Source organism: Perna viridis, chromosome 9, assembly GCF_037379345.1.
Source record: "Perna viridis isolate PV_CMFRI_1.1 ecotype Kerala chromosome 9, ASM3737934v1, whole genome shotgun sequence".
Classification (NCBI taxonomy): domain Eukaryota; kingdom Metazoa; phylum Mollusca; class Bivalvia; order Mytilida; family Mytilidae; genus Perna; species Perna viridis.
Genome location: NC_142453.1, coordinates 22,154,662 through 22,286,602, shown reverse-complemented (window position 1 = coordinate 22,286,602; position 131,941 = coordinate 22,154,662). Strand labels below are relative to the sequence as shown.

The window sequence follows — 131,941 nt, the reverse complement described above, 5'->3', positions numbered from 1 at the left end:
ATTTCAAGAGTTATTTTCCTTACCTTAGGACTACCTTCTTAATTCGTTATGAATCTATTATATTTTACTTAAATAATATAAATATCAGCTTTATTTGTGTTATCATTATTAAGAAAATGTCTTCTTATTCCATTGTACCTGCATAAATGGCGTGCTTCTGCTATTTCATAACAACTTATTTATCGATGTATTCTTTCTTATTAGTTATGAATTACAAATCATTTATTTTTTCTTTATAGTTTCAAGGAAAAAATAACTCTCATCCAATATATACATGTATTGCAATTATCATACCAACTAATTAAGTAGTAGTCTTTATAAAAAAATCAGACAGGAACTTATCTCTGCGTGTCAAAAAAACACTGAATTCTGTTTAATTTCTTGTTCAGAACAAGTTTCAGATCACATAATTAGTCTTAGTTTTTCATTTGGTTCTTGTACTTTTGGATAAAAATTATATCGATTGTACATAAAATTTACATTTTGCAAAAGTTATGGTTCTTGGTGTATTGTTTTCTCAAAAATACAGATTTGAATACAGATATGATTATCGGTATGCAAAAACATAGCACATATAGACAGGAATCATTTTTCTATTAGCAGTGTCTGCATTTTATGTGGACGGTTACCTAAGTGTTAGTGTTAATGTTGTTTCTCCGTATCTTTTTTTATTATAACAATATTTTACTGTTTCAGGACTCGATTGGTGGGTAGGTGCAAACCAAAATGAAAGAGAAATATTCAAGTTAACGAATGGCAACCAGCTTGACTTGCCTTTTGGTTTCCATCACAACCCACGAATTTTAGTGGCATAGAAAGATGTCTCTCTACGGAATTTCAAAGTAAAAACCAATGCAATGGACAGTGGTCTGAAAATGATTGTAGTGTTCTTCTAATATTCATTTGCAAAAACTATCCTATACCTTAGTTCTGGTCACATATTTAGAATTAGTTAACAAGGAATACAAAACAGAGATTCTTATAACACCTAGGATCATTTATAGTACATCTTCTGAAAAAAGAGACTGGTTGAAGATGAACTAAAGTGCAAACGTTTCTTCAAGTCATATATTTATTCATTACGATTAACATTGCTTTGACTACTGGAGTAATCAAATGAAGTTATTAAGTAGCACTCCAGCTAAAAATCGTGCGAAATGCGATTCGTGGTTGGAAAGCCTACATATTTTTACATTTGATATTTGTTCAAAATGATATAGTAAAAAGAAGTAGAGAAATTATAGAAATTAACGTATTGGTTTTCATAAAACCCCTTTTCATAGGAGGTATAAATTATAAGGAATGCACTATGAAATTCAAATTAAGGGAGATTACTCTTGCAAAGAGTAATCAAAGGAACCAAGGTTATAGCGGTAATTAAAAGAATGTAATCCAGAGACAAAGACCAGACATGAAAAACAAACATACACAACAAAGAACATGACACTGAAATACTATATAAACTGTTGGATTTACTAGTTGATTATCTCCTAAGCGCAGGCAAATTGGATTTCATTATAAAGACCATTACAGCAACATAGTTGATAAGAATAAAGTGTAGCTTTTTTTTTGGGGGGGGGGGCGTATCACATAGTTCATAATTCGCATGACTCTTACCACGACTACTAATTAACAAGAGAAGATATAGATATATTGAGATTATTTATCTTTGATTTGAAATGCGTTCTTGTAAAAATGTGACCTTCTACTGATGGTTATTGACGTTTATATTGTTTTAGTGTTTGAATGATTTGAATCTTTAGTAGACGTTTTTTAAATATTACATTTTAATAGTATTATTTGAAAGATTGACTGTCGCCCTGAACTGCATAATATACATATACCTACATAGGAAGTTTCAGCTTATAAAGTATTGAATGTATTGAAATAACGAAAATTGACTTTCTTGTGTGTGTTAATGTGCGTTTTAGATTTTTACTTGGGACAAGCCTTAAATTTTAAACTTAATCAATGCATGCATATTGAAACTATTCTGAACTAACTCCTCTTTGGACTCTATAGTATGTTCGGTTAGACATGTATTTGATTTTCCAAGGTTCAAAATACATTATAATTGTTGTGAAAGTATTTTTAAAGATGTCTTCTTTAGACAGGGTTTTGGTCTACGTAGGGATTCGATTTAGAAAGGTTTCACTGTATTAATTATAAGTATTCAGCTTTTTTGTCGCTCCACTCTACAGCGATTGAATTTAACAAGATGTTGCACGCTACGTTGTTTTAAGTAGGTAGACGTGGGGTAAGGGATTTATATCTTGAAATCAGTGATACCATATTCTATTACACCAAAGCCTACCAAGCTTTTATCTGAAACAGAATGAAATCGATCCAAGTTACTTTGATGCTTACATGAGATTAATGTAAAAAGTCGAATACAAACGTTCCAATTATTTGCAAGAGGTGTGTCCTTTACAATACACTGTTGATTTCAAAATTAAGGGAGATAACTCAGTTAATGACACTTAAATAATATAGAATGTATTGGACTTTCAATGTTGGTTATCTCCTAAGGGCAGAAAGATTTTAATGAATAGTTGCACATTTTATAATACAGACCCATCAAACAACTTAATTACAAAATGAAAATATGTGGCCTTTTTGGGATGTATCACATTTCTCAGATTTTGCATGATTCTAACCAATACAACTACTTAATTCGACCACCTCCACAAAGATTCAGTTTAGGGTCAATAAACTGTAAATTGGTTTTAATACATTGTACGTAAAAAATATAGATGAATTAACGATTCCTTCAATACATCAAAAACTTATTTTACAATGTAGCTTATTATTGTACACATATAAAGATTCTTAGAATTATATTCAGAAAATACAAAATGCAGATCATAAATTCAAACTGGTTGATCAGAAGATAGTTTAATAAATGACTACTTAATAATTAAGTAAAAACTTAACTTGAACGAAAATGAAAGGGGAAATGATAGGACATTGAACCAAATAACCTTACAGACTTACACAATAAAACCAATCTTCGGTCAAAATTTGACCAATCTTTAACATTAATCACTATCTGACATTTCTACAATTCCTACATTTGCCAGGCTTTAAACAACATTCAGACCAAATCTTTAACCTAACAGCTGGACGTTGATAAGATATGAACTCATACAGAGCAACTCTTGATGCTAAAAAAATATTCCATGACCAAGACCTGAAGACAATGAATCAAGAATGACATCAATCTCTACTTACTCAAGTACCAAAAATACACAGAGTGAATGTTAAACAAAACAACTTGACATAATCAAATTGTCCAAACCGTTCATTTGTATCCGCTAGAACTCTATCAAATAGGCTTCTGTAACAGGGCTGTGTTGCTACAAGATTGACGTCATTACTACAGAAGTTATGGTCGTCATCATGAATTCATGGATCGTTATGGTGTATCCATCTGCACCATGAAAACTGATTTATTCAACGGGTCTTAGTTTTCCTTTCCTCGTTTGTCTACCCCGGACTTGACTTTTTATGAGCAACTCGGCAGGTGTTTCTAAAGGGGCAGAGGACTCTTGCCCTACCGGTGCACCTGGTCCATGCTCCCAGTTTTTAGTGGAGTGCGAGTTGCTCATTTGCTTTTGTTACTTTGTATGTATGATTTTAGTTACATTATGTTCTTTGTTGTGTTTGTCTGTTTTCCATGTCTGGTCTTTGTTCCTGGATTGCATTCTTTTGATTACCCTGTTACCTTGGTTTCCTTGATTACTCTTTCTTTAAATTAGCGGTTTAATGTGTTTTCATGGTAAACAGTTTATGAATGTATTATAATAATAAATATTGATAAAATAATACGTAATACTTCTTATTTTTGCAAAATGTAAATTCAAACACACAGATATATTTATATACATGTCAGGTAGTTCATAAACATAAAATTAACTTTTTCTTTGGAAAATGATTCAATTCAATGGACCAAATATTAATCTATCTCCTGGTCTTTGCTCAATCCATTATGACAATAGAACTAATTTAAGGAGGTACACCTAGGGTAAGGGACATAATTCATTAAATTAGAGATATGTTTGTATCATATTCAATTTCACCAGACCCTATCAAACTTTTAATTAAAACAGAATGAAATCAGTCAATGTTACTTTGATGCTTACATGAGATTGATATTAAATGGTGATTACATACATTCCAATGAATTGAAAGAGTTGTGTCCCTTACCCTACCCTCCTTAACAGGGGGTAGAAATTAAATTTTACTCATTTTCTGACTACCATAATTACTTCCAAAATTCAGATCATCAATATGACATGACATCAATATGGGGGGATATAGAAAATACGTCACACAAAAAACATAATTATTAGAATCTTTGGCCTTGCTGTTAGAGGAATAACAGTTGAAGAGTGACATTTAGACGTTGATTTACCTGAGGTAACAAAACATATTTACAGGTGTCAATTCTTTGTACTTTTATAATTGCTTACATGTTATTAAGCTTTATAAACGTCTCGACTAAAGAAGGAATGGTCCCTTCATAAAACATGTCATAAGGTAGTGAATAATATATAGTAGCTCTATCTTCACATGTTAATTCTTCATCACAGCCAAGTTTTTCAAAATGTTCATTCGATATCTCAAGAAGAGTCAGGTACACCTGTAATGAATAAGTAGGACATATGATTAATAAATTGGTTGATTAAGTATCCTTCCGCATAAGAATTAGGCATTGGATGGCCATCGCTTTCCTCAATTTGGTTCTTTCTACTTCGATTATATTCAACCGAAAAGCTAATCAAACTAATCCTAAAAACATTTTTAATGTAGATATTTTAGTGCTTCTATAGGGTTTGTAAGTTTCGTCCTAGTTTCAGTTTTCCTTCCGGAATTTTAGATTTATAACATATTGAAATCCGAAGGCCGGTCTGCATTTTATTGTTTACTTCCGAGAAATGAAAACGCTGCATCACTATGCAAAATCTAATATTTCTATGTTTTTCTTAACATTTTTAATTAGTAGAACTAGATATTTGTCATTTTGTATCAGTATTTTTTTCATAAAAATATATTTTGCTTTTAAAATTGAACTCAATGCTATGTTAATGACGAATCTCTGTGCATTTGAAAGTGAAATGAGGACCTCGGAGTCAAGTGACGAGACTTACATACCCTGTAGGAAAAAAAAGAGTGGGAAATTGTTCCCACCATTCCATAGTGTATTTCAACTAAATTTACATTCTCTTTCACAGAACTATGGCTCCTTATTTGTTTAAGAGAGGCAAAGCAATGATAACTCTGTGGGAGAGAATGCTACATTTGACCCATTAACTTAAAAAAAAACTGTTGACACCCTTTGATGCATATTTCTATAGATTATGAGGTATAAATACTTAGATAATGAAATAAAATTTTTGTGGTTCTTTTTTTTTCTTTTTGCAGCACCTTATACACAATTTGCAGGATTCTTAGCTTGAAAAATACATAAGTGTAAGTTTTTTTTAAGAATCAGGCAAAAGGGGAATAAACAGCTGCACCACGAGCACATGATACGTCCTCTGTCTTGTGAAAAAAAACAACATAATAAATGTTGTTGGAATAACACAGGGTTGTTCAGGATTTGGTGCTAAGTATATCCTTAGCATTCTTTATTCCCAGCTCTGTAGTAATTATCTTTCTCCAGTCAACATTGTATTAAGCTGATAGATAAATTGATCATGGTTATTTTTGAAAATGTTCCAATTGTTTTTGCACAATTTGAAAACACGTGTGAAAAGTTTTGATTCAGATGAAAAGATTTACATTACTCAAAAAAAAAACTAGTGTTGTTAGCTTCTCTCATATACTTGGTCTTAATTTGATAATAATTTTCAATTTAAGCTTCTTTAAGAGACCGACAAAAATTACTTACAACATGTTTTACCAAATTGAAGCAATAATTCTGATTAAGGGAGCAAAAGATATTTGCAATGAACATTTCCCATGCCAATACATAAATTGAAAATTTCGATGTACCATAAAACAGAAATTTTATAAAAGAGAGAAACAAAAAAATGTTACAACATGTTTCAGTATTCATAGTATTGTTCTCTAAAATTAATTCCCTATATCGGTTCTTTCTTAGGGCTATTCAATCAATAATTGTATGGGAGGGTTGGATCGCAGACCCAACCACCCATACACATTTTTAAGGATTAATCACCTCCTGAATTCCCCTCATAGGGCACGAAATGAAAAAAAAACAATCAATAAAAAATTTAATAAAATGGAGAATCTTCATAAAAAGTATACAGATCTTCAGATTAATATACATGTAACAAGTGTGTAAACTTGTATGCAATAATCATTAATCATTTTTCAGTTACCGCACAACATGTGAAAGAAACACCCCCTATTTTAGTTACAAAGTGCTGTAACTCAAAGTTTTAATATAATTTTTACCCCCCAAAAAAAATAGTTAAATCATCATAAGAACCAACTATATTAAGTTTCAAGAAATTTTGATAAGTTATTCTCAAGTAACAGTGTCACATGTGAAAATCAAAGAGTCGCTAATATTCAAATATTCTCTGTCACTGATTTTGGCTCACTATCAACATCCAAAATGGCACGAATGCGATATGCCCTAAATTTGGTGACTTTGGCTAGAATCTTGGTTCCCTTGATAGGATTACTCTTTCTCCACTGTGATAACTCGAATGTTTTCAGTCTAAACAATTGGTTTCCAGGAACCAGTTTAACAAATAGCTATATATAGATTCCGGGGCCCTGATTATGTATATGACCTATTTAGTCAATTGTAACCAACCACTGTTTGATTGGAAATTATGTAATATAATATAAATTTAATTCTAACCGATTATTTTATCTTTTAAAGTAAACTTCCCGTTCTCATACAAGCAAAAAAGCACACATACATGTTCATGTAGACATGTGTATGATATTCCAAAAAAAGTCCAAAGCGATCTTTGGGTTGCTTATAAAATTGACCCGGACACCAGATTAGGAATCAGTTTAGAAACCAGATTAAACAACTGGCAATGAATATTTATAGATACAACATGTATCAGGGCCCTGCTAATGTTTATGACCTACATGTATATAGTCTTGTAACGAGCCCCTGTGCCTGAATTGGAAACTGGGTAATGTTCAATGCTAACCGATCATTTCATGTAAACTTCCTGATCTCATAAAAGCAAGAAACACACATGTATGATATTTAAGAGGTACATTTTTTTTCTCGTATGAAGCTAGAACTACGACCCGATGGCAGTTAACAAGGCACAGATCTGCAGCATAACGTGGAGTAGAAATACATGTATGTTAATATGCAAATCATATGCATATAAAAAGTACTGAAATTACAAGTGGAAGAAGTTGCTAACAATATTTTATGTTTTTTTACAAAAAAAAACTCAAAGACTAGAAAATAAAATATTGAATCATCCCCAAAAAGTATACGGATCTTTATATTTATATAAGTAATAAGTGTAAAGTTTTAAGAAGTAATCATAAATTGTTTTCCAATTACGCCACAACATTTGAAACACACCCTTCTATTTTAATTACAAAGTCCTGTTACTCTAAATGTTTTCATATAATTTTCACCAAAAAGTATAAAGACCGTTTGACCATCATAAGAACAACTATATTAAGTTTCAAGAAATTTGGATAAGCTCTTCTCAGATTACAGTACGTTTTAGGAAAAGAACATCCATACATGTAAAACAGACCATGCTTTGTTTTAGACTGGCTTTTATCATGCTCACACAGAGAATCCACAGCTCAAAAAAATTGACACTTTGACACTTTGACACATAGTAAGCACTCGAATAATCACTCTCACCCTAAAATGTTACATGCTTTGAGAGAAGCAGGTACTTCAATATTTAGATTCGCAACCCTTGCACATAAATGTTGTCTCAATACGAAGTTTGTAAAACTCAACATATCTGAAATGTACATGCCATGATGGCATCAGAAAATCTTCAAGATGGGCAAAGCAAAAAAAAACACTTTTTTTCTGATAATGTGTATTCTTTTCAAGTTTAATTTCAAACGCTTTATTTAAAGTTGGTACATATAAAACATTACGAAGTGAGCTCTAAAAATTAGGGTAGGTAGGCAAAACTTTTTTTTTTTTTTTTATTTTTTTATTTTTTTTTAGTTTTTGACTGGTTTGTTTTGAAGACACATTCAAACTTTAATAGTGCTTGACAGAAAATGGCAAAAAAAAATTAAAGATAGGAACACAAAATTAGGGTTGGTAGGATCATCAATAATGAGGACATTTTCGACGTATTTTGTTTTGTTATAAATTAAATAATACAGAAGATTGCCATTTATTTTCAAAACCATAAATGCATGATAGTTGATACATGTATGTACAAATAAATCAACAATACAAGTTATACATGTAGTTCACAAAAGCGATGTTTGGTATGGCATGAAATACATTTTGCCCTGTTCCAATGTTCACCACTGGCAGGTCAATGAATCTGATTTTGATGGATCTGCTTCCATCTTTAAAAATTGGAACAAGAGTAGCAAATAACTTTTTGATACCCCTACCATTGCTTTCATCACATAAAATACTGAATGGTTTCACTGTAAATTTGTAGGCTCAAGTGTTGGTGCGACAGCCTGCTTTATGATTTGGGTGCATTTAGTCCTTTTACATTAAAATGTATCAGCAATTTTATAATAAGGGAATGTTTTTTTTTCACAAAGTCAGTAAAATGATCAGCCACAAGGAACGGCAAGTTGTGTTTGGCCACCACTGTGGTCAAAACAAAAAAAAATATCTCCAGCGGCGAATCCCAAAAGGGATTAGAGAGACTCATATGTCGCTTTCATGACCCAAGTGGTCGTTGACATAAATAAAATGGCGGACAATAAACGATAAAAAAATAGACAAAATTCTATTACGAGGATTTTTTTTTTAGGAGGAATTCTTGAAACCAGGAATTTGATACATCTCGCACGGGAGATTTTTTTTGGCGGGTCAAAAGGTAAAATTACGGGCGACTCCCACAAAAAACAGAAGGGTTAACACCTATGCATTCAGGCACACTTACACATGATTAAAAACCTTCCAATAAAATGTAATTAAAATCCATTGAGCAGTTAAGAAGGAGTTTCAATTGTGAGGTTTTTTAAAATATATGTAAATCCTTAAGTTGAATTATCTCCCTTCAAAATCCTATATTCGCATCTACATATGAAGCCTAACTTCCCCATTAAGTTTCATACAATATCGAGCACTTTTGAAAAAGTTGCACATATGAACTAAAACCCTTAAGTTGGATTATCTCCCTTTGTTTTTTGATAATTCTTCTTGCAAATCTACTTTTGATGTCCAACTTTCCTAACAAATTTCATCAAGTAAGATGGGAGGAGTTCCACTTGGAAAATATTTAGACAGACAAATGGAAGAGCAGACATACAGATAGACAGATAGAAAAATTCCTATTATCCTATACATTAACCTTTTGAGTGAAAGTGTAAAAGTCTTACCAAAGATTTATCAACAATCATCCCAGGCATAGTGAGGATAGATGTTTTTTGTTCATTCTTATGTCGCTGTATGTAGGTATGCAGATCCAACAACAGGTCTCCAGCATGTTGTCCTAAAGTGTGTAGTGTGTTCACCAACATCATACTCCATACTAGGTCTTTCAGTTATAGGAAACATTTGATTTTATTCTTGGGTTGCAGAAGAGGAAGTTGACGATGAATATGACACAGTACATTGTTTTTGTTTGTTTGTTTTTTTTGTTTTTTTTTTTTTTCGCTCTCCTGTTGTTATCATCATCTTGTTTTCTTTTAAATTGTCCTGCTTTTGTACTCTTGCCTTTGTTCTTTACCTGAAAAAAATTAAATTAACTTAATAATTTTGATAATTGTAAGTAATTTTACTCCAATCTGTCGACCATGTATGACCATCATATATATAAGATGACCTGAGCAAACGTTTGAGAGCAAGTCATCTAAAACTGGTTGGGTCTAATAAAAGTATGAAGTCTTAAGGGGGTAGACCTAGGGTAGGGGATATAACTCTGGAAATCAGTAATATGTTTGTATCATATTGAATGTCGACAAAGCATATTAAGCTTTCATTTGAAACAGAATGAAATCGTACAAGTTACTTTGATGCTAACATGAGATTGATGTCAAATGCTGAATACAAACGTTCCAAGGATTTGTAAGAGTTGTGTCCCTTACCCTAGGTCTACCTCCGTAAGTCATGTATCAAATACCTTTTTCACAATGCTCAGAGAAAAAAAAAGAACTAAATACAGAATGTTATCACACACTTTGTAATGCTAGGTTTAATCAACACTTGTACAAGTCTCAGGAAACAGGATTCTAAATGCTTACAAGTTACAACATATGCCCAATCTATTAAAAGCCACATACATGTACAATACCTAAACCAATCGATGCAACTACAGTAAGTAAGTAAGTAAGTAATTATTTATAGTGACCTGTGTTAACACATATGATAACTGTTACATCGAATAAGTGTAATATATCAAACACCCGGCCCTTTGGAGCTATAAGTCACCTTATATTTAAATCATTTTACATAGAAACAATAAGATAATCACGGATTGTCAGTAGAACATCTTTAACGTAATGACAAAAAAGAAAAAAAGGAATTTGAAAAAAAATAGAAGTATTAAAAACAAAAATGTTATCAGTTGATCAATTACTTGTATATGTGAGAACGTCTTAAATTAGAAGCTCGGACAACAAACTTTGCTATCTTCGTTGCATGTTCAGACATTAAAAGATTCATCTTAGCAATAGTGTTCGTGAATGTATATTCATTAAAATTGAAAATATCATGAAATGTCATTTCAAATGTAATTATAAAGATCACATTCTAATAGAAAAAAGGTCTCTGACTCCACGGCCCGTTGGTTACACAGTCTACACAACCGATCATCGTTCTGTTCGCCAATATAACGTCTTGTCTCAATTCGGAGTGGTTAAATACCAAAGCGAAATTCTGCAAAATGAGATCGCTCTGATTTGTTTAAGTTCAATGTCACATAACTCTCTAGTTTGAAATTGGTTTTAAAAGTTCTGTAAGTCCTCAGTTTCGAAACATTCTGTAAAGAGTCTGACCATATCACGGAGTACATTTTAAATATTTTCTGTTCTACAGTTTTTAAATCTATTGTTGACTTTGAGATGAAAAAAATGTCCATATCAAGCTGTTGAAGTATATATTTCATATCACTACATCAGTTGTTCGTACACTTTAGATAGTCCAGTTCAAACAGCATTCTTGTGACATGTATCACATCTATCCATTACTGATCTGCTTAACTAGTGACCACTTAAGTACAGCTCTGCCTTAAAACCAGGCAGAATGTTATGATTATGGATTCACATACATATCTTATTCCCCTAATCTCTTGATTGGAAATCCATCAGTAGGCCTCATGAAAACTGTATTTGACAATTAGAATGCAAATGATAGTGGGTTAATGGAGATAGTAACACTTAAAGTTTGGTTAAGTTGTACTTAAGAAAAGTAAATGAATATATCCCACCAGAATTTAAACACTATAAACCAGTCAAAATTATTTCACATAATACAGCAGATTCAAGGAAATGAACACAAGAAAGAGTTGTTTTTAGGAAGGGACAAATGTGTTTGAACAGTTTCATTGATTGTCTTGAGATATGATGAATCACCCCTTGCCTGGTTTTAAGGCAGACCTGTACTTAAGTTCACATCACAGGAATCCAGATTAATTCATACATTTATGGAATGATATGATTTGCTTTTTATACACGACAAAAATCCTTTTAAATTACAGGTCCAAAATATGGAAAATAAATCTTTTTGGCTGATTTGTACATGTATGTTCTATCTGATAGTAAGTGTAGAAAATTAAGTAAAATTGTCAAATATTGAATTTTGATGGATATGTTTACCGGGGTACCTACATGAACAAATGTATAAGTAATGGTTAATAGCACTTGAAATCAAGTTTTTCGTACATCATTTCTGCGAAATGTGGTTCTAATTGGTCAAGGGGTTTTATGTAGCTGAGCAAAATGTGAAAAATTTACGGACGACAGATAATAGACTCCAAATAATCGTTTAAACCCAATAGGACCTTTGGTCCACGTACGCTTAAAAGGATAATGCTGGAGTTGATTGTACATGTAAGGGTAAAAATAAGAAATAAAGAACTTTTAAACTCACAATTCTCACTTATATAGGCAATGTTAACTACATATTAATAGATATCTTAACCCTCAATGAAAAAGAACATTCACATAAAAATCTATCATGAGTTGTTGGACAACATGTTGACAGATGGGCTTGTAAATCTCATAACATGACTACATGATTTCCCAAAAATGTATCTCTATCTTCCATTCAAACAGATAGTAGTGGTTGTTTATGGAATATGGACTACTTTCTACTCAATGAAATTGTATATTCCTAAATATGACGATAAAATATGCCGTGTAACTATCATGACTTTAATGAGTTCAACCATAGAAATTCTGGATCAAGAATAAAGATGGACACTCACAAGCCCTATGGCGATATGTTCAACCAAAAATATAAAAAATCATATTTCACAAGTTGTAACTGTGTGAAAATTTATTAACTAGTGTATATTGTTATGTAAATACCTCTGTTGCAGTTAATTTATCAGTTTTAGTAGTCTTCGAAAAATTATCTCCTGTACAACAAAATCGGAAGTCTGGCTTGGCAATAACGGCCTTATTCATTCCTCTACAATGATCCCATACTAACTTTTATTGCCTTTTCGAAAATGATATAAGCAACAACGATTTTGTAGACTGAATTTTTACCTCATCTCTTTATAATATAATCTCAGCACTGCTTCGATATGCATGTACATCTATACAATAACACTGTGTGAAAGCACTCTGAGAGCATTGTACAGCAATACAATGTCCCCCTACAGGCAGAAAAAATCTGTTTGTATTTTGATTTATAGTCGATAATTAAACAAAATCTTCTTAAAATATGTCGCTGTAACCTTGGTTCCTTTGATTACTCTTTTAGATGATCAAATGTCTGTTGTATACATTTATCCCAACCACATGAGCACACACTCATTAGAGTGAATATATGCAGTAATTTTGTTCATCTTTTTGTCTTTAACATTTTTTTTACAGATCTATCAAGCTTGGATTGAGAGAATGCTTAGATATTGGGTATACTATTATTGTATAATGACTTGTACTGTGTCTCCAGTTAATTCTTTGCAAAGGTGACTTAAAATTTGCCCTCTCTCTGCATGTGTTTTAACAAATCAGTTTTCCACACTTAATGGACAAAGACCAGACATGGAAAACCGGCATACACAACAAAGAACATAAAGTACATGTAACTAAAATCATACATACAAAGTAACAAAAGAAATGAGCAACTGGGACTCCACTAAAAACTGGGAGCATGGACCAGGTACACCGGTAAGCGTCGTCTGCTTTTCTAGAAACACCCGCCGAGTTGCTCAAAAAAAGTAAAGACCCGGGTAGACGAAAGAGGGAAGGAAAACTATGACGCATTGAATAAACCAGTGTTCATGGTGCAGATGGATACGCCGTAACGATCCACGAGTTCATGGTGACGACCATAAGACTTTTGTAGTGATGACTTCAATCTTAAAGCAACATAACCCTGCCCCAGAAGCCTATTTGTTAGAATTCTAGCGCCATACAAAAAGTCTGCGTAGTCTCGGCAAGCTCTGGCATAACGTATGAGTTGTGATATGAACACTCCCTACGCAGGGATGCTGCCACATATGAAAGGAAAGTTGACAATTTTGAATGAAACGTCATTACGTTTGTCGTAAAGTTTGGTCAATAGTTTTTTTGTTAAAAACATATTAGATGACTTACTCAACTTGAAATCCACACATGGTTCCAAATGCTGATACAATTTTGGCATAGTAGTCTTCATATGTAAAACTTCGACTGTCTTTTCTCAATAATCGTATCTACCAATCTCTCAATAGCAGAAATATATTGACATAGAGATGAGAAATATGTGTGATCTTTGTGGACGAGACAAACTAAAATACATTTTATAGTAAATTCTATTAAAACAGGAAAACTGGTACCAATCAATCTTTCTCCCATTCTAAGCCAATGATTAAAAAAATACATGACTTCTTAACAACTGGGCAGTGATAATTTCTTTGATTCCCACCATTTTACACTATCGTTTTCTCCCACTCTAAGCCAATGATTAAAAAAATACATGACTTCTTAACAACTGGGCAGTGATAATTTCTTTGATTTCCACCATTTTACACTATCGTTTTGTTTTTTTTTTTTTTTTTTTTTTTTTTTTTTTTTTTTTTTTTTTTTTTTTTCTATGGATTTTAAAATATTTCATTTGTGTAACACTGAGTCTCTTCCTAAACTTATATTCATCTCCTCTCACTATGGCAAAATTCAGATTTAAACATCAATTATTACTTTTCTTTTATATTTTTTTAAAGATCATCCGTCATTTTACATAACAAAACTGATCGGTCACCGGTCATCGGTTATTGATCCGTCAAATCGTTTTGCAGTTCAGTTCAGGGACTTTACTGTACAATTTCCATCCTACTTCTCTATAATGGAGATGTTTATTTGATTTTGAAGGAGGGGGAACTGGCAGTTTTTTTGTAAAAAAAATGTTTTGGCCTGGAAAATGTTCAGATATTCTGGCTCCTCTATCTAGAAATAAAAATAACTTTTATGGCCTCTAGATTCCACTGTACAGTTAATGAAAATAAATAGTCCAGTTGTATTATAAGTTTTGCAAACTTTTGAAAGTTAATACTCTGCGGCCAAAAGTCCAGGGAAAAATATGGAAATACAAACTACATGTAGTAGCCTAGACAATATATATTTTGTTTTTTATTTTCTATAAGTTCCACTAAATTTTACCCAAATGTTTTGTTACCCAGCTCAAAATCTAGTAGCCATGGGCTACTGGGTGACTGCAAATTATTATCCCTGTCAAAACCACCACCACCCTCCCTTCCTCAGAATCAAATGGTCATTCCCTAAACTACATGTACATGTAGTTTACATGTTAAATCATAAAATCAAACTAAAAGAGTTTAAAAAAGTATCCATTTACACAATTAAAATAATACAATATGTAGAGTACAAATGTACACACATGTACTATAATTATGTCATGGCTACATGTACATGTATATAATATCAATTGTAAGTCATAAATGTGAAATTTATTGTAAGTCATGAAAATCATAATAAATGCTACTTCAAGTGTAACACTATTATTTACGATCAACTTTAAACTTACATGTAGGACTTTTTGTGAAATTGAGTGTCATGATTGTACGTAGGAAAGTCACTATAAGTTGAAGCCATACCCACTTTAATACCTAAGAGTACATTGTATAGGACTGAACAATGTAGTTGCTCTTAAAGGTAAAAAGATGAATAGTTTAAAGTATTTAGAAGCTCTTTGATCACACTTATTGATTGACAATGCGATACAAGTTGTTTTGGCCACACTACCACCTCAGCCATAGTCATTTTAGCCATAGTTATCTTGTCCATAATATATTTCATCCAAACATTTTACAAATATTGTATACGGTTATAAATTTTACATCAACTTGTATTTAAGTAAAATAAAGATGGATGGCAGAGGTAATAATAATTGATTTAAAAAAAAAACTTCGGTGTTTGGCAAGCCAAAGGGGACTAAAATCAATATTTTGAATTATATAAGAAAATAAATTTTGTAATATTACAAAATCTCTTTTAAATATTAGAAAATGTTTTTTTTTTAATATTAAACATTCCTTTTATAATATTACAAATTGATTTTGTAACATAAAAAATTCCTGAATAGGTAATACATGTAGTATTAAATATCACACATTTTATACATTGTAATATTATATGAGTCTATATGAGTTAAGTGCACACTTTAGAAAAACCTACTGACTATAATATTTGTTTCAATCTATGAAGAAATAACCTCAATCATGTGGTGCACACTAAATAACCTGTATTGCAGGGTTTTTTTTTCTCTTTAAAGTGTGCACCACAGGCATTGAGTTTATTTCAAATAGACTGAAATATTATAACAGTCATTCCTTGTAATTTATTTTAAGTACCAAAATACAATAAGTAATTTATTAAATAAGTTCGATGACAACACAGTCATTACAAAATTTGGCCACAAAATTGGGCGTGGGAGTCATAAACAAACGTTTTATCCAATCAGAAACTGTATACTTCAGAAAAAATGAATTTCTCATATTAAAAAATCACTTTGCAACATAGCAAAAACCATGACCAAGATGGACTATAGCTGAGAAGTACTGTGGCCAAAACGTTCTGCGGCCGAGATGACTAGAAATCATATTGGTCATGCCTGTTCCAATACTACCAACTCGAACGCACTAAACCATAACAAGTGAAACTCACTCAATTTGAAAGAGTAATCAAGGGAACCTAGATTCTAGCTTATATCAAAAGAATGTAATCCAGAACAAAGACCAGATATGGAGAACAAACAAACACAACAAAGAATATAAAGTGTAGTGGAATTACTCTTTCACGTAAGGGATTTATTGTATTTCACTGTCATTATCAGGAACTTCAGTAATTCCATTAGGTTAGTGAGCTAGACGTCATATATTCTACTCCTAGTGTTCATGGAACTCTATCTTCACCTCACCGGATCACTTCCGGTTCCCGATCCCGGCCGGGATAGCCCTTAGTATATAAGGCGGCTCTCCCGTCCCGAGCGAGACCCGGATTTTAACTGAACATTTTAGCAGACGACGTTACGTTTGGTAAGGATCGGTACTTTACCAGTACCGTTTATTTCCCTCACCGTAGGATTATTACCAATCATATATTTGATGTATTTGGCCAATATTAAATATGTAAACTGAACAAGGATCACTAATTTACGCCAAAAAATAAAGAACCTGGGAAACGTCACTGAGACAACTACAGCAAAACTAACAATATTATATTGTTACAAAAGTAACAAAATTAATACATACAAAGTAACGAAAGTAAATGAATAACTAATATAGTCCTTGAACCGATCCGCGCAACGGTTTTACGGATCGATGACCGTTGACTAATTGATTGTTGACGGATTGATGACCGATGACCGATCTGATCGCAGTTATGTTATGTAAAATGGCGTAAGATCTGTTTGAAATAAAAGAAATGTAAAATTAAAGTATAAAGTGATGTTTAAATCTATTAAATTATGTTAATATGTGTAAAATTGACAAAGAAAACAATAAAAACCGTAAAATACAGTGACCGCTCTGTGGTCACGTAATGCGATCACCAGTTTATTGGATCGGTTTGACGGATCGATGACTGACCGGAAACTGATCGGTGACCGATGACCGATCGCAATTTTTTTGCACGGATCGGTTCAGGTACTGTACTCCACTAAAAACTTGGAGCATAGACCAGGTACAATGGTAAGGTAAGCATCTGAATTCTATCATTTTTCTCTTTAATTTTCAAAATTTTAACTAATCTTAATCATTAATTTGCATCTTGATTTTATGAAAACTTGACATTAAGTACATGTATCTCACAGGATGTTGTCTCATACTCAGGCTCAAGGCAAGGAAATTTACTCTCTACCTTCTGCAACGATTCTATCAGACTTTGTTCAGCAATGTGATGAAGATGATCCAATAATTGATTGTTTAAGTGAAGTAGAAATTTTGGCGTCTTCAAAATCGCAACTGTCTCATCCTGTGCACTGCATGTATTTTGTATCTTGGGTATTTTATCAAGTATTTCCGGCAACGTAAGAGAAAAGTCATTTTCATAGAAAATATGAAGTTCTAGAAATGTTTACTAAATGTAGAATAATCAGACTACTCGGCCATTTCGGCTACAAGAAAAAAAAATAACCACGGATACAGCAAGGAGTAAATGTGATATATAAATCCTTGGATTTAGAAAGGATAATTTGTTCTTGAATTACTAGCTGGAATAGTAGTTTAATGTGGATCAAAGAAGATACATTCACAGTGGCGGAAAAAAAAACGTGTTGAAAAATTTCTTGTGTTAAATTATGAAAACCATGTGCACTGCAAACACTTCGTTATCCTTACCGGTGCTCAAGAAATTGTTTTTGCCCCTATATGGTCTATATTCTATTAGTGATACTTCTCGGATTTCTAATTTTTTAAGTCGAAATTCAAATTACTATTAACGAACTCAGGTCGAAACTGTCTGTCAAATCATTCAAACCTAAGCTACGGTCGTTACAAGCAATCTTGCACTAAGATACATGTATCTCTCATCTAAAGCTTAAACTATTTCTCAGCTGAAAACCTATAGCTCTAGTGCTACAAATTGACACACAGACACATATACATGTTTATTTCTTAGTTCTTGGTACTTATAACATAAACGCCGAAGTCTTAGAATAGAATTCCAACACTAAGCACCAACGAAAGAAACATTAGCCATGCATGCATTTTTAGGCCCCTCGCCCCCCCCCTCCCCCCCTTTTTGAACACATACAGCTCTTTTATCACACCTAAGCCTAGATAACATATAGTTTCTGAACAAAATTCGTTTGTAAACAAATCGGCCCTTAGAAACCAATATGGCGGATATTAGTATGGGATTTCCTCGTAAGGATTTGTTACGAACGATTTAAGCCAATAAGCGACTCGTTGGTACTAACACGTCATGCTTATATGCGAACTATCTTCAGAATAAATAAAAGAGAGACAACTCTAGCGGCAAGTCCCGACAGTTTAAAACGTTGAGCTTCAATTCGAAAATGTACTGTATGTGACGTCGAGTATAGATAACATATAGTTTCTGAACGCATGGATAACCAAAATAACCATATAGAATGATTATTACAAATAGCAATAAAACCAGACCGCAGACTTGAATTGTGAGTTTAGGTTAATGCACGATTAAAGATTTTTTCTTATCTTAAATACACAACTATAATGAAAAAAAACATCCATCAATGAAATTGAAAGATTCTCCAAGAATTCGTCCATGCTACGAAGCTTAACATTTTAGAAAATAGTACTTAAGATTGTCCCATTTCTATGGACACACTTTTTTTTTATGTGGACCTCTTTTTAGGACGTTAATCATTATGTTTGATCAATGGGACGGTCTCCTGGAGGAGTCGGAAAACTTGTAAACTTAATTCCACATACTAATTCATCTAACTGCTTTGTGTTTTTCGTATTTTTGAATTTATTCTTAATGTCTATTAATTATGGTGTAAATGATCTAATGATCATTATGTTTAAATATAAATACTTTCGACTATTTACTATTGAATTTCACAGGCAATTGTGTATTTAAAAACAAAGTCTGGTTCCAACTTTACTGACGTACTAATAGTTTATCTAACCGCACGAAGAAAGATACCAGACCATATTGTTACGCGAACAAGACCACAACACACATATACCTCTCGCGCAATAACTGGACATTCACAACATCGTTTAACCAAAGACTCCGTAACAATACTGTGATAACACCTGGATTGTTTTGTCGTCTAAAATTGACATCATTTTACATCATAAACTGTAAAATCATCTAGTGGTACGTACATGTGTACAATGCTAACTAAGGTAAGTCATCAATTGCATATAAGTGTTGAATCCCCTACTACCTTATAAATCAAAGGTGTTTTAAACAGAAGGAAAATCCTTTCTTACATTTTAAAAAACGTGCAACAAATCGACTTCATTCACGACTAAAGTCATTTGATAAGACATCAAACATAAAACAATATATTTAAATCTGTATGTTAAAAATAAAGTAGAGTGGTATTTCTTGAACATTCCTTTCATTAGGATTATTTGCCTTGTTCAGCAATGGTACCGGTATTGTACTCAATTTATTTCCTGTAAAAAACATTTGTTCAACTTGATGTTATGAATTTGCATAGAAGGACATAGTTAAAGTAGATAAACATCTTAAGTTTCGATACAAATGAAAAGATTCTTATTTTTGACAAAAAGGTTTTTCTAGACTTTTTATGAGCAACTCGGCGGGTGTTTCTAGAAAAGCAGACGACGCTTACTCTACCGGTGCACCTGGTCCATGCTCCCAGTTTTTAGTGGAGTTCTAGTTGCGCATTTGCCTTTGTTACGTTTGTGTACTTTGTATGTATGATTTGAGTTACTTCATATTCTTCGTTATGAATATCTGTTTTTCATGTCTGGTCTTATATACACTCATCTCTACTGTATTGTTTTATTTGAGAGACATCTTGCAACGCTTCTGAATATGAATAAACTTATCATCATTCAAATGACATCTCTCAAATATTTACGAAGAGTCAAGCTTAACTGTATTATTTATCATAATGTTTTTATTCGTTCTGCTAAGTGATTCTTTACAATAGGTAGTCCTTAACAATCATATCGCAATTTGCCCTTGTAATTGCCTCCTGGTCCACATGTTCTGTATTTTTCTTTTACAAAATTAGTCATGTCATCGAAGTTTGGGCCACATCTACGATATTTTCCGTTCTCAGTTGGATGTTTCTTACGTAGATGGTGTAGTTGTTAATGTATTTTGTAGCTTAAGAGTATCAAAACATTTTGACAGCTTTTGAGTTATTACAACCAACTATTCATAATTAATAAAGAGTGTTTGCAATGTAATCGTAATAGGATAGCGGTGCTCCAATCAATGACTAAATATTTCATAACGCCAAGTATGAAAAAAAAAACAAACACAAACGATTTGGTATAGAGTACTCGAGTAACTAAATTACTACTCGATAATCTGGCCTATCGAGCAATACTCAAACACTCGAGTACTCGTTGGTGTACCTAGTTCTGCTTGATGCACGTCATGTCATGGATAAAAATCTCTCTTAATTTCTATTTATACCACATTTACGTCATGTGAAGGTATACCGCCTTATACTTCTGGATGCGTTGTGGAGCTATTCTTCCAAAAGACTTATACAGATAAAAGTTGGTTCATTTTTACCTTGGTTAAAACTTTTTGTACTTGAATATTCATCTCTGGCTGATGATAGGTACGTGTACATTATGAAAAAGCAATATTTAATTCGTTGGCATGTATTAAACGCCTATCTTAACACACCCAAAACATTGTTTTCAAGAGTAAAAGATAAACCTATTAACGAATTATCAACTATCTGCACAAGCTTAAAATAAATGCACTGATACCATACCAAATTCGTGGTCAATAATAAAAACAAAAATGGCATTGTATTTACTTCAGTATCAATTTACTGATATGTGCATGTCATTCGATAACAAATCTATCCAAATATTCTTACGGAAGCGATTTTACCGTCTCGGTTATGACGAAACTGATGACATTTTTAATCCTCACAAGGCAACACTGCCTTGTTACAGGAATGTCTAATGTTTTGTCAAAAACACGATTTTTATGCACTAAACTGTAATACCAGAAAAAATGATAATGTGTTATTTTCGATATGGATGTTTTTAAATAGTATTTATATGAGTGTTGTCTAAAATGATGGGAAGCATAGTTTTACTACTGTTTGAATGTATTGTTTCAGTAAGGTAATTATATAGCTCATAGTGCTTTTCATGGAAATTGTCATATTCACAGTTTTAATATTCAATCGTCATTAACAGTATCTATGGCGTTTTCTACAAGATTATATTTGTAAATATATGACGAAACTCAAACAATTTTCTGACCATATTGTATTATGACAGTTACGATTTAATTTATCAAGTTACATTATATAAAATACGTCCCAATCTACACAAATGGATGAAAAACTATTTTTTTTTATAAAAAAATAACTTACCGTTTGTCTACTCTGTAGAGACATTATTGTGATAGATAGATAGATTGATTGATTGTTGGGGTTTATAACGCCCGAGCAGCAATATTTCAGCTATATTCAGGCGATGAACATGAAAGGGATGATAAAAGGAATATGGAATAATGATATGAAATGAAAAAAGGGATGGGACACAAGGATAAAAGGGTCGACAAATTTTGATTGCCAAATGATAAAAGGGGGATGGGTAGGGTCGGGCAGTTTAGCCTCCTGTGTCGGAGCGCAAAGGTTCCTACTCCTATCGAATACCACAGCAGGGTTCTTTAACCTACGCAGAACGTGGCATCTTTCCCAACACGGTGCATCACTATTGTTTGCGGACAGGTTTTCTGTATTATAGCCTGACAACCCCAGCATATAACACGCCAAGGGTACCCCATTCCACCATCTGGGGCACACATCCCAGTTGCTTTGTGGGCAGAGCGCCTTGCCCCCGGCTAGGTTTCTGAGCACTATTTAGTCGCTTTTTTACGACAAGCTTAGCGCTGCTGCAAGGCCTATTCTTTTGACAACCGGGCCTGCACGGGAGTTTGATAGAATAGATAGATAACCAAATAAATATTGCGGTTGTCAGCATGCTAGAAATACATAGACAAAATGAATTTGAAATTTAAAATGAGAAAAAGCACTGTATTTAGTATGATTACAGATAAGGTCAAAACACAAAAAATAAACAAATTCAAAATTTAAAATTTAAAAATCCCATATCAAGTAAATGTTGAAGTGCACTTTCACATTTACACACATGTATCAACGGAAAGAGCTTCCTGTTTAATTTAATTTATTCATAACTATAATTTGGCTCGTCCAAAATTAAGACAATTTGTTAAGGAAAAAAGATAATTTTACGTTTCTTGGACAAGAAAGAAATCATCCACATATCCACTTATATTACTGTTGACGAACATTTGTTTTGCGAGGTAACATTTTCTGGTATTTTAAAGTTCGGTCAAACCAAAAATTGGAAGCAACAAGTGAAAACAAAAAGGGCAACTTTAATGGAAAATCGAACTAAATGATATTCCTCCTTTCCCAGTTACCATATGGGCAAAATATCAAAACAAAAGCGCCAAAAAGGATACGGCATATCCATAAAAAAATTGTCAAAAAATCAAATGGCAGTGATCCGTAGTTACAGCCAAATCTCCACCACAAATGACCAGATAGACGGAGGTACAACCTAATGGAAGGGCGGCGGCCAGGATCACTACATACTTTAAATAAACGGGCGTAAAATTAGGTAGAATTTATATATAATGTAAATCAACGAAATTAAACGTTTCCCCTCATAACATTTTATCCTTTAAAGAGGTAAAATGTCTAATGTTTTTATCATCGTAGGTTGCTCTTAAGACTGACATGACATGGATACTTTATCATGTATTTTAATACAAGGATACGACTTTTGTATGTACTTGAGATACTGGGCACTTTACAAACACTCAAATTATGTAATATTCTTTCCAGACAAAGGGGCTATTATTCAACTATCAGTTTGTGAAAAAAGGACAAATGATAATTTTGAAATGTTGTTAAATATAGTAGCAGGTAAAATTTTCTTGTTGAATTATACGTGATGAAAATACTTAACACATTTTCAACATTGTTATGTATACATTTTTCTTAATGTGGAGTTCGTCAAGAGAGATGTTTTACATTGACTATCAATTATTTTCAGATACTTAGATGTACAGAATGCTGTTTTTCCTTAAACGAAATACCTATAAATATGTTCTGTTTTATCGTATTTCTTCGTTCATTCTTTAGCATAACGGCTGGAAACTTTTGTCATAATGAACAGTCATGTGCCCAGTACTATTACGAAAGGGAAAGATATACTACGAGATGTTCGTTTTGGAACTGGGGTCGATGTACGCGATACAGGTATATTTGTTTATGAAAAGTTATTGAACGAAGCTTCTGTCATGAATTATAATCAGTGAGTATACTATTTTTTTGCCCTCTTCTTTGTTATTATTTTACGCCATCATTTTTCATTTCTACAAGGAATTAAAAGTAAAACTCACGTTTCAATTGTCCGAATAAAATTGTTTGTAATTGTTGAGCTGTAATTTTTTGTCTCTCTCTTCAATTTATATCTAAAATTAGTGTTATAAAAACATAAATTGCATTCCCTTTTCCTTTGTATTAGCAACAAGAAATTCCTCAAAGCGCAAAATTTGTACAACACATAAAATGAAAAATTCAAGATTTTATTTGATTTAACAAAGGCATTATTTCAAATTACCTTCCCGACTAATCAACTGATGTATCATATCTTGTACTATGCATTATATCGTTGCAGACTGAAAACAGTCCAACATACTGGCAAATGTACCAATCGAAACTGTTGTGCTGGCTTTACTGGAAATGATTGCTCACAAGGTAAATCATATCATGTCATTTATTGCATTCCTAACATCAATATACTGCTTTTAAGTGGTACTCCAGCTAAGATTCATGCAAAATGTGATTTATGGATAAAAAAAACCTACCTATTTTTATTTTTGATATTTTGCTTGAATCGCTATAGTAAACATAAATTAACATTACGTTTTTCATATAGTCGTGTTCTAAGGAGATAAAAAAATATATAGAATGCATCTTCGATTTCAACATTAAGGGAGATAACTCTGTAAATGACACTCAAATGCAATAAAATCTATTAGATTTTCAATGTTGATTATCTCCTAAGAGCAGGAAGATTTCAATGACTAATTACACATTTCATAGTACCATCGAACAACTTAATTACAAAAATAAAAACATGTAGCCTTTCTTGGGGTGTATCACATTTTTCAGATTTTGCATGATTCATACAAAGATAGCACCTCAATAGAATTCAAATTTTACAATAGTCAAGACATAAAAGGAAATTGTAAATCGTCTGCAGTAAATGGTAAAATGCTGTCAACAGAAAATGAACAGAAATATGTTGACACAACTCCATATGGTAATTTGAGAGACTGTTTTACCAAAAGGTGAAAAACGCTTAAGTTAAGTACCATTTATTTAAACGACACACGCTAAATTTCAATGTTCTATATTTGTAACGGGCAATACAGGTACAGTACTTTACGATTGAAAAAAAGGACGAGTTAAAGGTTATGGGGTAAGTGCACTTGCTAAATCTGTCAGACTAGATTGATTAATAAATACGGAATACCATACATATATAATGTTGCGTTATTGTGTTTCTCAGAGCATATACAACTTTGTATTCAACAATATTATTTTTAGCACTTTGTAACTGGTCAACAACATGTCCAAACGGAGGAACTTGTACTGCACCGAATACTTGTAAATGTGCACCTGGGTTTACAGGTCCTCGCTGTCAAGGTAATAGTGTATACTGATCAAGCCTTTCGAAGATGATATTGAATTTGCTATCAAAAATGTTTATATGCTACATTCTTTCAAGATATATAAAAAACATAAAACAGCTTGTCAGTGCTAATAATTCTATGAAATAATTACTAACAGCAAAATCAGTCAACATTTTTTCATTTATTCATTGAATCCATATGTTGTAAGGCAAATGCGCCGGTTGACTATAATCTGTGTAATAATAACTATTGAAATCCTTACTATTGTTGTTCTTTTTTGTGTAATATTAAGATTTAAAAACTAACAAAAAGACCAAAAATAGGAACAGAAGTAAAGAGGTCAAAATCTTGAGACAAGTTAAAAGAAATTGATGAAAAAAAAGTTAAATCACAAAACAATGTCTTAAGAAATATACACGAATTATCAATGACCTACAAAACACTATTAATACTGGGATTATTGACCAATTGCTTCTTCAGGGAAAACGTCGTTATTTGAAGTCAAAATGAAAATGGTCAAAATAAAAACAGAAACTAATACTTTAAACATATCTTATCTACTGGTATATGATACTGAACTGAAAACGTTTAAATTCTTACAATAAATTGAATTTGCCATTACTCTTTGAAAATGTGATCTTCAAATGTAGTTTTGATGACGAAAGTGAAACAAATAGGTTATTTTAGATCTACACTACTTGCGTATACTATTGTAGCTGCCTGTTCTGCATTCGACCGTTGGTGTTGGCCTGGAACGTGTGGTCATAGTAACTACTCTTCTCAATGTAAATGCGTCACAGGATTTAGAAAAGAATATAATGCATCTACTGCATTATGCCAACGTAAGTGCAATGCCATCATTAAAGGAATCAATTTTTCATAATGTTTTGATTCTTTCAAGAGAAAACATTTTTATCTTTAAAAATGTAGACCATTAAAGTATTAGCACAAAAACTTAAACTTTAGTACCTTTTCATTAATATGCATATGCAAAGATAAGCTTATAAACAGATTTATGATATATCAAATATTATCATATTGAGCATATTTGGATCAGTGTAGTCAGGCAATGTATATTTAATAATGGTTTTTCCTTTTTAGTATCATCAAAACCAAACATAACGTCATGCCCGATAAGAGCGTTTGCAGCTAAGTAGGGTGACATGTCATTTACATTGCAAGAGTCTTCATTTATCCAAGCACGACCTTTTCTGCTTCGTATACACAGTGCGTTTTCATCATAACAAGCATGAGCGCTGTTTGCCGGATATTTACATAACAATTTAGGATTTTGATTTGAGGATATATCACCCTGTACCTGAAAATTAAAAAGATTAATACACTGAAGTAGAAGGGAGAAACTCATTTTTATTATACATAGGCAAATATTTTTCATGTGACGTTCATGTTAATCGAGCTTCACATGAAATTCATGTGAACTTCACATGAAATAATTTGTCCTGTGTAGGGGGAGTTGTTTTTAATTTCTATGTGGTGTTAAAAACAATGTGTTTGTTCAAGCAGTAAAATACCATATAAAATACTACGTTAAATAAAGACAATGTAAGGGGAAAACATGAGAAAAGATAATACGGAAATGGTCAAGAAAATTCATTAGTACATTCTCCGAATCACATTTTGTATCAGAGCTGTTTGCGAATTATAGATTACTCCGTGGTAACGTCACGATACCGGCGGGGGGGGATAAGCTGCAATCTTCAATACTAATATGAATGTACTTTTGTATTTGCAATCAATACTTATTGAAAACAATTTTATCTGACCATATTGTAATACGCCATATATTAAACTTTTCATTCCAGTTTTAAATCAATCTATGTTCAAACGATGCCTGTATTTTTCCCATGAAGTGTACGGCTATAATGTGATTTGACGGTGAAAAGATGTTGAACGACATTTTAAGTAATTGTGGTTCATATTAGGATCTTTGATCTTTGAATAATTAGTTAACGGTACCCTGATACGTATATTTAGTTAACGGTACCCTGACACGTATATTTAGTTAACGGTACCCTGACACGTATATTTAGTTAACGGTACCCTGACACGAATATTTAGTTAACGGTACCCTGACACGTATATTTAGCTAACGGTACCCTGACACGTATATTTAGTTAACGATACCCTGACACGTATATATTCTTTATCTTTCAGCAATATCTACTCCAAGTATAACTACGTGTAAGGTCAGAGCAATTTCAAGCGACAGAACAGAAACATCATCACATGAAGGCGCTTCTGAATGCTCATTACAGAATGATTTTTACGGCAGATTTGAAGTCCACCATTTCATACTTGATATCGGAGGTGTATACGAAGTACTTATCAACAACAAAACAATTCAAAACAGACCGCGATATGTTTCAAATGAGAACTTTGGTGTGTCTGAAGTTTCCATAAGTGTCCACAAGCTCTCTTTGAATGGTAAGAAGTTGGTTTGATTTAGGATTAGTATGCAGCTACTACATTGTTCACTTTTCAACGAACTTATCGTTATTTACTCCGATATAAATATTTGATTTTTCAGGGTCTAAGGTACTCTTATTACAAAAGAAGTTAATGGGCGACAAATATCCATTGAGTATAAACCGAGATTATACCGGAAATACGAAAGTTTCTGCAAATGCAAGACTTGTAAATGGAGAAAGGTATGTAATACAATATCAACACATTAATTGTTCAGTCTGAGTATATATAACCGGCGAGGAAGTACTTAACATGCCTTTCTACTTGTTGACCTTTTCGGAACCATAATCGATTGTTGTTGAAACATCAAAATCTAAGTATATGGCATAAACGGGAATAAACTAAACAATTGAAAAGAAGAGAGCAAACAAATAAACATGAAAACACCACAAACTCTGTAAGGGTACGCATGTTATGTTCCACGATCCGCACCTCTTATTTTGAAAGTAGATAAAATCCTGTATGTTTCAAGTTTAATGAGTTGGCAATCTAATAGAGTATCTCATCTGTTAGATAGAAACATCATATTGATTGATTAAACTGTGATGGCGATCCTAATGCATCTTTAGTGGTGATAATAGAGGCTTTAAATACCCTCATAATGGCAGCTTACAAGGCGGTTTCCTCAATCGACAAGGATGTCTTTGAAAAAATTACAGGCACAAAAATAACAGATAAACTGTGAAATGATACTCAGTAGACTAGGGAATGTTAGTGTGGTGTCACCAAGAAAGATGTTTACTGTTGGAAAGTAAAATCTATCACACTTATTTTTTTGTATTTATTTTGCAAATGTCTGCAAATTACCTTTTAAATCTTTGATAATTAAGTTGGTTTAAATTTCAAAATCTTTCTTTAGAAGCCAGCACTCACAGCCACGGAGTAGAACAGATTTGGCAACTGTTGGAAATTCTGAATATTTAAAACATGTGCATTCATTTTTTTTTCAGACTTTGCGTTACTTTTAGTATGAAAGGAGGGGGATTTTTAACTTCAGAAATTGTAAACAATATTGAAACTAAAATTCCGTATGATAAAACAGAAGCAACAAACAAAACATTATGCTATATATATATGACAGAGCAATGCCAATACATTGTTCCGAGAAAGGAAGCTGTAAACACGAGCCCCTTAAATTATCCACACGGGTTACCAACTCCAGGAAAGTACATGTCAAAATTGATGGATGGATAGATCCTCTTCCTCCTATTATCGCTAATTCATCTTTTTTAGCATCTGGTATTAAAAGTTATGCTATAGAAGTTTATGAAGTGATAGCCTCGAGTCCTGAAACTCTTATGAGGGATCAGTCATCAAAAGGAAAGGAAAACATAAGTATTGAGTCCATCGGGAGTAATATTGAAATAGAATTACCTTCGAAAAATCCTATGCTGTATATAATGATACTTGAAGTAACGGACTCTGCTAACAATGTCCACCATGCCCGTAGATTTGTTTTGTACGACAATACTTCGGCTATTGAGGTCAATGATCAACATCATTTGCGTGTTGAAACGGCTTCAAATGCAAGTAATTACCAATGGCAAACTAATCACGAGAAACTGTGTTATTCTTGGTCTCAAAGATATTTTAATAATTACTACAAGAAAAACAATCTCTTCCGTCCAATCAAATCGGACACATATAGTGATGTAATTGGTCTGTATGATCAAATTTCTGGTATTCTGCCAATTAATGGTACCGTAAATGTAAATGGCTTAAATGGATTCTACTATGCAATACTTAAAAATCACATATACGTAACTTCCGGTCGCGTAGAAAACTTTACATCGGAAGCTCTCTGTACGTACCCAACTATGAGTGATGGGGACGAGTTTATATTTCAATTACAAGCCAAAGACATAATGAACCACACTCTAAATGACAGTGTTTCCGTGTACATTGACCGTTCTGTTCCGGAAATATCTGACATTTGGTTGACACGGAACGGATACAAACAACTTTTTGTACATCATACTATAGACTTATCAGATATGGCAATAGAGTTTAAAGCATTCGATGTTCACAGTGGCGTTCGTGAGATGAAATGGACATTTGGTACTTATGAAAACAATACTGTTCTTATAGAGAAAGCCATCGGAGTCAAGTCTGTTGTAAGTAAGATTCACATTTCAGTTATATGATATCTATTATATAATATAGTTTTGTTTTTCTTTGTAGAAAAGGGACTATTGAAGTCTTTACTAGTGCTGAAAACTCAATGTTCTTTGGTATTCGTAATTTTTATGACTTATTATATTAGTCTTTACTTTTAAAATGTTTTAAAATCAATTTCGTTATAGTTGATTATTAATTACGGGTATTTATCATCAGTATTTTATATATTTTCTTTTTTGGTTTTCGTAGGGTAATCCTGATAATTCCTCATCATTCTACTGTCCCATGATTGGTAATTGTAGCAGCATGTTGTTCAGTGCAAACTTAAAGAAACTGAAAAGCGAACATAAACACATTGGACTGCATAATAGAAGATATTTCTTCACCCTTGAAGCCATGAACAACGCTTATCTCCGTTCATTTGACCATATCGACATTCTTGTTGATGATTCTCCACCAGAAGGTGAGGTGGTTCTGGAAGGTCCTAGTGGCTTTCAAGACATTGACTATACTAGCGATGATGAGATTACAGTCCACTGGCACGATTTCGTCGACCATGAAAGTGGAATAAAAATATATAAAGTAGCTTTAAGTGGAAAATGCCTCAGTGATCTGGAGCAATGGATATCGGGTTTCACAAATGATACTTTCGTTCAGGAAATAGTCCAAACTTCCACGAAACTACGATTTCCAAATAGAGAGGGACGTTACTTTGTATCTGTCATCGCGTATAATCATGCATTGAGTCCTTCAAAGGTTGTATGTTCAGACGGGGTAATATTTGACAAGTCGCTTCCAAACATATCGAATATTTCTCTTAAACATTCGAAAATAAAGGAATCTGTTGCTTGTCTTGATGGTAAGGCATGGCTTATTAAAGAAAATGTAGTTAAAGTTGCCATGGACGTTTCTGCTTGTTTATCAAAATGTAAGAACAAATCCGATGACATCATTGCGAAATTCATACCAGAATCAAAAGCATACATCAATGGATTAAATATCTCAGAGTTTATTTGCCAAAATATGCCTCTTTACAACGGTCACGTGATCTACGTACCAAATGATGTGTTAGACGTGAGGTGGGATATATCTGAAGACCGAAGTCAGATAACTGGTACTTACGTTGGGTTCGGTAACGATCCGAGAAGTATTGAGAGCCCAGACATTCAGGGTTATGTTGAGGTGCATCATCCAACAAGGTACATTCAACATCATCCGGGGCTTATTGGAGAAAATATTTTCTACATATTCATACGTGTAGTCAATAGAGCTGGGCTAGAGAGTAAAGTTTGGTTGGGACCAATACTTGCCGACGAAACTCCTCCAGTGTGCTTAACAACTATACAACCCGTCGTGAAAGGAAAGAATGTGGTGTTGAAATGGATGACAAAAGAGGTTTTTGATACGGAACAAGCTGACGAAATAGGGATAGTTATGTTTAGTTTCGGTAAGTACACGTACGATTTTTTTTCACAATTCTGCCATCTTCATGTCGTTAGTTTGCGGTTGTTTTTCGCTTCACTGTATTGTAGTCCATGAAAAAATATGTGCACGGCATCAACGTTTATAAAGCGCATGTCTCGTCACAAAAATTGCGAAATGGTGTGAAAAATGTCGCAAAAAAAGCAGATACTGTATAAAGGGAATTTTAAGCGGATGCTAAATTTCGAAATTTGCTCTATAAATTTCATGGTCTTTATTTTTCCGATTTAATGGAATGGAAAATATATATAAAGTATCTAGACGTAAATTTGGCGAGCTTTGATTCTCGCGATTCCCGACATCTTGCAGATATAACGAAAATTTAAACCTCGCATGAAGGCATATTAATATAAATTCCGTATGTTGTTTTAAAAAATTCTAACGTGTTTCCCTTTTAATTTTTAACATGTATTCTACACAGGTTTTGGTAACAGATTTATCACACCTTTTCTGGAATGGAGTATAGACAACCAAGGTGGTAAATGTGGTTCAGACGTCCAATGTATACAGTACCCAGTGCAAAGGCTACAAAAATACGATATGATGGATGGGTATGAATTCTACGCCCAACTCAAATTCTACAACTATGCAGGGCATTTCTGTAATGTTACAACGAAACCGTTTCGTATTCCATCTTTGTTTCCACCCAGAGTTGGTATAGTTAAGGATGTACTGCGTAATAGCATACCACCTTTCCATGATATCGACATTACCTTCGATTTAAATGAGTATTGTATTTCATGGATTGGCTTTAATCACCATGAGACAATTCAACTTCAGCTAGGTCTAGGGACATCACCTGGAAATGATGATACCGTTTCTTTTCATGATATACCTTTCAAGAGAACGAATAATTATGTATGTGAGAACTATTCTTTCACCGACGGCGATCAGCAATATTTTGTTACAATTAAAGCTTCATGCTCAGGAGGAACAACTTATGCTTCCTCAGATGGATTCTTCCCATTAAAGAAATCAAAGGTTTTGTCACTGGTGACGGTGTTTTATGGTAAAGAATGTTTGAAAACTGGATCGCTTGAAAATCTTCATGAGAATTCAAATATTGCAGTAAATTCAAAACTACCATTAGTCGCTGGCACTGTATACTCTGTTTTTTCGTCCGCCAACATTTCTTTACAAAGCAAGAACATCCTTATTCTTGCAACCCGTTGGTATTATAATTATTACGTTATTACGTTTATGGCTCTAAGACGCACTGATAAAACTAATTTCACGTTGTATGACAATGGACATGAGAACTATACAAATGCATCTTTATTCCAATGCAACCCCTTCAAAAGAACTCAAATGTCTCAAAGCTGTATACCAATACATTGGATTTTAAATGAGGAATATTCCAAACTCGTTACACACTTTGAAGTTGCTGTTTGTAAAGTGCACGAAGGAAAATGCAAAAATAGCCTGATATTTTCGAATGCAGGACACGCGACGTCGTATAATTTTACAGGGAAATTTTCAACGGGTTTATATAAAGCGCTTGTACGGCCTTGTTTTGGACAAGTTTGTCTCCCGATTGTATCCTCTGAAGAATTTTCAATTGTGCCTACTCGTATCCCTTCATTACATTCCACGGCTAAGGCAACAGTAAACGGGATTTATCTCAATGTTGCTGTAACTATTGAAAAATACATGTGCAGTGGTAATGAATTATCAAAGGCGTAGAGGTGGGCACTTTTTGCTGACCTCGAAGGACACAAAACGGTCTCACACTGGAAATATACTGTAGATAAATCATCAAATGGTCAATTGATAGAGGTATTTTGATCTTGAATAATATTCTTATCTTTTACTTTCAAGAAAATTGAAATCTTTCCAACTGATTATATAGTTTTAGGTTATCATTAACTATAAATTTAAATCATGTTTTAACGGAATTTAGAAGTTTATTTATGAATTAATAATTATTCTATTCTGCAACTATTTTTCCAGGATGCCGTTTCTCTTGCTACACAACTGTTACCTTACAAGCACAGCTCCATTTGTGTTGAAGCATTCTGTTCTTATGGTAGGAAACCTCACATTTGCTCTCCAATTGACTTTATCAGTGACCCTAATACGTTTAGTAAGGACGTTCTGTATGATTTGGACCTCAATAATCCGGTTTCCCGAGATCTTATGAAATATCAGCATGCTTCTAACATTGGATCAAAGCTTAAGATGCTTCATAAATTAGAAATGGATTTCGCCGATTCAAATGTGAGGATTGGCGGCTTCGTCATTGGTAGACCACGAACACAAATTACATGGTATCTTACTTCCAAACGCGAAATCCCTATTACATTGTGCTCTCTAGATGTTTCTTGTCTTTTCTCAACAAATACAACAGGTGGCTTTTTAGACGTCAAAAACCCGTTCTTCAAAAACACTTTGCTCCTGTTTATATGTGCAATGTTTTCTTATTAATGGAGGTCCTCCAAGAGCAGGAAGAGTTTTTATTGATGCAAATAATAATTATGTCACTGACGGAACACAGCTAACTGTTACATGGACAGGTTTCAGGGGAAATAAGGACGCATTAAAGCTTGGTTATATTTCAGATATTTCAGAATACAAATATGCTATCGGTAAGAGAGTTTTGATTTTAAAATACAACCTTTACAATTAAAGATCTAATATTTTACATACTTCTACATATCTTTGTAATTGAATTATACAATAATAGCGTTTTTAAGGAGGTAGACCTAGGTTAAGGGACACAACTCTTACAAATCATTGGAATGTTTGTATTCAGTATTTGACAACAATCTCATATAAGCATCAAAGCAACATGGATTCTTTTCGTTCTATTTCAGATGAAAGCTTGATAGGCTTTGGTGAAATTGAATATGATACCAACCTATCACTGTCCCTTATCCTAGTTTTACCTCCTTAAACAGTTTATATAAAACATGTTAAGTTTGACTTAACATATACATCAACCTAAATATTGCAGGTTTGAATTCCATTAGTGCATATACAATTTTAGAGAATTCTAAAACAAAACATCAACGTAAAGGTATCCTTGGTTTTTAAATACAGAACTAATTGCTAATGCTTAAACTTATCAGAATAAATATCATTGTTAATATTAACCCTTTAACATATTTACATGCCAGGAACAAATAAAGGAGCTGATGATGTATTGCCATTTACATCAGCTGGTCTCTCAGAGTCAGCTACTGTTGTTGGACTTGATCTGAAACCTGGGCATGCGTATTATGCTACTGTAAGAGGTAATGGTAGTGTATACACATTCTTAAGTGCTAGCGACAAAAATCTATTTACGATCAATTCTGATATTGAGAATTAAATAAATGTAAAATACAGATGAAAATATTTACTCCTACCATTTTTTTACAGATTAAAATGTTGTAAGAATTATACCGCCTCTCAGGTTTATTTTCTAATTCTTACTTTATTATCATTTCTTAGATTAAGTTATAGATATTTAGGTGTTAATTAAACTCTTCTAGCTTATATGTTATCGGAAATGCAATGAACATAGATTTCACAATGTATAAATGAAAAATAAACCTGAAATACCTTTTTGAAAAACTGCATAATATGATTTCTCAATAAAATAATTATCTGTTGTAGCATTCAATCATGTTAACCACACTGTCGATGCATATTCTAACCACGTGATATATGATTCTTCACCTCCAACTTCTGGTGCAATAGAAGTTGAAGGTCATCGATATGTTGCTGCTCATTCCATATATCTCCGCTGGTCTGGTATCGAGGACGATGAGAGTGGAATACGCAAAATAGAAGTAGGAATAGGGTCACACAACAACTCACCTGATGTCATACCGTTTCAAGAAGTTGTTGATAGTGCCGAGATTAATGGCGATGGCATTACCCAAGATGGACATACCTATTATGCAATTGTCACAGTGAGATTGATTAATCTTCTATAAAAAAAAACGAGTCAATATTGCGGTGAATTAATTTCACTAAGCATATCCATGCACAACCGTAAAACATACATGAATCACTTATTTTCATTAGTTGCATAGAATCATTGTCAACGGGTTTTAAATTCATATGCATCTGCCATGTCCATAATAGTTTAATTGTATTCATCGGTGTTTTTTTTTTTTTTAAATCTTATAATTGTAACCATTAAAAACTGTGTTGATAGTTTTACTTAAAGAAATTTTGAATTTGCATTACAAATGGTAGCTGATTTTCAAAGAAATCATTGCAGTACTAGGTTTTACCTCTAAAAACAACTCGCACTAGCGTATTTGTGTAAAAATTTCATCATCGTCCAAATAATTATGCGCTTGTCGCTCAAATATCCCGATATCGATAGGTCATTACACAATGTGGTTCTTCAATCCAATTACACGGACACTGTTGTAAATGTACTCCTTCAATTTACTCTTTTTAAATTTTATTTGATTTTAGCAATGTTTTTTTTACGGTAGTTAATGCATGTCTATGCATTTTACATTCTCAAGGCAAGGATGTAGATGGTGACTCATACTATATAACAGTATTAGACTTTTTGATGTGTTAAAGTTGCTTTAATTGTTAACAGAACAGCTTTTTGAATTGTCCCATCAAAGTTAATTTGTTTTTTTAACATTGTTAATACAGGCTACAAACGGAGCTGGATTAAGGTCTTACACTGTGTCTTTGCCCTTTGTTGTAGACAGCTCACCTCCTCCAGTGGGGCATGTTATAGAAACAAGTCCAGTAAATGAGGTATGATCACAGTTATAAAAAATGAATGATTAGCAATCTATATCACATTGACGATACTCATTACATGTAGCTTAAAATTTACCTATCGTTGGAATTTTAGCTAAAATGTTGAGTTTGTGCATGCATATTTCTCATAAAATGTTAAATGTCACCAGACTTGAATTTAAGTTGCTAAAAATGATAATGCCACAGAAACAGTTACTACGGTTGATTAGGACTTTGTTGTTTTGTTGTAGAAGGATAATACGAATCACATCAAATCAACGTTCATAAGAGTAAATTGGTACGGATTCAACGATCCTCATTCTAAGCTGACCTTTTACAAAGCGGGTTTGGGAACATCACTTAGCAAAGATGATGTAGTACCATTCACTAATATTGGATTGAAAACGTGCAAGTACTTCTTATTCTTGATTCAAATTATGTAGTGTATAAAAATTAATTTAATGATAATTATAATAGAAATGAAGTATAGTGGGATTTTTGTTTGTTAATTTTAACAGAGTACGGTATCAAATGAGGTTATTCATAGTTTTGCTTAATGAATTCTTTTTCATATTTCTCTTTTTAGCAATCACATGGAATCGATTCTTTGTTCATGGAGTCAGATATTATACAACAGTGATTGCTTGTAACGGTGCACGTCTTTGCACTTCAGCGACATCAAACGGTGTCGTCATAGATACGTCACCACCAATACCTGGCCTAGTTGTTGTGGGAGATCCAGGAAAGCATTCAAGATACCAATCGGACAGGTTAGTTTTATAGAGCGGGTCCATTGCTATTGGGTGGGACTTGCTATTGATAACTACATAATTCCTTTGAAAGCAGCTCTAGATCGTGTTCTAAAATTGCGTCAATTTCACTTTAAAAGTATGTTGAGTTATTTTCTTGCAATTCGTTCATACTACAACTTGTCCTAAACATACAATTATTATAATTATAAATCCAATTACAACATACCAATGAAAAATAATAAATTGCTTTGAAAAACGCCATTGTGAATTACAAAGAACACATGCTATTCCAATTAAAAAGATTTTAGACACAAGTAAATTATTAAGTATAGTCGGATATCATCAGTGATACAATGAAATTTATCTGATGATATGGCAATGGTTCTTTTATTTATAGGAAAAGTGTCCATGCGACCTGGATCGGATTTCAAGATCCGCATTCTGACCTTGATCACTTTGACGTTTGTATTGGAACATCAAAATTGTCATGTGACGTGATGAAATATGAAAACGTACAACTGGCGTCATCTTTAATGAAATCAAATCTAAATATGGCGGTCGGAGTTGGCCATTTCGTCACCGTCACTGCGTGTAATAAAGTAGGTTTATGTGCAAAAACAAGTTCAGACGGTTTTATCATTGACGAAACACCTCCAAATATGCTGACGAAGCCTTTTATTTATAACTTGCATATGGAAACTTACAGAAACAAGACATTAATTTCCGATCCATCATATTTAAAAATCATGTGGAAGTTCGAGGACAAGGAAAGTCCGATTGTAAGAACCTTAATCTCAATTTTCAGTAATCTAGATTCACATGTTCCAGTCGATGATGTCATTATATCAGGTGCTAATGAGTACACGATTTGTCTCTCAAGAAACGATTCATTACGACTAGGTGACGTTTACACGGTAAAGGTTACCGCCTGTAATGCTGCCGATTTATGTACCACGTCTTACAGTGACAAATTCATAGTCGATTGGTCACCCCCACAAATGGGAGGTTTTAAATTTCCGTTAAAATACAAACGCATCAATGGAAGTATCACCCTTTATCTTTCTTGGTATGGGTTTTCCGATGCTCAGTCTGGCATTCGTTTCTATCATATTTCCATCGGAACTACGTATAGCAATGCAGATATTGTAGAAGATTTTCTGGTTATACCAAAGCAGATAAATGACACTGATAACACAGAAATACCAACGAATAAAGGGGATCTACCGGAAAAAATAGTACTAACAATCTGGGCAGTGAATGATGCTGGTCTGGCATCACCAGAGTCAAAGGTGACTGTAGATGTTGTTCCTTTAGCATACGATAAATCTAAAGGGGAGCTCATCATACAAAAACACTCTTGCAATATGGAATTTTGCAATGTCGGTTGCACGTTATGTCATTGCACATGTGGCGTTGTTGGAAAGAAATGTGTCTCTAAAGAAAAGGATGACTGTAACGTAATTTCGTCAAAACAAGACATGTTGCAGCAACTACATTTAAATATCTCATTACGATCAGATGATAGATGGAAGAAAGCCACAGGTTCATCGTTATGCCTATACAGCAGTTGGATATACCAAAACAAATCATTTTCTTTCCAGAGGTTCGAATACAGTTTTGGAAGAAATGACTCCGGTGTCGGGGAAGGCATATACAATATGAGTATCGAAGACCCTTGGCACGATGTCGGTAAAAGACAACATGCTTTTTATTGTCTTCAAGATGGAGAACTGAGTCACGGTTCGTACTACATAGCGTATGTCCGAACATGGATATCTCAGGAAAAGTTTTTTATAGCAACATCCTTGCCAATTATTGTGGATCACACGCCACCTTTTATCCATAAACGACATTCTATTACCGATTCTTCTGAACCATGCGGAAAAGATGTTGATTACATATCCTCTCCCGGTAATATGTATGGTTGTTGGAATGGTGTATTTTCTGACGATGAAAGTGGCATTCTGGAATTTATCGTTTCGCTAGGAACGTCAAAAGGAGGTTTGCAACAAATAATTTAGATAGTAAAATCCTTATTTGATACGTACATGTAAACATAAAATTATGCATGGTGATCCGCAAAATTAAACACGGACATCTTTGTAACAAAGATTAATAGGTTCTTAAAAGTCCTAGATTTTCAGAAGATGTATGAACGTACATGTATTTCTTCCGTTCTACGGCAAATGCAGTGGAATTACACTAGAGGTCAATGCATAATTTGCATAAAATACGTGTCGAATTACTGGACACTGATTCAAAGAAGATGATTAAAAGCTCTTGTGAAGAAGAAATATTAGTAATCACCCTGAAAATTACCTGAGATACTTATTAATTCTTTATCTTTTTTGTTATTTTAATGTATTTACATATAATGTTAGACAACTATAAAAATCTGCACACAACAATTTTGTTTAATTTATTCATCAACCTTATGAACTTTACTGAACAACTATTACTTTGCGCTTTGCGATGAACAATTTCGCCCATGACAGATACGATAGCGTGCACCTACCTGTCATGGGCTGTCCGTCATAAAAAAACGGCGAAAACGGAAGAACATATCATTTCCAATTCTTTTGTCGTAATTTATGATATAACCGCTCATGTTTGGTTTGGTTTCTAATTTTTTTATGGTTTGTTTCTGTTTCTATTTTTGTTGTAAATATTGTGTTTCTACGTCATGTAAGATTTTTTTATTTTTTTAATTTTTAGTTGATGATATTGTATCGATGTCTAAAGTTGGAACGAAAACGCAAATATCTTGGACAGGTATAGATATCAAACCAGGAACAAAATATTACACCAACGTAGTAGCAGTCAACACCATTGGTCTAAAGACAGAGCTTAGTTCCAACGGCTTTCTCCTTGATAACAAACCACCAACAGAGGGCGTTTTATTCAACACAAAACACCACAACAATAAGATTCATCAGTCGACTGACGAACCAATTTTTTTCTCATGGCATGGCTTTGATGACAAGCATTCCTTCATAAGCCATTACTTAATAGCATTTGAAGTAAACAACATATTAAAGAACAGTAGCGACTCTTTAGCATTCATGAATGCTGGGGATAATATTTATTTTCCTTATCCCGGTCAACCTGGACATGGTGACGTCATAACTGCTCATATAAAGGCAATTGATGCAGCTGGACACGAAAGTCGAATCGTCACTTCAGATGCGTTATATATAGACGGTACTCATCCAGAGTCTTTTGAATACCATAAGTTTAGCGTTATTAAAGATACATTAATTCACAATATTACACAAAAGTCATTGATTATTTCTGAATCAGTGGCAAGTAAACCCAATGATTTGTTTCAAATTGTTGTCAAAGTGGACATAACCGAACTAGATTTCATGGCGCATTTATCCATTGGAGATATGACTATGTCATTACCATTTCTAAAAAACGCGGATAAATCAGTACTGTCAGAATATATTTACTTGGTGGAACAAACAGACGTTCAAAACGTAAACGTTACTATAGAGCTTAATGGCGTTAGAAAAAATGCAACTGTTTACACGAACATATCAAAATGTTCTGGCTTAAAAATAACCAAATTGAACACTGAAGCCGTAATAGCTCGACAAATATCTCAAGATGAAATATCAGTGTGTGTTCAAACAGTTGATACTGAAAGCGGGATCGGGAAAGTGTCCGTAGGCGTCGGAAGTATACCGCATGGATTAGAAATTTTAGATATGCGACCTTTGCCATTACATCGGCATGATGTCATTAAGACAAATTTTACCCACGGCATGACACTTTTTGTGTCTGCTCTAGTCGAGAACCATGCAGGTATGTCTGCTCTTTTTACATCAAAGCCTTTGGCATTTGACATGACACCTCCAATGATTACTGAAGGTGCAGTTGGGGCAATTTACAGCAATAACACCGATGATATGACAGTCGTAATCACAGCAAATTGGATGGTGTCTGATGAGGAAAGTACAGTTAAAACCTGTGAATATTGCATTGGTAAGGTTATCGATGATGAAATAATTAAAGTTTTTGTAGCAATTGCTTTATGCATGGCTTTTAGATTCTCGGTGATAATAAAAATGTTGAATTGTGATTTAACTTAACTTAATATATGCTTCACATGCTGTAGCCGAATACTGAAGTATGTTATATTCAATTCTGTTTAAAAATCTTTAACAAATTATTTAAGTTGCACTCCAGGTAAGAACCATGCAAAATATGATTTGTGGTTGGAAAGCCTACATATTTTTATTGTTGACATTTTGTTGTAAAATTTTACAGGAAAAAATAATAACGTGTTTACAGGAGATATTAGTTATTAGATATTAGATAAAAAATGTACCATAGGATTCAAAACTAAGGGAAGTAACTCTATAAGTGACACTGAAACACAAAAGCAACTACTGAATTATCGTTGTGAATTATCTCCTTAGAGCAGACAGATTGGAATAAATGATAATAAATTTCAGATTATAGACCCACAAAGCAACTTAATAACAAAAATATAAATTTGTTGTCTTTTTCGGATGTACCATATATTACAGAATTTGCACGATTCTTACAAAGACTGATACTTAAATTCCTTAAGAAAATTGAGGTCTGTATGTTATTTGGAAGGCATTTGAACCATTAATGTCATGGCGTATTATTCTAAAACATGTCATTCTGGGTGAAAGACACACGTTTTCTTACATGTTTATTTTACAGGTACTTCAACAAAATCTTGTGATTTACTTAAGTTCATCGAGACACCAAACCTTAATGAATTAATATCTCCACCATTACAACTTGCTCATGGAAGTAGCGTTTACGTTAATATCCGTTGTGTTAATAGTGTACAACTGACTGAGTATGCAAGTTTAGTGCCTTTAGTTATGTCATATATGCCGCCAGTTTGTGCTGATTCGCAGTTGCACGTCACATCACCGGGCTGTAATAACGATAGCAGTCAGAACTTTACTTTTAGCTGGGACAATTTCAAAGATTCGTCGGGACTTAAAACTTACATTTCTGAATTACATTCGGACAAAAAACAGCTACTTGATAAGACTAAAGTTGGTAAAAAGAACTCTATAACAGTAAGCAATCTTGATGCAACAAAAGAAAGGAAATACACATTCACCGTACAAGCCGAAAATGAGGGAGGATTAATTAGTGAGACCATTAATAGCACTATAGAATTAGACTGCAGAAAACCAATTTTAACAGGTACACTTTGAATAAATCGTTCCTTTTTAATGCGTTTGTCTTATACATACAAACAATTTACAGACAACGAAAAACAAAACCATGCGATCAATAGCCTATTACCAGAACACTTTTTACGTAGGTAAAGACAAACTGAAACTCACAAGTGTTACGAAAAGTAACGCTTATTCTGAGATATAACATGTATTTCAGTTTTATTCTTTAACTCATGAATGCATTTCAGTGGTGATGCAGAGTTGATAATGAATAGCATACTATCAATTAATATTTTAATTTCTTTTGCATTTGCTTATGCCGATAAAAAGCAGAAAAACGTCAACATGTTTTACAGAGAACTGATAACATTGTTGTTATCTTCTTTTATTTCGCTCGGTCTTTCAGACTAAAATTATTGCTTAAGGAGGTAGACCTAAGGTAAGGGATACAACAATTGTAATCATTGAAACGTTTGTAGTCGGGCTTTTTATATTAATCTCATGTAAGCATCAAAGTAACTTAGATTGATTTCAAATGAAAGCTTGAAAGCTTAGGTTAAATTGAATATGATACAACCGTATCACTGATTTCACGATTTATGCCCCATATTCCAGGTCTACCTCCTTAAGTTGCTTTTCTCTAATAAAAGTCGTTTTTCCTTCAGGTTCCCCAATTGCTATTAAGCATTTAAGAACAGAATATTACAAGATAACATGGGATATGGTTTTCAGAATGAACCCAGTCATAACAACATTTGAAGTTTCAATCGGATCGACAAAAGAGAGTACCGACGTCCTCAGGCCGACTTCAGTACTAAAACCGTCGTTAGAGTTTCTTTTACCGGAAAATGTTAACGAAGTTTACATTGTTTTGATAGGTCATACATCTTCGAGAAGGTCATTGACCTTCAGACAATTTGTAATTATATAGCGAAGTGATGATCTGTATTGTGGCTAGAGATATTGCTATCCGTTCAATGTATGCATTATAAATATTTTACTGTTTATCACTTTAGTAGCCATTTTGCTTATAAAATGTATTCAGAACTAGTTAAGAGTTTTTTTCTCAATTTTATGGTGAAATGATGATTAAAATCATGCAACAATAAGCACTATTCGTCCAATTTTACATAATATTGTCTCATATCAAATAGTTAATTGCTGCAATCCTAATAGTTGTTGGTTCTAATGGTGAAATGATGATTTTAATCGTGCAAAACTAAATTGTAATGTGTGATAAAGGTATTGTTATCCGTCCAATTTATTGTGCAAGTACATTTTAACTTAAATGAAGTCGGGATGATACAGGCCTTATGAAAGTAGTTAAACCACACTGCGCATTTATGCACCTGTTCACAGTCAAGAGATGTTGAATTTTAATCTGTTTTTGTGTCATTCTATTACTATTTGGCTAATATTTTAAAGAATTGTCGTCGTTCTGTTACCTTATTTTGTTTTGCTTTTTTTTTTGGTGGGAGGGGGGTTGTTGTTTTTGTTTTGTTTTGTTTTGTTATGGGTTTTTTTGTTTTGTTTTTTGTTTTTTTGTTGTTTTTTTTGTTGTTTTTTGTTGTTGTTTTTGTTTTGGAAAGGAGAATTAGTTTTCAAATATAGATGATTATGTCGGAAATTGCAAAAGAAAAAAGGATAATATACAAAAACAAAAGAAAATGGTTTTTACTTCCACATCCGCATTTTGGTAAGTTTTTTTAAGAATCAGGCAATATGTGAAAAATCAGAAACCTGCTTGTCAAAACCCCACGGATCTTACAATATAAACTACTGGATGATTTCTGTATTAAAAAAAGTTATGTGATCTCTGCATCACTGGATTTGCTCATAAGTTTTTTTCAAACAGTATATCAAACAAGTAGAATGTTAATGCAGTCATGTGTGCATGGGCATCAGGGCAGTATATCAAACAAGTAGAATGTTAAAGCAGCCATGTGTGCATGTGCATCAGGGCAGTACATTAAACAAGTAGAATGTTAATGCAGTCATGTGTGCATGTGCATCAGGGCATTATATCAAACAAGTAGAATGTTAATGCAGTCATGTGTGCATGGGCATCAGGGCAGTATATCAAACAAGTAGAATGTTAATGAAAGGTCAGGCAAATATTAAAAAAAATCATTTATCTGATGCAAATATTAGAAAAACACACGTGGACACTAAACAATTCTAAATGAGGGATAAGGTCTGAGAGTCAAACTAAATACAAAAAGTATCAAATATACATATTGTTAATTTCGATATAATGTACATGTATTTCAAGGAGTAACCCCTCATCAGCAGCATTAGATTCACATATGAAAGAAAATCATAATCCTAGACTTAATAAACTGTATACAAGAACTACTCAAAACAAACACTGTCGAAATAGGAAGCCGAATCAATCCCTGAGAGGTTCTACCATGTGCAATACAATGAACAAAGCCTCAATGTTTCATGTATTTTAAAATTTGTAATACTTAAAAAAATAATTAATATGATAAATAAAATCTGATATAATTTGGGATCAGACAAGTCAGATAAATTACATAAATAGGTGTACTGGGGTCTGTTCCAAAATCTTAGCTACATTGTGCCATTTAAACACCAACTTAACTGATAGCATGATTTTTGTTTCATTTTGTGTTTTGCGCGAGATATATCCATTCAGTTAAAAATGTCATATATTTTGTATGTAGAATTAACTCGGTTGATAAGTTATAGATTTATGTAAGTTTAAATATTCGTAAATAGATTTATTTCTTAGTAAGTGGAATGTTCATAGTTATCACAATTTTGCACGATAAGATATTAAATGTAAAACAATCAATTAAGAATTGGCAGTAATAAAAATTTTGTCTATTGAAAAATAACATAAATTTTCCATGTGCATATTGTTTATTGCGCAAAGTGCAATAAACAAAATATTAACATGGAAAATTTATATTATTTTTTCAATAGACAAAATTTTGATTATAGCCAATTGTAATAAATTAATTTTAAAACATATTTTTATCTTTAATCATGAGAAAAGTAGCTCTGAATTTAACTGAATAGGGGCGTGTCAATATTTATTTTTTATCCATTGATATATGGCAAAATTATTTTAACCAATCAGATTACAGTATTTATCTCAAATTAATTTATTTTATTTTACTCTTTACACTTTTATTTTTCTACCCTTAATGTTCATCGGATCTGACGTTATCGGTCGTTTATACCAATATGGATTTGGTCATAGTAAATATCTTCAATCATCATAAACGCGGTAAACAAATTAGCTAAATCAATTTTAAAGTTTAAATCTTTATCCATTCTTCTATTACTTATCTAATTCCTCTGACGTATAAGTTATGTTAAAGTATATATGCAGATGAAATAAATAAAATTACAAAGTCGTTGTTACTCCACAATCATTAGTTGTCGTTACTTGGACTGAACAAGATGGATAATGCAATTTATTTTCTGAGTCTCTTAATGATGGCTTCGATTTAATTGATATCAACATGTTTGGTTTTTTTTTTTTTTTTTTTTTTTTTTTTTTTTTTTTTTTTTTTTTTTTTTTTGTCCTTTGTCTCTTATTGTTGGCTTCGTTTTAATTTATATCAACATGTTTGGTTTTTTTTTTTTTTTTTTTTTTTTTTTTGTTTCTGATGAATTGTTCATTTTTAAAAGACAGGCACATACAAATTAAAACAGCATAAAAACAATTTCGAACGCAGCAAATTTGTCTTTAAATTGTTAGTAAATTGTATCCAATCATCCAAATCTTATATCAGGCGTCTTCTACTTCAATTCCAGTTCATTTTGATTATTTGTTATTTACTATAGTAAATACATTAAGTCTGTTAAATTAAGCGAAAGTTAAAAAAAAATAACCAACGATAGTATTGACTAAACCTGGCAACAAACACACAAATAAATAAACGTAAATTATCATTTCAAATTGCCTAAAAACAAAACCTATGCTTCATCATTTTGCCCGTGGGGCAGGAAAGGGTTCAACCTGTGTACCAAACTTGTGTTGGAATCTTACACGCTGAACAGCACCTGTCTTTTCTGTCGATTGTGTATGCGCTGTAAACATAAAACATATTTTCTGAAATTGAACTCTAAATTTTGCTCACATAGAGAAACTCAGGCTTTAATTGGACTAACTAACCGATAAAAATGTATTGGCTCGAAATAAAAACGATGTACGAGCGAGGCTTAGAATGGTACCGAATTTGTATATATCGTTTTTATCTCTACTCAATGTACAGTTATTATATATTGTTGGTAGGAAAGTGGGTGGAGCCAAAATGTTACCTTGTATAAATATACTGTCAGTGACCGTATATTACCAACAAATATATTGTCATTACCTTTTTTGTTTCAATGGAACAATTGTGTTATAAAATTACTTTAAACCGATGATTATATTACAGTGGCCTGACGTTTATCCCCGCCATCTATATTTATTTTTAAATAATTTTATTATCAAACTTTTACAAATTACGTTAAAACACATTGCGTTTACAATGTTTTACAGCGTAATACCTTATGGACGTTCCATGCTCAATTTTAAAATGACAAGCTTTCCAAACTTTTGGTATAGATTTGTAGACATTTGTCTTGGGAACAAAACTACCAAATAAAATTGTTGGTCAATGATCTAGTTTTCGAGATGTAAGAAGTTGAAATTTTAACATGTAAAACTTTTAATTTGGAATAACGGACAGAATTGTTATTCTTTCATGCACATCTACATATGAAACTCAACATTCATATAACATTTCATCAAAATCCTTTGACCGATTTAGGAAGAGTAGCTCTTACGAGGAGTCCGCCGACGGTACTTATGGTCATTTATACTGTTGTCTATAGCTACAACGTAACATAGACAAGATTTTAAGCACGTGAGACATAAAAATATCAACTTGAAATCAAGAGTATTCGACACAAAACTTTACAAGTTGTGGTGAACAGAGTTTGTTTTCTTGATGCATGTTCAATATGAAAAAAAATATTTCCAAATGTTTATTTGAATATAGGTTAAATAAATTACAAATTGTCCGAAACACTTCTGGAAATTTGGCCTAATATTAATTGAAACTAAATATTAAAATAGTGTGACAGAGGCTTTCCATTACTTACCAAGGCATGATTTACCATCTTTAAGTAAATTGAAGCCACTGTTGCATGAACAGCTGAACGAACCGTTGGTATTCTGACACTGGTGTTCACAAACGTCCATATTTTCAATGCATTCGTTGATGTCTAGTATATAAAATGTAGAGCATTATGATGTTTATGCCATTGATTAAGATGAAGGAGTAGAACATTCTTCCTAAATGAATAGCGGTAATTCATCGAATTCACAGATTGCAAAATATGAGGTAATTGCAATTTAGATATGAAATAATCATTCAACATCATGCATTGATGGTTTGACGATCAGCATTCCGATTTTGTAATACGTCTAATTCCAAAACACAACTGCTTTCAACTGGAGATAATATTTCAATTTTGTATAGATGCATGAATATTTTGGTAGAACATTTTGGTTTTTGCTATGTCATATAATAAAAATTAACGCATCATCAAATTTTTGATACAGGCTTTTTAGCTCATTAATTAATCTGCTGCCTGCATAGGAAATAATGGCTTTGTCTACTGCGTTTGTTGTTTCTGTTCTTGCAATCTTTACAACTTTTTTTTGTTGCGCAAATGAGTAACTTTCCGTGTACATGTTTCTACTTCGTCGCAAAATCATCATACCAACACAATCTGACATTTTATTAGCTCCTGTAGTCAGAGTAGAGAAACCATTTTAACATCTCACGCAGCTGGGTCGATTCTTTTTGCATTGAAAATAACCTTGAGGACACGGCTCACATGTCCCATAATTGAAGTAGGTTCCAGGTAGACATTCTGCTAAACAGTTCAAGAATATAGTTATACTAAGTAGCAGTCTTTCTAAAAAAAATCGGACAGTAGGTGATTCATGCATGTCGAAAAAACGCATCGAATTCAGTTTAATTTCTTGTTCAGAAACATGTACTGATCATATTATCAGCCTAAAATTTTCATTTGGATTGTACACAATAGTAGTTTCTTGCAAATCCTTATTATATAGGTACAAATACATGATTCTGTACAAGTTTTCAGTTGAAATATGATACCATAAGGATACTTAATTGGAAAGAGTGAATAATACAGACATGATCACGAATGCTGAAAGACGTCTAGTTTTAACGAAAGTGCGGAACCTGTTCCAAGAAAGAGTTAAATATTAATGCGTTCTTGTCACGAGTCATTATATTTTGGTTATTCATGATAATCTATTGATCGTCTTATTTATCATTTAGATTTCCTCATTGGTTGCTTTGTTTTCAACAAAGCTTTTAAGTTTTGTGAACTTTGGTTTGATAGTTATGTTATTCCGTGTTTTGAAGTTTTAGCAGGAGAAAGTCAGAGAGTGAAATTGCCGTATTTTTTTCGCAGTGTGAAATATCGGATTCTTCTTTTAAAAAAGGAAAAGTGGATGTATCACTGCAATCTATACAATTTAAAATGTTTGTACAAAATGAAAGCCTCCTTAAACATAAACTGTTTTCACGCTAGTTATTTTTTTCTGCAGATTCTGCACAAAGTTGGAGAACGAAAACTTACCAATAATTTTAACCGCTACATCATTTGATGTTATACTGGCAATGAAATTCTCAGCTTCGCATCTGTATAATCCTTGACTTTTGTGATCTAAATCAACGACGGTCAACTCATAATCACCAGCATTTTCTATCAAAGTATTGTTAAAGAACCATTTTATACTCGGGTTGGGGTTTCCTGACACGATGCATGACAGGTTTAGAGATGCCCCAAATAAAGCTGTCTTATTTGTAATTTCAGTAAGTGCGATCGGAGCTGTAGCGCACCATTTGTTAGTCTCATTCAGCTTATTTAACTCATACATTATTAAAGATGATTTTTCATGCGATTCAGGGATGGACCAGGAATCGTTTCCAAGGAGTTCAAGAAATACGTTTTCCAGATCAGATGTTATGTTTCTACTTATGTCAACACCAGGGATCGAATTATCGATAAAAAGATCATAAATTGAAGAAAAGGCAAACATTACGCAATCTTTGAAGCCCTTGCATTCTGTATCATCGAAGTAGTCTGTTGTTGTATTAGTCATTCCTAGTACCCAATGGTTCATTAAAGAAACTGAATGAGCTTCATTTATTTGAGATTCCAGTATTTCTGAAGTATCTTTAGACATATTGGATATGTGTGATATAAGAGAAGCATATGGAGAATTCGACACATTCTGTAGAGCATTTTTTTAAATCGTCATTTGTCATATTGAATTCCTTAAAAGCGTAGTCAGTATTTATTCCTATTGACTCTGGAGATAAGTTTTGGGTTGTGGTGTTTCCTACTATTGTATTCGTGAAATCTTCGACGTCATCCATTGCTGATATGGATTCATTTGACATAACGTTTAATATGTCGACAGCCTCAGATAAAAATTGATGTATCTTCAGGAAGGTATCGCAATTAAACGCATAATAATAAATCTTATTTCTAAATTTCTAAATTTTGTCTTCAAATAGATTTCTGTGTCATCGACAGTAGAAGTGTTGTCAAATGCAAATTCCTCGAAAGCGTTAGTTTCGTTAATTCTAGATACATCTATTTTATGACGTTGTACGATATGATGAAGTGTAGTCATTGTTTGAAATGTAATATCCCTTCTTTTTCTCTTAACTAATACATCTTAAACCAATTCCAGTATGGTTTTCACAATTGATTTAGATATCCTCATCAAACTAAGAACTGGGTGCCTGAAATCAAATTCAAATTCACACTTGAGCCACTTAAGTCTAAATGCCTGCACCTCAAAGAAAGATTTATCTGTTGTAGTTAGTTGTATTTCGAATCGACAGTTACGAACATCTATCAAAGGTTTGATTCCATAGTTTACAATAAGATCAAAGAGTAATCAAGGGAACCAAGGTTAAAGCGGTAATCAAAAGAATGTAATCCAGGGACAAAGACCAGACATGGAAAACAGACATACACAACAAAGAACATAAAGTAACTAAAATCATACATACAAAGTAACAAAAGTAAATGAGCAACTCGGACTCCACTAAAAACTGGGAGCATGGACCAGGTGCACCGGTAAAACGTGTAAAGCAGCACCAATTATGCATTTCACTGCTTCGATACCTTTCTTTGCTAATTCAAGCACGCCTTTGGTAGCTTCTAATCCAATTTTTGCAATTCAAGTACCCCATGAGCTTGAGATAATACCACTCTTGACTTATCAACGACAAATTGTGCAACGTTAATTGCCGCTTTTGCAACATCCAACGCAAGCATTGGTGCCCGAACGAATAGATTTGCCGCTTCCAAAGCAACATACGCAACACCCCGAATGATATTACAGCCTGCATTTGCAAGGTGACAAGGACCATTTGGAACACGGAACATACAGTTTGTTTTTTTTTAAACATGGATAACACCGAACCATCCTCTTTTACACCAATGATGTTTAATCCCGGTACACACACACACACTGTGACATGTGCGTATTTTGCATAAAGTGTCTAAGTGTTTTTGTGCTTTTCGCAATTTTTCCATTGTTCTTCGAAATGGTCCTTTTGCCTCCATTTTTTGTTTAGCTTCGTCCATAGAATGAACGGCTTTGTCAAAAGCAGAGTTTGCACTCCAGATTATGTTTTGGGCTTCAGTAAGATTTCCTTGAGCTTTTGTGATTCCATGTTGTGCTTTTGTTAATTTATCCTTTGCTGCATTCGACCTTTCGTTCGCCTCCTGAGTTACTTGTCTCGTCAACAAACTTAAACTATCAATGAAACTATCTCCAAAGCTATTATCATTCTTTATCCATTCTACCCCTCTTTTAATCCTCTTGACACCTAAGCCACCTTAACATTGAATGTTAAATCATACCAACCCTTTCCCAACACTGCTGAAAATTGAAGCCGTGCATAGAAAATATCCCAAATGTTATCTTCTACATATATGATTAATTTGTTGTTTGAAATTAGTACATCTGATGATTTTCTCAATCCAAGTGCAGTGACATATGTAGTGAACTGTGCAACAAAGTTACGACTCGATATACCAAAGGCAAGGCTTAAAGTAAATCCTCCTTCGACTTTAATGAAAAACCCAAATAATCGTTTTCCGCTGCTTATTCTTACCAATGCTTTGGCCGTTTTCTCGCCTTTCAGTAGGTTGTATGCTTTTTTAAACCTACTGCACTTTTCGATTCTGTCTAAGGAATAAATGAACTCAACTTCTCCTTTTCCAAAATCCAGTTTGAAAATTTTTATGTCAGCATGAAATTTGAATCCAAATCCTCCATAACCTTCGTTCACTGAGATCAATTGATTTCTGAACTTTTTCATGATTTTGTTGAGATTTTGTTTTATAATGAGAGTTTCATTTCTAACAAAATCCGTTAAATTCGAGGCTATTTCATTATTTACTACTTCAAGCTTACCTAAAAATAATTGCCATGTGGTTTTAAAGTCGTGAACATAGGTATACCAGATTTTGTTAAGCATTTTTACATTCAGACATTGAATTATTGTGACACCGAGCTCTGCAACCAAATTGTTTACAGCTTTTGTCAGATCTAAAAACGCTTTCATGACTGCTAAACTAGCAACATCTTTGATCTTCATTAAGAATATTTCAAGTAATTCACCAAAACGTTGTATGACGTTTTTGAAATCTATTATGTCTGTCTTTATATCAATTGTTGTATTTCTAGTAGAAAAATGATTAGAGCTTGTAATGAAAAAAGCGTGAAGTCGAATGTTACTATCAAAAATCCAATTTCTTATGACGGGAATGTTTATGAATGGATTCATTGTGTTACTATCAAAAATCCAATTTCTTATGACGGGAATGTTAATGAATGGATTCATTGATACAAATCTTCAGGATTAGCTGTTTTACTACATATTTCTCTTGATCCATTACCTACGACGTTATGATAAGAAATCTAATTTTGAACAAAAATAAATATTAATAATGTTGTTCAAATTCTTGTGCTCACAGTTTGAAAAACAAATAACGAAATTCCTGCAATAGCACATTAACAACTTTAAAACATGGATGATTTGGATAAATAGAGCTTGAACAGCTATACTACCATCTTACAGTTTCATTTTTGTTTTCATTGTGGAGCGTATTCCTTTGCCTTTCGAACCTATTTTACCCAACCGGTGCACCTGGTCCATGCTCCCAGTTTTTAGTGGAGTCCGAGTTGCTCATTTACTTTTGTTACTTTGTATGTATGATTTTAGTTACTTTATCTCCTTTGTTGTGTATGCCTGTTTTCCATGTCTGGTCTTTGTCCCTGGATTACATTCTTTTGATTACCGCTATAACCTTGGTTCCCTTGATTACTCTTTGATTACTGCTATAACCTTGCTATACATTTTGAACAAAATATATATACCTGAGTATCACAATGAAATGTTGAGCCGAAACATTTATATTTCTGATTGTTCATCGTCAAAATTTCTTTTTAACTAGCAACGTTTTAGCTCATACGTTACAATAAAATAATTATTTCATAATCCGTTCATTCAATACTTCAACTTGGCCATATAGCATTTTTATAATTACAACTTTTACACACAACCCCATACATCTGTCGTGTAATCGAGTTAAATATTTTTTATCTATTTTCGCATACCAGCTTACGTGTTTTTAAATGTTATTCACGTACCTCCAAGTGATATGTATGCGTTTATATTGGCAGGTACCGGGATATTAAAATGAAGCTCGATCTCTTCGTTGAATAAGCTGAACTTCAACCAAGGTGATACAGAAATCTTTTTAACCTTCAGCAGGACATTCCATTCATCAACGAAAATTCCAGTAAGAAGCTAAAAATGAGCAGTAAAACACATAGTTAAAAGCACCGTTCGTTTGCGTGATGAACAGTTTATTTCTACAAGCCTGCTCGTGGCACATATACCACACGGTTGTGTATTAGATTGCTAGGTGTACATCCGTGTATTATCTGTCATGTTGAAGTAAACTGGTTTATCTTTTTATTATTATTTCGGGATATTATTTCGTTTAAGTGTTTTTTCTTTAAAAATTCAAATAGTTTCGGATTGATAAGAAAAACATGTTTACGTGTTGTATTCGAATCTTATCATTGCTGAGGGTTTAAAAGACTGATTTTTACTGTAGAAAGATTTGGACTTTCTTATAAATAATTCCGCATCACTTTCGATGGAAATGTTAAAATTGCGATTTTCGAAGCTCCAGCATACATTTGAATCTATCCACACATTTGCAGCAGAAGACATCCTGAAATGGATAACTATCTTTAGAAGATGGGATATTTTTTGTCACAAATGTGAAAATTTTCGTCGTTTGCAGGTATGGTGTGAAGGGGGAATCAAGATTCAAGCGACACACAAAACAAAAAACATAAAAAACCAAAATGACGCAAAAATAGTGCCGGAGAATGCCTAGATTTAACAAGAATGCGGAATTTGCTCCTTGCAAGAGTTAAACATTAATGTGTTCTTGGCACTAGTGATCGTATTTTGGTTATTCACGATTACCAATAGATTATCTTTTTTTATATATGTTTTCTCTATCATTTGTTGCTATGGTAAACATAAATTTTAAATTTTGGGAAGTGTGGATTGATATACTTATTGTGACGTTTTGTGATGTTTTGACGGGAGCGAATTCAGTGTGAATTATCAAAATGTTTTATATTTAAACATTCGATATAAAACAGCTATCTATATGATAAATCTTTTGAAATTCCAATGGAATGTGAACCATTGTTCCAAGAGAATATAAATGTGCACGATCTGCCATGCTTAGTCATTTTTCAAATGCATTTTTCATTTCTGAACGTATTTTCGTGTGTGTGTGTGTGTGTGTGTGTGTGTGTGTGTGTGTGGTTTTTTTTTTTTTTTTTTTTTTTAATATTGTAATATGTTTTATGTACACTAAAACTTTCAAACTTGCATGAGAAAAACTGTCGTTTACCTTCTAGGCTTTTTGATTGTATACACATTGTATTGTTATTTTATTTATCAAAGATGTTCCTAAGTATTAGCTAAAACTATTAGTCTTACCTGAAAATGATCACGGTAAACGAACATATTTTTTGCAGTTTATAATTTTCACTATTTTAGTGATCACAAAAAAAAAACGAAAAGAAAACAATTCCGTAAATAGACCAAAAAAAGCGAAAAGAAAACAGTTCCGTAAATTGTCCCAAAAAAAAAGCGAAAAGAAAACAGTTCCGTAAATTGACCCCAAAAAAAAAAAAACGAAAAGAAAACTGCTTTTGTTTTGTGTTGTTGTGATTTTCCTTTTGTTACGTTCAGTTATTAGTACCTTGAGTACAGCCAGACCCACCATAGCCTGGGCAACATTTGTGGTGATAACATGTTCCAAGATACGATACAAACTTCTGCCTGTAGAAAGTATAAACAAAAGAGCTTGTATGTCTGTTTAAAGATATGCAAAATCCGATCTTTCTGTTGAAGTTATGTTTTTCACATCCACTTGATATTCTGGACTTGGAAATTAATGTCAATTTATCACTAATGGAAGACACAACAACTAACATTTATTTTCAAAGGAATTCCAAATAATTATGTTTTACTTATAGATGTATGTATTTATTTCTCTTGTGAATTGTCTCCTTAATACGACTGGTTATTCTTTAATGCTGATATATGACCACTGGTGTACCAATTATGACACAATGGCATGCTATTTAAATGCTATTTACTTATCACCGGTATAGTCACGTGCACGCAGTAATAGAAATAGTTTAATTTTTTTAAAAAGAAATGTAATACCTATATAATGAACAGCGAAACAACCACAAAAATCCACAACCTTCTGTGTATCTTTGTTGTTGGTTTCAGTGCTTTGTATACTGTGTGTTGTAACTGCAATAATGTCCGCTTGAAAAGCTATAATACAAATTTTGAAAGATATCTAAGGCATCACTATGTAGAATTTTATAAGAATTTAGTTCAAAAATGGTACGCTATTGGATAGGTGATGCTTATCTATTAAGTGTCAGTCTCAGTAAGAATCAGGCAGTGGGAGAAAAATGGTATGAAAAAAAAACCATCATTTTGATAGGGTTATATGCTCCTCGGGATGATAAAATATGTATTTCGTTTTTTTTGTCATGAAATGATTTACCTAAATATGCAATGCATATAAAACATTTTTTTTTTTTTTTTTTTTTTGACAATTAACATATGTTTTACGGAATTTTATACAGTAAAGGTTCGTGCAATCAATGGCCTATGTCAACGAGTACTACAAAATATTAATTATTATAAATAAAACAGTTCAAAATTAGAAGATAAAATAACTGTCTAGTATTTTCAATACTTGATCACGAAAATAAAATACGTCCAAATATAATATTTAATGAGTATAGTTAACATATATTCTCTGCTTTTTTTATATCATGGCTTATAAAAGGTATCAACATTTAACAGAACTGCAAATATCGACCGGGATCAAGCTGTTATTGATACCTCAAATTGAGCACCTATATAACTGATTTTATTATTGTTGAAACAGAAATTTACAGAATAAATACGAGTGTTATTTTTATATTATTATATTTAACTTGCATAAAATAAATGAAATGAAATTATTACCTTACAAATGTAAGATTTGTCAACAGCCAAAGCAATATCATCTTTTTCCATTTCAGTCCAGGTGTATTCTATAAGAAGCAGCACTTGCCGTAAATATTTGCCTTAGAAGGGCAAGCGCAAGAAGTTTAGATTTATTTTTAACGGGGGAGAGCTTCGTTTTTAATGTGTTTACTATATATATATATATCAAAAGTTTAGTTCAGTTTAGAGTAGAGATAAGGTTCAAATGTCGTGTTACTCTTGACTTTCAATAGTAATTACATAGTAAAATTATCAAAATTAATTGCACTACCAAATTTTGTTATCTATCTGCTCCGTTGATTTACACTCTGATAGGAAATTAGGGACTAGAAAGCGTAATAAATGTCTGTATTATAAGTACAAACACATCGGCTTGCCAAAAAAAACTGCAGTAAGAAAGCATGTCAAGAGATAATTTCTAGCTGTGTAACTGCAATTATGACAGGTGTAATTTGTAAATTGAATCGATTGTTTGCAATTGCATATTTGCACAAGACGGTTAACAATCACATCAACCTCGAAAAGTTTTTTTAATTGAAGTCTGTCTGCAATTTCTCAAGCAGTGGCAGGCGATAATTGTTTTGTTTTATTTATTATTATTATTATTATTATTATTATTATTATTATTATTATTGTTGTTGTTGTTGTTGTTGTTGTTGTTGTTAATGTTGTTGCTGTTCGCTAATTATAAGAAATAATTTCTAAATTCCAGTATCCGAGTTTATGATCAAAATTAGAAATTATGACTGCAATTAACTTTGATCTTAACAAAAAAGTATATATTTTTTTTCCTCAATGCCTGTCAGTTCACTGTCATTATTTGTAGCGTTGAGAATAAAAAAAAAGATACCTTTTGTATCACATACTTCTTCGACGGCTTGCACAATGGTATATAGAGGACGACCGAAGTCCTGCATAAACATTCAAAAATCGACTTTTCACGAAACCATCTCGAAAAATTTGCTGCGAACTTGGACATCTGATAAGCAGCTGTAAGTTTACCATCAATTTATTGCAGAAAGAATATGAAACTCAACCGATAACAACAACTCAAAGAAAGTATGCGTATATGTTCCGTCTCACCTTATGTGTACCTATATCAAAGCGTTTACTAATTTTGTATAACAAATTAAAAAAAAATAACTTGATTAAGCCTGTGTATACATAATGTTTACTTTACATTAACACTAAATGCATAATAAAGTCAAGTCCAAAATAAATCTGACAAAATAGATATTACACCACCGGAGTAGATGGTAGCGCAATGGTCCTGACTTGGTACAGGCATTTCAAAAGAAATGGTGGATTAAATTCAGGTTTTACAGCGGCCAAATCTCCCTCTTCCATTGCGGCGTGAATAAACTGGTACCGGTGGTGAAGACGTATTATACGTTTTTTCAAGAAGTCCTCAAAACGGTACGAATATAACCTACGACCTTAGAAGCATATAGATCTGGCAGGAAGTAACATTGATTGACAAAAACACACCTAATTCTTTATCATGTTTGTTGTACAGACAAAAGTGAATTTTGTTCAACAAAAATGAGTTCAGATTTTTAAAAAATATAACATACATGTACTACAAATTTAAATTTTGTCATGCAAAGTAATCTGTCAGTGGACAAAAATTACTTTTGCCATGACAAAATTCATTTCTGTATCACAGACTTTACTTGTGTTACCTAATTTGAATATTGGGTAACAAAAGTCAATTTTGTATGCAAATTAGATAAGTTTAGATTTTGTGAACTAATTTGCATACAAAACTGAGAAATATTATGAAGTAGGTACATGTAATACCTAATAAAGTATTACTTACTTTTGTAGAATAGCACTTCAACCATATTCTCCTTGCTCGAAGTAACCGGAGACCTGCGAGACCCGCGGTTACTTTATGCAATGAGAGGCCTTCTTACAAAATCGTAATGAGAGAGAATCCATTTGCATATCCAAGGGATTCAGTAAACAGATTTGCATACAAAATTGACTTTTGTGAGACAAAATAGACCTTTGTATCACAAAATTGACTTAAAATTGACTTTTGTGACTCAAAGTTGAATATTGTCTCACAAAAATAACTTTTGTTACTTAATTTCCATATCAGGTAACAAATGTGAATTTTCTTTGCAAGTAAGCTAATATTTGCATACCTATTGGACAAAATCAAATTTTGTCATGACAAAAATGATTTTTTTTTTTTCATAACAAAATTGAAATGATCATGTTGACTGGTGCAAAACAAGTCTGTATAACATAGTTTTATACGACAAAAATTATTTTGTTATGACGGAATTTAATTTTTTGCACACAAAATTGATTTTGATTACAAAAAGATCAAGTCCCATGCGGCACCCCGTACGTATAACCTTGAGGTATGGAATGCTTTCGTAACTTGTGATACATTAATCAACACTGACGGCGCCAGTCGTGAACACCTGAAAAACTTTTTGTGTTCAATAACTCTGCCGTTTTACATACAAATAATATTGATGTTTCTTAAAAATGATGGAGGCTTTAAAATAACTATTACGTCTAAACAGGTATATTAGATATAAGTGCCGGATCTAAAATATATATTTCGATTTAACTCATCAATCGCACATTCATCAGCAAATCTTCTTATAATATTGTCAATTTGTGTTCGTTTTTTTTTTCTGTATTTGTTTTTGTTTGCTTTAGCTTTTAGTTTTTTTTCTTTGTTTCTGTTAGGGGAGGGGCTGTTAAATGTTTTTATCATAGTTTTATAAAATTTAACTAACCAGGGAATGATTTGATCTCGAAATTCATACGACTTAATTTTTAATCTTACTTATGAATCCGGGGGTCCTCTGGTGTTTAGATAGGCCTTTATAAAGTCAGAGAGAGAAACAAAATTAAATGATTCAAAAATATTGTTATTCTACGACAATTAGTATTGCAGACACTCTAAGCAGTACTTTTTCGAGATTTTTTTAATTAATTTGTTTGTTCTGATAAATTGTTTAATTTTCAAAGAATTTTAAATTATCCGGGGAGTTTTTTTAGCTCGAACATGTTATGACTTAATTTTAGTTATCCTACGTGGAAATTCGGGAATCCTCCAGCGTTTTTGGTTTCCTTTGAAAATGAAACGAAAACTAATCTTTTCTGAATATGATTGAAAAATAGTGTTTATTCTACAATGAGTGTTGCCGACGCTCTGAGACATACTAAAAGAGGAAGTCTGAAGTACAACAGAGAACAACCTACAAGGGTTCGTAGGATTAACTTTTTCTTACATATTTTATAATGCCTTTTTTCCATACAATTAAACTTTACGCGGGAAGATAATCATCTAAGTTATTTTTATTGAGAAGTATTGTTGCATTTCTAATTCGGGTGCAAAAGGTAAAGTTCTTGAGAGCATTCATTCCAAACAATTATACCTTGGCTCTCGGAGACCCTAGACTGGCCTAGTGCGGATTTCCTCTGACTGTGCAACCCTCCTCTTTTTTATTTGGATATTGGTATGTCGAGTTGGGTTCAGAACGATGTGCCACACAAAAAGTTGGAGATTCAGGGGTACTGTGGTGTATCTCTCTTCAACCACTTCTAACAACTTTCAAGTTAAAATCATGTTCTTAACACCTACCTAGTTCGATTCCAGAATCATTTTCCTACAAAAATTTCATTTTTTATTGAAGTTTTGATCATTTTTTACAAGAGACACTGCTTTGTTGACATTTTGAATTGTAATACATGTGAAGTACTGTGAAATGAGACATTACTTTTGGAATGGAATTATGAAATTGTCTGTTAAATTCCAGTTTTCACAATTGTGTCTGCTCCATTCCAAACGAAAAGTAACATACTAACAAGCTCCACCAGTCTAGTCTCACACATGTGGTGCACAAATTTATTCAGGGCAAGTGTAGGCTGGAAAAAAGTTAAGTGTTTACATTGTACATGTATTTTAGTTGGTGAAATTTAATTGCTGGTATTAATTATATTTATAGTTTGAAACCATGTGACAAATATACTATGGTACATGTACATTTATACACGTATGTTACAAACAGAACAAAAACACATCAGAAATTGATGTTTCCTTTGGGAAAATCCATATATAAATCAACTTTCCCATAGTCAGTGACTGCTTTCCTAACAAAACAAATTCTTACAGCATATGAAGTTTTCAACTTGTCACGGGAAAGTGTATCTAAGTACCTAACTTTCCCTGACCCAAATTTCACTGGCCTGGGTAACGGGAAATAGGAATCCTAGAAAACTGAATATGACCATGGGGCACTCTCAGATGACCGGAGGTTAGCATACATAACACCATTTTTCAAAAAAAGGGACAAAGCATAAGCAGCAAATTATCATCCTGTATCTTTAAAATGGTTTGCTGCAAGGTTATAGAACACATCATACAAAGCCTAGTCACCTCTCACTTAGACACCAATAACATCCTGGCAGATCAACAACATGGATTCAGGAAATGCCATTCTTCTAAAAGCCAGCTTTTCAGCACCATAAACGATCCATCTAAGGGACTAAACTCAAAACAGCAAATACATGTACTACCGGGCCTCAGTAAGGTTTTTGATTAAGTCCCTCAGAAATGACTTGCCAAGAAGCTTGAATACTAGGGAGTCAGAAGCAATACCCTGTAATGGATCGAAAGCTTCCTTGCAGAGAGACAACAGCAAGTTGCTGGCATTTCATGTAACATCAGGGGTCCCATAGGGAACAGTTCTGGGACCCTTTTGCTATTCTTCGTTTTACCATCATTGTTATTACAGCCAATACACTAAGCAACAAGAAGACACATTCAGAAGTTCATGCAACCAGCCTTCATGTTTCAAAATAATCTTCCCAACCACTGCATTGTTCATATGTTTATAACCATTTTACCACATCTGCAGCATGTCATATCAGAAAATCTTATAAATATTTCATATTGGATGCTCTACAAATTTGTTGGGTTTTTTTTTTTATTATTTCAAAACTGTGCATTAAGTTTTATGCAGTTTTTCTGCTTTTTAAACAGATGTTTTCTTTCCTTTTATAGAAATTTCTAGAAGATTGTTCCCCTCCTCCAGCTATTTCTTCAAGGTTCAAAGATCAAAGATCTCCTCTCAACAGAATTGCAGAACCAAACAAGAACAGTCAATACTATCAGCGTATCGATAGGTAGGATTTTTCAACATATTGCACAAAGAAGATATTGGGTCATATAATTTTAAACATTATCATTATACAGTCTTATAAATTTGTTTATCCTTTTATATTTGTAATAGAAGAGCTTAGATTTTCCTGTGATAGTCCTGTGATTTTGTTACTTTCCAAAAGTGCCCTCTCCTGTTAGATTTGGAAGAAAATTGGTTAATTGGAGACAGAAAAAGCTTGGGTCAACTGGTACATGTATCTTGGGAAATTTTGACGGATTTTCAAATAATTTTGCTAGGGGAACTACTTATATTTGGAGGTAAATTCAGGGTAACCAAATCACTGTAGTCATCATACGCTGTACTTTAAAAGTTTGCCTGAAGGACAAGACACAAGTGTACAAGTACCTCATTTCAAACCATGAAATGCATTCCCAGTTTCAAATCTATTTGCAAGCATTTGTGCTCAGCTTGTATAAATGGCTGCTTAAGATGATGTACATGTATATTCACATATAGATAATATTGAAAATTTACTGAAAAAATCAGAATTATTTTTATTTGTGCACATTCAAATACACTTGTAATCATGTTTTCTTTTGAAGTAATGGCAGTGGATTGCAGTATGACAATATCACAGAGTCATCAGAAAAGTCAGACACCTTGTCAGAGAAAAGTTTGGAAGTTATCTCCCCTCCCATTCCCACTAGAAGTCACTCTAGTGTTACACCAGTATCTCCAGAATACACCAAAAGTGTAAAGTGTATCAAAGATTATGAAGTCAATCTTGAAAAAGAAAAAAAAGTATGTGCCAAATATGGTAATTGGTTTTGTGTGCCAAAAAGTTAAAAAAATATTTGAAATACATGTAGTAGCAGAAGCTTCTTTAGTAAAAGTATGAAACTTCTAAAAAAAAATTTTTTACAAAATATGTGTATGAAAAATATACATGTAGATTTGCTTAGGAAACACCTATCAATGTATATATTCTATCTGTAATTTAAAGAAGAATCGTCATAAACAATAGCCTAACATTTAAAGTTGTGCATTACTAAAATACATGCAATTGGTGTAGTTTTCATATCTGTCCTTCTGACCTAGGTGTTTTTTTCACGTCCTTGACTACACTTTCAGTCTCGTATGGATCAATATTCAAGATTGATTCTTGTATAATATAAGGAAATACACAAAATAAGGACACAATGGACATTTAAGGTTTTACAATGTATATGTTCTTCAGGTGAAGTTGTATCTGAAAGAAAAGGAGTTCACAAACCATACTAAGAAACTCCAGAATGATGCAGAAAATGAAATGAAAGCCATTCAAAGAAAGCTAGAGGAGAAAGCTGAAGAACAACAACAGGAGACAGAACTGCAGTTCATGCAGGAGTAAGTAATGTTCACTAAAGCTTTCTATGGCCAGAATAATCCAGGTAAAGGTACCAGTATCGTATTGCATATCCCTGAGCAGGTGTACGTCAAAACATGGATGCTATAAAAATATAGTGCATTTTCTTTTTGCCTCTCTACAAACTAATATTTTGTCAAAAGATATGAACAGTGACTTATAAAATAGAGCAAACATCACACTGTAAGATGAAGAACTTTTTTAAAAGAAAATCTAACATAATATCATAAAAATGTTCCACTGAAAAGGTTGGTTTGGTGAGTGCAAAACGAAAGTGAAAGTAGGGAAAATGGCTATTTATAGTTCGAGACTACTTTTCTGTCCGATCTTCGTGGACTCACCCTATTTTCTTTGCGGGAAATTATTTTCTCACATGTCCTTAGAAATGCTACATAAGTGAAAGTTTTATTGAATCAATTTACATATTTTTTAAAAAATCCTAAAAATATGCACTTCACTATAGAAGTCTATGGGAAAATTAATACGATACTGAGACCTAGTAAGCCAGTTTTTCAAGTAAAGTTGGATATTCAGCAAGTGGTCTTTACCAGCTGAAAAAGTAGTACCCCAATACAGGTAACACTTTTAAGATGAATTAGCCAACTTTTGAACCTGATTTTTTATGGTAGCTCTGGTTTTTTGCATTTATGGTTAATCTTTACCAAATTTGGAAATGCATTTTGTTTTCATGAATTTGTATAATATCAGTTCAATAAAATTATTATCTTGACTGTTTATGATGAGCATATCTATATTCATGTAACCTAAAGCAAGTAATACTCCTGCATAAAGGATAGTTTTCAAGTTACAACACATTTTAAGTATGTGGTTATGACTTGAAAATAGTCATTTTTCATACATTGCCTCTTATATATGAAAAAATGAATATTTTTTTTATTTTTTGTTTTTCTTTCAAATAAATAGCTAAAATGAGTTGCCATATAACTGTGTGGTTGATTTAAACACAGAAATGTCACAAAAGTCAACAGCCAATTTTTTAGTGGACTTTTTTTAGTGGTTCAAATGGACAGATTCTAATGCAGCAAGAAAAATAAAGTTGTTTTTTCATATAAAAACTGAATTTGTTCAAAAAGTATCTAAAGCAGACAGTTGTTATTATAATATTTATACCAATAAACTATTTTTCTTGCATCATAGCTATCTGTTTTAAAGAAAAAGTCCTTTTCCTGTCATATTGAGGTCCTTTTGTATCTGCCTGGGGTACCAAAATGGCTTAAAATCTGTATTTTCTGCATATGAAAAGCTATATTTTTTTTAAAACTATGATATTGGTATAATTTTTTTTTGATTTATAATAATTGAAATGACCATATCTATAGTTTAAAACAGTTGGTTGTACCAGTCATTATACTTTACTTTAAACAAGAGGCTCCCTTGAGTTAAAGACAAAATAGGAGGTTCGAATATTAATATTTCCATATATGGAAGTCACAAGTGGGGATTAAATAATGATTTGGAACTCATAGTACAGCTCATGTATCTACCATGTCAGAATAAACCCCAAATTTGCTTAGCTTGACTAATGCAGCAGCTTTTTATCAAAGGTAATATTTTCTGGCTAACACTGAGATATTAGTCTCATGCCTGGAATAGGGTACCTATATAAAAATTTTAATAGAAAACTCATGTTTATAGCAGGGCAATGATGTTCTGAATTTTCAGTATGAAAATGAATACTCTAGCAGAAAAACAACAAATTTTATGATTATATTGAAATGTTTATTAGTAATAGGTACCAGTATCGTATTGCATATCCCTGAGCAGGTGTACGTCAAAACATGGATGCTATAAAAATATAGTGCATTTTCTTTTTGCCTCTCTACAAACTAATATTTTGTCAAAATATATGAACAATGACTTATAAAATAGAGCAAACATCACACTGTAAGATGAAGAACTTTTTTAAAAGAAAATCTAACATAATATCATAAAAATGTTCCACTGAAAAGGTTGGTTTGGTGAGTGCAAAACGAAAGTGAAAGTAGGGAAAATGGCTATTTATAGTTCGAGACTACTTTTCTGTCCGATCTTCGTGGACTCACCCTATTTTCTTTGCGGGAAATTATTTTCTCACATGTCCTTAGAAATGCTACATAAGTGAAAGTTTTATTGAATCAATTTACATATTTTTTAAAAAATCCTAAAAATATGCACTTCACTATAGAAGTCTATGGGAAAATTAATATGATACTGAGACCTAAAGGGGCTTTATAGCATATAAGAGTGCAAATTTGAAGGCACAATCATGTCAGTATTGATATTTTTATTCAGGGAAATTGACAGGATATGACAGGACACTGATAAAACCATTGAAAATTGAAGGGCACCAGCACTCTCTCAAGACCATCTTTAGGGTATCCCTATAAACTTTGTATAATGTCTTTTATATAGATTTACATGTGATGTGGGCCGAACATTTATAGGTTGGGCAAACTGTGGCAGGAAAGTCTACCTGTGTTGTAAAAGGAAGTTATACATGTATATGAAACGCTAGTAAGTCAGCTTGGATAAGGGTTAATTCTTTAAATGAATTGCTTTGTAACTGCACTGTAACCCAGAAGTTTAGGGTTTGTGGTGTAAGGTTTAATGTTGTAATTTGAATCACACTTTCCCATTACACATCCCTAATCTATATATCATTTTAAGAGATTGCCCTTGATTCCCGCACAGGCAAATATGACAATCATATGGTTTGCATTATATGATTATCATATGATAATCATATGTGTTTAAGCCAAAATTACCATATGAGAATACGTCTGAATATAGCTGAAATATTGCTGCTGGGACATTAAACCCCAACAAACAAACAAACCATATGAGAATCACATGATAATCATATGACTATCATATGTTCAATATCATATGATTGTCATATGATTACCATATGATTATCATAGAATCGAGCACCATATGATTATCATATGTGGCACATTTGGCTGTGTATATGTTGATGATTAAGGTCATATACATTTTTGTAATACCCTTTTTTACTTCTTTATTTTACTTCATAAACTTGTTTTCATTTTCAAATTCAATTTCCATATTATTGATTTCAAGAAACATCTCTTTCAATGTATCTTACTTTCCAGTACTGTTTTTTAATTTTACCCTATGCAAACAAAGTATTGACATACATATACATACATACAGAAATAACCTTCATTCCACAATTGTAAACCACTCAAGAAAACTTCAGTATGAATGTTGGGAACCATATGTAGATGTGTGTGAAGGAAATAACTTTTGCTGAAGGTTTCCAAATCGAGAAAATCCAACTGAAGGGCTTTAAATGTTAAAAACTTGTTCGTGCAACTCACTTGATGGATTTTCATGAAATTTTATGTAAAGGTTGGGCATCATGCAGATTTGCATGCAAAAATTTAATGATGGTCCATTTCTTGTAAAAAAAGATAATTCAGCTATATAAAGATTAAACATTTTACTTCATTTGAACCAGGGTGTATTTTCTTTGTTAGCTTGCTCACAGTATTTCTAGTACTAGACCATGGCCTGGTTCACCATTTCTTATATACAGTAGAGATCGTTTATAACAAATCTTAGAGGACTGTCTTTGTTACTTTATTACATACATCGTTCATAATATCTGAAGCTTTTTCCAAAATCAGGATTATCTCCCTTTTTGTTTTCGAAAGTGGTATTATCATTTAACGCATGACGATATTATTTATTGATTAATGTTAATTAAATTTACCCTTCGTTTTATCCAGGCAATTTTCAGCAATAAATCTGTCACCAGGCCATAAGAAATACTTCACTATATCCCTGATTTCTCTATAATGAATTTGTTATATCAATGACAAAGTGCATTAGTTTCAAAACACTAGGACTGGGAAGTAGGTTCTTATTAAATTATAAAGCCTGAATTTGATATAACTGAACACTACTGTAGCTTAGCGAAAAGAAAATAGAAAATGTTTTCATAGTTTTATTTTTGAAGTCTATAGATTTATGAAAGATACACGTTTGTCAGTATGTATAGTATGAACACTAGTAAAATATGTTGAATAATTTGTTTGATAGAACAAAGAAAAAAAATTCAACAATTTAAATTAGGTACTCTACAAGAATATATTGATAAGATATTTATATTAGATAGTGGAATATTATCAGTTGTTTTCATTTCAGCTCTGTAGAACTACAAGAAAAACAGAGAAAATTGAGAGAGGATCACAGGCAGCATGCACAGGTAATTTTGATGCAGTAAACCTGGAAATTTGTGCACATTTTTTTTTCACAGTCGTGCAGTTTTGAATTTGCAGTTGTTCCACAAGCCTAATTATATTGTTCTACAAAGAAAATATTCACGACTGTTGAATTTTTGCACTACATCATTGTACATGTCTTACTCCAAAAATAGCCAAAAAAATGCCACAAAAATTTCACAGTTTACAGTTGATACAGATAAGAATGTTTAAAGTTTAGATAGGAAGTACATTTTTATCACAGAGAGCCAAATAAATTATGTGAATGTCTGATAAGACATCAAAAACTATCTTTTTAGTAATTTCATTCTGTCTTTGCATGGTTTAGTCTTTGTCCCTGTATTTTACATGCAAATATCATGTGACAATGTGTTAACCAATCAGATTAAAGATATCTATATTGTATTTCGGTATATTTCATTTTCTGGAGTCGCATTATTTGTCTTTCAGATGTTACAGAGAAAACATGAAAAGCTAAAAGAAGAGGTTAAAAGAATGTAAATATTCATTCTGTGTTTTTTTGTGAATGTTATTGTGTGTAACTAAACAATGAAGTTTTTGACAAAAAATCTTTTTTTTAATTTTAGACTATGACTTAAAAGGCCACTGAAATGTAGCCATTACTTTCTTGTGAATATAAGAAAAATCGATATCATGAGTTCAATTTTCTACTGTTATTTGACCATCTTGAATGATCTAATTCATGATAAAAATGAAAGTATGAAAAAATGCTGATAGATGTTGATATCCTCTGTCTAGGGAAAAAGAGAGACAGGACAGAATACAGTTGGCAGAGAGAATTATAAATGATGTTGGTACTCTCCATGAAAGATTAAAGACAATGCATGACCAATTCATCCAAAAAGATAAATTACCAGACTCCGTGAGAACTGGTTTGTCATTGGTTAGGACAAAGCATGAGGAGCTATGTCAGATGTCTGCAAAAGGTTTTGGTGATCAAGATATACCCAAGATGACAGAGACCTTGAAACTTTGTTTGAATGCTTATGAGTTCCTGAAGAAAGAATATGGTATGTTTTACATCAAAGTTTTCATTTCTTATCAGAAATATTTTAAACTATCAGTCTGTGTAAGAATTAGGTGGTATGGAAAATAATATGAAACATTTATGTCAAAACCCATTTAACGTCACTGAAGGAAGTCTTCTCTGTGTGATCTCATGCACTATATGATTGCTGCATCACTGGATTCGTTTAAAACAAATTCATTAAAATGTTACAGATAATGTGGGTTTGACATCTGCTCATTTGCTTTGTATTATACAAATGGATAAAGGAAACATTGATTCTGATGGTACAAATAGTCATGTTACACTGTCAAAGTGATCGGTTATATCATACCATGTTTCATCAGCTGCCTGATTCTTACAGGGACTGACACTTAAAGTTTTTATGCTCTGTCTCTTAGGTGTTTTTGGGGCATTATTTGTACATACATGCATGCTTGTATGGTTGAGAATACTTCATTGAAAAAATTGAAACTTGGTATGCAGTTGTAGAATGGTTTATTATTAAAGCTGCATTAGCTGTCATTTTTGTAAATTTACCTTACTTTGAATTATTTCTACTAAATTGTACTTCTCTTGTACAATTTCGTTTGATACCCACAAATAAAGTGCATTAAATGAAATACATGAAATAGGTGTCTATATATTTATTGTCTTGCAAGACAAAAAATCAACCTAGATAAGTTCGTATGTATGTGACTTCTGGTGGCCTTAATCCGTGCATGTGCTGTAAGGGTCGCTTCTTTAATAAGAAATCTGATTGCAAAGTGAAGACCGACGGACTTAAGCCGTAAAAGAAAAAAGTTTGAATATAACGCAAGGATTCTATGAAATTTACATATTGTGATATAATGCTGCTCAAATATGGTCAGTATTTATTTGAAAACTAATCAAGAAATAGATTAAATGAAATAAAAACAAGACACGTGGTTACCTGTGTATACATTATTGGTATTTTTTTACCAAGGTTCCAGTATTTTTAACCCTGGTGAATGGCCTGTCAGCAGTCTTCGGACGTAATGGCAAAAAGTAATTAGTTCAGACATATCAACCTTCTCTGATTAAAAAAACGTTTTCACAATATTCTGTAGATAGTATCGACAATTGCATTACTACAAACTTATTTCATTGAATCAGCAAAATTCAGTAGAATAAAGACTGAACAAATTTGGCAGCTAATGCAGCTTTAACTATTTTTTTCAACGGATTTGGGAAAAATAAAACCAAGGGCTACTGTAATGAATTTCAGACAAGTCTGAATATCATTGATATTGAGACTTGTCAACGTGAAAAATTTTAATTTTAGCTGGGAGACTTGTAACACTATTTTTTGTTCAAAGTTTCAGATATAGAACTGCCTTAAGTTCAATTTATTCCTTAAAGGTAAAAGAACACAGTGTAAGCATTTTTAACATGTCATTTGAGCAGGATATACAAGGAAATAAGAATGATTTATTGATCTTGTGGTATTTCATGGTTTTAAAATAAAAACACATCTTTGTAGTTTCCATAATATAATAGGAGTGCAATTGTATTAAGCCTTACTATATTGTAGTTTTTACTTGTTATTTGTTACAGATGAGGCCAACAAGAAAATAAAAGAAGAAATGGCTAAAGCAGAACAAGAAAAGGCCAGACAGGAGGCAGAAAGGAAGGCAAAGGCAGAAGCTGAGGCTAGGGAAAAGGCTGCAGCAGCCACACAGGTAATATAATATAGATCATTTAGGAAGGGCGAAGGTAAATGCTGGGGCAAGAGCTAGGTTATAGCTGTTACACGGGTAATATAATGTAGATCCTCAAGGAAGGATAAAGAAAAAAGCTGGGGCTAGGGCAAAGGTATGTCATCAAAGTACCTGTAAGCTGTACACATTATATTTTACAAATTTTGTCATTTCCATTAGAATATTTTGTAGCCATTAAAGGTACTGGTCTTACATTCCACACAAATAGGATGTTGCTGATCCTCCGTCCATATTAAATTATATAAGGACATTGTATACCCGTTCACGTAGAGGTGATTACCCTAAATGACCTGCTTATCCAGTTAATTACTGGAATGTGTCATTATTCAATGTTTACTATAAGTTGTTCAAATGTGCTTGAAGAGAGTTCTTTATAGGGCTGTAACGATGCACCTACCTCACAATACAATACTAATGATACATCTACCTCATGGTATGATACACATTGTTATACAAGAATAGCAATACACCTACCTCATGGTATGATACAAATTGTAATATAAGGGTAACGACACACCTACCTCATGATAAGATACATATTATAATATAAGGGTAAATATACACCTACCTCACAATACAATACATATTGTGATACAAGGGTAATGATACACCTACCTCACAATACGATACATATTGTAATACAAGGGTAACGATACACCTACCTCACAATAAGATACATATTGTAATGTAAGAGTAACAATACACCTACTTCATAATACAATCCTGGGGCAAGGGCAAGGTTATAGCTGTTTCACAGGTAATATAATGTAGATCCTCAAGAAAGGACAAAGGAAAAAGCTGGGGCTAGGGCAAAGGTAGCATTTGCTATACAGGTATTATCACACAGAACCTAAAGAAAGATAAAAGATGTTAGCTTGGATTGGGCAAAGGTAGCATTTGCTATACAGGTATTATCACATAGATCATTGAAGAAGAGCAAAAACAGGTATAAGAGGAAGAGTATTGTTGCTATACAGCTAATGTAAAAAGACCACCAGAAATAAAAGCAGAAGCTGTTGCAACACAGGAAGTGTAACTTTTGTGCTTTAAAGCGGTTATATAAGGTAACAAGTATGTAATATAGTTGCTTTAAAAAGGGCACGATACGAAACATATTGTAATAGAAGGGTAACGATACACCTACATCACAATACAATACATTTTGTAATACAAGAGTAACGATACACCTACCTCAAAATACAATACATATTGTAATACAAGAGTAACGATACACCTACCTCACAATACAATACATATTGTAATACAAGAGTAATGATACACCTACCTCACAATATGATACATATTGTAATGCAAGGGTGACTATACACCTACCTCACGATACAGTACATTTTGTAATACAAGAGTGAAGATACGTCTACCTCATGATACGATACATATTGTAATACAAGGGTAACAATACAAAAGATTTCAATACAATACACAACAGCATGTTGTCCTATGTATTTTCTTCAATTTGGATTAAAAATATTCGACAGATTTAAAAATGATTAATTTTGTGGAAGCCATGTTTCTCTCCTAGAGTTTATAACTTTGATCTTAACAAAAGTTAATGGATTTTTCCTCACAAGACATGTCCTACTTTACTATTTGCAAAGTAATTTCATCAGTTGTTTGAAAAAAAGTTGTATTTTGACCTGTATCATATTGTATCGAAACCTCAGTCAAAGGTATCGTGTATTGTGACCAAAGTATTGTAATACGTCAATATTGCAGTGAATTGTTCCATCCCTACCTCTTAGGTATATTATGACTGATCACTATTGGTAAATACTTGCATTGTTGTTCTTTTTTACTTTGAACATGAAATGTTCTGCGTAAAATATGTTGCTTCCATGAACTGACTGGTTGTCAGTATAACAAGGATTGGAAAGTAGTGTGTTTTTTACTTGAGAGTAAATCATGGAATGTATTGTGAAATCAAATTTCCATATTTTTCTAATATGTGAATAGTATCGATAGAATATGATTTAAACATAAAATATTTGAAAAAAAGTGGAATTAGAATTGAAAAAAAACATAAATGGAAAATGTAAACAAATTGTATTATATTTTACACATAGTCAACTGTCAGTGCAGTTGTCGCCATGGACAATAGTAATTGAAGTGATTGGGTATTTGACACCTGAAAGGATGTAGAAGTGGCCATGGACAATAGTAATTGAAGCGATTGGGTATTTGACACCTGAAAGGATGTGGAATTGGCCATGGACAATAGTAATTGAAGCAATTGGGTATTTGACACCTGAAAGGATGTAGAAGTGGCCATGGACAGTAGTAATTGAAGCGATTGGGTATTTGACAACTGAAAGGATGTAGAAGTGGCCATGGACAATAGTAATTGAAGCGATTGGGTATTTGACAACTGAAAGGATGTAGAAGTGGCCATGGACAGTAGTAATTGAAGCGATTATGTATTTGACACCTGAAAGTAGTCAAGTGTTTTGCTCCTTATTAAGTAACAGTGGTGTGACATTCTTTTGTATGTCAGAATTCTAGTGATCTTGACTTTTTTAATTATTCAATTAAGATTAAGATTTTCAATATGCATGATATGTGTACATAAACAAAAACCATATACATGTACATATTTTTTTTTCAATTATACAAACATTTCAGGATTCCTACACTGACACATGTACAATGTGCCCAAACTTGTGCCATTTGTTTAAAACCTCTGCAGTCAGACCAAGCTACACCCTTTGAAGCATTTTATTTGCTTCTATCTCAGAAAACATGATAGTTAAAAAGAAACTATAAATTTTTGAAATATTTATGAAGATAAAAGATAAAACCTACAAAGACCTCCATTAGGTTGGAGTGAACATTGATTCCTTGTGTGCATAACACATGTACCCTGAAAAGACCAACAAGTGGCTGTCTTTAATGTTTTTTATGGTTTTGTTTTTCTTGAAATCTGTTGGTAAATGAAGTAAATCCTTATGACAATCCTGCAATAGTCTCTACATGTGGAAGTGAATATTGTTTCTAAAACTTTCTGTCTAGGAAGAGGAAACTTTCAAACAATGAAATAACCACCAATCAAAACATGGAGTGGCAGGGATACCCCAACTCATACAGGAAATTGATATCAGATATCTTTTACAATATACACCCCATCTTTAAATACATGTAGCAACACACCACTGTCCATCACTAGCCAAGATCACTGTGTGTGACGAAATTCAGATGGGCTATGGAAATTCAGATGGGCTATGGACCAGTTGAGTGTGGTTTTTATTTACAAGTTTTATTGGTTATAAAGTAGTTATTCCTTTAATCCTCATTAATTTTTTTTTTCTAAACAACATACATGTATTTTGCTTGTTTTTATTTTTTTTAAATCCTGTAAATCATGGGGTATAAAAGAATCACCACATCTGTCTGTCTGCCTGTTCATCTGTACACATTCCATCTAATGGAAATAGTCCAACACAATAATTTACATATTAAACCTCACCAGTGCAATCCTTCTAAAACATTCAAGGGATTTTGATGAAATTGTATAAGAATGTTGGGCATTATTTGTCGATTGCATGAAAGAATATGATTATCATCAGGGACTCCAAAGTGAGGTTATCCATCTTACGGCTTATGCTTAACTCCAGCAGAGGGTATTCTGTCTGTAAGCTTGCTCACAGTAACTCTATTTTTTCATAGGTTTGTCTGTCTTGACAGGACATATCATGGTATACTAGTGTCTGTTCATTGGTCAGTCTGTCTGTTGTTTTCACTTTGTTCAATAATTCAAGAATGGGGCCACCAATTTTTGTGAAATTTAGGTCAATTTTTTATTTCTTTTGATTTGAGCTCCCTTGTGATTTTTATAAACAAATTTCTTGTGAAAATCTGCTTGATACTCCTGTTTAGCTGAATAAAGAACTAATTACATTTGAATAATAATTAAAAGATGTCTGGTATTTCCAAGTGAGCTTTTCAGGCTCTCCAGAAATTCTATTTAGGCATGTCATTTGTCTTACTGATTTTCCTATAACTATGAATCTCTTTTATTAACTCCAATCTGCTTAACAAAACAAGTCACTACCTAAGCTATGGGAACAATTGACTACTGTTTACATGTATATTATAAAATCTGATCAATACTCACCTGTGAATTTTTAATAACAGCTTTAGGCTATTTAAATCTCAGGTACATGTACATATGTAGCTACCTGGATTATTCTATTATTCATTGGATAGGTGAGTACATGCTTGATTAATCAAGTTGTTTTTTTTATTGAAGAATTAGAAAAAAAACTGAATTAAAAATGAATTAAAATTGAAATTAAAAACTTTATTTTTAAAAGAATCACATTGCAAAAAATATTTTTAAAGGCAAATTTGAATTCTAAATGTTTATACCCTCCTTCATAAAATTGGAAGAGTCCTACAATTAACTTGAACTCACTTGACTAATGATTTTGGATATGATTGCAGCAAAGGACTAAGTGCTTTGAATTTCTTTGGAATTGTAGTCTTGGATTAAGTGCTATGATTTTCTATATAGAATAATATATATTTGTATTGGGATTAAGTGGTATTATTTTCATTGAACTGCCCGAGGTTATTAATTGGGCAATTGAGAAAAAGATTTAATCTTTCTATCAAATATAGACTTGGATACCTATGCAATAACAGAAAGTTGAAATCTTTTGTCAGTCATCTTGTTGTCTGCCTAAGGCAGCTCATTAGGTGATGGGTATTCAATCAAAAGACTTCACTCAGTCTATAGGCTAATCTATAAATAAAGAAGTACTATCTTTAAAATAAGACAGCCATCGCAGTGAAATTTTGTTCTTTTTTACTTCTAAGTTTCTACATTTCTTTTAAGAAAATAACACATGGCACACAATTTTTAAGGTTCCGATAAAGTTTTTTCGAACGCAACTAAGTTATTAGTATTTGACTAATCAGGAAAAAGAACTGTGATCAAGTGACTTGTTTCTTTTTTATCCATTCCATAATAGACCAATGATGTCTATGCTCCATGCAACAAAGTTTTGTGGTATAATGTTTTTGACCCATCTGTCAGTCCTTCTTTGTGTCATAGCATGTTGTCACCTGGAAAGCAGACTTGTCTTTTGACGGAATTACTTTCCAACTTTGGTGAATGGTTAGTAGCAAAATCTTGGATGAGATTGATTTTCACAGAAATTGGACAAAGGGGACTGTTTTTTTGGATGAGGGAACTTAGTAATTAAAAAATGATTTAGAGTTGTCACCTGGGTGGCAGCTCCATCTATTCACCAATTTCCTTCAGACTTCGGTGAATTGTAGGTAGCTAGAAAATCTCAGATTTTCACAGAAATTGGTCAAGGGAGACCATTATTTTGGAAGGGGGACTTAGTAAAAATCAGTGATTTAGTGTTATCGCCTGGATAGCACCTCCATCTTTTCACTGATTTCCTTCAGACTCTGGTAGCTATAAAATTTTGGATGGGAAAGATTTTCACAGAAATTGGTCAAGGGAGACCACCTGTTATTTGGGTATGGGAACTGAATTGTATGTGTGTGGGGGTGGTGTTGTGTCACAGTGAGTGACAGTATGCTTACTAAGATTCTTTAATAACACAAGTAAAGTGCAATATGCTATAACTACATTGTATAACAGTAATCCTAAGACAAAAAAAATAATACATTCACAGGTAATTTTTAACTGTAACGGGGCCAGTTGGTAGTTGCCTATAGGTGTGAGAATATTCTTTGTTCTTTGAAGGCCTAAAATTGACTATAGATTGGCTGTATTTTTTCATGGTCTATTTGAATTGTCTCTAAAACATATTCCCTCTTTCCACTTCTGTATTGCTTAGTAAAACTAAAATGAGATAGTCAATTAAAGGCTTAGAGGCATACAGTATTCCATAACTTGTAAAACATAAACCATCATAATTGATTCTTTAAGGAAGGTATAGGTAGCAGCTGATTTGGACTTCTTCATAGATGGCTGCCATTGGTTACCTACTCAGGAGGTCTTACTCACAGGTACTTGTAGAAAGGACTCAAGTAGAGCCTTTGATGCCAGTCCCCCGTGTTTTACTAGGCATGGGTTTCATGAAAAAAAGTTTTCCTCAAAATTTCAAGTTTAACAGGTTGTGAACAATTCCTGAAATTAGGTTTAACTTCCCATTAGAGGTACTTCCCCTTTTACTATGAAAATAAAGAGGTTTCTTAAAGTGAAATATTGTTAAACAGTGGGAATATTTGTGTATCTTTGAGTAAATTTTGCACAAGAAGTATGTTGTTATTTTCAATATTTCAAAAGTTACAGAGTCAATTAAAATACAATATTGTAAGGCCCACAAGTTTTTAGATATTAAAAGAAAAGGGCTCATTCAAATGCAATAAATATTCCCACTTTTAATTAAATATAAGACATTTTCCATACTTTATACTTTGTGCAATATTTTTGTTAAAGGGGGATTTACCCTTATTTCAGGATTTGTTCCCAACCTATTCAATTGATTTGATTGGTTAAAATTTGAGTTGAGGAAGGTGTTGAGATTCTTTACAGAACCAGGCCTTAAACAAATTTAGTATTTTTTAGTTTTTTTTTCTTTAATCTATGGTATACATGTAAGTCATTCCAAATACAATTATTACTATCAAACAGTGTTTCTCTCCATATGGATTTTCTTATACCAGGTCAAAAGTAGAATGGCATCCAGATGCTTTATTGGGTCCTGGCTACAAGTACCTGTGGTGTTACTATAGCAACTGACCAATTTAAATGTCTCAATAGCTTCATTGATCCTTTTGTATCATTCAGCGGATTGATCACAAAAGAGTGATTGCAAAGTGATCAGTATTTCACAACTATTTTAACATTTGAATAGGACTATGAAATATTCTCAGCAATATGAGTCTTGATATGTGTTCTATTTTTACAGGTACCAGCAACTCCTGGGTTAGCTACTGGTCCCCTGGCTGCCTCTACTCCTGCTTCATCATTATCTTCTGCATCAAGGGGAGCAGGTTTGTCACCCTCATGACATTAATGATATACCTGTTAACCTTTAGAATAGTTCATGTTGGAGATTCTCCCCCATTGTCACTGTCTCCAGTGGAATATTTTTATGTAATAGCAAATTTGTGTTAAAATTCAATTATTAAGTATTTTTTCACAAAAAAAAAATTGTAATGTTAATCAAAATCCTTTCACAAATCTTACAATTAATTGTTTAATTAGAGACTAAATTTTTCATTGATTTTGTGGGAGTCTCCCCCTAATGTTGGAGGGTTAACAAGTATGCCTGGATATGTATACACATAACAAAGTGGCATTCATGGGAAAATATATATAATAAGTAATTGGATTTGTTACTAGATTATGGTATTATTTTGAAGTTTGTGATGCATTGAGATGGAGACAGGCATAGCATGCACTAATGACTCCACTAATCATTAAAAACTTTTCCAAAATATTGTTCAACTTAGAGATAAATAGTTAAATTTAGATTTGCAACATTCAAGCTTTAACAAACATGTACAGATATTAATTTTACCATAGTAACAGGGGAAATAGTTTAAACCAATAATTGGCTAAAATACATCAAGTTTCTCAAATGAAATCAGTAGAAAACCTGGGAGAATGTACAATAAAAATGGTGGATAATCTCTCACAAAGATTTATTAACTGCCCAGTGGTTCTGAAGTCTCAGGAATTTTTAATCACTGGCTTAAAATGGATAAAAGTAAAATTCACCTTGAAATAATAAGAACAGAAAAGTGTAAGAATGAATCTTACAGATGAAGTAAAATAGTCTTGCTTACTTTTAAAGTTTTACATCTTGTATCTTAATTTTAATTTACAGAGGGTGTTTTAAGATGTGTAGACGAGAAGGCATTAGCCCAGTATACAAAGCTGCAGGCTCAGGTCAAAAAGGCAGAGGAAGAGTCCAAAACTTTGTTTAATAATGCACAGGTATTTTACTTTAATCTTTTCATGCTATTTGAAGTGTCATTGAAAAACAGGTAGATAAAATGATATATTATTATTAGACTTGTCTAGGTTTGCTATAGAGAAGGGTTTTTGGTAATAATAATTATAGGTTTCATAATGAGTGAAGGTTTAATATCCCAAAATATCACCTCAAATTATTTTACATTTCAACATCATAACAAAAGAACCCTAGCAAGTTTGTAATGATGGTGAAATTAAGTACAGCGAGATGATATTTTGTCGTGTTGGTAGATCAGTGTTAAAAATATCACAATGTCCCTTTTGACCGTGGAGAATGATATTCAATCACACAACCAATCCCTACAGTGAATTTTTCATATCACATCATCATGGTGTAATATCACAAATATCTAGCTGTCCAGGATGTAGATAAAACTACCAAAATCATAGAGAATCATTATTTTTACATAATACATGTACATGCATTTGGTGGAATGTGATTACTTTGTTATTAAAACTTTATTTACAGTTCATGCATACATAGCTCAGAAAACAAAGTAGAAGGTTTTTTTTTTCAGCCAAATAAGGGAAACACCTGATTTTAGGGTATATACTTTTAAGCAAAGATTAGCTTAAGCATCAACATTTTTATGTCACTTAAAAACAGGCACAAAACTGATGTAAGCATATATACCCCCAAGAATATTATAGCATTTAAAAAAAAAACATATACCTGTGCTGTTCATTTCAAATCATTGTAAAATTGCAATTTGGTCAACTTTGCAAAATTGTATGCAGAAACTGTAAAACTTTACTGTATATAGTATTGTTTGTAATAAAAACAATAAACCTTTCTCTGTTTTGTCTTCCTGACCATAAAATGTTCCTTTTTCAGCTGAAGAAGATGAAATTTGACATCCAGAAATCAGTGAACACCCCTATCAATAATATTTCTCCTGTCAGTGGGGACCATCTCAGGGACAAACTACAGAGACTTCTCAGCCTATTAGGTGGACAGACTGTTGATTTGTCAGGAAAACGTTTTTCACTGGCGGGATGTCCACAGGCTTTACCATTCTGTAAAAATCTGATTGGCAAAATGATTGTGGTGAGTGAAATTTTGAAATATTTTGCAAGTTTCACATTTCAAGTCTCTGATGAGAATTTTTTAAACTTAAGTCTCAATTCTGTAGATTTCTTCTTTGATTAGGTATTGTTTTAACTTTTCCAACCATCAACCACTTAATGATGATTCATTTTTGTAATAAAAAGAAAGTTACATAAGTTTGATATCAATTTATTGATAGTTGGCTGTTATTTCTGTGAGCTTACACATTAAAAATTGAACTTGTGTGAGGGAAAAGTACAAAGTAAGGTTTTTTGCTTTAAAAAAATCATTCTCTCATTCTGCTATTGATGTATGAAATTTTGACTACTCCTGTTAAACATACAATTGTTGGTAATCAAGGGAATCAAGATTCTGGCAGAAATTATAAGAGTGTAACATGTGTAATCCAGGGATAAAACACTAGACATGAAAAATAGACACACACAACATAGAACATGAAACAAACAAAGTAATAGGTACAAAGGAACAAAAGTAATTGACTAACTCCAACTTCACTAAAAACTTGGAGCATGGACCAAGTGCACTGGTAGGGTTAGCATCCATTGCTTTTTAGAAATAATCTAATTAAAATTAGACCTATCATTTTTTTCATTCAGTTACTGCATGTAGGGTCTAACAACACTCCTTCTTACTATCTGTTCAGATGACCTTTTCAGAATTGTTGGGTTTTTCCCTTTGAATAATGCTTTCAATGATTGGAATTACTGGTAGGTCTAATTTTAGTTAGATTGTTCTAGAAACACTTGCTGAGTTTCTCATAAAAGCCAAAGAATTGGTGTTTGCAATATTTTATATGCTTTATTGAACCTTCATGAACTTGGGGAAATAATTTGACTTTCAGAGAAAAGGAGAGGAACAAGTGTCATCAAAACATCAGTCAGCCTTTGCTATAGCCTCAGTTACAGTAGGGTTGATAGTGGAGCACCCTGACTTACTCCCTTCTCTACTGGGACATTTCCACCAACTTTGCCCGTACACTGTTCCTTATCATATTACTAAAGCTGAAGGTCAGACAATGGAAGACTATCTCAAGTAAGTTTTGTGACACAAGTCTATATACTGTGGATTCATTTTTTGTTCATTGGGTACTAATTTTCATGGTTTTTATGAGTACTGTTGAAACATGAAATTAAAATTCCAGCAAATGATAACATCTGTGAATGAATGGTTAATCTCAGTATTTAAGTGACATTAGGAAGAAGAAATATCAAGCAGTTGCCATCCTGTCACCCTAATTGTTAAATTGAACGGATTATCAATTGTTTTCTAAGCCTCATATAGCCTTAGAGCTACATGAGTTACAGAATGTTAGTAAATCATATAAGTGACTCGGTATTCTCGACTAATCTCGTCTTTCCTCAGATAACTGGTGTAAAAGTGATGTACACTCAGTGTTTTACCACTTTCTGTTTACCATGAACTATGAATGTTGCCTCAAGTTTAAATTCACAAAAAGTTGGTTCTGAAACTTAATCCAGGAAATGAAAACAAGAGTCTTAATTCACTAAATGTTGTATCATAATTAAGTATTGCATTCATAATTAAAGTAAGTTATGGGTCAAAGAACACCTTTAGAAGTTAGTGTTGTGAGACAGGTGTCCACAAAAAAAAATGCTGACAAAATTTTCATTGTAAATCTTGAGCCATAATCACATCAATTCAGGGATAATTTACTGGAATGCAGATAAATTCACCAATGTATATTTTTATTATTATGACCCATGAACCAGGTATTATAAAAAAAAATGTATTTTTTCCTCTAACCACCAAAATTAATACCCACAGTATATAACCAAGCTTTTAGATTTTAGAATTGCATATTAAAAGCAGCTTTTACCTATCCAAGCAAATCTTTTGGTATACATGAAGACAAGGTGTTTACATGTTTGTGAATAATTCTATGCTTAAACGTATCATTTAAGTTTTGTACAATTTATTTTTTGGAAGAAAAGGATTTTGAGAAAAAAAACATTACATTTACTGTAGTTGATTCGTTCTGTACTGTTGATATTAAAATCATAATTTTTACCCCACTCAAGGGAAAATATTTCTGGTACTGTCAGTCTTATGTCTGACAAAAATAATTTGAAAATGACAGCAATGTAACAGAAACGTTGATTCTGTCAGACATGGGGCTAATTTTGTCTGTCTGGTCTGACTTGTTCAACAAATTTTGCAAATAAATATTAGTACATGAACTACTAGGAATGTACGATTGGTCATAGGGTACCAATTTTTATGGATTTCGAAAATAAGGTTAAACAAAAAATTTGATTCCCAATTAAAACGATTTTTTACTTTAAATTGTATGACAGGATCATTAAAACCACGAATACAAGAATATCATGAATTTGTGTTTTCCCCCTAAACCACAAAAATTGACACCAAGGACTTTCATAGTATTGAGCAATATTTGTATTAAGTATGTTTGATCCTTTTCCTTATATTTATTTTCTGTAAAATAATTTCAAACATTTCAGGGCATTAGGTTACAAGTATGATAGTGATGGAAATCCAGAAAAACAGGATCAGTTTTTGAAACGTATGTCTGGTATCATGAGACTTTATGCTTCCATAATGGTGTCTCATCCCCCCAGGGGACATAATCCATACAGCACAGAACATGCCTGGGCTTGGTTGGCAATGGTGATGAATATCGAGCCTCTTCCTGATATAACAACAACTATGATCTTTGACCTGTTAGAGGTCACTGGGCATGCTCTCTACAGGGACTACAAAAAACAGTTTTTCAAACTTTTACATATTTTGATAAAAGAATTTTTGCCAAAGCTGAAGAGAGTTGCTTCTCCAAGTGGTGCTGGACCAATGACTAGACTTGAAGATTTTTTACAGAATAGTGTGAAGAATAACGGGAATATTCCTCCGCCAGAGGGATTACTTTCTGCCCACTTTTGGTTTTCTTGATGACAGCCAACTATTTTTTTGGTATTTTTTTCTAAATTTATTTTCTATCATGTTAATAATCACGATGAGACATTGTTCATTTGACAGTATTCCCTAATTATTTCATTCATCACCAATTTTAGCATTTTTTGAGATTGCATTTATGAATATTAATTGTTGGCAATGTCACTACATACATGTAACTCAGGAAACGATATTTATATGTACTTTCAAAATTTAAATTATCAGGAAAAATGTGAAAATCAAATTCGGTAGAGGAATAATCCGAAATATTGTATATGGTGTTGTAATTATACAAGACAATTCTTACTCGAGTATGAACACGGTAAATGAATCAGGTGCTGTTGATGGGATAAACGAGAAATAAACATTTGTTTATGTTAAACATGGTCTAATACCAAAATGAACTAAATATTAAACAAATTCATTTTTCATGGTGTAAAGTTTTGATAGAGACGAATCATGTGTGGCTAGTTGTTACTCTGCTCCCAAAACATTCGACTGGGGACGTTTGTCATGAACATTTTTGGAACTTAGTGGACGTTTTCTTCTCATCTACCTCATATGATATACAGCTGCAACTCGAACATTCAGCTGGACATGTTCCGTTATCTCCTTTAACAACCAGCTGGACATGTTCCGTTATCTCCTTTAACAACCAGCTGGACATGTTCCGTTATCTCCTTTCAAGAGCAAGTTCCCATCCATGTAAACAAATGTCATTAAAATGTACTGTACAATTTTATTTCTCTTAAATCTTTACTGTAGGGTTGTTTTCAGTTCAGTTGGAAATAATTTAATTTTAGGGGAACTTTAAATTAGAAGAAAGAAACAAAATGAGTCGTAAATAAGTACACATAAATGAGTCTTTTTTTTTCTTTATCTAGATCTTATTAACAGAACCTGCCAGGGACAAATTGAGTGACAATAGGTGACCAACACACTGCTTCAGTTTGGAAGGCAGAAACTCTAGAAAAACACCTATTTCTATTCTCCATTGCTCATTCTTTTCCCCCAAAGAATTGCACAAGCTTTTCCGTTGATAATTGATAATTTTTTTGGGGTTTTTTTTTTCTCATTTCAGGATTTTTGTTAACATTCCAATAAGTGGCTGTCTTTGTAAGAATCATGCAAAATCTGAAAAATGTGATACACCCTAAAATAGGCTCATATTTTTATTTTCGTAATTAAGTTGTTTTATGGATCTATATTGTGAAATGTGTAATTATTCATTCATATCCTCTGTTCTGAGAGGAGATAATCAACATTGAAAATCCAATAGATTCTATTGTATTTGAGTTATCTCCCTTTACTGTGCATTCTATATAATTTTATCTCCTATGAACATGGATTATATGAAAAACCACATGTTACTTTCTGTTTACTATGACATTTTAAACAAAAACTTAAAAATAAAAAATATGTAGGCTTTCCAACCATGAATCACATTTTGCATGATTCTCATGTGGAGTGCTACTTAAATTGTAAAGAATTTTTAAATAAATATAAATTTGATTTTCTATTCAAATGAAAATTCAAATCTGCAATCAAAGCTGTCTATTCTGCTGCAGAAATTCCACCCCCTATTTCCTAATTTCCTAATCTACCTTAGAATGTCAATATCACACCTTCAAGGTCTGCAACACAACTCAATTGCATTTACAATAGCATAAATTGTAAATAAGGTCGCATCAAGAGGTGCGATGAAATTACCTGCTGAATATACTTTAAGCCCCGTTTACATGATCAAAGTGTTTTTGATAGTATAAACTTCCTTCAAAAACTTTTATCAAAAACAAGGTTTCAGACATATCGTCAAAAATATTTTTTTTTTTTTTTTTAGAAAAGCCAAAATCTTATTAAAACATCTGTGACTAAAAGCAACGCTGACAATTGAAACAATGTTCATTAAACAACAGTGACCCAAAATTACCTGCGATCTACATGTGCTGATTATAAAACAACAAGACTCCACAGTTCATATGGTATTGTTCATTTTGTCTTTAATATTCAAGTTTTGACATTGAAGTAAACTTGTGTCCTCACAAAAGTATATTTCTGCGTGAAAATTTGTATTTTATGGTACGAGTGAATCCTTTGTTACTAGTTTTGAAGGCTTCTTGTAAACTGAGCTCTAGATTATCTTCCTACATATTTGATTCTGATGCAGCTGATAAGAGGTTACTCCTTGAAACAGTGTACAGCATACAGAAATTTACAATATATAAAACTGGTATTTTTCTAAATATCTAAAATATGGGTCTTTTGATTTAATAAATTAGTAACTGAATTTTTAGGCCTTTACTCGCATTATGTCGTATCCAACATTTAATCACAGTCCAAGTTAGCAGTTTTCTATGCTGCGTCCATTGGTTCAACTTATACGGTCGTGTCAGGATGTGCCGTTCGAAACTTAATGATCGTTTTAACTCGCCTAACTTGACAATAGAGACATCCATGAACCGGTCGGATTGGGTCCGTTCTGTATACTCGTACCGCTTGTAATAATGCATATTTACACCATAAAGTATGAATTGAAGTGTCCTAACATTTTAATACGCTTGTCGATATTTAGCCGTTTACAATCGTACGTTAAACCTTTGGACTGCACTTCCAATAATGCAACGTAGACAGCCTTTGATTCAAATTTGATGGCAGGGGTATACATTTTGTAACTTCAGATTTCAAACCAATCAGACAAATTTACACTATATCACTTTGATCAATGCTTAAAAGAGCAGTTGGATAATGGTATTACCATATTTATGATTCCCTGATTATGTTATAGATATTCACCAAGCGGTAAGGAAAGACTTTGGTATAGAATAAATGGTAACCCTTCTATCTATCTGGTATGAAATGGTAACCCTTCTATCTATCTGGTATGTAATGGTAACCCTTCTATCTGTCTGGTATGTAATGGAATCCCCTAAATCATATCAATTATCAAAATACCAGTTACAAATGAAACTGACAAGTAACTTTCATAAAAAAAAGACTGGGTATATGAATTAAGGTGAGGTTGCGGTTACAATATGCCGTCTTGATAGAAAAATAAACACACGTATGTTCCAAATACCCGAGTAGTGTAAAAACTTAGGTCGACACAGTATGTTACATTCGTACCTGATCTACATCATAGCATAGTATGTTGTTTGCTGTTGGTGTTTGTTCGCCATTTATGTAAACACCAGCATATTTGTTCATAGCAAATCCATGTACACATATCAACACTAAAATGTACCCCAACAAATTGCAGGAAATGTCTTTCCCTATCTCACAAATTGTACTCGAAAACAGCTAAATTCATGTATTCAAAAGTGATTAAAAAGACTGTCCGTTTAGAAACCAGACAGTTCCAAAATTATGGATGACACAGGGTAAATTATTCCACGGCGTGTTTTGTTTCAATGTACTGTTCATATCATATATATATATGTCCAATAGTACAAAGGATTTTTTTTTAAATCGGCAATGAATGGTTCAGAAAATGATTTCACAGTTCTCTAAGAAAGCAACCAAAGCTTGCACAAAATGAAAGGATTATCTCCCTTTTTCAATAAATGTAAATACTTTCTATGTAGTTTGTTTTACTTTAACCGTTGCAGTCAAAAACAAACATTCTTTGAGAAAGAATACATTTGCGATATGCAATGGATGATTTTTTTTCCATGGTATGTGCCTGTTTTATTTTATTATTATTATTTGCGTTGAGGCCCTCTTAAAGTGTTATTCAAACGAAAATGTAATATTATTTTATTGTCTGTTTCTAATCTTTCGGCATATTCTGATTTTTTTGTAGATTTAATTCAATTATATCAATTGTAGGAATCTTGTTCCATATACGTATTGCCGGACAATTTTCTTTTTTTCAAATGCCTTGGCATTGCAATTGTCTCTCGACGTGTACACAGGCCCAGAATCTTACAAATAATTTTTCATGCAATCTTTGTTTTCACGAAATGTAATTTTTGCATTCCGGAATATATCATATACTTGTAATCGTAATAATTTGCGATATTTATAAGTGTGATTTTATATTTGTGGCACTACATCCTATCGAGAATTAAGACAGTGAAAATTTAATCACGCAATGGATAGAACAAATTCAGACTACTGCTTACCGAGAAATGCACAGATGAGAACCGATGTTGTCATGATCGTTGTAACTGAACTATGTAAAACTGATCTGAACAGTCCAAAACACCAAGCTCGTATGTTATTTATTAAGTGATAGAATGACAATTCGTTAATGGTTAACACTTTTTCTTAAGAATGAACATTACAACACATCGAGCATTTTTTGTTTTGTGGTTGGAACAGGTTGTGTTGTTAATTTTAGTTCATTTTATCAGAAGTATTATTGAGTTGTTTTTTTTTTCTAGCAATATATTTTATATGTTCCCGTATTTGAAAAAAAAACAACTTTGTGAACATTATTTTGGCTCTGTAAAGAATATTTCATAACACCAGAAAATCAAATGGCTTTAAAGAATAATCACGCGGAGAAGATCAAGATTCGAGCGGAAATCAAATTACAAGGTTATATATTCCAATGATAAAGAAAATACAAGGAAAATAGACAAACACAACTACAAAAAAAGAAACAAAAGTAAAATTGGGAGCATGAACCAGGTGCACCGGTATGGTAAGCATCCTCCGGGATCCTAAAAAAAACTGTAACGTCCGTGTTAAACGAAAGAAGAAAAAAATTGTCACAGTGAAAAAAAGGGTTTTCATATGAAAGTTGAAAACACCAAAAAGATCCACGATTTCATAATGACGACCGTATAACTTCTACAGTAATGAATTCAATCATGTAGCAAATAACCCTGTTCTAAAAGCCTTATTGTAAGAAGCCTAGTGCGGAGCAAATGTAGTTTCGGTAAGATCTGGCAGAATGTATGAATAGTGATAGGAAAACTCTATACGCAGTGCCACAGATGTAAGGATAGATGACGGAGAAGACATTGCGTTCGTCATACAGCTTGGCATATAGTTTTTTTCCTTTTCTATTTATCTCTTAATATAGGTCATGATATGAGACTTTCTAGTGTCTGTGGTGTCCTTTATCTCAAATTCTTTGGGGGGGACAGTATGTAATATGCAACCCACTAAACTGAAGAATTGTTTAAAGACAATACGTCATATATAGAGCGAAAACTGAGATCAAAGAATCTGGCTAAACGATGTTCCTTCTTTTTGGATCAGATCAGCTGTATATTCAGCCTCATAGGAGTGAAGTAGGTCAGCGAATAGCGGAGCGCACTTTTTTCCATTGGAAAGTCTACCATCAGCTCAAAAACCAAACCGTTGCCCACATTGAACAAACATATTTTCAGTATTTAAATAAAATCTTCGGTATATTTAGAAGATAATTTGATATCGTTTATAACAAAGTATAGAGACTGCATATCTTAGCTAGGTGTTTCGTTTTATTAGAATGATGTATAATGCTTTCGAGTCGCGATTTCAGCCGCGCATTGGGAATAGAAGTACGAAGATTTGATACTTCATAGCTTCTGATTTTATTATATTCCGACAATATTCTAGCGTTGGTGATTTTCAGAAGATTTTTCCAGGATGCACATTGAATAATAACACTACGGGGGTAAACACATATCGTGGCAAGACTAAAAACCCTCTTTCACACATGTAAACCAAGCAAGTAGTTCAACAAGTAAGTGTTACCAAACATCTGGTTGTTTTAGTTTTCAAATTTAAAATGTAACCTTTCTTCACCCAGAGAATATACATTATAAAATAACTGTTGTCTTCTCTCAACATCGAAACACAATGTGAGGACTTGCCTTACTTGTATTGAATTCACAAACTTCATAAGAGTTCAAAGAAAGGTATATAGCAGGATCTCCATCTTGCTCCACGAAGAAGATGTCAATTCATCCAACAAAGATATTGTCCGCAGTGAAGAGTGGACAGGAAGCTAGTTGCAATACCAGCTACTCTCATGACATTAATCATTTGTGGATACTTAAAAAAAAATAAAGCTTTACTTTATAACCTGAAATCCCGCACCTTTTCAGAAATTAGTTTCCCAAACTATTGACTCCTAAATTCTTTACACTACGCTACCACGTGATAAATTTTAATCTCAATTAAAAGGACTTATTCGTAAATCTTTTGCTGTTTCAAAAACTTATGTTGTTCTTGGTTACAAATTCACATATATTTCTAAAACATCGCAGGGGGACAAAGTGTGCTACACAGGAAAGCAGATTTGTGATACACTTATTGAAAACATAATTGTTACATTTGGTGGACCTATTTTTCAACAACAAGTTGGTATTCTAATGGGCTCTAACAGTTCTCCTCTCCAAGCCGATTGTTTTTTACATTCATATGGGACTGAATATCGTCAGAATCTCGTAAAAAATATAAAGGTTGCTTTATCCTTTAACTTTACATACATATATATAGATGATGTATTGCTCATCAACAACACTTTTTTGGTAAATGGTTATCGTCAATATATCTATCTGAGCTTGAGATAAAGGAGACTACAGAAACAACATGTTCTGCATCTTTTTGGATCTAAATCTCGAACTTTATGAGTAAATGCTTTTGGTAGGAGGCCGTTTGAGATCATGATTGTTTTTTGTTTTTGTTTTTGTTTTTTGTTTTTTGTTTTTTGTTTTTTGTTTTTGCTTTTTTTGTTTTTTGTTTTTGTTTTTGTTGTTTTCTTTGTGCTGATGTGACCGTTGATTTACCGATTATGACACAATGGAAGAGGGAGGTTAAGCGTGCTGTAGGACCTAAGTTAAACCACGATCTTGTTTGAACTTCCTGTACAAAGTCAGGACCATTGCTGTACCAGCTGCTCTTGTGATGTAATATCTATTTTGCCAGATTTATTTTGGACTGAACTTGATTATTGATCGTATTAGTGTTCGTTAATTTTGTTGTCACCCTTATTTAGAACATGCAAATGTTATATATATATACAAATTTAATGTCGTATCGGATATGACACATGAGTAATGTTGGAATTTTCCATTACGGTATTTATTTAACCAATCCTTTTTGAATAGACCATTATATTAAAAGACAACTGAGTCATCGATTTTCTGTTTCATTTACTGTTAACCTAAAACTTTGTGTAGGCTTTCACTACCTGAACATTCCGTAATTATATTTTATAATATAAAAAGCACGTCTTGTCAATTTTACTTTCAGACTTAAAATTAATTTTTCATAATACAGAAAAGTTTGTGTTAATACATAAAATATTTACTACTACTTTAGTTTTACTTGTTCTTATTACTTATTCTACTTTTACTTTTATTTAAGATTTTTGAAAACAGCTGGCGATATTTTATTCGTTGGCACATGCGCAGTACATTAAACTTCCTGTTGTGACAGAACGATGTTGTGAAACAGTAAGACTTGTATATGCCTATTTATTGTACAAAGTTTATTTCATTGTTAAATATCCTGATTTCAAATATTTGACGACTTTGATTAATTATTTTCAAGTTTTTGTGGCCGGACGTTTCGGTTCACAGAGAAAATTTTATTGAAGGTTGTTAAAATGTTAATGGGAATATTACACAACTTGGTTTGACATAGTTTACATATTCTGTTTTTTCGTCTCGTCTAAAATAAACACACAAGTTACATGTATAACGATCAAGTATAGTTGTAGATTAATAGTTCATGTAAGGTGGCATTAACCAACCCGGCGGGACTGCGGCTGGAGATAGAATGTGAAATTCCTTTTTTCTTACAATTTTAACCCCCTCCGCTGCCTCTTTGTAGAACATAAGACGTGGTTGTGTTGTTAGATAACATTTCTTTTGAAGTATGTTTAATATTCATTGCGTAACTATATAACGTGGAGGGATATTTTTATGTTGGGATCAATAAACAAGAAAATGGTTGCACCCGCATACTTTTTAAACTATGATTAAGCTTTCTTGTGCATATCTTCGATGTCTGTATGGCATATTACATTGAATGGCAAATTACCAAATGCTTTCATTTTAAACATCATTATTTAAATACTAAAAGGCACATACGAGGTGACTTCTAATAACTGTTTTCTTTCATCATATTGATCAAATTTAAGTATTTTGTTAACAGTCTCACAAAGACTGTATACAGAAAAAAAATATTTTGTGAGTCTGAAAGATAGCTTGTCATCTTCTATGACTGCATATAATTGATTAGTTACATTTGCCTCTTGGTTACTACAAATTATTAAATTTTGTGTAATCGTAAGTTCAAGTTTTGATAAAGTATACGTTCTGTATATATGAATACAAACAACAAAAAATGCCACTGACAAAAGAAACCAATTGGTTATTCATTTTATCCAATTATCTTACAGGATAGATAAGTTTTGTTAGGTTTCTAAACAAAAAATTGAGAATCACTTCAAAGTTATTTTCTATAGAATATTGAATCGTGCTTTTGAGACATAGTACACTTATGAAAAGTAAAAGCAGAAGTCCATTTAATTTAACTGTAAAATTTCTTTTGCTTTTGTCCTATATTGAATGAAAAAAATATGCAGCTTTACAAATAACTTGTTGTAAACTTACTCTATTTTATTCGAGTTAGTTAGAAGTAAACATTTTGAAATATTATTTCATGTTTATGTCATTTGATTTTCTTCAAATATTGTTACTTTTGCTTTTCATGACGGATCACTGGATAGATGAAATGGATACATGGCTCAATTTGATTAAACGATCTTTGTTTTTCTCATGAAACAAATTAAATTATTATCTTATTATTGGTTTGACGGAAGGCTGTTGTGGATAATGGGGGTTCAGGACCTATATTATGTTTTAACTATAATTTGAGTACAAGTGCATCATTCTATAAATATTTTAAATTACTGGTTTTGGGCTATAACTTGAGTAGAAGTAATAATATCTCTCTGAAAATTTGTACCACAATGTCTCATACCATAAAATAAAAGGTTGGAATGAATATTTAATTGGTTGTCATTCAAATCATTTTGGAATTAGGAGACAAAAAATCATGACCTTAGGTCTCACTAACCACTTCCGGGTCAAATGGCCACCCCCCTATGTAGTACCAAAAACACACTGAACCTAGACATATGCATTGTAAGTGTATTATTTGTGTGTATTATAATTAAAAGTAGTCAAAATAAAGCTGGGAATGTGTACTTTAAAATCATATATGTAATTAACTACAAAAGTGTATGAATATTGTTTACATGTGTGAGTAATTTGCCTCCATGCTGTCAGTTAGCAGAACAGGTAAAAATGTGGATTTTCAGTATTATTTATTCAAGTAAATTTTGTGAAGAATTTCTACTATCATCGTACCATTAGCATAATGATTTTGGAAGCCTTATTTTCCAAGCTTCGCAACGGTATGCAGCTTTAAGATGTCATTTGTCTTGGGAATTCACAGTGAGACTTTGAAAATTACTTTTTTAACATGTAAAGTAATGGAAACGTTAGAAGTGGTTAGTGAGACCTAAAGCACATAAGCTTACGGATCTTCAAAATTGCTGTAAAAAAACGTTTGGTCGCTATGAAATCATGCTATAAAGTTTCTTTCCGGCAGAGGACGCTCACCCTTCCGGTGCACCTGTTCCTTGCTACTAATTTTTAGTGGAGTCCGAGTTGCTCATTTACTTGTGTTATCTTGTATGTATTATTTTGGTTATTTTATGTTCTTTGTTGTAATTGTCTGTTTTCAATGTCTGGTCTTTGTCCCTGGATTGCATTCTTTTGATTTCCTCTAGAACTGTGTTCCCTCGATTACACTTTCCACAACCCGAAATTAGTTTTAGATCAATTTAAAAGGTTTAAGGCCGGAAATGTAAGTAATCAGGAGGAATGATTCAGAAACAATTTTTTTTCTCTCATGGTAAAATTATATAAATATTTTCTTTTAACACTTCCATTCTTTTAAGATCATTATTTAATGTGTCACACATTAAAGCTCTTATCAAATTTTTAGCTGTTTGAATGTTGAATCCTATAATTTGTTCGACCTCTTCAAAGTTAAGAATTGCATCTTGGTACACTCTATGAAATTTTTATTATACGTGAAACATGAATTTGCGTTACAGTGGCAAATACCAAGGAAGCCGATGAGTTCGATTTGCCTCCATTGCCACTCGATGATTGGGAAATGACGGTCTTCCTCAAAGACATTGCTGATGCCATAACAGGAGAAGACTTAAAAAACTTGAAATTTTATTTATCAGGTAGTCTTATCTTATTTTGGTCTTTACCTTTGGTCAAATTTTAAAGTTAAGAGGTAAAGTTATTGAAATAATATGATTGAATATACTGAAATTGTACGCCTAATTCAATATACATTCTTTTTTAAATCTGGATTGAATTCAGCAAGCTTAACAAATATAACCTACTTTTATGGTAAAAGAATGATTGCTGTTCCAACATGAATATCACAACCGATATTTTTGCCACTTCCAAAGTCTGTTTAAGGTTGGTTAAAACCCCAAACTCATTCAGATCAGCATTGAAATTGGCAAGTAATAATCATCATTACTTGTAATTTCATGTAATGACATGCAACAATTAGCTATACTACATAGCTCACATGTTCATGTCTTGTATGTAAAAAATACCATGGTCAATGCATTCTGAAACAAACCTTAAATCAATAATCAAGAAACAAGAATCAAGAAACAAAATGCATAGTGACTTAAACAAAACCCTGAAAATTCAAAAAAGTAGTTTAAAAGGAGTTACTGATATGAAATATAAATAAACGCAAAGCAAATGTACAAACATCGTAATCACGACGTCATTGATAGATGAAGAAATTTGGACGAAACCATACGTTCTGCTTTACACTAAAATGCTTGATGTAGGAATATTTGGGAACATTATCAATAATATTACGATCGATGTCGTGGAAGCTATTATATTACTCTGGACAATATACAAAATCTGATATATACTAGTTTCAGTCTTTAGCCGTCTTCTTTTTAATAATTAGTTAAGTATCCGCTTATTTATTATATTTGACTTGTGCCTTACAGGCCTTGGTGGCTCTGGAAAAAGAGTGATGGAGTCAATCAAAGACCCACTAGATTTCTTTCAACATCTTCGTCATAGATGTCTTTTAAATAGAAACAATACTCTCGTTCTTCAAGCAATCATTTGGCATTTAGGACGTAAAGATCTTCATGCAAAACTTGTAAAGTTTTCCAGAGAAAGAAGAAATGTTTTACTTCTTTATAACACGGCAGATAAACCGGGTAAACTCTGACATAACATTGTGATCAGCATAAAGCGTTAGGAAGGAAATAAATTGGATTAGAAATAATCAATAGCTGATAAGGGAATGTTGGAGTTACTTTACTATTACCTGTACAAATCAGGTAGCCTGTTGGATATTGATTAAATTGAAGTGGAAATATCATGCATTGAACCTTCCAATGAGTAATCATGTAAATATACATTTTTGGAGCTTGATAAAATAGCAGTATAGGATTGAATATTTAAAAAAAACAACCTACCAAATATATTTGTAATTCTTGTACCATTTTAACAAAAACATATAATTGGTATTCGTGTAACATATAAAATGAGACTTTTTTTTGTGGGGAGAAGAGTACAAAACAGACAAACACTGAAACTGATAATAACAATAGCAGACAACTATCTGCAGCCTTTTAGATAGTCTGATCATTTTTCTGCATCGTACAGTTGTCCACAGTTATAGCTCTATTTTCTGTTAATAAAACATTTGCATTTCCATGTCGCCGGGCCAGAGAAAATGAATTGCAATAAACTATAAGAACTAAGGTCCTGTCTTAGCCGATACCTGTGTATACCACCAGAATTTGTAGTAACTACAGATATTAAAAAGACAAATAGTATATTGGTCACATTTATGATACCAGAAGGGTACTCGAATATACTCAGAAGTTTAAATCTAGCATCTATGGGGATTGACAAATTTATCGTTGACGGTGACATTATAGAATGTTCAGGTCAGTTTGGTTTTTGCATTTTGCATCGTAAATTTTAATGTTATCTGCAGTAATATTGCATTTAGTGTTTGTTTATAGGACATTACACCAACCCGGACAGATTAAAAAGTTTGATTCAAGATAATGCATAAATATATTGTTTCTTAAAAGGGAAGACGGATATTTAAAAAAAATAATTTGAGGGCTCGTGATAACAACAAAAATAAAACATAAATAATTCACAAACGAATTTGCATAAAAATATGTATCCTCACTGTTTTGAGTGATTTGACTGAGAGGCAGACCCTTTTTTGAATATCAAAATCACTTCTACCTTAACACTTAGGTACAAGTTACAATACAATCTACAATCATACCCAAGCAGGTAAAACATGTAAGAACACAATTCATGAAAACAATATGTGTCGGTTTTTCGCTCTTTGGACGATAACTAAAGAAAATGAAGGAAAAATATAATTATTGCCTTGGACAAAAGAGATGGTACCCTATAACCTTGGTTCTCTTGATTATTCTTTCAAGGATTCATTTAGGAACTCCTTATGTTTCCAGAATATTTAACACCAAGCAAATATTATCTACAGTAGTAGATTGATTGTTCAGTTCCAGACAATACCATGAGTATAAGTATTTAGAATTTTATGAAATATTTACAAAAAGTTACGTTTCAATTTTGAGGTTAGGAGAATCGTTGGTCGTAAGGAAAAAACAAACATTTTGCTGATTCCCTGTATATGATTCAAAAACTTGAGGGAACGCCTTCACAACCTTGCATCATACAAGCTAGAGAGGATATTTGGGGTTATTATCCTATCTGTTAAGTAAACATTGGTCTCCATAGAACCATTCATTGGGAGGTCTTGACAATGAAATGTGAAGTAATAATGGACAAGAAACGAGTATTTTCCTGGTGTCACAACAATTACCTGAACGAATGGATCTCTTAAAGTTGTATTACAAGATGCAATACTACAAAAATAGCTTGGATTTATGAAAACCAGGCACAGCATTTCATTTTTTAATTGTTTTTTATCACGAAGATAGCATTTTGTACTTGGATGTTCTTAAATTATGACAGTCATGGAAATTTCCACAACAGAAAGGGAATATGCATATCATGTGCTTGGGTGTAGCGTTTTATTATTGTAATGATAATTGTAATGAAATTTTATATATATATATAGTTTTTATACAACCACGAAAACACTGTTGTCGTATAATAGTTGATGATGTCGTTGTCGGTAGTGTCGTCTCGCTGTCGTCTAATGGTATCATGCTGTTGTCAGCATAATCGTTGTTGTCGTCCAAAAACATTTCACGTCAGGACAATAACTTGAGATTAAGTGTATAGATTTTAATGAAATCGTGCTATACCACAAAAGAAGTCTGCAATTTATCATGACAGGGGCTTAAAATAAGCATTTCCTGATGTCCAGACAATAACTAGACTATGAATAAATGGACCGTGTTAATATTGTACCACAAGATGCCATACTACCAAAGTAAAACGTATTGATTTGGAGAGTTATTGCATGAGCTGTTTAGGAAATAACAAGCGGATACAATCATTTGCACTTGAGTAAATGTAAATGAATACTCAATGTCAGTTTATATTGTACTATAATGTGTCATACCACAAAAAGAAAGGCGTGGATTATTTTTTTATAATGTGACTTAAACCGTTTAGAAGTAATGGACTATAAAGGGACTACTTTGATTCTGGTAAAATTCTTTTGATTTGTCCACTTTCTGGAACTGTTTTACGTTCAACCTCTGTGGTTGGTTTATTATTACGAAGGTGATATCGGATGGTAATTAAAACAGTTTGCTGCATCGTTGTTCCTTCTAAACCGACACGAGTTATGAATTGATATGTACTTTTAATACAAATTATCAGATAAGACATGTTAAGTCAGGTAAATTTCAGATTCGGTAGAGAGCAAAGGTTTTATAATTATTCTTACGCATCAACATGAATAATGGACCAAGTGCCGTTGGAGGGAAAACGTTCTCTTTTCTTGAGAAACGCATGTATTTTTTGTATGTTAAAAACGCCCTAAAACCAAAATGAAATAAATTCTCCAAAAAATCGATTTTGAGTTGTAATAGAGAGGACGTTGCTATTATCCAACACATTCCATTGGAGGTGTTGGTAGTGAGCATTTGTGGAAGGTGGTGGTCATTTTCTTTTCATCTACTTCATACGACATACAGCTACAACTAGAACATTCTGCTGGACAAGAACCGTCATCTGCCTTCACAACCAAGTTTCCGTATACACATGTCCCTGGAATACATATGATTTTATTTTGTTTTGACGTCAAGACCAAACTAGTACTGAAGAATCAGAATTTATCGTGTAAATTTATATATACATGTAATTGAGTTCAATTTATTTTTCTTATTTGCCTCCATTCAATTTGATTCATTCTTGTTCCGAAATGGATTTAAGAAACATATACAATGGAGAAAATATTTCCATTGGATTTCTTGCTGTAATTAAGGTAAATAATATAGTGTTTTGGTCATTGTTGTAACGAATAAAATGTGACTTACCCTCACAATAGGGACAACCAGCTACGGGTCGGATAGGGTCTGTACAGCTTGTCTTTGGGCAATCAAATTCTACACAGTATTGCTTACTTGTACCATTTGATGCCTGTAATGGATTTTGTGCTTATAATTATGTATATGTGGGTGTCCTTGGGCTGATATTTTCATTCCGGTGGGGTTGTTGTCCATTTGACATATACACGATACTTATTTTAGTTATATGTGTACATTTTAAAATTTTACATGATAAAATCTGAAGAGAAGTAACGTATTTTTTTTCTGTTGATTGTTTTAAAAATTAACCAACAGACGTAAAATGCATAAAACAGTAAAGTTAGCGCTTGAACAGGCGCATGTGTCTCCATATGTTTCTTCTGGCGTTTGCACTATCAATCGTGTTTTATTGTTTTTCATTCGTTCAATTTTCTTCATTGTTGTATTTCTTATAAAATAAATGATGCATTTACATCATGTATTTATATGTCAATATGCCCAAGACGTCTTTAAATCTTATAATTGAAGTGCATACACAATATTTATATCATACACACTATGTACATAATTACCTTGACAAATCGAGTGTCTCATTTAGAAAAATAATATTTTTAGAAATGTTCCGGTAAAATTTGTTTTATAAGTTTCAAGAGACTCTTTAAGTGATTAGCATATCATATATTAAATTATTTCAAAGAGTAATTATCGCAACCAATATTTAAGCGGAAATCGAAAGAATGTATTCTAGGGATATCGACTAGACAAGGAAGACTGACACACACAGTATAGAACTTGAAATAATCAAAATAACACGTACAAAGAAACAAAATTAAATGAGCAACTCGGACGCCACTTTAATTGCAAAATGTAATCATATATTCATACGCATTCGTAAAAGATAAGACAGTGTATTTAGCAAAAAACACTCATGGAATTTAAGACATAGACCAATACACTATTAATCTTACCGGATGGACATCATAACATAGTATATTGTTAGTTATCGGTGTTTGTTCGCCTTTTTCATACACACCAGCGCATTTGTTCAAAGCTGATACTACAGGTATAACTAAAAAGGACAGAATGAATGCTTGAAGAATTGCATTTTCTTACAAATGATTCCCTGTATAAGAGAACTAGTTTTCAATGTAGTTTTTTTAAGGTGAATACCACTACCTGATGGTCTCTGGAAAAATATCATAAAGCATTACAAAGCCACGCTGGCAATCATATGGTTTGCAACATATGGTTATCATATGAATCGAGCTTGATGTGAAAATCGTATGTTTTTTTGTTTACAAACATAAGTTTATCATATGTTGCTAAGACAAAATTAATATATGAGAATCATATAATCATATGTAAATTGTCACATGATCATCATAATTATTACTTGAATCGAGCATGTGCCCTATGATTATCATATGCGGCAAATTTGGTTGTGTTTAATGCTAAAGTATAGGGATATCATTATGGAAATTAAAAACTACAATACATTGGCAAAAAATACCGAACCGTCAAAAATATAACAATTCAGTGACATAAAAGTTTTTGAGACCTTCACACAAATTATAGAAAAGCATGATGATTACATTCACATTATCATTTCAATAATAATTTAAAAGCATTAGATAAATGGATTAATTGTTTTGATTAAAAATCTGCAATCATATAAAAAAATATTTTTCCTTGAAATGATACAGACGTACTTAAGTATACAACTTACGAAGTAATATGGTGACGAGAATCCACGCTGCCATGCTTGTTTAGCTTTATCTGATATTGAAGAACTCAACCGAACAAAACAACAAGTTTATAAAACATTAGGAAAACAAATAGCTTGTCATTTTGTTAATTGTTAACAATTGGTCATAAAGGTGGACATGCCAACACATTTACTCTTTTCGTCATAAATATCGTTTATCAGGTGCAACATGCTGTAATGTAGCAAATTTGTTGTCAAATTATGGTAGAACACACCTAAAAAAAATTGCTGTAAAATTTCTTATTTTTCTCAATGACGATTAGGTTAAGCACTGAAAAATATTTATTCCAAGGGCATAGATCAACGAACTTAATTTCGAGATAATTGAACCTTAATGAAGACGATGTTTTACAACATTTTAAATATATTCTATAGGGAATTTTCACTTTAAAGAATAATCAAGGGAACCAAGGTTATAGAGATAATCAAAAGAATGTAATCCAGGGACAAAGACCAGACATGGAAAACAGATATACACAACAAAGAACATGAAGTAACTAAAATCGTACATACAAAGTAACAAAAGCAAATGAGAAACTCGGGCTCCACTAAAAATTGGGAGCATGGACCAGGTGCACCGGTAGGGTAAGCAAAAAAAAAATCTTTAAAAACCCTGATATTTCTTAGTAGATTTTATAATTAACACTTTTAGGCAATTGAGGATCCCTGATCATTTTACTTTTAATATTTAAATAAAAATCAAATTCCCATAACATTTCTGTAGAACATTGCCCGCCTTTTAACTATTCCTTGAATGAGGTTTTACACAATTAATACCAGTAATTAAACAATTGGGCATCATTTCAAAACGCACCCCGCGTACAACAGAACCGGTAATACCAAGAGTTCAAGTCATACAAAAAGTCATCTAAACAGTACACGCATAAAAACGAGTAGAACAAATAATAATAATAATAAATATGGGACTATAATCTTCTGCTTAGGAAATGCGTGCTGGTCCTCATTTATGTTGATTGTTGGAGGTCATGTCTGATGAAAAAGGGAGAACTTCCATAACGGATATATTTTATTCGTAATATAAAAGTGGTTACCCATATGGCAATCGGGTAGTGGCAACGAACTATTGGAGCGCAGATGAGACTTTAATCCTAGAAGCTTTTGTATAAGCTGTTCCTCTCTAAGACTCGTAGGCCAAATGAAATGGAATAGAAACCACTGATCAACACATACACAACATATTAGGAAGTAGAAATACAAAGAACAAATTGCAACATATATTTTATATGTTTTTTAAAACACATGAAAAACATATGTTTATATTATGTTTTACATATTTTTAGGACCGCTATGAAATAATATATGAAAAACACATGTTTCTGACTGATGAATAAATTCATGAAAAATCATATGGCATTTATATGTTTTCAATAAGGTTTTATATATAAAAAGTTCATAATATTTAAATATTTTGCAAAAAGACATGACTATGTGTTTTTTTAAGCAAAAAGTTACATTTGGACAATACTGGTTCTAACCATTTGTTTCCATATGTTTTGTACTAATATATGTAGAAACTTTATTTTAGCGTATGCTGTTTGAAATGAAAATTTATTTAATATAAACAACAAACTCTCATTAAAAGAAAAAGGTAAACGACTTCTTATATGCATTGTATACTATTACTATGAATTTGTATTTACTTGTAAAAACTACTTGACATTATTGTTATATAATAGTCAATTCATTAAATTAAGGTAGATGTCAGTTCGGGTGCAGAATCAAAACATCAATGAAGTGGATCCCAATGGTTATGATAGATACTTGACGTCTTGACCTATTTGAACAATGTTCAGTGAAGTCTTTTCATCTATTTTGCTCCCAAACAAACTGTAGCCACACAGAAGTCATGATATCGATCAAAAGAAGTACTAGTACTACCGGAAATACCAAAAAGGGACAGCTGTGGACAAAACAAGACTAGGAACAGCAAAAATCAAATGAACCCAAATGAACTAAAATTAAAACGACAACTGACTCACCCTCGTCTGCCTCATACCTAGATCTTAATTTGTACATAGATAAAACAGGACGTTTGAAATCAAACCTTTATGACAAACGTGATGATTTTGATAATTTTGATTTCCCAATAGTAAACGCTCCCTTTCTAAGAGGCAATGAATCCACATCTCTGTAGTATACAATTCACAATTACTATCTCCGTAGAGCCCGAATATTGTCAAATAAATTTCTCAATCGGGGGTATGTTCAACCTTTGTTGATATCAAGTTTTATGTCGACATCACAATCTGATCGACCGATATGAAGTTTCACTCTACAATATGAGACAAAAATATCTTCAATTAGATTCGACGTCTTACCGAATCGACTACCCACCAAACTTGCCCATACATCTCAAGTTCACTCTATCATTATCAAAACAAACAAGAACATAAAATTTTGGTACTTGTCTAGAGCCAGGAGATTATGAAAACAAGAGCGGTCATGAATACACTTAATTGTCCGAATCACTTCATTATGATTACCATCATGAGACACAAATAGTGATAAGGAACCTTACAGAAGGAGTTCAAATTGATAATTAATCAAATTACCAATTTAACACTTTTGACATGGTTCTCTATTACAATTATTAATCTTACTGCTTTTCTGAGAAACTTTTAAAATTACCAAAGTTTTTATTAATATTTACATGTTCATGATACATGGAAATACTAGATTTATTTTATCCTCTACCGGAAGCGGATGTGTATGATATTGATTTTTTCTAACCATAGCACAGTTCAATATGTCAATGACTTTGCTCTTGTAACAATACCATTATTTTGCATTTTCAAAACGCTTTTTATTTTGAGGTTTAATCTTTACTTTATCAACTAATATGTACTTTAGATATGTTTCTTCCATTACCGTTTGTCAACAAAGGTATACATGCAATTTTTTGGCTAACATCCTCCATCACATAAACGTTCCCAACAAGATTCCCTCATATTTCAAAGACAAATCAATACCGATTATTTCATATTCCTATACTTCACCCACTGCATCCAAAATTTTCAATTAGGCCATTGCAGAACCTCGAGATTGAGGACTCCAAGGCTAAACCACCTAACTGTTCTTGCAAAAACTCTCCATTCAAATATGGTCCTTCCGGTCACGTCGTTCTGGAAGATTTAACCATCATCGAAAACAAATATCCGCGTAATGTCCTTTCTAAAGGTTCCAAAAACCGTGAACCACGCTCCATAAATTGGAATTATGACTTGAAAGTTCTTATGGAAGCCATGGAGGACTACACAAAAAAATGAACACTGATTCTCTGTCAAAGAGGTTAAAGGCCGTGATGTCTTTTATTTTGAAACGAATGAAAGTTTTAAGTAGGTCAATGAGTGCCAATACTACATCAGTATTCAGACCCCGGTGTAGCAAGAACACTGTCTTCTATACATGACAAATATGTTGTCGTACCAGCAGAAAAAAGCCCAAAACAATATTGTTTTTGTCTGCAAAACGTTTTACATCCAATGTTTATTATCAGAGGTAAACGCATAAAATAATAACAGTTATAAGACCTATACTGCTACCACGCTCTCCAAAGAAGAAATCAATTGTGGAAAATCATAAATCTGTGCTATCCTCTTTTGGTATCTCTGCTAAAGACGATGAATTTGATTAACTGTCTAAGTACTGGATTCCTAAACTCCACAAAATCCATAAAAAACAACGTTACATAACTGGATCTGCAAAATGTACCACCAAACCTCTTTCAAAACTTTTAACTTCTATACTCCCAGCTGTCAAAGAGGGTCTGCAGTCCAACTACAACACTTGTTACTCCCGTAGTGGTATTAATTCAATGTGGATTCTGAACAATTCAAAAAATCTTCTGAAGACGACCATCAGTTCAAGATTATTATCGAAATATAATAGCATTAAAATCTATAATTGTTTAACACTGTATACTTCTATTCCTCATACTCAGTTAAAATTCCGACTTAAAACGTTATACATCGTTGTTTTTTTTTCAAAAAAAGATGGTACAAATATTTAGTTCTTGGTACAGATTCCTCATACTTTGTAAGAAATAATTCGAAATCATCTTCCAAATATACAGCTTACAAAATGCTGGAATTTTTAATCGACAACATATTTGTCTAGTGTGATGGACGCGTTTTTCAACAAATTGTGCTCCTCTACTTACTGACTTTTGTCATCACTTTTATGAGGCTGAGTTTATAGCTGATCTGATCCGAAAGAAAGAATATCGTTTAGCAAAATCTTTTGATCTCAGTTTCCGCTATATAGATGACGTATTATCCCGGGTTGAACTTTTTATGAGCATCTCGGCGGGTGTTTCTGGAAAAGCAGAGGACGCTTACCCGACCGATGCACCTGGTCCATGCTCCTAGTTTTTAGTGGAGTTGTTCATTTGCTTTTGTTACTTTGTATGTATTATTTTGGTTACTTTATGTTCTATGTTGTGTATGTCTGTTTTCCTGGATTGCATTCTTCCGTGGATGCCACGTTCCTCGTACGTTAAAGAACCCTGCTGTGGTATTCGATAGAAGTAGGAACCTTTGCGCTCTGCACAGGAGGCCAAATTGCCCGACCCTACTCACCACACCTTTTTATCTTGTGGCAATCAAAATTTGTCAACCCTATAACCCTTGTGGCCCATCCCTTTTTTTCATCATTTCATGTTCATTTTGTCATCACTTTCATGTTCATCGCTTGAATATAGCTGAGATATTCCTGCTCGGGCGTTAAACCCCAACCATCAATCAATCATACACTCTGCTCAAACATAATATAGGACCCAAAACATGAAGTTGCGAAAACGTATTCAATTTTTTTTGCGCAACCATCAACCTAAATCGTGAAATTGTGCGCAAACGTATTTCCCCTCATTTCGCCCTAATGTCTGTAGTGTTTGACACGTGTAGCGCAGTTGCATTCATTCATTTAGATTATCAAAGAATTATATCCACTTGCAATATGGCGGGACATGCTTACAAATCCGACGCACCTGATGTCACTCTTTTTTTTTTTTTTTTTTTTTTTGGTTTGTTTGTTTGTATTTGTGGAAGTTCATATTGCTAGTGCTTTATTTTTTATTTATTGTTTTTGTGCGTCAGTTAAATAAGTGATATAATAGTGACCATGCGAACAGAGAACAAACAGTATATCTTGGAAATATAGATTATATTAATGACATAAATGACATATAATGTGCCTTATATTATTCCCAGAATATTAAGACAACATTTATAAGGTTTTCGTGGTATGTTTTCTCATAATGTAGATCGGGTATTAGCAATGACTTGCACTTAAAAAGACCTTAGACTTTTTTATTTACCTCAGGGGTGTGAGAGTTTATTCTAAGTCTATTTTAGACACGCATTTATTTGAGAAATAAGGTGTGTATGACCAAAATATCAGCAATAAAACATTTTTTTAGTAATTATCTAATAAACTTCGTTTAAACGTTAATAAAATATTTAAGTACTCCATGCTAGTGATTTTCCAAATTACACCGCAAGTGATCCATATATGCCTTAAATACTAATAAATAAATACTATGTAGGTTCCATCAGGCACAGTGACCAATTTTATTAAATTGTATTATGTATCGAGATTTATGAACAGTTCATGCCCAAACTGCAGGCAACTCAATCTACAAAAGAAAAAGAAACAATCGTAAGGGACAGAAAAGGACCACTAAATCATAATACATAATAATAATACAAATATACAATCAAAAGAAATATAACTTCAGTAATGACTTCTTGGTACAACGTACCTACACAGAACTTGGTCACAGGCTTACTCGATACGTTTAAAATCATGCGCACTGCTTTTATACCTCGTTAGACAAATCACTCATAATTCAACCGTATTCAAATAAAGCGGGAAAATTCTTCGCGATCGACCATATTTTAATATATCAACATGAACAACGGATATTGTAATTTATAAATAAAGCGCTACTTACGGTGTAATTTAAGTAGCGAACGTAACAGCAAATATGTTTTTAAAACATTGGCTTCAATAGGTTTTCTAATAGCTGATTGAAAAATGTTACAATTAAACAAGTTTTTTCCCTAGAAACTTAAATAGATTCAACTATTTTACTTTCAGTTTTGATTTTTTGAAAATTATGTCATAAATTTAGTATCGATTTGCACTGAATCATGCGCAATGTAATAAACTTCCTGTGGTAACGACTCGCCTTGACGATCGAACAGTAAGATCTTTATATCAAATAATTCTGTTTAATTTTACATAACTTAAAGATCAAGTAATCACTTAATTATAAACTATTTCAGCACATACGGTCTTGTTATTGTATAATCTTAAATGTTCGTTTACAGTCTTGTTTAATATTTTGTCAGCATTTTGTGTGTATATATTTATACAATTACCTAGTTTTCATTGATCTGTACATATGGTCGTAAATTATCTATCGTCATTTTTGAAAGTGTACATGCAAGTATTATATAGTGTTCTCCGTAAAATGTATGTAGTTTACTGATTGCATGGGCGGTCCAGGTGAGGGCGTAATGGCCGTAGGCCCACCTTTTTTTTTAGATAAAAACCCAAATACTATCGTAATAAGCTAATTATTGTATGGAATATGGCAATTTGTCATATTCATTCATTAAACATGTCATAATTTTATTTGGTTTCTTTTTATACCATGTTTACAGACTCTCATAATTTCGCCTCCCCTTTATAGAGTCCTGGATCCGCCCTTAAATTTAATAAGTTTATTCAAAATGATCAAGATTAACGATGTTTAATTGTGCAGTATGTGTAAAATTGGTTGCAAAACATCATTTGATTCACATTAAGGATAATGGGACTTCAAAAGAGATATATTTTTTTTTCAGATTTAACGGTACTGTACCTTTTCCTAGAGTTAATATCAATTACTTGGCAACATGATATATTTATCTTTTTTGCAATAATGAGACAATCTTGCCGCGCGATAAATTGAAAACCCGTCTAAAAGAAATTATCCACTAAGCGTTTAACCACTGCAAAAATGGTAATTTCCACACACAAAAAAAAAATTGCTACCCCAGGAAACATGTGATCAGTATGCTAGAATTTCATTCCCACAATATATTTGTCATTTTTGGAGAGACATTTGTTTTTTTAAAAGTATCGTCATTCCAATGGGCAATAATTGTGCCCTCTCCTTGCAATTCTGTTTCTTTTTTCTTATGAATCGGAGTTCCTTCAAAATCTTGTAGGAGACAAAAATGTTAAAGAGGCAAAATATTTTCATTTCACGTATCGGTGTATTGGCGATGTTCTCTCCATTAATAATTCTAGATTTGGAGAAAGATTTCCGTTTATTTGTCTACCAGAACTGGAAATTAAAGAGACTACTAGCTCAGTTTCCTCCGCGTCATTTTTAGACCTTCGCTATGAATTTGACGACAGTAGTCATTTCAGTACAAATATATATAACAAATGAGATTATTTAAATTTTAAAATTACACGGTCTTTCCTTTTAGAATATTCCTTTTGACTACTTCCTTGATACAATCAGTGCGGTAATTGTGTTATAACCCTTCATTGATTCCTTTTTTTTTTCTAAATACCTTTAAAATAGTTCTCTGCTTGGCAATTAATATTTTAAAACATGTTTAATAATGAAGATAAAAAATATTTCCTTCTCTTTTTCGATAAATATTTGATAGCATATTAAATAAAGAGATATTTTATTTGCATTTAATTGTAACTAAAATATAAGAATGCATTGTTCTTAGCTGAAATGATAAATTGAGTAGAGCTCATTGGTACGCTAAATAACAATGTATGTCTGTTTGGGTTCATTAAACATGTCAACAGCAATGGCACCTGCAATGAAATGAGCGTTGAACCACACACATTTGGGAGAGTTAATTAATAGTATATATTAATAACGACAACTAGTAGCGACAAAGGGTATTGGAAATGTATTGTTCCATTCTGTCTTACAATATATTGAATTACAAACATGGTAGTCAACAATCACATGCTCCGAATACAGCTAAAATAAAAGCCCAAGGCGGTACTCATTTTGATTTGAGAAAAAGATCTGCAAATGAAACCACACAATGGTCAGCAGAGTACATTAACATCAATTAAGACCACGCATCCGAACTGTCTTCATTCTTCGAATTTCTTATGGCATTTTAAATACCAAGAAATAAAGAAACACCAACCAATACGAACATTCAGCTCAACGTCAAATGAACACAGACACTTGCAGATGAAAGATTTATCATAGTTGACGACGGCGATGCATAAACAATACTTATATTTTTTACCTCACGAAACCTCACCGATCCTGCTATGTAGATATCATTTATGGAAAAAGAACTTTTTACTATTCAACAAACCAATTTATCTAAACAACACAGGAAAATATTTTTCACGGGAAAGATATGTGAAATCACATGAAACTTACATGATTTTCAAGTGAAATTATTTTATTTTACACGAACAAGACTCGATTCAGCCAAATTTCACGTGAACTCTGTCACAAAGTTTATTTGCTAAATTCAGGTGAAAATCATGTGAAATTCGTGTGAAAATCATGTAAAATAATTTTGCATGTGTAGGACCTTGTTACATGTATTCTACATGCTATAGCTGAAAAACAACTTACTAAAACATATTTTTTGACAATTTTTAAAATCTGGTGTAAAAACCAATCCTAAAGGAATTGATTAACAACGTTTAAGCCCCAGTCTTAATAGATTGTTGTTCTATTCTTAAATGTAAAAAAAATGTTGGAGAAACATAAATACAGTATAATTTTTCCAATACGTAAGGTGAACCACTTAACGAACATTGTCAATGAATAGTGAACAAAACTAATCTCTTCAAATTCACTCGTAAAGGCAGTTCTTTCAAAAATTGGTGAATTACAAGTTAGCATGCAAATAAACGGTTACAAAAAATATTGCGTATTGATTGCGGAGAGGGTTTAATGTATATCTTACTGTAAATAGCAAACAAATATTCCTGTCAACCCTCCTATCAACCTATTAAACAGACAAAGTGGTTTTTAAAAGAATTTGCATAAACTTATATGCTTCTGGTTTATGCACAATTGATAGTGTTCTTATATATATTTTAGTAAGTTAATTTTATTAACATTATTTCTTTACAGTGGCAACTTCTGTTGCAAGTTCTTCTAATGATAATGATGATTTTGCCGACCTACTCCCGATGCCATCTGAGGACTGGGATCTGCATATCTTCCTAAAAGAACTAGCAGATGAAATAGATGACGAAGAATTAAAAACTATGAAGTTTTATTTAAGAGGTCATTGATTATTTAAATAAGCATTCTGTGTCGAACTCCTATTCTGTGTCAAACAATTAATCATTATCTAAACTTTGACCTGTATTTAGCTTGAATGCTATGTCCATATTTTCCAACATTTTTTTTGGATTCGACCTCTGTGGTTGTATCAATCTGCTACCTACGAAGCATTTTAATAAGTTAGCATCCTCGCATATTTTTCTCCAATGTTTTATCTTTAAACAATCCTAATTTCGGGGATTTGATACATCGCATCTACTCAAAAGAACTTGAGATAAAGGATACTACAGACACTGTGAAGTCAGCCTCATATCTTGACCTACAATTAGAAATCGATGGTAAAGGAAAACTATTGACCAAACTTTACGACAAACGTGATGACTTTTCATTCAGAATTGTCAACTTTCCTTTCATCTGTGGCAACATCCCTTAGGCTTCTGCGTATGGAGTGTTCATATCACAACTCATACGTTATGCCAGAGCTTGCCGAAACTACGCAGACTTTTTGTATCGCGCTAGAACTCTAACAAATAGGCTTCTGGAACAGAGTTATGTTGCTACAAGATTGAAGTCATTACTACAGAAGTTTTATGGTCGTCATCATGAACTCGTGGATCGTTATGATGTATCCATCAGCACAATGAAAACTGATTTATTCAACGGGTCATAGTTCACCTTTCCTCGTTTGTCTACCCCGGACTTGACTTTTTATGAGCAACTCGGCGGGTGTTTCTAGAAAAGCAGAGGACGCTTACCCTACCGGTGCACCTGGTCCATGCTCCCAGTTTTTAATGGAGTCCGAGTTGCTCATTTACTTTTGTTATTTTGTATGTATGATTTTAGTTATTTTATGTTCTTTGTTGTGTATGTCTATTTTCCATGTCTGGTCTTTGTCCCTGGATTACATTCTTTTGATTACCGCTATAACCTTGGTTCCCTTGATTACTCTTACATTAAAAAATGGCATTGATATGGTCTGAAAGGATGTCAAAGAATGCCGTTTTCTTTTGAAGATATATAATTACCCTTTAGTTATATCCTTTTGATTATATAAGATAACTCTACAATCATTGGTTACAGAAATCAGGAACATGATCCGTATCAGTAGATATTTGCGAAAAACTCGTTGTTGTATAATGAGGTAGATGAGATATTTTTTTATATCTTGACTTTTTACATTCACTTCTACATTCTTGCTATGTTAACTTAACTGAAATGAAAGGGAATTCATTCCGGCTTTTACTAATAGTACCTGTACCTCAGAATTTATAGTAATACAGTACTCCAGCAATCACCCGTAATTTTGTGGATTGGGATGTTACGAGCAGTTTCTAAATTGATTTAGTTTGAATAATCATTATCTAAACTTTCTTGTTTGTTCTAATTATTGATACTGTAAACCGTGAAATTTAGGCGATTGTTTGGTTAAACAGTAGTCTATCTTTTCGTCATGGGACACTTTAATTCAATTTCGGGGACTATCGCAAATTCAAAACTACGCAAAAGAAGATTTATCGCCAAAAACTGCAAACAAAAAAGACAGCGAGAAAATTTCCCGGTTTAAAGTATCAAACCATGTTGTGGTATTTCGGCCACGGTCGTCAGCAGCTGGTATATTTATAACATTATCTGCGCCGATCGCTGGTGAAGACCATTGTTAAGATATTGAACTAAGAATTTGAAACATAAAAGGACCCATTCGACACAAAAAATGCTTATGCACTTTGAATGTTACAGTGTCACAATTTCTTTTATATCATTATAAGGAAAGTGAAAGGGTATATTATATGAAATAGATTGTGTTATTACTTTTTAAAGGGGCATTTACATGTTTTTATAGGCTTTGGAGGTTCTGGAAAAAAGGTTTTGGAATCCATCAAACATGCAATCGATTTTTTTGAGCATCTACAGCATAGATGTCTGTTGAACAGGAACAACTTACTCTTGCTTCAAGCTCTCATATGGCATTTGAAACGAAAAGACCTTCATGAAAAACTTGTGAAATTCGCCAAAAAAATAGGAAATGCATTGCATTTCTATAACACTAAAGACAAACCAGGTAAAGTCCTTATGAATGTCTAATAAAACTAAATGTATAGATTGTTTTGATATGTTTATAAAACAATTCTATCGGTAATGAAATTTAAAGAAATCTTTAAAACAAACAGGTCAAGTCCAAAAATATTCAAGTTGCAATGGCTGCCATCTGGTAACCTAACCTTTATATTCGTCACCTTTATATTCGTCACACAATACATATTAAAACTTGAATAGTATCCTACAAATCTGTTCCATTTTGCATGGATGACCGAGCTTAATATTCATTAGCAAATATCTAGTATATCATAATAAAGCACTGAAACAAATAAAAGAGTAATTAGAAGAACCAAGATTCTAGCAGAAATCAAACGAATGTAATCCAGGGACAAAGACCATACATGGAAAATAGACAAATACAACAATGAACATAGAGTAACCAAAACAAATTACATACAGAGTAACAAAAATAAATGAGCAACTCGGGCTACCCTTAAAACTTGGAGCATGGATCAGGTGCACCGACAGGACAAGGTCCTTTTATCATAGACCATTATAACAACTATGATCAAAAAACTTCATTTATCATAGTTGTTTAACCTTAGCTATTTTTTTGTTGCACAACTTACATGTATGGCGACAACGTTTTAGATACACCACGCACAGACGAATTACCCTGATTCCGCAGGGTAATTCTATTACTCCTATATTCCAGGCGTATGGCGGATACTTACAGCTTTAACGAGCTACTGCAGATGTTTTTTTTTAAATAAAAAATATAAAAGAATGACTACATTAAAGGTTAAAGATCTGTTTCTTTTACAGTCAATGGATATGAGTTTTTGCACTTCCATATTGCTGGCCAAGAAAAAATGAACCGTAATAAGCTAGAACGATTGAGATCGTTAGTCAGCAGGTTTCTCTGTATACCTCCCCAGTTTGTAGTCAATACAGACATTGAATCGACAAACAGTATCTTGGTTACATTTATGGTACCAGAGGGTTACTCAAACATTATCAGAAGTTTAGACGCCGACGAGAAAGGTTATTTTGCCTCAATGGGGATAGATGTTATAGTCATTAATGAAGAAAAAATTAAAATGTAAAGGTAAATTTTTAAAAAATACTAAAATATCAATGAACATCATTAAATTTACGAAGTTAAATGAATTGAGATTGTAGTTACCACTACAATCATTGGTTCTAGATACCTATAAATACCATTTGTTCCTTTGAAGTGAAAGGTACATTGTCGTTTTTACTGCGTCTGACCTCATTTGCTTTAACTACAAAAGATACAATGTTTCATTTTTTAAACGTACCATAATTAAAAAGATTACTTATGGAACTGCCACACAACAACTTTTTTTCACCGTAAAATAAAATTTGTATTGAGTACGTTGGCAAATGCTGCAGCAATTAAAGAACTTTCCTGTCGAATACATTCGTGGTTTTGGACTAGCAATCAACAACTAACATCGACCATACATTTTAGCAATAATGATCATTTTTCTAAACTTTTCGACTCCTATGGAAAAAACGTTAGGATGTCTTGAAATCTTTTTAAAAAGATGTTTACATAACATAACTTCAATATGGTGTAGGCATTGTCTAAATCGGCGAGCACCGTGAGCTTTACCATACATGTACCGTCTGTGCAAGACTCGTAAAAATAATAGACATTACAAAGAGAGGAGGGATCGACCCGAAAGAAAATTTTTGCTTTGCAAGTGCAATATTTTTTATTTATATTTACGCAAAAAGCAAAATCAATATTTCTAATTAAAAATCTGTCATGTTAGTTCATGGGGGAGTTTTTTTTTCATTAGTGAATAACTTGAACAATTTCCCCCCAATTCCAACCCCATGAGCATACCCCTTTTCCCTCGCTCTCAAAATGGTCAATAACTTTATAGCACTGCAATATTTTACATGTTATGTCCCTTAAGGGTATCTCTAGCAACATCCATTTCAGTTTTGGCCTGTCAGATCAATCTGTACAGATACCGGAAATATTACAATTCTCCAAGGGTGAGGGAATATTTTACACATATCATGTGACGTAAACAAAATTCAAACGACAGCTGCAAATTCCAAAACAGAAAATGATTGCCTTCCCATTCTTAGAAAAACTATGCTTCGATTTTGATAATATAATCGGAGCTATATTTTTTCCGAGGCGGGTGAGGTTCTGGATATTCTGGTTCCCGAGACTACGTTCCAGGTATTAGCTACTAGCAATACACACTCACTCTATTTGTATATGTGTAACATACTGAATATTGCGATCTGGAAACAGTCTAGGTTCTTGACAATAGCAACAGTGGAACAGCGGAGTTACAGGTAGATACATTCACGTGTTTCCCGAACATAACATTCACTTCTTTAAATAAGTAAAACAACTTAGAAAAAGACTTGAAAACTATCAGAAAAGGTGAATTTATTTTTACTGAAACGTAATCTTAACATATATTTTTTTGTTTGTTTGACTGAAGGAAATGATGAATTTTCTCGGTGAGGACAGAAGCTTTTCGTTACTTCTGTGACATGACTATATTTTCGTTAGTGTATTGGAGAACCATAAGGCAAATTTAGAAAATACACGTAATAACGGTAGAGCTCACACCGCTTCGCTCGGCGCTCGCTATTACAATAACGATTACAATAATAGTCTCAGTCAAATATCTATTTCCAATCTAGTGTTAAAAACTGTAAATCTTTTACTAAATCCGGTGTAAAACAGTATTCCTTCTTTATATCTATATATAAATTATAATTTCTTATATCTATATAAAATACATTGTCCAAATTTGACCATGGTCAATATACTTCAGAACCCAAAATATCTCCTTATTTCACATTAAGAACTTCAAAGAGATACATGATGAGTTTCTTTCATTATTCAAGTCGTATTTGTTCTAAAAATTACAATTTAATCGTCAATGTCATATTGTAAGTAAGAAAAACAACACTGCCATCAATGCAATAATATGAAACCTCGTATAAGATTTTTTTTTCACTTTTGAAATTATTTTCTTATTTTTAGCCATGTAAGATTTACTTATCTCACCCTTGGTTGCGATTACACATGCGAAGACATGCAGTAAATTTATAATCTTAACCTTGGGCATCAGAGATCGCTCTGACGTGCATTCCAAATGGTTTTTGTACTTAGTTTATCACACCATTGAAGAGTCGTGAATACTGAACGGAAATGTTGGATTTTTAAAATCTTTTTTTTTGGCATACTGAATACGATCCTGCCAAACATAACCATGTAAACAATCAGACTGCAGTTTTATTCATTCATTTGCCGAGTTAGTTTCGGGATATTTAATATGAAGAATTATATCAGTTGTTATCCATAGTATTTTGATTTCCAGCAAATATTAACAAACTTTTAGTGGCCCAGTATTTGGCTGAATATGAAATTCATATGAAAAACATTTCTTCATATCTTTTTTAAATAATGATCCCTTTGACACACACCATTGCTTTATTTGTAAAAGTTTTGGTTTGCCATAATTGTTGAAAAAAGTAACATAAACGAACTGAAAAGATCCTTATTAGTAGTTCACAATCCTTAACTTCCTTCATTCACGATCAAGATGGAGTACCTGACTTTTATTATCGACCTGTTCATGTTCATTTCGGTCGCTTGAAATTGTGACGAGGGTGAACTATGAAGATCATTTTCAGTGACGTTAATTTTATATTAATTTGATTTATTTAGAGTAAGAAGTAATTGGGATAACAATTATTAGGTATGGTATGAGGGTGTAAGAAGTCTTTCTTAAACTGAAAGTATTTAAAATGTACATAATAGTTTTACTTAATAACCTGAAAGCGATCGCTTCTAGTTTCAGATGACAGCTATGTTGAACAAGAATGTATTACAATGGATTCAGAGATTAAACACCTTTTAGATCAGAAGGCAGAGACAGAAAAAGAAATGGAAGCTCTTCAAGTTCGTCTTCTTCATCAAGAAAAAGTTATTCGAAAAATGCAGAGTAACATGCATAAAATGGAACAAGAGACTCAATGGAGACAGTTCGATGTTACAGGTGCATTAATTCAGCAGTACGTTGAGGCAAAACATATTCCTGAGAAAGGATCGCTACAGGAATTAGCTTTACGAAATGCACAGAAATACTTCCAACATACCTTGAGGAAGGCACAAAAGCTTGGTTATGATTCAAACTTGCTTTGTTTCATCATCGAAGCCAACACAACCTTCATTAGGATGCAGACCAAAAGTTATCATGATGTCATCGTATCTCAGCAAAACGCACGTATAAGAAAGCTACAGCAGGATGTAACAAATGTATGTTACCAAAGAGACAAACTTGCTTACTATATCGGAACTGCAGTATCAAAACCTGTACTGACTGAGAATGAAGAGTTCTTCTTGAAGGTTTTGGGTATGCCCTTTCCATTTCCATTTCTTCCTGGGATGCGACTAAGTAAGTAAATAATTACCCGGTAATAGTGTTTTGGTTTGTGGCTGCAAAGTTTCAATCTGTGTTATTAATCTATTCAAGGTTTATTCTTAAGTTATATCCCATCATTGTATTATGGTTTTAACTAATACGGATCATGTAATTTCTACATTCACTTAAACAAATATAAAGGAAATAGTATGAACATAAAAACAACATCAAGTTCCTGGCTTGGGACAGGCACGTACAATATGTGGCTGAATTGAACAATAATTTTGTGAGCGCTCTACACTCCCACCCCCTGTCATCATCTTGGACTGTGGTGGGAATGTACAATAACAAAACAGACTTTAAAAATCTTTCAAATTCGTATTTAACTAAATAAAAAAAAAACGTAACAAATCGGACAAAAGACAACAAGCTGTACCTACCACGAAAGAGTACTCCTTGTCATGAAATTGGGAAAAAATTGGCTAGTATCCTTGAATTTTGTTCACGGAAAAGTATTTGCTAGTTGATTCTATGGGTAAATCAAAGTCATTGAGTTTTGTGTCTAGAAAATTTTGAAAATATGATTTTTCAATTGAAAAAGTATGACAAAGACATACTTCTACTAAGAAATTACAGGAACAATAACAAAAATAAACGTGTTATCAACAAATATACGATCAACAAGTATGCAATCAAAAAAAGATTATGCCAGAAATATATTAAGGCTAAATATTCCTGTTCTCTTTCGAACTCATCGTCAGTAGTGTTATGAACATTACGTTACATTGCCTGGTTATTAGCTTATAGTTTAATGACCTATCATTTTTACCGATTTTGTACTGAATTAAGCTGCAAATTGTGTTGGAAACTACACAGTGTAATAGGATAAGTGTTACATAAAATCACCAAAATAATACGTACAAAACAACAAAAGTAAATGACCAACTCGGACTGTACTAAAAACTGGGAGCATGGACCAGGTGCACCGGTAGGGTAAGCGTCTGCTTTTTAGCTCACCTGGCCGAAGGTCATGTGAACTATTGCCATCACTTGGCGTCCGTCGTCGTAGTCCGTCGGCGTCCTCGTTAACAATTTTTCAAAACCCTTCTCCTCTGACACTACTTGACCTCACTGCAAAGAACTGATGTGGGAATTTTTGATCCGTCGACAAACATGGCCGAAAAATAAAACATAGGGGTCTGACAGTAGTTTTTTTTTTTTTTTGCATATATCTCCCAAATCATTAGGTTTAGCCAAATCCTGACTAAATGAAAGTGTTTAGCATGATGATATCTATCTTTGGTCGAATTTTCGTGTTAATATGTTTAGTCATATTGGAGTTACTACCTTTTTTCGACTTTTTTAGTTTTTTTTTTTTAATGTTATTACCAAAAATCCTCTCCTCTGACTATATTTGACCAACTGAAACTAAACTTAGTATGAATGTTCCTTGGGGTATCCTGCATAGACTTGTTGTGGGGATTTTGTGTTCATTGAAAAACATAGCCGTTACTAAAATAGAACATAGTGGTCACACAGTTTTTCTCATATATCTCCAAAACTGTCAGGATTAGCTAAGTTCTTTTTATTTCTGAAATTATTCTAATTATAAGGCCTACAAAAGTATCCAGGGATCAAAGTTGTCAGACGACTCCTTGTTAGAGTCATTGCCATTGAAAGGTGAAAAATTGATTTTTTTATAGTTTTTTGTCAATGTCTTGAAAACTATAATAGACAGAATGAAACTTTCAATTGCTGAAATGATCCTTATGATACGACCTACGGAAGTTTGCCGGGATCAAATTTGTTGTACCACTCCTTGTTAGAGTTATTGCATTTGAAAAACCAAAATTACGTTTTTTAGCAGATTTCAGCCAATATCTTGAAAAATGTAATAAATAGAATGAAACTTTCAATTGATGAAATGATTCTTATGATAAGTCCTACTAAATTATTTATTGATTCAAAATTGTAGGAGAGCACCTTATTATAGTTATTGCCATTGAAAGACGAAAAAATGACCAGGTGAGCGACTCAGGCTCCCTGCTGCTCATAAAAAGTCAAGTCCGGGATAGACGAAAGAGGAAAGGAATAAACTAAGTGGCCATGAACTTTTTTGTTGAGAAGGAACATCTCCTATCGAAAACAAGCATTACCTTTAAAACGCATTTTCTCGCTTACTAATACTACATCCGATTTGGTTTTTATTTGATGAATTGTGTGATCATTGTCTTATTCAACAAGTAAGCTTTTTCCAATAATTCAATATGTAAAAGACTACTATTTATACAAAACTGATTAAAATATTCTGGACACCGATGCCTCCAATGGAGCCTTGAATTTTATGTTGCATTCGCTTTTGTTCATTGAAATGCAAGTTTGTTAGCTCCATCAGTTACGTTTTCACAGTTAAGCATCATAAATGCCACGAAATGTCGATTCGAACTCAACATCGACTACGTCGGAAAAATGAAAAAAAAAGTAAAATGATATTTTTCATACAGAACTTCGAAGAGATGAATGATGAGTTTCTTTCATTATTCAAATCGAAATCGTTTATATAGCACCTTCGAAGTATTATTCTGCAAAGTATAATTGTCACTGTTGTATATATCAATTCAGTTACATTGTATGTTTAATGTAGGTTTTAAAGGAACTGAGCAGCATGGCGAAATCGACCTACTGTCCGTGATTGCGCTAATAAAAAAAATGTTCATGCTGATGGAAACATTTGAGCGCTCGATGACAGAAGAAGAAAAAGAATCCATAAAAAATAAATTTGTCGGGTCATCAATACAAGCCTTTAAAGATTCAAAGCTTCCTTTGCTTAGATACATCTGGACAAAGGAAGTTCAGACAAAGGGACAGGAGAAAGCAAATTTAAGTATGTGCATTTTTGAAGTAAATTATTGGACAGAAAAAGGGAAAAACTTAGAAAGCAGTTTTAATGGACTTGAATTAAAGACAAAATATATTTGTTGATAATAGTAACGGTGACGCTGAAAGTTGCACTTCTGCTATTCTTATTATAATATATAATCACCATTCAAGTGACCGTGGGTTAATTAAGAAATAATTTGTGGAAAGGATGGATTTGTACTCATTTTAACATTGGTGCGGCATTTATATTCGATTATTTAACACCGAGCGACATCGAGGTGTTAAATGAGAATATAAATACCAATCCCATGCTGAAATGAGTACAAATCTACCCCGGAAGGATTTTTTTCTAATATAACAAATACGGTAATTTTTGTGACAAAAAATTCCCTAGGCGTAACCAAAATAAGGACTGTTCCGTTTAATTTCCCTCGAATGGAAGTTGGATTAAATTTATATATTTATGTCATGGTATGTGTTAAATGTGTGTATTTATATAATTGATTTCAATTAAATAGCCGTTTAATCATTGGGTAAACGTTTTTAAATGAGTGTTTTGTCTCAAAGCGAAAGCGAAAGAAAAGAAAAGTGCGCAGGTGCTAAAGGTGGGGTTGTACCGACATATACTATTTGACGATATGAATTCATATTAGAATTCGATATTGATATGGCAGCATCTGGCGTAATTTCATCTTTAAATGGTAAACCAAATCTTTTGTTTACATCAAAATACATTCACGATAATTCAAGGGATAACTTATTATATTTCGAATATTTTGAGTAAAAAATCTAGAATTTGACGGTAACAAGTAAAGTAAACTTGCAACGCATAAGAGGAGCTAGTAATCGAATAGAATAGTAGCTACCGTCAAATACATGTATAAACAATTTGCCACATTCTATCGCTGAATTTTGAATTTTGTTCTTACCTTTATTGACGCCCTGAAATTTACGACTTTATCCAGTCCACATTACATTGAATATTGAATTAAGATTTATAATTTACTTGATTTTTACTCATGAAAAAATGTACAGAAATTCATACGTCTTTTCGTAGATGAAATGATGACCAATATCCTTCGCCATATCAAAAGATTAGATATGCTTGAAATTTGGAAAAGAGAAACAGACAGAGAAAGAGAAAGGCGGCCATCTGGGAAACAAGAACAACCCTCACATCATTTCGAAAAAGGGAAACGGTCTACAATTGATAAATCCATGGAAAACAAAGTGGATAAAATTGATGAAAGGCTAGGGCGTATGGAAGATATGTTGAGGAACCTGACTTCAGTGCGAAAAGATTCTTCGGGTTTATTTGATGGTTCATCACCTTTTGGAGAGTCAGGCCCCTTTACAAATAAAAAACTCGGCCAAGACCTCATGTATGAATATTCAAAACTTTTCAAGAACAAACTATTTTGCTATTATTGACCTAGAGGAAAATGAAGCAGTTATTAGAAATATATGGTTCGCTAAAATTTTGTTTGATTTAAAACAAAATCATTTAAAATTTAGGAAATGAATCATTTGATCTCAACTTATATAGGAAAGTCTGGTGATATTGTCTTATCCATTTGTTCATGACGGCAAATAATTATTTCAGTTAACCAGGAAAGTGCAATATGAAACATTATTTTTTACAAAATATACACAATGAATTTAAAATATTAGCCGATGACTGAAAACTAAATGTTTTTACTGTAAATCGTCTGTCTATATATTATAATTTTAATTCGTAGACACGGAGGGTCATTCGTGCACCCCACAATTAAGCTGATCAACTTAAAAATAATTTTCAATACCTCTATAACTCTTATTACCGAATCCATTTTTCACCAAAGAATATTCTCTGATTCTTTATCGGTATAAGCCTATATTTGTACCCCACTGACACAAAAAGCCAAGAGTTTTGTGACTCGATTGTTTGCGTCAAAGTTTTCAAAGGACATCACGTGTAAAGAAACTAAATATATATGTGTCATCATGTAGCCAAATATCCTTGCCTTCTAATCGTACCACAAAAGTTGGTTAGAGTTTTGGATTAAAAATGAAAACACCTATCCCACCGCAAAATCGCTTAAGTTGGCATATTTGTCAATGTCAAAACCCATAGAGTATTAATGCTTTATTATTGAATGAGTTATTTGATATTTTCTGTTTAGTACTATCAAAATTGTTACATCTGGGGTTCTGTTGATGACCTGATGTGATGTTAATACTCAGAATTTATACAAAAAAAATGCAAAATATGGGATTTTTGGTTTTCCCATAAAATTCTCATAAATTCAACTCTTCTAGTTATTATTTGTGGAGTAGAATACCCTAGGCGTTTTGACATAGAAAAATACTCTAGAGGTTTTGACATTGAAAACATGTCAATTTAAGCGATTGTTCATTTTACTCTAAAACACTAAGTGTTACTGCAACTTTTTTATATTATTGGAAAGCTGAGATATTTGGCTGTCAATTTACTTCGTTTTCTTTAGTTTTGTTTTGTTTCGTTTTTGTTTTTGTTTTTGTTTTTGTTTTTGTTTTGTTTTGTTTTTTTTTGGGGGGATGTTTGTTTGTTTCTTTGTTTTTGTTGTTGTTGATTATTTTTTATAATTTAGATTTTGATTTTATTGTAATCTAATTATATAACCTAGTGTATATGAAAGAGCTATCATACTTAAGATTATATAAGGTGCAATTAGCACTTTAGTGGTCGCTTTCTTTCCAGTCTGTATTTTAAATAACTACTTTTAAGCTATAGCTACGTATACAGTACATTGAATAAGCTGTAACATTTATATATATTAAATGTGCAAATTTGCTCACTTGTGTAAATTCAAACCCGGAAACTGTTCTTGCCTACGTCAAATTTGTACATATATTCTAATATGACGTGCTTCAAAGCTCTTTAAACCACAACCAAGGTAAAAAGTATTAAAAACTTGACAAACATTATGTTTCTCTAACTTTTGCCTGGAGCACTGTATTGTGACCCTTCATGAACAAAAGTACGGTTTTGTCTCAATTACACACGCATTCATATCCTCCACAAAAAGTTTTAAGGGTCACTTAGTTTTTTTTCTAATATTCAGAATTTGAATTTCCACCATTACAACATTGATTTTAAATACTCTTAAACTGTCATTTGTTTTTAAGATAATTGTTTTTAATGTTATAGTGATTAATTTATAGACTATTTTACCTATCTGCTGATAATAATAAAATTAAATTTATTGAACTTTCTATAGTGGCCCTTAATATTTTTGTGGAGTATATAACAATCTACTTTTGTACTATTCCTGCCTGTGCACCTGGTCCATGCTCCCAGTTTTTAGTGGAATCCGAGTTGCTCATTTGCTTTTGTTACTTTGTATGTATGATTTTAGTTACTTTATGTTCTTTGTTCTGTATGTCTGTTTTACATGTCTGGTCTTTATCACTGGATTACATTCTGTTGATTACTGCTATAACCTTGGTTCCCTTGATTACTCTTCAGCACCTGCGTATGGAGTTTTCATATCACAACTCATACGTTATGCCAGAGCTTGTCGTTACTACAGACTTTTTGTAATGCCCTAGACTTCTTACAATTAAGCTTCTGGGACAGGATTATGTTGTTCCAAGATTGAAGTCATCACTACAGTAGCTTTATGGTCGTCTACATGAACTCGCGGGTCGTTACGGTGTATCCATCTGCACCAGGAACACATTTGGTCAACATGTCATAGTTTTCCTTTCCTCTTTCGTCTACCACGGACTTAACTCTTTTATTAGCAACTCGGTGGGTGTATCTAAAAAAAGCAAAAACCGTTTGGCCTACCGATGCACCTGGACAATAAATGGGTGTTTGAGTCCAAAAGAATGTCGTAAAATTAAAATGTTTCGCAAAAGATCGATTTTTTAATTTTTAATGTGTTTGGAACTTATTCGATGCCAGGTGTCATCAAATTTTTAAGGGGTAGTAAGAAATACTAGTACCATTCTTGCTTGAACTGCAATCATTATAATTCTTATGATGACTAGCTGTTTTTATATGATCAGATTAAAACTTTTTTTTTCATTTTCACATGAAACTATAAAGTGATAAATTGCTACGCTGCTCTCCCTAGATCACTGAGGTTGACAATTACAATTTAAAGATTTGAAAAGAAAAAAATAGATCATGTTTTCTTAAGTTATGCATCTCCTATTGAAGAATAGTTATTGAGAAGTAGTAATAACTGCCTTTTTCACTCAAAAATTACAATAAGTGTATACCTGATTAAACTTTCAGACCCGTTATAATTTAAAACCATTTTTCAATCTTTGACACTTTCTTCATTTACTAAAATAAAAATAGAGGTACTGTGGTATTCATGTCATATATATTTCATAGTATTGCAAACAAATGTGTGAAGAATTTTTTGATTACCCTAATACCAAACATGCAGGCTGATTGAGGTTTATAACAACCCATGTAATGTGTTTAAATGAAAATGAATCTCAAATATAGATTAAATGTGTTCATGTAATGTGAATTGAACCAAAAATCTTAGAATGAGTATTTCCATTACTATTTACTCGTTACTTTTTTCAAAACATTTGATATAAAAACTTTTTACGAGATTAAATGAGGATCAATATTCGTATTTCGTATTTCGATTTATGTTTCAATTAGTCCATAATTTGTTCACATTTTGGACATCTGAGGTCTTGTCTTTTGTAATCCATTTATTCTTTCATATTTGATAATTTATGAAACTTAACTATTAAATTTATTCTTTTAAAGAACGTGATGAAATATATCAGAGTTAATTGTTTTATACTTAATCGATTACTTCGTTATAGCTGAACTTTAATTCGTTATTCAAATTTTCGGCTTGTTCTAACAGACTTAAATCTTGATAAGTGATTAAATTCGGCCTGATAAATCGATGTGTTACCATTTCGCCTTAGCTGTGATATGCCTCAGAATAAACAATTATCAATAAAAAAATATCATTTAAAGATTGCTTTTTAATTTTTTATCAGGTTATGTGATTGAACCAAATTTTAGAGAGTTTACGCTATATAAACCTTAAGGGGTTCTGTGAACAAGCGTAAATTGCCCCTAAAGTTGATAATACAAACATTTTATTTCTAATTGTTCATGTTTCAGCTCGAAAATTAGATTAAATGGGTTGGTTTTCTTTTTACTATAAGTCATGCTACATTTGTAGTGAATTAATTTTTACACAAAAAGAGAGAAATCAAAGTGGAATTAATTTAAACCCCAATCCAATTATTTCGGCAGGAATCAGAAGGCTTGTTCCGCAGACTTTTATTTGGCATATAGGTAATAAAGATCTCTTTGAGACTTTTTGAAGCATGAGCAATGTCTTGCATTTCTATTACAAAAAGGACAGACCCGGTTAGTAGCAAAGCCATGAACATGATGTAAAAAATGGAAAAAATAACCATTAACCTTTAACAGTCTAAAACAAGCTTTTACACTCCCTCCTAAATAAAAGTATTAATATAATTTCCATTTTATATTCCCATCCACATAAAGTATTATACATTATTTTATTATTGATGCTTTTTGTTCGTATATGTAAATTTAATGTTGAGCAACCCTCAAACTTCTGCAGAATGAAAAAAGTGGCGAATCCAGGGGTGCAGGGGGTTGGCACTCCCCTCCTCAATTTTTTATTGGAACTGCTACCACTCTCTCCAAAGAAGAGATTGTGGAAAACCATAAATCTGTGCTATCCTCTTTTGGTCTCTCTACCAAGGACGATGATTGTGATTTACCGTCTTTGTACTGGATTTCTAAACTTCACAAGAATCCATACAAACAACGTTTCATAGCTGGATCTGCGAAATGTACGTACCACCAAACCTCTTTCAAAACTTTTAACTTCTTTACTTACAACTGTCGAAGAGGGTCTGCAGTCCTACCACAACACTTGTTACTCCGTAGTGGTATTAATTCAATGTGGATCCTGAAAAATTCGAAAGATTTTTTGGAGACAATCAGTTTAAGACTATTATCTGAATATAATAGCATTAAAACCTATGATTTTTCAACACTGTATACTTCTATTCCCCATACTCAGTTAAAATCCCGACTTCAAAACATTATACATCGTTGTTTTTCCAAAAAAGATGACACACCTAGATACAAATACATAGTTCTTGGTAGAGATTCCTCATACTTTGTAAGAAATAATTCCAAATCATCTTCCAAATATACAGAGGAAGATGTCAACAAAATGCTGGAATTTTTAATCGACAACATATTTGTCCAGTGTGGTGGACGTGTTTTTTCAACAAACGGTCGGCATTCCAATGGGAACAAATTGTGCTCCTTTACTTGCTGACCTATTTCTTCCCTCTTATGAGGCTGACTTTATAGCTGATTTGATCAGAAAGAAAGAATATCGTTTGGCTAGATCCTTCAATCTCAGTTTCCGCTATATAGATGACGTATTATCTTTAAACAATCCTAATTTCGGGGATTTGATACATCGCATCTACCCAAAAGAACTTGAGATAAAGGATACTACAGACACTGTGAAGTCAGCATCATATCTTGACCTACACTTGGAAATCGATGGTAAAGGAAAAACTATTGACCAAACTTTACGACAAACGTGATGACTTTTCATTCAGAATTGTCAACTTTCCTTTCATCTGTGGCAACATCCCTTCAGCTCCTACGTATGGAGTGTTCATATCACAACTCATACGTTATGCCAGAGCTTGCCGAAACTACGCAGACTTTTTGTATCGCGCTAGAACTCTAACAAATAGGCTTCTGGAATAGGGTTATGTTGCTACAAGATTGAAGTCATCACGACAGAAGTTTTATGGTCGTCATCATGAACTCGTGGATCGTTATGGTGTATCTATCAGCACCATGAAAACTGGTTATAGTTTTCCTTTCCTCGTTTGTTTACTCCGGACTTGACTTTTTATGAGCAACTCGGCGGGTGTTTCTAGTAAAGCAGAGGGGGTGCTTACCCTACCGGTGCACCTGGTGCATGCTCTCAGTTTTCAGTGGAGTCCGAGTTGCTCATTTACTTTTGTTACTTTGTATGTATGATTTTAGTTACTTTATGTTCTTTGCTGTGTGTGGATGTTTTCCATGTCTGGTCTTTTTCCCTGGATTACATTCTTTTGATTACCGCTATAACCTTGGTTCCCTTGATTACTCTTTGACATTTTCATGTGTAAAATTGACAAAAAAATGGTAAATAATATCCTAGCATCCCCTTTTTCTGAGGAACTCTGGCTGGCACCCCTCCTTTTAAAAAGTCTGGATTCGCCTCTGGAAAATAACTATGAGAGATAAACACAATCTTATAGACCTAAACATTGATCAGAAATGTTTTACAGTCTCGATGATTGTCAATATATGTTTATAATTAATGAAGTCCTGCTATTTTATGAGTATTTTCACAATGAATGGATACAAGCATGTTCATATCCATCTGCCAAGAAAAAAAACTCACTCGTGATGAGTTGGGTGATTTCAGATACTACGTAAGCAAATAATGGGAATACCCCTACTTTTGTAATTAACACAAAGATTGTGTTGACAAGTAGCATTTTGGTGACGTACCAGATGGCTATTCTAACATTCTCCATAGTATGAACGAATCCTGAAAAGGGTTATCTTGCATCAAAGGGAATAGATAGAATAAACGCTTAACAGTGCAGGTAAACACGTAATATCTAAACTGTTTCAGAATTTATTACCCGCTTTCCCGATTAAATATAGCGAGAATAGGTATGGTGTATATATCAAAGGGACAACAACTGCAACGAGATTCAATGTGCTGCATTACTTGACGACGTAGATAAACATGCAAAATACAGTATATTTCAACACAAAATATAGAACAGCAGCATTAAATAGCGTTAACCTAAACTGGTTAGTTTCTAGTTCCCCTAATTCAAGACAAAAACGCATAAAATACTTTTATTGGGTTTCAGTAACTTTTATCTGAGGGTTTTAACCCTGTCTATTCTTTTTGCAATAGCAGTAGTTTGATATGCTAACTAAGTGAAAAGATAATTAGATTTTGTTAGTTCATAACCTTGAAGTAACAAAAGTAAAGTTGAAACATTTGATGATGAACATTTGTATTATATCCTGGACTACTTTTGAGTACGATAGATTATCAAAAATTCTAGTGTCCTGAACAAAGCTAAAGTTATATCATAATTAGATACAAAGAAAAAAGGAAGCTAGAAATTCAGTTTAATTTTTGGCGTTGATTTTCGGAGCAACAGAATTTTGTATGTGCTTGCACCTTACAAACTGTACAAACATATATATCAAGTTAATTATATGGATGTTTATGTAGTAAATTACATTTAAATCCGTGTAATGGTATATTGGAACTAACCTTTCAGCCTCTAGAAAAGTGTCATTTTTTTAATAATAAAAGCACGTTTGTTTTGTGTCTTCTATTGAATGTTTTCTTATTCTGATAGCTCGATCAGAAAGCAAAAGCAAGGAAAGAAATTAAGCTTTGCAAATTAAATTACTTGATCAAGAAAACGTCATTTAGAAGGAGCAAAACGATCTTCAAAGAATAAAGGAGAACCAACTTCAAGGCAGTTTCAAGTTACATGTGAAATCATGCAGAACGCCTAGGCAAAGTACAAACCCAAACAATTTTCCCTTCAACATATGGAACTTCAAAATGCACAGAACTTATACTCTGAAAAAGGTGTGATCCAGATCTACTGTTACATTATTGAAGCAAACACACTGTCGAATTCATAGCAATCTATTTCAAAATTCCATCATTGATCAACTGAATGCACAAATAATGTAGTTCGGGCAAAATGTAGCTAAAAGACAAACTATCATAGGTTTGTCCATGCCTGCTTCTTTTAAAATAACTGTACCATTTCAAGTCAAATGTGCTGGAATAAGTACAAGTAACTTTCAGTAATATCAATAACTAAAATTATTAGCCATTTTAAAATTAAAGAAATGCTTTATTCGTTATCTTAGTATCATTAAGCAAACACTATACACGTAAAATTGGTCAAACATAGTTCATGTAATGAATTACGTTTTTACTACCCAAGCATGACAAAAGGATATATATTCAAGCCATTATAATCGTGCATCAATTACTTATCTTATTCATTCAGACAAAATACGTATTACTCAGAGAATCATTCGTAAAGCATATCTTTTAGCGTTCAACATTAAACTCTGTACATCATTTCCAGCTTAACTATTAATTTTTTTCATTTTTTTTTTTTTTTTGGGGGGGGGTCTTTTTGTGATAGACTGTGGTGTCCTATGAAAATAACTCGAATTACTTTTTTATTTCTTTTATTTCTTTTTTTAAATTGTTATTTATAACAGTCGGAAGGATTTTAAAAGTAATGAAACGTTTTAATTGAGTATAAAACAATGTTTGATCATGAATGTTGGTTCAAAAGGCTTCTTGAATTTTTCGAATGATACCGCGTACCAATATGAGACATATATAGAAGAAAGACCAGGGTAACTTTACCACTGAAGCTTACAAAACAGCAGATAATTATTCATCTTTGTTGCAGATTCGTGTTTCATTATGTTCAACCAATACGTTTAAGTCTACTGTATATTTCCTTGGTAAAATCTGAATATTTTGGTTTTCATTAGTTCGGTCGTAATTATAGAAAAAAGACTAATCAAGGGAACCAAGATTCTACCGGAAATAAAAAAAATATCATAATCCAGGGACAAAGACCTGACAGGAAATACAGACATACACAACAAAAAACATAAAATGACCAAAATAGCACGTACAAAGCAACAAACATGTTTTTAGTGTAGAAGGTGTGTAATGCATTTATTATTTTTTTTGTACAAAAATGTCACTTTGAGAGAAAATTCATTACTTTGAATGTATCATTATAGTTACTTTATATTCTTTGTTGTGATTGTCTGTTTTCCATGTCTGGTCTTTGTCCCTGGATTATATTCTTTTGATTTCTGCTAGAATATTGGTTCCCTTGATTACTTTTTCATAGAAAATGTTTTTTATATGCACTTTTCAAAAATTATCTGTTGTGAGCTATGCCAATTTTTTCCATTACTTTCTTCTTTTAAATATACTGAAAACAATCAGAAATCCTTTCTTTTGAATATATCTTCCTTCTCATTTTTTTTCTTATATTATAACATATTGTATGGAATTTTGTGGTAACTTCAAACTTCAACAGGTCCATAATTAAGTAAAACTATGACAAATTTTGTATCCACAATTTTTTCCTTTTCCCATACTGTGAAGCACACTATATATACTCAAAATATTCAGTTCCTCTATCACTGTAACTGTATCATTGCATTTATACACAAATACAAGCTGAAATATACAGCTGTGCTGTACTTATGTACATGTAGTTGTACATTTGTTTTCCTTTTTCTTTTTGGCCATGCCCATAATTATCTTAGTCGTGTATTTCCGACGTATGTCATGTAATAATATGAAACCAATTCGGCAGGGCAATATAGGAATACATTAAAATAGAACAAATTCTATCTATTAAAATACATTCAAAGAATGATCATTTTATTTTTTCAGTCAATGAAGAAATAATCTAAATGTAAAAGTCATTCCTCATAATTTAATTTTAGTATTAAGATTCAACGAGTAATTCATATAAAAAGGTTGATGACATCACAGTAAAATTGGTCTATGAGATGGTGGACAAAGTTTTTTATCTAATCAGAAAGCATGTTCCCTCAAAAATTAAATTATTACTGAATAAAACAACATAATGGTACTGTTGAAAAATAAGTCCTGTATGTGTATTTGGTGTAAGACATGGAAATGCTTGTTGAAGCCTTGCTGTTTACGCAACCGACTGTATTTTTCAACAAAAACATTTTATATATTGTTCCTTAATGGACAAGAAGGAGCTAAGACAATATACAATTATTTATTAGAATTTGGACCATCTACATGATAATAAAGTTCATTTGTTCTGTCTCTACTACTGTTACAGCTACATAGATGGCTTCTGTAATGGAAAAAAAATAATGACCTTCTAACAAGGATATGTCTTTTCTAATGCAGAGGGGCTAAAATTAGATATGTAACCAGTTATCTATGTCTTTAAGTGTTACGAGTTGGAAGATTATGAATATGTACCACTTAATTTATTCCTAGAAAAAGATTGTGACTTATCATTATGTTCTAGTATTTAACTATGACTCCAGAAAATATTAATAAAATCAGTATAATTCAAAACTGACTTGTACATATTTAACAGATGGTAATGCAATCTAAATACCAAACATTATTTTCTTATCATGCCTTGATCTTAGTATAAGAACATTCTGTTTTACTTAATGAGGGTCTGATTCCATCTTTTTTTTTTTTTTTTTTTTTTTTTTTTTAAAGGGGGGGGGGGGGGCCAAAATATTGTTTGTGCAATTTTATCATCATTTTTTTCTTTTTATCTGTGGAAGTCTGATAATTTTTTTTTGCCCTATACCTTCAGCAATTTTTTTCAGCCAAAAATTTTTTGGCAAATATTTCAAAATAAAGTCTTCATTCCATTTTTTCCCAATGTATTGTTGAAACAAAAAATGTTGTTGTTTTTTTTTTAATATTATGAACATACCCCCCATCTCCAACCCGTTTGTTATTAAATGGTTTCTCTCTGAAAATACAATCATAATTTGATGTTGGTATGACCAATAAAAAAACTGTTTATTTTTCTGACTTCATCTACAGGTGAAAAAATCTAAAGCTGAAAAGACTACTACTTTTAGAGCATATGGTTTTGAACTTGAAGTGAATTAAGCAGCATGAAACAGTCAAATTGCATTTATCTATACATATGAAAAAAATACTTTCGATGGATGGATAAACAGATATTAGTTTGACTGTACCAGGCGTTGGTTTCACAAAAAGTTGTAAGTGTGAAATTGATCATAAATTATGATGTAACGATTCTATTTTAGGTTGTGATGACATTACTTACGATCAATTTTATATTTACGAATTTTTTGTGAAATTGACACCAGGCTGGTTGAGTGGTGGTTTTAACATTTTCAACAAATCAAATTAACTTAAGATAAAAATACTGTGCAAACTTATATGTTATTGCAAATCTTTAACAACTTACGTCAGAGCAACACTAGTGAAATCGCCATTTAGTTGATAGTCTTTATGTATTTCTCCTGCAAGTTTCTGGAAGTCTTCATTTACAGGAACATCCATTTCATTTCCTTCAATTTAAATGATATAAACTATACAGATTAGATACAGGACTATTTGCATTACATTAACAATCAAATAGAATACAATAAAGAGTTAGTTCTAAGTGTGAGGGTGTGTTTTTTTTTATTTAACATTTATGGTGAAGCAATACCCATTAAAATACTTGAATGTTATTGTTATTAAGCAAATAAAATATGGGGTCAATAAACATGATAAATTTACCTCTTCCCAGTGGACACATGGACAAATGTTTGAATTGAAAGTACTTCTGTTTTTCCGTAGTAAAAGAGTTTAAGAATCTGATCATCCCATGGATATGTAAGTGGTCTTTTATTGATCTATCATTGGTCAGTTAATAATCAGTCATTGAACAGGCAAAGAGTTGCTGGGATTAAAATTCATAATATTGGCCTTTTTATCAATATGATTGCATTTTTGTTAGTTGACTGATGAATGATTCATATTAATTACATTTTTAACAGGAACAAATCTAATACTATTTCTAAATCTTGTCACTTGTTATATTTGAAAATATCTGCTAAGTGTCACAATTTGTGAGGGATTTCATCTTGAGAGCTCCTAAATTTGTGAGGGATTTCATCTTGAGAGCTCCTAAATTTGTGAGGGATTTCATCTTGAGAGCTCCTAAATTTGTGAGGGATTTCATATTTCATCTTGAGAGCTCCTAAATTTGTGAGGGATTTCATCTTGAGAGCTCCTAAATTTGTGAGGGATTTCATCTTGAGAGCTCCTAAATTTGTGAGGGATTTCATATTTCATCTTGAGAGCTCCTAAATTTGTGAGGGATTTCATATTTCATCTTGAGAGCTCCTAAATTTGTGAGGGATTTCATCTTGAGAGCTCCTAAATTTGTGAGGGATTTCATCTTGAGAGCTCCTAAATTAAAAATTTTTCAAAAAACAATATCAACCACCATTTATGACAAAACATTTAAAAAATTTGTGCATTAGATTTAGGTTGTCATATAAAAAGCTAGAAAAAAAAACAATACTTCATTGAATTTGAAGGCCTCTGTAATAATTTTCTTTTGTGTTGAAGACTATTCATGCATAAAACCCCCATGGATATTTTCGTAGTATTCAGGCGGTATGATTATGTAAAAAAAAAAAGCAGCCACATGATGTAAAAAGCCAAGAGATTGTATTAAAAGACCTTCATCAAATACACACAACTATTTGACAGATCAATGACAGATGAATGATGTCTGATCTGATGGCAGTTTTGTTACGTAAATTGATGGATAATTGGTTCATATAAATTTAAGAATTTTCATTCAAATTTCAAATGAATCCAATATAATACAATTTATATTTTTCTTTGAGTATATGAATTGCACATTTTTTTATTATTTTATTAAAAAATATGTAGAAGAAAAGCAAACAAATTCATGTCTAAATTTATATCATTTAGTAAATATGCCTATAAATGGATAATTGAAACAAACCCATTCATAAAATATAATAACCAATGAGCAGTCACGTGATGTAAATGGAAGCAATTACAGGTTTAACAGATTGGTTTGATGGATCATCGACAGATCAGATCATGATTGGTAACGGATAATTGATCAAAATTATAGTTGCATAGATAAGTTCAGGTACTGTACCTGTTAACCTCTAGAACAGTTCGATGTGCAAGATTCCATTATGAGATTTTTACATAAAAGCAAATTTTTTATGTAAAAATTCAATTATGTAGTATTTTCCACAGAAAATATAGTAATTCTAACCAAAAACCTCCCATTAATCTTACATTTTTATGTGAAGATTCTGAATTTTTCATTTTTTGTGGAAGGCTCCCCCTAAAAAGGCAGAGTTAACAAGTATGATTGTAAATTTAATAGATCAGTTTGGTCAATAATCAATGATAGATTGCAGTAATACTTGGACGATATTGGACACATATCAAATTTAAGAAAGATTTTATTTTACAAGCAGTATACCTTCAATCCTGTGGAAAAGGTCATCATACTTCAGGTAACTTGAAGTCTCCATAAAACCCTGAAAAAATCAATACTGTAGAATAAATATATATACAATGACTTTTACAGTCTTACCATCCGTGAGAGACTCAACAGGGTAATCAAGGTCATTAAAAACCCCCTTAGTTAGTTACAGTCTTACAACGGCCACAATTACTGATCAATATAATAAACATGTACTTTGCCTAATTCTATCATGTCAAAACACATTTCTTAATACATTTTAACCAGTAAAAACCCAAAAATTTAAGCCCAATTTAATATAGTAATAACTGTCAAGCCTTTTATGATTTTTTTACAAAGTAACTATTAACCAAAACTTCTATAAATCCACAGTCACAAAAAAATGGGATAATATTATACACATACTGTACTTGGCAATAGTCTGACAGTTACAAATACTTAAAGCTGTTACAGCTAATTGAAAAAGACCAGTTCCAATTTCAATACAAATTTATGTAGGCTAGTGAGTAATTCACTCTAGGTAGAAATCTGCCCTACATTATACCAATGTGTCTTATTAAACTACTTCAGAACACCTGTGTGATCTTTTGGACATTGCCTATTAACTTTGAATAGATGTCAATTATGATGACCTTAACCTCTATATTATACCATCCACCATTGTGTTTGTGTAGCTTGTACTCTATATACAAGTAATTCACTTGTTTTTGATTGGATAGCACTGTTAATTTTATTCAAATATTCACAGACCAAGCCTATTTTTAGTTTCAATTACTTAATGGAACAGAATGCTGAAACTTCTCTAAAAAGAATTTGATGCCCATACATTGTTAAACTGAGATTCTCTCTATCTGAAGAAGCTTTAGCAGCTATTCAAACTTAAAAGACAGTGTCAAAAAGCTCACACAGGTGTTCTGAAGTACTTAAGAAGGACATATTGGCAAAATGTAGGGCAGATTTCTACCTCGAGAGCTATTTAAACTACTAAGTAGCCTACCAAGATTTGTATTGAAATTGGAACTGGTCTATTTCAACTAGCTGTAAATGAAAAAAAAAAAATTTCTCTTTAAAGATTGTTTCTGTATCGTTAAAATGGGTTAACTACATGTATATTCTGAAACTGACTACACTTGTACCTGTTTTGTTAACCAATAATGATTCAAGGATGTAAAACCAAGGGTAACGGACATAACTCTTACAAATTATTGGAATGTTCGTATTCACTATTTTACATCACTCTCATGTAAGCATCAAAGTAACTTGGACTGATTCCATTCTATTTCAAAGAATCGAAAGCTTGAAATTGAATATGATACATACATATCACTGATTTCAAAGTTATGTCCCTTACCCTAAGTCTACCTCCTTAACATTACACATTTTTTGAATGTCAAAATGGGCTGGTCTGAAAAGCTATCACAAGTAATTTGACAGGTAAACGGTACAATGGGCTGCATAGAAACAAAAATTACCAGGCAAAAATCAGGAAAAATGTATATATATACTGTAATACACTGGCAAATAAAACAATATCTGAGATACATGCCAATTAGACAAATCCAAGTTCATATTTTTTTATAGTTATCTCCCCTTATGCATGAATATAATTGAAGTAATAATGTACCTCATCTACATGTTGGTCCACACTCTCTCTAACATAGAAATCTAGGTCAGCTAGCTGTGGTAATGCATCTTTCCACTGAAAATATTTCAC

General features: G+C 32.6%; 7 protein-coding genes across 8 annotated transcripts in view; 5 read left to right on the top strand and 2 right to left on the bottom strand.

Annotated features, from left to right (window-relative positions):
* Positions 1 to 21,324: 21,324 nt before the first annotated feature.
* LOC148607345 (multiple epidermal growth factor-like domains protein 10) lies at positions 21,325 to 27,653 on the top strand. Its single transcript, XM_088544410.1, has 6 exons — positions 21,325 to 21,569; positions 23,627 to 23,743; positions 24,165 to 24,244; positions 25,100 to 25,198; positions 25,902 to 26,027; positions 27,361 to 27,653. The coding sequence occupies exons 1-6, from the start codon at positions 21,520 to 21,522 to the stop codon at positions 27,645 to 27,647; spliced, it is 759 nt and encodes a 252-aa protein (XP_088400536.1). The 5' UTR covers positions 21,325 to 21,519; the 3' UTR covers positions 27,648 to 27,653.
* An 83-nt stretch (positions 27,654 to 27,736) lies between these two features.
* Positions 27,737 to 42,946, top strand: LOC148607344 (uncharacterized). The gene is given in 15 exon segments (XM_088543520.1): positions 27,737 to 27,854; positions 28,906 to 29,786; positions 30,040 to 31,237; positions 31,694 to 32,949; positions 33,223 to 33,684; positions 33,686 to 33,857; positions 34,389 to 34,505; positions 34,870 to 35,168; positions 35,878 to 35,985; positions 36,222 to 36,378; positions 36,557 to 36,740; positions 37,120 to 38,723; positions 39,438 to 40,709; positions 41,421 to 41,921; positions 42,562 to 42,946. Coding segments are annotated over 15 exon segments (8,487 nt in total). The 5' UTR covers positions 27,737 to 27,844; the 3' UTR covers positions 42,828 to 42,946.
* A 15,712-nt stretch (positions 42,947 to 58,658) lies between these two features.
* Positions 58,659 to 81,561, top strand: LOC148607343 (uncharacterized). Of its 2 annotated transcripts, XM_088543913.1 has the most exons (14): positions 58,659 to 58,834; positions 60,635 to 60,756; positions 61,337 to 61,535; positions 61,972 to 62,120; positions 64,552 to 64,653; positions 66,310 to 66,370; positions 66,837 to 66,883; positions 67,146 to 67,417; positions 68,992 to 69,116; positions 76,061 to 76,145; positions 76,985 to 77,094; positions 77,969 to 78,181; positions 79,044 to 79,234; positions 80,683 to 81,273. In XM_088543913.1, the coding sequence occupies exons 1-14, from the start codon at positions 58,763 to 58,765 to the stop codon at positions 81,125 to 81,127; spliced, it is 2,193 nt and encodes a 730-aa protein (XP_088400039.1). In that variant the 5' UTR covers positions 58,659 to 58,762; the 3' UTR covers positions 81,128 to 81,273. The 2 variants fall into 2 exon arrangements, with proteins under 2 accessions (XP_088400039.1, XP_088400041.1); XM_088543915.1 differs by lacking the exon at positions 64,552 to 64,653 and having other exon boundaries at positions 80,683 to 81,561.
* A 6,692-nt stretch (positions 81,562 to 88,253) lies between these two features.
* Positions 88,254 to 96,119, top strand: LOC148607342 (caspase-8-like). Its single transcript, XM_088543912.1, has 4 exons — positions 88,254 to 88,270; positions 88,436 to 88,524; positions 91,203 to 91,340; positions 92,145 to 96,119. Coding segments are annotated over exons 2-4 (369 nt in total). The 5' UTR covers positions 88,254 to 88,270; positions 88,436 to 88,523; the 3' UTR covers positions 92,375 to 96,119.
* LOC148607341 (uncharacterized) lies at positions 95,222 to 97,450 on the bottom strand. Its single transcript, XM_088543911.1, has 4 exons — positions 97,372 to 97,450; positions 96,614 to 96,714; positions 95,655 to 95,757; positions 95,222 to 95,385 (listed from the first exon to the last, which is right to left on the bottom strand). Exons 1-4 carry the CDS (start codon positions 97,403 to 97,405, stop codon positions 95,222 to 95,224), a joined length of 402 nt encoding a protein of 133 aa, XP_088400037.1. The 5' UTR covers positions 97,406 to 97,450.
* Positions 97,451 to 103,572: 6,122 nt separating this feature from the next.
* Positions 103,573 to 119,004, top strand: LOC148607340 (uncharacterized). The gene is made up of 8 exons (XM_088543519.1): positions 103,573 to 103,633; positions 106,559 to 106,714; positions 108,555 to 108,773; positions 109,577 to 109,853; positions 111,798 to 111,801; positions 112,599 to 113,214; positions 115,826 to 116,065; positions 117,119 to 119,004. Coding segments are annotated over exons 1-8 (1,887 nt in total). The 5' UTR covers positions 103,573 to 103,632; the 3' UTR covers positions 117,493 to 119,004.
* Positions 119,005 to 126,958: 7,954 nt separating this feature from the next.
* LOC148607339 (uncharacterized) overlaps positions 126,959 to 131,941 on the bottom strand; it is a 16,125-nt gene continuing 11,142 nt past the window's right edge. The window contains exons 10-13 of the mRNA XM_088544599.1: positions 131,852 to 131,926; positions 130,225 to 130,282; positions 128,167 to 128,269; positions 126,959 to 127,053 (exon numbers count right to left, since the gene is read on the bottom strand). Of these exons, the coding sequence (XP_088400725.1) occupies positions 126,969 to 127,053; positions 128,167 to 128,269; positions 130,225 to 130,282; positions 131,852 to 131,926 (321 nt within the window). The 3' untranslated portion in view covers positions 126,959 to 126,968. The remainder of the gene's footprint in view (positions 127,054 to 128,166; positions 128,270 to 130,224; positions 130,283 to 131,851; positions 131,927 to 131,941) is intronic.

Excerpts from the sequence above, each read along its gene's own strand:
- LOC148607345 (XM_088544410.1), top strand. The coding sequence starts at position 21,520 with ATGATGGGAAGCATAGTTTTACTACTGTTTGAATGTATTGTTTCAGTA. Across the intron at positions 24,245-25,099 it reads TGGAAATGATTGCTCACAAG|CACTTTGTAACTGGTCAACA; the intron begins GTAAATCATATC and ends TATTATTTTTAG. Across the intron at positions 25,199-25,901 it reads TACAGGTCCTCGCTGTCAAG|CTGCCTGTTCTGCATTCGAC; the intron begins GTAATAGTGTAT and ends ATACTATTGTAG.
- LOC148607342 (XM_088543912.1), top strand. Across the intron at positions 91,341-92,144 it reads CTTGAAATTTTATTTATCAG|GCCTTGGTGGCTCTGGAAAA; the intron begins GTAGTCTTATCT and ends TGTGCCTTACAG.
- LOC148607343 (XM_088543913.1), top strand. The coding sequence starts at position 58,763 with ATGAGTGTTGCCGACGCTCTGAGACATACTAAAAGAGGAAGTCTGAAG. Across the intron at positions 62,121-64,551 it reads GAACTGCAGTTCATGCAGGA|ATTTACATGTGATGTGGGCC; the intron begins GTAAGTAATGTT and ends TCTTTTATATAG. Across the intron at positions 79,235-80,682 it reads ACAATGGAAGACTATCTCAA|GGCATTAGGTTACAAGTATG; the intron begins GTAAGTTTTGTG and ends CAAACATTTCAG.
- LOC148607340 (XM_088543519.1), top strand. Across the intron at positions 108,774-109,576 it reads TAACACTAAAGACAAACCAG|TCAATGGATATGAGTTTTTG; the intron begins GTAAAGTCCTTA and ends TTTCTTTTACAG. Across the intron at positions 113,215-115,825 it reads TCTTCCTGGGATGCGACTAA|GTTTTAAAGGAACTGAGCAG; the intron begins GTAAGTAAATAA and ends TGTTTAATGTAG.
- LOC148607341 (XM_088543911.1), bottom strand. The coding sequence starts at position 97,405 with ATGGCAGCGTGGATTCTCGTCACCATATTACTTC. Across the intron at positions 95,758-96,613 it reads TATGTTATGATGTCCATCCG|GCATCAAATGGTACAAGTAA; the intron begins GTAAGATTAATA and ends AATCCATTACAG. Across the intron at positions 95,386-95,654 it reads TGGTTGTCCCTATTGTGAGG|GGACATGTGTATACGGAAAC; the intron begins GTAAGTCACATT and ends TATGTATTCCAG.